This window comes from Rhamphochromis longiceps, linkage group LG17 (assembly GCF_057381845.1).
Source record: "Rhamphochromis longiceps isolate RC_006_pf linkage group LG17, R_longiceps_female_GT1.1, whole genome shotgun sequence".
Lineage (NCBI taxonomy): Eukaryota > Metazoa > Chordata > Actinopteri > Cichliformes > Cichlidae > Rhamphochromis > Rhamphochromis longiceps.
Window position 1 is genome coordinate 223396 of NC_140573.1, and position 121896 is coordinate 345291.

Sequence of the window (121896 nt, forward strand, 5' to 3'; positions counted from 1 at the left end):
TAAATGAGAAATAACAAAAGAATCAAACACTGGATCTAATCAAAACTGTTACAGAGCCTTAATATTGCAAATCAAACAGTAAGACTGTAGCAGACTTTAAGTAGAAAGTACATTTTTTTTTCCAACAATATCTTTATTGCGTTTCAAAATTACATACAGAAATTGGAGTACTTCCACAGCAGAGGAGACATCCAGGGCAGCTAAATTATTGTACAACAGTCACTCGCCCTCCCTTGCAAATCAGACACTTATAAGATGTTAGAGAGCAACAGTTAAGTGGAAGTACAAACTATATGACCTGTAAATAATAACTTAGTCAAACAAAGGAAAAAGAAAACACAACCCCCCCCCACCCAAAAAAAAAACAAACACAAAAAAAACCAAAAAAAAAAACCATATAATAATGACAATAATAATAATAATAAGCTTCTCTATTTCCAAGGGTTGCTCAACACCAACTCGGTTACACTATTGTGCATGGTTCAAAGTTACAAACTCAAATGTATAAGTCACACAGCATTAAAGATCAAGTATAAAAGAGATTAATTTAGGAAACTGCAGAGGACCACCAACATTTACACCCCATCTTCCCCATCCACCATACTGCCAAGATCCATATTTCCCATATATTGCATAAAGGGACCCCAGATGTTTTGAAAAAGTGGTAGTTTCCCCTTGATAATGTAAGTAATTTTTTCCATAGGTAAAGTTGTGGACAATTCCTTAATCCAGTTAATGTATTTTGGCTTACTGGTCTTCCTCCATGAGAGTGCTATGACTCTTTTTGCCAGCAGTAGACATAGGTCCAGGGCGGTAATTACCTTTCTAGACATAAGATGTCCATCAGGATACAACCCTAAAATAAAAAGTTTAGGGTCAAGAGCTAGTTGTGTACCCAATATAATATCCAGAGCTTGTTTAATCTCTTTCCAAAACCGTTGTACTTTATTGCATTCCCAGACACAGTGGAAAAACGTCCCTTTCTCCTCACCGCACCTGAAACACAAGTCTGGGATATCACCATTATACTTATTAAGCTTTTCTGGAGTCACATACGTCCTCATTAGCCAATTATATTGCAATACTTTGAGACGAGTACTGGTAGTTTGTGTTTGTGCTTCAGCACATGCCTCCTCCCAGTCTTCGGAGGATAAGTCCTCCCGTAAATCTTCCCTCCAGGCATTAAGTTTTCCTAAAGAAGATTCAGGGGAACCTTCTACTAACATATTATATAATTTGGAGATTATTCCCTTTCCAAAGCAATCTCTTTTCATTTCTGTTTCCAAAGTGGAAAACGGAGGGATTGACAAACACTGATTTTGAGACGATCTAATAAAGTTTCTCACTTGTAGATATTTAAATCTATGTTTGCATGGGATATCATACTTGGAAATCAACTCCTCAAATGACATCAAAGTCTCACCCTCTGATCCCGCGAGATCCCCTATTGTCTTTAAGCCTTTGTCAGCCCACTTCCTAAAACCAGGGTCTGCTCTGCCTGGAGGGAAAAATTGATTACCCCATATTGGGCTAAAGCGTGCGAAGGATGTGGGTTCACCCAGGTATTTTTTAACCTGATACCACATCATAATCATATTTCTGACTATAGGATTTTTTCTTTTTTTTCAACATTTTGACTTTCGCTGAGTATAGGTACTGGGGAAGGGGAAGAGGTACTGAACTGTTTTCCATATTTGTCCAAGGCGGGGGGGATTTATCTGTAAAATAATACATCATAGTCCTCAATTAGGCTGCCCAATAGTACCAAAGTGGATTGGGACATTTGAGGCCTCCTCTGTCATACGGTAAGTACAAGAGTGATAAACGGAGCCTTGGTCGTCTATCATTCCACAAAAAACGAACGAAAATTGTCTTCAGGTGTGAAAATAAGTTAGCAGGGGGTGACAATGGGATGTTCTGGAACAGGTACAAAAGTCTGGGCATTATGTTTAATTTGAGAACATTAATTCTCGCTATAAGTGACAAGGGCAAGGGCTTCCATCTATCTAGGGATGAGGTGATTGAGTCTACCATAGGGGTGTAGTTAACTCCAGCAATATCTCTCAAACATGGCACTATCTTAATCCCCAGATAAGTAAAACAGTCCACCATTTTGAATTGGAAAGGATTTCCAGCACCCTCTCTCTCTCCTGAGTTAAGTATCATTAGTGAAGATTTTTCTTTGTTCACTTTATATCCTGATATCTGTCCAAATATGTGTAGTAGATCCAACAAGGCTGGGATAGACTCCTTCAGCTTTTCCAAGAAGAGAATAACATCATCTGCAAACAAAGCAATTCTGTGTTCCTGTTGGTTTACCGATAGACCAGTTATGCTCTTATGGGACCGCACCGCAATGGCAAACGGTTCAATTGCTAAAATAAACAATAAAGGGGACAAAGGGCACCCTTGCCTACAGCCCCGTTTAATTTCAAACGGTTTAGATATAATTCCATTTGTCAGTATTTCAGCATTTGGCTCATTATATAAAAGTCTAATCCACCGACAGAAATTATCCCCACAGCCAAATCTTTTTAATATTTCAAATAAATAGGGCCACTCAACTCTATCAAAGGCCTTTTCGGCATCTAATGATAGTAGAGCAGTGTCCGGTTTTCCTTCCTGACTATGAAGAATATCCAACACTCTCCTCACATTATGAAATCCCTGTCTGCCTGCAATAAACCCATTCTGATCACAGGTAATTAGGTCAGGTAAAGATTTCTCCAGTCTTCGAGCCAAAATTTTGCAAAGTATCTTTAGATCCACATTAAGTGTGCGTGTGTGTGTGTGGGGGGAGGGGGGGATATGTGTGTATTCACATCATTTATGTTAATGAGAGTGCGGGGAGTGAGTTGGAGGGTGGGGTGGGCTGCTTTTAACTATGTAAAGCACTTTGTGCTACATTTTTTTTGTATGAAAAGTGCTTTATAAATAAAGACTGATTGATTGATTGATTGATTGATATAACGAGCGGTCACGGTCATGTGGCTTTCCGTTGCCCTGGAGGTCCACCCATTTGTAGTTAGAGCAACAGAAGATGCCTGGGACAGTTCAGCCATAACTTTAAACTTTTCCTGCTCATACATGCTTGGAACGATCTTGTCACTGAAGTGGATGCGCAACGAGATATCATAGCGTGGATCAAGCACGTTCATCACAGTTTAAACCCCTTGTTTTGCACAACTGAATACGGCCTCCCGTCTGCAGCTAAACACCCCAGTAGCTTTTGTAATAGCTTTAGCCCGGTCGGACTGGGCAGCAAAAGGCTGCTTAAATGCCGCAAACTCCTCTGCTCCGCTACTTGGACCGCTAGCACTGACCATAACTACCGCTTGACACCACTGTTTGTTTGTGGATATACAACTGAATGACTGAATTATCCATGACTGAATTATCCATGAAATCATCACATTCTCTGTAAGATTATGGTCAACTATATATATATTTAGAAGTAGAGGCTCTAAAGCAGGGGTGTCAAACGTACGGCCCACGGGCTGGATCAGGCCCGCAAACGGGTTTAATCCGGCCCGTGAGATGATTTTGTAAAGTATAAAAATGAGCAGCAATTCTTCAATAAAGAAACTGCTGTTCCAATTGTGTCCCTTGGATGGCGCAATAGCAATTGTGAGCTACTTTGTTTTGCCCACGAAATTTAAACCTGATGTGCTTTGGCACCCTCATTGCCCCAATATGTCTCTGTCAAAAAAGAGAAAAGTGGATGCAGAGTGTTCCAAGAAAAATGGTCATCCTCCTATTTGTTCACGGAAGTGAATGGGAAAGCTGTATGTTTGGTGTGTTCCCAGCATGTTGCAGTGCTAGAATATAGAATATATTATATATATATTATAAGAATATAACCTCCGTTGCCACTATGTGAATCTTCATGCCGACAAATATGACAACTTTCAAGGACAGCGGAGAAGAGAGAAGGTGAATGAACTGTTGGCGGGTCTGAAGAAACCGCAGTCTGTTTACTCACAGCCGAGACATCAGTGACGCTGCAGTGAAAGCTAGCTACCTCGTTGCTAACGACATTGCACTAGCTTCAAAACCATTTAGTGAGGGTGAATTTGTAAAAACATGTATGATGAAGGCATCGGAGATTGTGTGCCCTGAAAAGCGCCAGGCCTTTGCAAATATCAGCCTGACAAGAAACACAGTTGCAGACAGGGTTTCTGATCTTTCAGCGGAATTTGGACAGCCAGTTGAAGCAAAAAGTAAAGTTATTTATTATGTTTTCAGTTGCAATTGATGAAGGCACGGACATTACAGATGTTGCACAACTGGCAATTTTTATTGATGACACATTGACCGTCACCGAGGAGTTCGTGGAGTTGGTACCGATGATAGATACAACGACCGCAGCTGTCGGCGCGCTGGACAGGGTCGGAGTGGACTGGTCCCGTGCTGTCAGCCTGGCTACAGATGGTACACCCTCAATGATCGGGAAGAAAGCAGGCGTTGTAAAAAAGTTCAGAGAAAAGGTGCAATCTGCAAATGGAGGACGTGATTTTTGGACTTTTCACTGTATTTTGCACCAGGAGGCTTTGTGTTGCAAGTCACTGAAAATGGATAACGTCATGAAGGTGGTCATCCAAAATGTTAATTTCATCCAATCCAGAAGCCTCAATCACCGTCAGTTTGACAGTCTTCTCAGAGAGAAAGACCACATCTATGGCCTGCCATACCACACTGAGGTAAGATGGTTGAGCCGAGGTGCTGTGCTGAGGCGTTTCTTTGATTTACGAGGAAGAAATTGAACAGTTTATGGAAGAAAAGGGCAAACCAGTGTTAGAATTTCATTCTGCAGAATGGATGCAGGACCTTGCATTTATGGTGGATGTTACAGAGCACCTGAATAACTTGAACAAACAGCTGCAAGGACGCAACAAAGTTGTCACGCAGTATTATGACAGCATACGTTCTTTCAAGTTGAAGCTGTTATTTGTCGTGTCCAAATTCATGAGCTGCATCCTCCTGAGGCCGCATTTGTAGACCGATTACGTCACAGCGACGCGCCGAAGGCTGTCCAAATTCATATACTGCTCCGAATGCAGCCGACAAACGAGTCCTCCTTTTCCCCGAATTTGAAGGATGGGTCGGGTGTATCCTTCGTGGCCTACCATATCCCAGAATTCATAGCGCGGCCCAGCCAAACTCCAGTTTCCAACAATGGCGGCCGCTACTAAGTTTTAAAATTACTCCTACTAATCTTTCTGGGTCAGAAAATAAACTTTTAACATATTTTCAGGCGAGAAAGTAGTTGTGTAAACATCAAATATCAGCTCGGTTTATCAAGATATCGCATATTTGCAAAAGTGCTTCGACGTTTTCGGAGACGTCTGCTACCCACCAGCTCGACAGCCAGCCGGGAGCTCGAGGTTACTGATGCGGCCGAGAACGGCACAACTCCCGGCACATCATTTTCAGATCACCGCGGACTTTCACTACTCGGGTTAAACGTAAGATATAAGTCACTTAGACAACCTAAAAATGTTATTGTTTGGCTTTTTTCAGTGTTTTGTTTGTTCGTGAGTAAATCGGTTTGGCTGAGATTAAAGTTATTAGATTAGATTAGATAAAATAAAACTTTATTAATCCCCCGGGTGGGTTCCTCCTTGGTTTTTACACAGCTGACTAAACGTCAAACAGAAAACTGATTAAACAGAAGTGTGAGACAGTCGAGAATTTATGCCAGTGTCCTGTTATATTTTAGATAGCAAGGAGCAGACGGCTGAGTTTAATAAACTCCACCGAGACAGCGGTGACGCTAATCAGAAGGCTAGACTGTCCAATTTCACGGCCGTTTACTTCCGGCCTACTCGAACTTCTGAGGACCCGGCCCACGTAGACCGCGAAGGCCAGGTCCTCAGGAGGATGCAGCCCATGAATTTGGACACGACCACTGTGGGAGACGCAGCTCGCTGGTGGTGATCAGTGTTGGGTAAGTTACTTTAAAATAGTAACTTAGTTACATTACTAGTTACTTCTCTCAAAAGTAACTCAGTTACTTCAAGTTACTCGTTACTTTCAAAGTAACTAGTTACTAGGGAAAGTAACTTTGGTTTTACTCAGAATTCTCTTGTTAATGTGTTGCTTCCATAACTTTGCCAGTCTTCTAGCTTGCTTACTTGCCACAAGTGCACTGTGCCACCTACCAATAGAAAGGAAAAGATAATGTGCATATTTCCACGAGAGAAATCCCACGCCAGGACCGTCATTGACTGCTGCCATGATTCTAGCCTACGTCACAGCGTCATGTGCGCCTTTTACATCCAACACAAAAACTGCAGTCGTGGTGCTTTCGATTGTACTCAGAACTCGGAAATTCTGCCTCCTGAATAGGAAGATGTTGGTAACACCAGACTGCAGATGAGCTGCATACAGGGCTGGACTGGGACAGAAAATTGGCCCGGACATTTTGACTAGGAAAAATTATAAAGCCTTTGAATGAAAACAAACGCTGTTGTGACAGTGATGTACACTGTTTTGATGGTATATATGCATCAATCTATCAATCGTTTGTTGTAAGATTCAGATAATTATTTTTTAAAAGCTAGACATTTTAAATGAGAATAAGAAAGAAAAGTATTTCTTTGTGCCCACCTCTCCCTGTTAATGCCCTACCTGGCCCCCCTGGCAAAACTTTGCTAGATCCGCACCTGCACAGTTACCAGCTGTCAGCTACCTAAAAAAGGATCCTGGGGTTATTTGTCTCTCAGAAACAGTTCATAACTTCCCTTCAACTCATTCATGTCACCTAAAGGGTAAACCTGTTTCTCCATCACCTGTTCAGCTCTGATGATCCAGTAAGGACATCTCCTGGTTTCATCTTCATGTTTCCCTCTCACCAGATAACCAAACCGACCAGCAGCTTTTTTGCAGCTGTGGCTCCAGCAAACATCAGCTGATACTAGAAATTAATATTAAATTCTAACAACAGCTGATCAAGCTTAAACGTGCTGCTGTTGTTTAGCGCGACATCTGCTGGTTTCCTCTTTCGGCGCAAAGTGGGCGATAAACAAACAAGAGAGCCGATCAGCTGATCATTGATCAGTTTTCATGATTGAAGTAGAAACGGGAGAGGGAGGGGGGAGAATGAGAGAAGAAGAGGCAGCTGTGCAGCAAAGACACAGAATAACTCCAGCTTTGTGTCTTTTTCATTGTAGCTGAATTACGGGACAAACTGTTCCCTTTCACCTCAATAAGAAACGCGTAATATTTTCTCTGAATACCAGACGGGACGGTTGACAACTCTAATAACTTATGAACAAAATAAAGTTCAACATCATTAACTTCATAGCACCCACCCAGCTGTATAGAAACTCCGTCATGCTAGCTAGCACGCAGCATGTTGGACTATTTTTCTAAATCATAGTGTTTCTGTAATGTTCAAGTATTTTTGGCTAAATATATTCTTTTTGTTATCTTATACTATTTCTCCTAAATATCATGATCAGCAAAATTATCCACACCCACCGCCGCGCTATGAATTGTGGGATATATGGGAACACGAAGCGTGCACCGGACCACGCTTGATATTTGGGGAAATCGACGGCGCATTTGAAGTACACTTCGAGTTGGGACAGTCGTCACGTGGCGGTGACGTAATCGCACTCAAAATGCGTACTTCAAGCGTGCGGTCTCTGAATTGGGACACAGCCCCAGTCTCCATTTCAACTTGTGTTGAAAGTGCGGACTTCAAATGATATTCTCTTAATTGTGTTAATAGGCCACGTAAAACCAGAGTTATGATTCGAAACAGTACAAACGGTGTTTTCTGAGGACAGCGCTACCAAACACTCTCCGTTGGCGACCAAAATTTTAAAAACAAAATTAAAAAAAAAAAAAGAAAAAAGGATGCATGTCTGCCATTACCTGCCAAAACCGGAAGTAACATAATATTTTGTGGGAAACGTAGTTTTTCCCCTCAGGGCCTTGATGAACCTATACTGGTGGTTTTAAGTTATGTCTGACATATGTCTGTGCAGTTTCTGGGATGCTTAGATCTCAAAATGCACTGTTGGAAATTATTTTATTTTCTATGTTTTGTTTTGTTACTTTTCTAAAAACAGATGGTGATCTTTTCTAAAAGCGATAGGACAGGTGTGGAGGAGAGTGAAGCAAGAGAATGGGTTCCTAAGGTGGGCAAGAAAAATCCAGCTAAGTTTCTGTAAATATGTTGTTTTCACACATCCATGGAAAATGAGCAAAATATATATTTTTCTGCTCTAATAACAGTCTGTGAGCTCATCTGAAGATGATGGGACAGATGACTGGAAACCCACACAGGATGAATCTGAAGGCTATTCAGAAGAGGAGGAAGAACAAGAACGTAAAAGGATTCCTAAGGTAGCCATGAAAAACAAAACTGGGTGTCCTATGCCACAAAGAGATGTGAAATTCATCCTCAGTTTCAGTGCTTCCACAATCTATCTATCAAAAATTAGCCAAACATATTGTTGTCTTCTCTGAAAACAGATGGCGGCAGCATCTGAAGAGGATGGGACACATGATAGCAGACCCACACAGGATGAATCTAAAGATGATTCAAAGGATGAAGCAGAACATTTGGGACAAATGATTCACAAGGTGGCCATGGAAAAGGTAAAATTTGTTCTCAGTTTCAATGCATTCAACAAAATATGTCTTTGTATTCTTCTGCGTCAGATGGTCAGCTCATATGAAATATGCAAGGAGTAAAGGTATTGAAGGTACATGAGTTTAAATAGCTGGAGTCAAGCATCCAAAGCAACAAGCAGTGCAAAAGGCCAGGCAGGGGATGGCAGGGCTCAAGATGCTAAGATTTTGTTTGGGAGTGACCAGAATGGAGAAGATTAGAAATGAGTGCGTTAGAGAGACAGCTCATGTTGAGCGGTTTGGACACAAAGTTAGAGAGGCAAAGCTGACATGATTTGGACATATGTAGAAGAGGCATAGTGAATATATTGTTCCATATGGAGCTGCCAGGCAGGAGAGAAAGAGCAAGCCCTTAGAAGAAGTTCGTGGATGTAGTGATGGAGGATATAGATAGGGTTGGTTTGATGGAGGAGGCGGCTATGGATAGAATAAGATGGAGGCAGATGATCCACTGTAGTGACCCCTAAAGGGAGGAGCCAGAAGAAGAAGAAGAACTCAGCTCATTTGAAGAGGATGGAATAGATGATGGGAAACCTCCACCAGATAAATTCAAAGACAATTCAGAAAAGATGAGTTTAAGGAAGAAGTGAGTTAGCTCCAGTCCATTTTTTCAGAATCAGAATACTTTATTGATGCCTGGTGGAAATTATTTTTTTGTTCCAGTACATGAGTCACTTATTAATAAATAGCTGAAAAAGAAACATGTGTAGTTGTAGCAGTAACCAGTGTGTTAAGTGGATGCGTTGTACAGGGAGATGGCCACAGGCAGGAAAGATTTCCTGTGTCGTTCAGTGGTGCTTTTCGGTACTCTCAGTCTCTCACTGAATGTGCTCCTGTGACTGAGCAGCATGTCATGGAGTGGGTGGGAGGTGTTATCCAACATTGTCTTTATTTTGGACAACATCCGCCTCTCCGACACCACCTTGAGAGAGTCCAGCTCCATCCCCACAACATTACTGGCCTCACGGATCAGTTTATCAAGTCTGTTGGCCTCTGCTACCCTCAGCCTGCTCCCCCAGCATGCAACAGCATAGAGGATCGCACTGGCCACAACAGACTCGTATAAAATCCAGAGCATTTTCTGGCAGATGTTGAAGATGTTGTTTAGTGAGGTCATGAGGAGGAGTAGTAGTGGGAAACGTACTCATGATGAATTCAAAGACAGTATATATATTCAAAGAAATATAAAGGTCAAATCAAAAGTAGTCAGAATTACTAACAGTACTGCAGATAATTTATTTTCATTGGCATTTGTAAATATTAAGTAAGAGTAAGACAAAAAATACAACTTTTTTAGTAGTTGTATGCGTCTTCTTTTTGTGTACAGGGGGCGTTCGTGAGCAGTGAGTTGCCACAGAGGACAGAGGAACGGCAACAGGTTGCTGTCGCCTCAAAGTCTCAAAGGCATCACTATGTCAGAAATGGACACAAGTGTCCCATATGTGGACATGTATATGCTGATATTGTTCAGCACCTAAGAGTCACAGAGAAGGTGGTAAATGAAATTGAGCTGCTTCTTTTGAGCCAATTTTCTCATCGGCAGTAAGTGTCTTAATAAATTCTGAAAGAGACTAAATTTACATGTTTTCGAATCACTGCATTTATTTAATTGCTAACTTTTATATACACCCAATTTCTATTTCATCCTACTCAGCATTTTATTTTGACTATTTTTACAGCTTTTCTACAAATCTGGACTGTCCAGTCCGCTTATGTCAGTCAAAACATCTTAATCGGCTTGATAAGCACCTGGAAAAGGTCCACAAATTACAGGTATGTTATTGACTTTGTGGTGTCTCTGTGTGGTTTTTGTGTGTTGGTGAGGCAGCCCTTGATCTCTGGAATCAGATGTTTATGTTAAAGGGACTTACATTTAGCACCTTGCATTTTACATATTTGTTACTCTGGTGAAATGAAAGTCTTCCAGTTTCCATAGAAGAATACGGTGGTTCTTTCTTTGTCCGTATGCTGTATTTATATAATGTTCCTCGAGCTCTAGAAAGCATGTTGTGTGCATAGATAAAAACATGAAGGATGCCCAATTAATTAAAATCTAATCTTAATCCTTTCTAATGCTAACTTTTTCAGAAACCTATGATTAAACTTTACATGCAAAAGGCCAAGGACAGATGCGTTGCTAAGGAACTTGCACTTCTGAGGGTATCAAATCCCACACCGCAAATGGTCTCACATGTGGGTGAAGTGGATTATACAGTGATTGAGGAGGGCATCTTTAGGGCACTGGAGGCAAGGTCCAAGGTTGCATCCCCTATAGCCTCTTCCAGCAAGGCTCCCAGTGACCATGCTATACTGAACCATCGGCCTGCTCCTCCCTCTGACAGCAAGGCTCTGGGTGACTCTACCAGACCAAACCTACAGCCTCCTCTCTCTGCCAGTGACACTCTCAGTGACCACACCATCCCAATTATGCAGCCTCCTTCTATCTCCAGCAGCAAGGTTACTTGTCATTCAACAGGGGTATCTCCTGATGTTTTAATCCCAAGCAGTGCACCTTACTATGCAGTACAGCAATGGAGGGGACGTCCTCTCCCGAGGACACCTGCTCCTGGTTGCAAAAACTGTCAGATACTGTTCACTGAGCTACAGGTGGTGAAGCAGTTGCTAGAGTGTGAAATTGAAAGGAATCATGAGCTCAAGCAGATACACTCTTCAACCAAGCGTGCAAATGTGAGTATTGTTTACCTCCTGTGATTGTACACCTCATTGTGAAACATTCTTTCATTTACTATTGATAAACAAATCTGGTTAATGATTTTTTTTTATTTCAGGTTAAATATAGCAGACGGAAACGGTTTTCACTCAGCAAAGCCCCTCACTATGGTAAATAATATATCTTATCAAACTTACTACTGTAAATTAGGGGTGGGCGATTGAAACAATATAAATTTGGCCAACGATAGAGATTTTGACTATTCCGCTCTACCGCGATAGTGCATGTTGATGATGTCATAAAGCTGCGCCTGTTTTGGTCGAAAGCATCGTAGCTACAACCATTATCATCTGCAAATTATGCCAGGTAACAGTCATAGCAAAGAGATGAAGCACTTTTGAAATATGGGGAAAGCCAAAAACTGCGCTTCCTCCACTTGCGTAACATTGATTCATTAATGTTGAATTCTCTCGCAGCTGGTCTATTCCCATCTTGTTGCAGTATACAGGGAGTGCAGAATTATTAGGCAAATGAGTATTTTGTCCACATCATCCTCTTCATGCATGTTGTCTTACTCCAAGCTGTATAGGCTCGAAAGCCTACTACCAACTAAGCATATTAGGTGATGTGCATCTCTGTAATGAGAAGGGGATGCAGAGGGATGCAGCAGTCTCAAAATTGCAAAGCTTCTGAAGCGTGATCATCGAACAATCAAGCGTTTCATTCAAAATAATCAACAGGGTCGCAAGAAGCGTGTGGAAAAATAAGCGAGGTCAAGCGTGCAGCTGCCAAGATGCCACTTGCCACCAGTTTGGCCATATTTCAGAGCTGCAACATTACTGGAGTGCCCAAAAGCACAAGGTGTGCAATACTCAGAGACATAGCCAAGGTAAGAAAGGCTGAAAGACGACCACCACTGAACAAGACACACAAGCTGAAACGTCAAGACTGGGCCAAGAAATATCTCAAGACTGATTTTTCTAAGGTTTTATGGACTGATGAAATGAGAGTGAGTCTTGATGGGCCAGATGGATGGGCCCGTGGCTGGATTGGTAAAGGGCAGAGAGCTCCAGTCCGACTCAGACGCCAGCAAGGTGGAGGTGGAGTACTGGTTTGGGCTGGTATCATCAAAGATGAGCTCGTGGGGCCTTTTCGGGTTGAGGATGGAGTCAAGCTCAACTCCCAGTCCTACTGCCAGTTTCTGGAAGACACCTTCTTCAAGCAGTGGTACAGGAAGAAGTCTGCAACCTTCAAGAAAAACATGATTTTCATGCAGGACAATGCTCCATCACACGCGTCCAAGTACTCCACAGCGTGGCTGGCAAGAAAGGGTATAAAAGAAGAAAAACTAATGACATGGCCTCCTTGTTCACCTGATCTGAACCCCATTGAGAACCTGTGGTCCATCATCAAATGTGAGATTTACAAGGAGGGAAAACAGTACACCTCTCTGAACAGTGTCTGGGAGGCTGTGGTTTCTGCTGCACGCAATGTTGATGGTGAACAGATCAAAACACTGACAGAATCCATGGATGGCAGGCTTTTGAGTGTCCTTGCAAAGAAAGGTGGCTATATTGGTCGCTGATTTGTTTTTGTTTTGTTTTTGAATGTCAGAAATGTATATTTGTGAATGTGGAGATGTTATATTGGTTTCACTGGTAAACATAAATAATTGAAATGGGTATATATTTGTTTTTGTTAAGTTGCCTAATAATTATGCACAGTAATAGTCACCTGCACACACAGATATCCCCCTAAAATAGCTAAAACTAAAAACAAACTAAAAACTACTTCCAAAAACATTCAGCTTTGATATTAATGAGTTTTTTGGGTTCATTGAGAACATGGTTGTTGTTCAATAATAAAATTATTCCTCAAAAATACAACTTGCCTAATAATTCTGCACTCCCTGTACTAATAACTAACCTTGTATTGTGGAATAATCTCAGTTGTTCTCTTGACTGAAGTTTGGCCCGTGTATAGCATCTTGCTATGCGATTGCATTTGTCCCTGACCACCAGAATCCCTCACGTTAACTTTTATTGAGTGGAAACAAAAGCTGGTGTTCATCCTCCAGCTTCACTGTGCTAATGTTATGCTAACATTGCTGTGTCGCTGGCAATCACGTAGCACAACATTATATACCAGGTAGTCCAACTTCAGTAACCCTGCAAACGCCACTGCTGTTTAGTTTTCTGTCTTCAGAACGGAGCCCAGCAGGGGACATGGGAGAAAAAAATTAAGACTGACTTTTGTGAGATCTCGCAAAACTAACTCAGGATCTCGCAAAAGTTGAATTCCAACAATGGCGGCAGCTACTTAGTTGTAATGTTACTCTTTCTGGGTCACAAAATACACTTTTAAGATATTTTGAAGCGTGAATGTAGTTGTGTAAACGTCAGATACCTGCTCGGTTTACAAGACATCATATATTTGCAAATGTGCTCAGACGTTTTCGGAGATCTGACACCCACCATCTCGAAGCTAACAGGAGGTCGAGACCTACTACAGCCGGGAGGAACACCGCTCTCCCGGCACATCGTGCCTCGACCTCCCGGTCGGCTTCGAGCTGGCAGCCTTCGAAGAATGCAGCTAAAACTTTTGCGAGATCCCGAGTTTGTTTTGCGAGATCTCGCAAAAGTCAATCTTAATTTTTTTTCTCCCATGTCCCTTGCGGGGCTCCGTAGGAAGTGGTAGCAGAGCTGTACATTTTAATTAGTTTCAAAAATCTCCCAGAACATGGTATGTCATTTTTAGGTGAAAGAATTTAGACCGTTTTTAACTCTGTGTTCGTTTGACTTTGGGACCTGAAACAGACAGAGTTTTGGACCCAGATTACTCCGCGAAGCTCCTCACTACGGCAGCCGTAATGCTCCGACAATCCATCAAGCAGTGCGGCTTACCAAAGTTGTACTAAAACATTTTTTAACAGATTTCTGCACGCCCAAATCGGTTCGAGGTCAGTAAGCACAACCAGAATTCATACATAAGGCACACTCTGGATTTTTGAGAAATTTAAAGGATTTTAAGTGTGCCTTATAGTGTGGAAAATACGTTATACAGAAGAAAATAATATATCGCGATATATATCGTTACCGCATGTGCTTCAAATTATACCCCAATATGGATTTTAGGCCATATCGCCCAGCCCTATGTAAAATGTATTAACTGGAGAGAATCTTACATAGTATGACTGACCATCCTGGAATAGGAATTCTTACTCAGTTAATTTGTGAAGAGTGAGTTCTTCTAGGCTAAGAATTGTTCTTCATTGAGGTTTTCTTTATGCATTGAGAAGCTTGAAAAAATATTTGTTTTGTCAACAAAATCCCCCTGATGTAAAAGACCTGAGGTCTAAATATGAGTGCTATACAAATGTACTTTGATATGATGTCTATTCTTGCCTCATCAGTAAGACTGGTGGAAGAATTTAGGGTCCATGCAGAAGGTGTGAACCCTAGCAGAAAAATATGTGACAATGCAAAGCAGCGGGCCACCCATGTCATCCATTTTCTGGAATTCATGGCAGACCCAGCGATTCCAAACGTTGACCTTCTGTTTCTGAGGAACCATGGAAAAGTCCGTGAGTAAGTGTTAAATTTGAATGATTATTAGTTTCTATATACATGTGTGCATATACAGTTTAACACATGAACTAATTTGTATTTTTGACTTTGGAGTTTTCTAGCACACCTGCAAGCAAAAGGGTTTAAACCAACAACTCAGAGAGCTTATCTCATGGATGCTATTGCTTTCATGAAATATATATTAAACATGTCACCACCACAAGTCAGACTTGGAAAAAAAAGGTTCAACGCCCTTTTGGTCGAACTGAGGGCACGTTACAGAGATGTTGGCCGTGAAGTAGTCGTGCACCAGCTGAATGTGTGGAGATCTAAGTCTAGTACGTCTATAATACATATCTCCACCTCTTTTATTAACATTATGTCATTAAAGTAGGTAAACTGTCTAAGGGATTGTGCTTACATTTGTTTTCAGACAGACTTGTCCAAGCAGAAAAACATGCTTTGTTAATTGAAGAGGCTCCCCAGAAGATTGCTGCCGCACTGGGTATGGATCACTGCAACGCTTAAATCTGTAAATAGATTGTATAATCCCTCTTAAGTAAAATTAACAGACTCCATGTCTGGGTTAAGACATAGCACCTACAGATCTTTACATCACTGTGATCCACACATTGAAATGGATTTCATGTCTTTTCTGTCTGATGACTACGTTTCTCTGATGTCCAGTTTAAATTGAAGAATAATGTGGAGCTTGGTTAAAAACACATCACCATTGCAGTGAAATATGTGCAGCTCTGGATTAAGATGGAGCCCTGCACATTTTGATCTTGTTATTTCTGGAATGATTGGAAAGATTATTTTCAATATTATGGCTAGAGTAAAGTGTAAGAGCTATTTGCACTTATAAAGAATAATACTAAGACTTTTACCTTTATTGTTTCATAAAAGGTGTCCACAATTTAGAGGTTAAGGGCAGGCACATAAGAGGAAAAAAAAAAATCCCAAAAAATAATCAGATTACTTAAACTCTACTTATCCAACTAGGCTGCTCTGAGGTAATGTTGAGTTTGTTCTTTTCTTTGGTGAAGAGAGGTTGGAGGAAGGATGAGCAATCAGCTGGGCATCTACTGGAATTATGATGTAAATTAAAATCCTTCTAAATTAACCCCCTAACACAGCAACAATGAGCAGACGAAAAGGAATGAATTCACAGGTTGGACAGGTTTTCAACTGTGAACCCCTTCGATCCAATCTTTTGGGCTGCTCATCTTGCAGAAGACAAAAATCTTTTCTTTACCTCACTTTTTCACCTTCTCACCCTTTCTCCCCCCTCTCCTACTGGACGTCACATCTTCTCACACCTTATCTATCAATGTATATCTATCTGACAAGATTTGACAAACAGTTAAAAATGTTTAAACTTGTAAAACGCTTCATTACATTTTCATTGTTATTCTTAACATAAAGAATTCACATTGAATCACATCTGGATGTAATCCCCTACATTTCATTCAGTTTATGTGATTCTACTTCAGTTAGATTTGTCTTTAGGACATTTTCACATGAACATTCATTGTAACATAATCCAATTTTCAATTCAAATGCTTTTTAGAATTCAGTTAATTGCCATTTATTTCTTTACTTTTTATCCAACTTGTTTTATGAAAACATACATTTTGTTTGCCAGATATTCTTTGAGATTAGTAGCTCCACTGTGTCACATTATACATCACACACCAAGGTCAGACACTCTGAGGCCTGTTATTAGAATCACTGTTATTCTATTCTCTCATTACACACACACACACACACACACACACACACACACACACAAAGAACTCAGTCATTATAACAGCCATTTGTACTACTCAAACACTTTTGCATTTGTTATCAATATATTGATCAGATTTACATTGTGATTTCTCTTAGATTAAGAATAAAACTACTTTATAATTAGGAAAAGAGAGAAAAGCTCTGTTTTAGCACTCTGATCATTTTTTATTACATATGTTTTATATTTTAAGACCTTTGAACCATTGAACTCATCCAAGTGACTTCTTCAGTCTCAGCTGACTGCAGGTTTCCCCAATCTTTTATAAACAGTACATTTGCATAATGACTGAAACCAGCCCACTGAAGGAACAATGGGCTGGGAGGTCAGTTCCTTAATATTAATTATGCAAATTCTCATGACCATTGATTAACAACCACTGACCAAAACTCACTGATCAATGGCCATAAGTAACATTTAGAGTGGCAACATTTATGTGCCATGATGCCATCACAGCCAACAGATTTTACCAAGGTTATTTAAAAAAGCGAAAGTCAAGTTATACATTTATCTATACACTTACATTTACTAATATTTAGTAATATTGCTTTGCACAGCTGAGGACCCTGCAGAGGACACACTCCAGAGCCGAGCACTGACAACAAATGCAATTCCAACATGTGCAGCAAAGAAAAGGAAAAGGAGAGAGGACAGAGGATCTGTGCAGGACGAGGACAGTGAAGGATCTGAAAAGGAAGAGCAGCAGTCATCAGGAACAGAGGAGCTTTTAGACAGAACGCTGTTCCAGTGTAGCAGTAACAAGGTATGTGTGCCCTGATTCCCTTGGTAAGAGTTTTGATTGGTTGCACTTCTTTCATATATAATCATTTACTCCATCATGAACAAAACATATTTAATTTGTACCATAAACAGATGGTGAGCCCAGGTCAGGGTGAGGTTGCCTGTAGTGCTGGAACCACAATAAACGAAACTAAACAGGATTTGAAAGAGGAGGTGGAGCATCTACAAAAAGTGACATACCAGTTGCGCAAGAGAAAAGTATGTAATGTATGTTCTTGTACTTGTTTTAGTGTTTTTTTTGGGTCTGTGTTTCCACAAGCCCCGCTAGTTTAGAGACTTATTCCTCATAAAGAAGACAAGACATAACAGAACATCTTCAACTCGCTAGCTAGGGTCTTTGGTCAAGAACCAGCTCTTGGAGCTCACGCTCCTAGCCTGTGTCCAGCCCAAAGTCCTTCAAAGAGCAGCTCGCTGGCAGCTATTTATTGACAAACTGTTACAATATACATCACAGCAAAAGCACCTCCCTTTGTAAAACCTCCCAATGGTTCTAAGACAAGGCACTATGTGTGTGTATGTGTAAACATCTGTATGCATGTGCAAGAATGTGTGTCTGTATGTATGACTTCCAACTGTTTCTAACAACATCATTAGTCATAAAATTGTAATCTCCCCCACACCCAATATATGGTTCAATTCCTGTATTGGTTCACCATGCACAAAACTGTGAAGCCATACAAAGGGCAGGAAGCTTACCAAACATCAAACAGAATCTTCACAAGGGACGTGTCTACAATAATCCTCCCCCAGCACAGAGTGGCTGGAGAGGTGGGCAGAGACAAAGGAATGTCCTGATCCTATAGATTGAACTCAGACCTTACAAATTTAAGAAACACAATGACAACATCCAACAATTAGACTTAACAGTTTTCACTGATTACTAATCTTTTACCTTTTTATTTTTACTTTTCTAAAATCAGATGGTCATCTTTTACAAAAATGATAGGACAGGTGTGGGGAAACTCACACAGGAAGACAATCCAGAAGAGGAGGAGGAAGAGGATGAAGCGAGAGAATGGGTTCATAAGGTGGGCAAGAAAAATCCAGCAGTTTCTGTTTCCACACATCCATGGAAAATGAGCAAAATATACACAGGGTGGGCCATTTATATGGATACACCGTAATAACATGGAAATGGTTGGTGATATTAAAGTCCTATTTGTGGCACATTAGTATATGTGAGGGGGCAAACTCCTGAAGATGGGTGGTGACCATGGTGGCCATTTAGAAGTCGGCCATCTTGGATACAACTTTTGTTTTGTCAATAGGAAGAGGGCCATGTGACACATTAAACTTATTGGTAATGTCACAAGAAAAACAATGGTGTGCTTGGTTTCAACGTAACTTTATTCTTTCACGAGTTATTTACACGTTTCTCTTTGTTCACAGCCATTGACTTGTCGAATGGCTGGCCTAGCAAAAAAAGTAGTGATGGAGGATATAGATAGGGTTGGTATGACCAAGGAGGTGGCTATGGATAGGATAAGACTGAGGCAGATGATCCACTGTAGTGACCCCTAAAGGGAGGAGCTAGATCAGGGGTGCCCAATCCCGGTCCTCGAGAGCTACCGTCCTGCAGCTTTTAGATGCATCCTTGTTCCCACACACCTGAATCAAATGAATGGCTTGTTATCAGGCCTTTGCCAAACATGATGGCATGCTGAAGAGATCAAACCATTTGATTCAGCTGTGTTGGAGTAGGGATGCATCTAAAAGCTGCAGGATAGTAGCTCTCGAGGACCGGGATTGGGCAGGCCTGAGCTAGATGAAGAAGAACTCAGCTCATTTGAAGAGGATGGAACAGGTGATGGGAAACATACACAAGATCAATTCAAAGACAATTTAGAAAAGATGTGTTTGAGGAAGAGGTGAGTTAGCTGCAGTCCATTTTTAGTGAGGTCATGAGGAGGAGTAGAAAGCTGCAGTAATGATCGTACTGGTGTATGTATAACACCAGCAGTGAGTTCTAAGTACTTGGAATGTCCTAAAAGTATTTGCTAGGAAATCAGCACTTGTAACTTTTACCAAATGCTTTTACTCACAAATAGGGGGCTGAAGTCCATTCCTGGCAGTTTGATTTGTTTCTAAAACCATAAATACCAACATGAAGATGGTTTATAATTTTTTTCTTCTTGCATTTCTGTGTGTTATATGTACAGGACAGGGAAACAGCGATGAGCTCATTACCATTACAACACCAAATACCAGTTGTTATTCTGAATTCAGTCACTCTCAAGACACCCATGGTAAGAACAATTGATAACAAATGTCAACAAAACTGTAAATCACACCTGATGACATTTTCTTTTACAATAAAGATATGTATGTTTTGAAATAAGATCTTTGCCTTTGTGTGAAACTGATTACATTTCAAGTTTTCTTGTACTGAGGTGTGTGATCTCAAAATTGCTTTAACAATTGTTTGACCATTTCTCCACAGATGGACAAGGTCGCAGTGGAGGTCCCTCCTGGTGTAAGAGCACTACAGCATAACAAATCTGAACATTACATCTAGATGAGCTAAAGTAACCTTGTTTTTCTTTGTCAATCATAATTTTTCAGATGCAGCAGGTCTATGTAAGCCAAGACACAGCAATGACTGTGACTCAGAGTTCAGAAAAAAGTGTGATTCACCAAACCAGTTACTTGAAGAGGCTAACTTTTCATCAGTCAACTCTCTTTGACGACACCATACCCAGATCTGGTAACTGGAAACCAGCAGCTGTAGTAAAAATACACAAGTTCAAAGAACTTTAAGGTGGAGTGGTATTTATTTATTTCTCATATGGTCTTAGATAACAACAAGAAAGACCAAAGTGGAATGTCATCTGCAGCAATAATAACCTCAGGTAAATATTAACATTATATTGCACAATATGAACAATGTTAAGTTAATCAGTAAGTAAATGATTATTTTCTTAAAATAAAGAACAACTGGAGGAGAAAGAGATACAAGAAGAGTCTCTGGAGAAGATGAAGAGTGAAGGCAAAGAAGGGAAGAGAAAAGAAAATGTACAGCAGGAGCCTCTGGAGAAGATGAGCGGCAAAAAGAAAAGGAAGGAAGAAAAGATACAGGCAGAGCCTCTGGAGAAGATGAGCGGCAAAAGGCAAAGGAAGGAAGAAAAGATAAAGGCAGAGCCTCAGGAGAAGATGAGCGGCAAAAGGAAAAGGAAGGAAGAAAAGATACAGGCAGAGCCTCTGGAGAAGATGAGCGGCAAAAGGAAAAGGAAGGAAGAAAAGATACAGGCAGAGCCTCAGGAGATGATGAGCGGCAAAAGGCAAAGGAAGGAAGAAAAGATACAGGCAGAGCCTCTGGAGAAGATGAAGAGTCAAGCCAAAGTAGGAAAGAGAAAAGAAAAAGTACAGCAGGAGCCTCTGGAGAAGATGAAGCGTGAAGACAAAGTAGAAAAGAGAAAAAAAAAGTACAGCAGGAGCCTCAGGAGAAGATGAGTGAAGGGGGAAAGGACTCTGAAAATAAGGTGCAATTTATTCCATTGCTCCCAGTAAGCCCAAGAAATGCCTTATTTGAGGGCTTTTGCATTGTATTTGTTTTTGAAGATTCCACTTTTTTATTACATAAAAGAGTTGTTAATAAAAAGTGATCATCTAATACTGTGTCCAATGAGTTACTGTCACGTTTATTTTCTGGAATCACTGGTGCTCTCAGACTTGACATTATATAATTCCACCATATGTGAGATCAGTCAAATTAAGAAAGGAGACATGCTTCTTGAAGAAGTAAAAGTCAAAGCTTAAGATATAATGTCAGTATGTAAATGTTGAAGTTTTGGGGTATGTTGTACTATACAGTCAAACCATTTGATGCCATTTGGTCCTATATCTACACAAGTTTCAGTTGTAAAATCATAAGGCTAATAAGTTCACATAAACTTCATAACTTAATCAGAATGTACATAGAGGTCCTACCACTGGGGGAAAGACCAAGCACCACATTTTCTGAACCACTTGCTCTCATCCACATAGGGAGCCGCATTGAACTTGTTAATCTAATAAAAGAAAAAGTGACCTCAATTTTGCAGCGGTTTGTTCTCCCCCCTGCCTGACTTTAAATGGTAAATGGCCTGCATTTGTATAGCGCTTTTCTAGTCCTTAAGGACCCCAAAGTGCTTTACACTACATTCAGTCATTCACACACTGGCGATAGCAAGCTACATTGTAGCCACAGCTGCCCTGGGGCGCACTGACAGAAGCGAGGCTGCCGGCCACAGGCGCTACCGGGCCCTCTGACCACCACCAGTAGGCAAACATGGGGTTAGTATCTTGCCTAAGGATATTTGGCATGCAGCCAGGAGGAAGCCTGGGATCGAACCACCGACCTTCTGATTAGTGGCTGACCTGCTCTGCCACCTGAGCTACAGCCACCCCAGAAACTTACTTTGCTTATAGAGTGGTGGTGGTCAGAGGGCCCGGTGGCGCCTGTGTCCGGCAGCCTCGCCTCTGTCAGTGCGCCCCAGGGCAGCTGTGGCTACAATGTAGCTTCCTATCGCCAGTGTGTGAATGGGTGAATGACTGGGGTCCTATGGACTAGAAAAGCGCTATACAAATGCAGGCCATTTACCATTTATAGAGCGCTATTTTGAAACACAGCCTGGGGTGATAATGCACTCATAGCCTGACTCGAGCACAACAGGCAAATTGTTCAGAAGAAAATGGGCAAAATGTTGAAACTGGGAGTGATAGAAGAGTAACACATTGTGTAGTGTTTCCTCATAATTCTTGTAGGGAACAAAGATGCGTCTATATAATCTATAATTGTTAATCAGTTCTTGATAATCCCCTTTCCGAAACACAGACTAATCAGTGATTACTACCACCTGGACTATTGAGTCTTGTACTAAATTAATCTGGATTAAGTTAAAACCACTAGTGCTAGGGTGACTTAACCAAAGTGAGATTGCCTGTAAAACATGGGGTGGAATCAAATTAGCTATACCAATGGCTGCAGAAAAGTGACAGTGGTCAAACAACATCATTGAGCATGACAAAACACTTTTGAAGACAGCAGTCTCCAGATACCTCATCATTGAAGACAAACGACACACATCTATTGTGGAGAAAATTCGGTTCAAATCAATTTTATTTATATAGCGGCAAATCACCACAACATTCGCCTCAAGGCACTTTATATTGTAAGGTAGACCCTACAATAATACATACAGATGTAAACCCAACAATCATATGACCCCCTATGAGCAAGCACTGTGGCGAAAGTGGGAAGGAAAAACTCTTTTGACAGGAAGAAACCTCTGGCTGAACCAGGCTCAGGGAGGGGCGGGGCCATCTTCTGCGACCGGTTGGGCTGAGAGAAGGAAGACAGGATAAAGACAGAAGAGAGAAAGAGATTAATAACAGATATGATTCAATGCAGAGAGGTCTATTAATACATAGTGAGTGAGAAAGGTGACTGAAGAAGAAATGCTCAATGCCTCATTGGAATCCCTCAGCAGCCTACACCTACAGCAGCATGACTAAGGGAGGATTCAGGGTCACCTGATCCAGCCTTAACTATATGCTTTAGCAAAAAGGAAAGTTTTGAGCCTAAACTTTAAAGTAGAGATAGTGTCTGTCTCCAAAATCCAAACTGGTTCCACAGAAGAGGGGCCTGAAAAGTGATGGCTCTTCCATTCTACTTGTAAAATACTCTAGGAGCAACAAGTAAGCCTGCAGTGCGAGAGCAAAGTGCTCTAATAGGGTGATATGGTACTACAAGGTCATTAAGATAAGATGTGGGGATGATTATTTAAGACCTTGTATGTGAGGAGCAGGATTTTGAATTCAATTCTGGATTTAACAGGGAGTCGATGAAGAGAAGTCAGTACTGGAGAAATCTGCTCTCTCTTTCTAGTCCCCGTCAGTACTCTTGCTGCAGCATTTTGGATTAAATGAAGGCTTTTCAGGCAGTTTTTAGAACATCCTGATAATAATGAATTACAGTAGACCAGCCTAGATGTAATGAATTCATGAACTAGGTGCAAGATTTGCATGACAAATTGAGGTATTCAGTACAGTTTCTATTACAACATTTTATTGAGATTGATGCCATATATAGGTTGTTCCCCCAAGGATCGATATAGTCTGTGTAGTTGGAATTACTGGGTGGTCCCATCATGCTGTGTCCACATCAGTCAAATATCTGTTGCAGTCAGCTGGACCACAATTAAATAATTCTGAGCAGCACTTGGCAGACTGCAGCAGCCTGCATGTGTGTGTTCCATGAAAATCAAAAGTAACAAAAACCCTGCCATTCCTCAAGCCTGAATCATTTCAGTCACATTTTCTCCTGGAGATGTCTAAAGACAGGCTGTCTTTTGTTGCCATAGAGACCTGAATCCCCCCCGAACACAGTGTAGAGATCTGGCAGGTTTTTGACCATAATTGCGGGTTGTCACCCTCTGGCAGTAATAGGGGGAATATGTAGCACACAAGCACAAACTCCTTGTCTTGGTACAGAGCTCTCACTGCGGGACCATCAACATCCAGCCATATCCAAACTCCTCCAGGGCACTTTTGGCCACATTTCCAGGTCTGACCACATCAGGAAGGTGGCACGAAAAGTCATGCTGGCATCTGGGGTCATGTCCAGTTATTCCATAATGAATGAAAACTGGCTGATTGTTTCATGGGTCATGGTTCAGTCTGACACAGAAAGGTCCTTGGAGCCCATGTACCAGGGAATGGCCAAGAGGTACAGTGATGCAGGAGTGGAAAAGGCCGGCTACCACTGGGTGGACAGGTAAAAACCGTAATCATCGTTGTCATTCAAACTGCTAATCTGTCTGGAAAAACTGAGTTTTTCTTTTTCAGATCAATTTGATGCACACACATAATATTCCATATACTTACATGTATTTGTATTTCTTACATTTAGGGATTGCTGTGCTCCATTTAAGATCCCAGACTGCATCCCTGTCGAAAATCTATCGTGGGATGCCTGAAAAACCACTCCTGCTGTTGTTGCTGCGGCCACATCTGGACCAGTGGCAAACAGCTGTGCCTCTCGAACCCACTACAACAAGAACATTATTGTAAAACTGGACCTGTTCCACTGCCTGAGGCGATTTTTGCGGGAGTGTACCTCTGAGCATCTTCCTCTGTTCAGCACTTTCTGCCAGCTTCTCTCTGCGGCATTCTCAGTGGTTGATCAGGCAGACCTGAAGAGGCTCCAGGATGCTTATAAGTTCTGTGGCATCCATCCTGCTAATCCCACAAAGCAACACATAAGGGAGCACTGCAGGATCCAAATACCACAACCCACTGAGCTGCTGAACAGAGTGGAAAAGGTCCTGAACCATTTTCACCTGGCCACAGACCCCAACAACGTCCCACTCTTCAAGCCATCCATGCTGAAGACGTGACGCAGTGCACATTCTGCGTGGCTGCCTAAGTGACCCTGAACTCTCAGAGGGTGTAATGTTTAGGTACGGTGGGACTCTTCAGCTTAACCATGTCCCTGGTGAAGGTGCCAAGGTCCCCATCTGGATTCCTGTCCGAGGCACTTCACAGCAGGAGGGTTATCATTTCCGTCTTTAACCCGCCTCCTCCTGCCCTGTCTACACCACTGACACAAGTCTCAATAGAGAAGATTGTGGAGGGCATCTTAGAAAGGCAACAGCAGCAGCAGCCACAGCAGCCACTTGGCAGCTTATTTCTAAATCACTTCATGTAATGATAACAAGCCATCCGTTCTCTAGTGGGGTCTCACAGCTTTTATCTTCATAATCTTTCTGGTTGATTTGTAATATTAGAAACATGACTGCTGTCTTTTATCTGTGTGACTGTACAGCCTGTTTCAGACATGACAACCAGACAGTGTCTGAAGTTATCTTTAATACATGCAACGCAGCTGGAGATAGTCCAGACACTTTCTCACTTCTGATGATAATATTTTTGGTTTAGGTGTTGTTGCTTTCTGGCTTGAAGCTTATCTACAAAAGCAGTTCAATAAGGAGAGATCATGTGGAAAAACTGAGCATGATTTATTGAGGTACAGAAATAAATGTAACTGTTAGGCAGTTAAACTCCAATGACCCATCATAGCAGAAGAAATCTCAGCAGTGACAGGATTTTGCACAAGCCACACCCCAGAGTCAAAATGCTGGTAGTGATGAAGATGGAGGCTGGGACAGGGTTCTGAGTGACCACGGTGAGGAGGAGAAAGGAGAGGAGGCGGGCTGCATAGCTGAGGATCTGAAACGCAGAATGGCAGAAGCAGAAGAGCAACAGATTTAAAGCATGCAGAGTGGAGGCTGGCATGCTCGGTGAAGGCAGGCAAGAGCATAACTGGAATAAAGTAATGATGTCAGTGCTGAGTTTGTGCTGGAAAATGAATAGATATAAACTGGCAGCCACCGGGAAGCAGACAAATGACTTATTACACATCTTCCTTATTGAAATTATGCATAAGCTTCATTTTCTATGCCAACAGAATGTATCTGAATTATAGTTTAAACTTTAATCTTTGTATTAAAAGTTGGATGTCTGGTTTGTGATGATACAGTTTATTCTGAGTTATGTACTTATGTACTGCAGTTGTTGTGAAAGTTTTCCATTAAATAAAGCCAACAGAGCCTTGGGTATAAACACCTCCTACAGAACCAAAAGGCAGTACACAGCTGTTTTCACACCTTTGGTCTTCCCCCAGAGAAAAGTTCACACTCCCTTGCTTCCTCTTACAGTGGAGAAGACAAAAGATGAACTTTTCCCGTGTGAATGCCTGCTTCCAGCTTCCTGAGATACCTTCCGTTAGCAACATGAATGTGTGAGACATTGAGGCATGCTAAAAGCCCGTGGCACCAAAGCATTGTACAATAAAATAATGTGAATAATACATAAATATAAATAAAAGATATTCCTTAACACAGTATAGGTACATAATACTCCACAGGCCAAAACACTATGATATAAATAGAATGATAATCAAATAATAAGAAAAAGCAAAGTGAAAAATACATTTTATCCACATTAACTAAATTAAAAATGGTGTTTATCTTTTGATAATGTAACACAGGCTTTGTCCCAACCAGGACTCGAACCTGCGCTCAGACGGTTCAGTGGAAAAAAAAAATCATCTTTTACACTGGCTGAAAAGCTGCGATTTGATTGGCTGTTTCTCCGTTACACCGCGATGGGCCAGTCTGTGATTGGCTGGTTTTGTGGGACAAATATAACGGCGTAGAGAAAGAGAGAAAGAGTTGAGCACGCATGGGCAGAAATGTTGAGAGCACGAGCGACACATTGCGAGCGAGCGCAAATGCAAAAACTGAGCGAGAGGGGCTGCCATTGTGTGTGTGTGTGTGTGTGTGTGTATGGATAATAGCAAACACTGAAATACATTTTTTGCATGCAGGAATGAGTTTTGTTCGCTCAAAATAAATTTCTCCTCAAAATACATCATTTGCACCTGCAAACTTTTTTTACGTGCGCTCAAATTTTTTTTTGCGTGCGCTCAGAATAGTGGCACAAAAATAAGGCCATATATTTTGACCTATTTTGACCCCGAAAATGGCGCATCAGGCCAAAATCCTTTCCACGCCCACCCCCGTGACATCACGCTCCAATGCCCTATGGTAACTAATGTTATAAAAATGTTCCGCCCCTAATGAGCATTTGAGCAGCCAATCAGAATCATCTATGTCATGTGATCATGAGTACAGCAGCGGATTGTTCTAGTGAGAGTTTCGAAGCACCATGGATGATGAATTTGAAGGTAAATGCACCTTTCAATTGTTTGCCAACCGCCAATACGACTGTCAGAAAGAAAGAAAGAAGAAAGAGTTTGAAGGTACCAGCTCTCAGGTATGAAGCTAACTTTCAAAAGTTACATGAGTACAAACAGGTACCTTGTCGGGTTTTTTTCGTTTGCTTGTTTTTGGTTGGGTTTTTTTTTTTTTTTAACCCTGTCCTGTCTGGCTGTTTTTGTGGCACAAATATAACGGTGTAGAGAAAGAGTTGAGCGCGCACGGGCAGAAATGTTGAGAGCGCCAGCAACACGTTGTTAGCGAGCGCAAATGCAAAAACCGAGCGAGAGGGGCTGCTGTTGTGTGTGTGTGTTAGTGATGGGTCGTTCGCGAACGAAATGGCTCTTAGAGCCGTCTCTTTGACGTGAACGACGCGAGCCGGCTCCTTATCGCGAGCCGTCACGTGGGTTTTTTTTCTTTTTCTTTCTCTCACTCTCTCTCTCTCTCGCACGTTTTTTCCGCTTCACTCTGCACGTGGGCAGAGGGGGGGAGGGGCGGTAGTTACTCTCAGTAGCACAGGAACAGCCAGAGGGAGAGAGAGAGAAAGAGAGCCAGGGATAGAAAGGTATAGTAATCATCCACAACTATTTTCGGTTGCAGATGATAAAGGATTCAGAAAGTTTATTCATGCGGGCCCATATGACAGAGAATATACATGTTCTTTTTGTTTTCATATTATAATTTATATTTAATTGTGTTGTGGTTTGCAGTGTTTTGTGTTGTTTTCACTTTAAATTTGTAAAAGGAAAAAGATGAAAATTTAAATAGTTAAAAGTTGAAATGTGAATAGTTGATTTTTGTATTATATGATTTATTTATTACATTTTATGTGGATTTTGCAGCAAAATTATCCACACCCACCGCCGCGCTATGAATTGTGGGATATATGGGACCACGAAGCGTGCACCGGACCACGCTTGATATTTGGGGAAATCGACGGCGCATTTGAAGTACACTTCGAGTTGGGACAGTCGTCACGTGGCGGTGACGTAATCGCACTCAAAATGCATACTTCAAGCGTGCGGTCTCTGAATTGGGACACAGCCCCAGTCTCCATTTCAACTTGTGTTGAAAGTGCGGACTTCAAATGATATTCTCTTAATTGTGTTAATAGGCCACGTAAAACCAGAGTTATGATTCGAAACAGTACAAACGGTGTTTTCTGAGGACAGCGCTACCAAACACTCTCCGTTGGCGACCAAAATTTTAAAAACAAAATTAAAAAAAAAAAAAAAAAGGATGCATGTCTGCCATTACCTGCCAAAACCGGAAGTAACATAATATTTTGTGGGAAACGTAGTTTTTCCCCTCAGGGCCTTGATGAACCTATACTGGTGGTTTTAAGTTATGTCTGACATATGTCTGTGCAGTTTCTGGGATGCTTAGATCTCAAAATGCACTGTTGGAAATTATTTTATTTTCTATGTTTTGTTTTGTTACTTTTCTAAAAACAGATGGTGATCTTTTCTAAAAGCGATAGGACAGGTGTGGAGGAGAGTGAAGCAAGAGAATGGGTTCCTAAGGTGGGCAAGAAAAATCCAGCTAAGTTTCTTCTCCTGTAGTTAACGATGTAAATATGTTGTTTTCACACATCCATGGAAAATGAGCAAAATATATATTTTTCTGCTCTAATAACAGTCTGTGAGCTCATCTGAAGATGATGGGACAGATGACTGGAAACCCACACGGGATGAATCTGAAGGCTATTCAGAAGAGGAGGAAGAACAAGAACGTAAAAGGATTCCTAAGGTAGCCATGAAAAACAAAACTGGGTGTCCTATGCCACAAAGAGATGTGAAATTCATCCTCAGTTTCACTGCTTCCACAATCTATATATCAAAAATGAGCCAAACATATTGTTGTCTTCTCTTAAAACAGATGGTGGCAGCATCTGAAGAGGATGGGACACATGATAACAGACCCACACAGGATGATTCAAAAGATGAAGCAGAACATTTGGGTCAAATGATTCACAAAGTGGCCATGGAAAAGGTAAAATTTGTTCTCAGTTTCAATGCATTCAACAAAATATGTCTTTGTATTCTTCTACGTCACATGGTCAGCTCATATGTATGGAACACCAGGACTGCCATAATGAATTAATTAAATACACCATTAAATAATTAATTAAATGTGGCAATAATTAATTAAAGAGAAGATTTAGAAGAAGATTAGAAATGAGTGATGATGGGAAACCTCCACCAGATAAATTTAAAGACAATTGAGAAAAGATGAGTTTAAGGAAGAGGTGAGTTAGCTCCAGTCCATTTTTAGTGAGGTCATGAGGAGTGGTGGTAGTGGGTTTCATACACAAGATGAATTCAAAGACAGTATATATATTCAAAGAAATATAAAGGTCAAATCAAAAGTAGTCAGAATTACTAACAGTACTGCAGATAATTTATTTTCATTGGCATTTGTAAATATTAAGTAAGAGTAAGACAAAAAATAAAACTTTTTTAGTAGTTGCATGCGTCTTCTTTTTGTGTACAGGGGGCGTTCGTGAGCAGTGAGTTGCCACAGAGGACAGAGGAACGGCAACAGGTTGCTGTCGCCTCAAAGTCTCAAAGGCATCACTATGTCAGAAATGGACACAAGTGTCCCATATGTGGACATGTATATGCTGATATTGTTCAGCACCTAAGAGTCACAGAGCAGGTTGTAAATAAAACTGAGCTGACTCTTTTGAGCCAATTTTCTCATCGGCAGTAAGTGTCTTAATAAATTCTGAAAGATAAATTTATATTTACTGTCCCTACACATTTTTTCTAAGCACTGCATTTATTTGATACAATTATCTTACACATCCAATTTCTATTTCATCCTACTCAGCATTTTTTTTTTTACTATTTTTACAGCTTTTCTACAAATCTGGACTGTCCAGTCCGCTTATGTCAGTCAAAACATCTTAATCGGCTTGACAAGCACCTGGAAAAGGTCCACAAATTACAGGTATGTTATTGACTTTGTGGTGTCTCTGTGTGGTTTTTGTGTGTTGGTGAGGCAGCCCTTGATCTCTGGAATCAGATGTTTATGTTAAAGGGACTTACATTTAGCACCTTGCATTTTACATATTTGTTACTCTGGTGAAATGAAAGTCTTCCAGTTTCCATAGAAGAATACGGTGGTTCTTTCTTTGTCCGTATGCTGCATTTATATAATGTTCCTCGAGCTCTAGAAAGCATGTTGTGTGCATAGATAAAAACATGAAGGATGCCCAAATAAGTAAAATACTGACAGTTTTGATATACGGTTACTAGGGGTGCAACGATACACAAAATTCACGGTTCGGTTCGATACTTTGGTGTCACGGTTTGATATTTTTTCGATACAAAAAAATGTTCATGCCTTTTTAATTTGTCATTTATTAAAATTATAAAGTTTTACAGTTTTTAGATTTTATGTTGCTGAAACAAAAAAGTAATAAAAAAAATATATCTCAGGGCTCGCAAAATTTCAAAATCCCTGGTAGCCCTTTGGGCAGGGACTCTTCAGTTTTTGGTAGCCCAAAACAAAATTTAAGTAGCCCGAATAAAAAAGAGAGCAATTTTTGATTTATGTTTTGTTTCCTGTTTTGTTTCCTTTACAATATTATACATTAAAGTATAATATTGTATAATTATATAATATTAACTTCTTTTCTTGTGCGCGTTTCTTATTTTGACAGCGAATGCGCACCTGCGGACCACTTATGTGTAGCCCTGGTTATTTAGCTCATCATATCGCAGCCACAGAAATTATTTTGTCCATGAAACCATAAAGCTGCACTTTCTTTTTGCCTTATAGTCTGATTTGTCATAACTTTTCCGTTTTGTGGTAAGCTTTTCTTTGGCTGTCACTTCTTCACCCTGACCTGTCTTATTTGGCTCAGCAGAACTAAAAATATATCCTGCTGCTTTTACACACGCGCACACACACACACACACACACACACACACACATAACGCTCAGCGATTCTCTGCGCGATCAACCTCTCACATGTTTAAGCTTGCTGCGGGAGATTTCACTTGTCATGTTTGCATAGTAAGCTAACGATTGATAAGACGATGTCAGAGGAATTGGTGCGCAAATTATCGTCACTCACCAATCAGTGCTGTCGCTCTCTATACACAGTTCGTGCGATTGCAAAGTGAAAGCAAAAAACAAGGGCAAATTCAAACGCGATTTCAATATGTCACATATTGACAGTGGCTCACCGATGCCAATGACATACTTACCCAGCTACATTTCCGAAAGAATGCAAAAGCATTGACATATATTTTTCCTTCCTACGATAGCCCGTCGGGCAGGGCAGAGATAGATTTTGGTAGCCCGACTGGAAAAATCGCTAGCCCCGGGACGTCGGGCTAGCGATTTTGTGAGCCCTGTATCTGATTGAGGAATCACTCATCTTTGGAAAAGAGAGTTTATTACAGAGAAATGGCTCTTTCCAAAATAAAAGCTATACAATATGCTTCTTCTGGGCTATATTCTCAGCAGCATATTAAACATATCAGGTCCCCATAAGAAGAATCATGTGCTAACGGCTGTCTAAATGACTCGGGTAAAGTTTGTAGCATGCATGCTTGCTGTTTTTGTCTGCTTCCACTTGTCTTTTGCACTAGGATGATGTCGGAGTAAATGTGCAGTCATATTTGTTGAGTTCCCACTAGTGCTGTCAGCGTTAATCTCGTTGAAATGACCTTAACGCCACAACACGGCAAATCTCCGTTAACGAGCTACCGCGGATCGCCCCGTGCCTGGGGCTGGACGGCCAACACGTTAACGAGCTAACTGCGCTAACACACTAGTTCCCACCCCATGTAATTGAGCATTGTGTGGCACATCCAACATACTGTTTTACTTTAGTCCGTGACGCGCTTACCTTCAGGGTCATACGTCACATGAAAACCAAAAGAGTTCCAAACGCCAGATCTGAATGAGGGTGGGGGAGGTTCAATTTGCCATGTTGCAAGGAGAGCTTAACTTCTGTCTGGCTAGCTTGCCCTGCGCTCAGTGAATCTGCAATCGACTACTCCACCTAGGCTGCACTGTCGAGCGCAGATCCACTGAGCGCTCAACACAGACAGCATCGTCAGAAGGAAAGTTGATAAAATAAATTAAAAATTTTGTATTGTTCGATACATATGCGTACCGAACCGAAAGCACTGTATCGAACGGTTCAATATTGATACGAGTATCGTTGCACCCCTAACGGTTACACAGAAAACTGTTTAAATTTAACCCTAATCACATGTAATACTAACTTTTTCAGAAACCTATGATTAAACTTTACATGCAAAAGGCCAAGGACAGACACATTGCTAAAGAACTGGCACTTCTGAGGGCATCAAATCCCACACCACAAATGGTCTCACACATGGATGAAGTGGATGATGCTGTAATTGAGGAGGGCATCTTTAGGGCACTGGAGGAAGGGTCAAAGGTTGCTTCTGCTATAGCCTCTTCCAGCAAGGCTCACAGTGACCATGCTACACTGATCCACTGGCCTGCTCCTCCCTCTGACAGCGAGGCTCCCAGTGACCATGCTACATTGAACCATCGGCCTGCTCCTCCCTCTGACAGCGAGGCTCACAGTGACCATGCTACATTGAACCATCGGCCTGCTCCTCCCTCTGACAGCGAGGCTCCCAGTGACCATGCTACATTGAACCATCGGCCTGCTCCTCCCTCTGACAGCGAGGCTCACAGTGACCATGCTACATTGAACCATCGGCCTGCTCCTCCCTCTGACAGCGAGGCTCCCAGTGACCATGATACACTGAACCATCGGCCTGCTCCTCCCTCTGACAGCGAGGCTCACAGTGACCATAGTACACTGATCCACCGGCCTGCTCGAGACGATTCCGTTGACTCTGACAGCGAGGCTCACAGTGACCATGCTACATTGAACCATCGGCCTGCTCCTCCCTCTGACAGCGAGGCTCTGGGTGACTCTACCAGACCAAACCTACAGCCTCTCTCTGCCAGTGACACTCTCAGTGACCACACCATCCCAATTATGCAGCCTTCTATCTCCAGCAGCAAGGTTACTTGTCATTCAACAGGGGTATCTCCTGATGTTTTAATCCCAAGCAGTGCACCTTACTATGCAGCAAAGCAAAGGAGGGGACGTCCTCTCCCGAGGACACCTGCTCCTGGTTGCAAACACTGTCAGATACTGTTCACTGAGCTACAGGTGGTGAAGCAGTTGCTAGAGTGTGAACTTGAAAGTAATCATGAGCTCAAGCAGATACACTCTTCAACCAAGCGTGCAAATGTGAGTATTGTTTACCTCCTGTGATTGTACACCTCATTGTGAAACATTCTTTCATTTGCTTTTGATAAACAAATCTGCTTAATGACCCTTTTTATTTCAGGTTAAATATAGCAGACGTAAACGGTTTTCACCCAGCAAAGCCCCTCACTACGGTAAATAATATATCTTATCAAACTTACTACTGTAAAATTTCAAGTTTCATGTTTTATTGTCATGTACAGATAAACATTGTAGCCACCGCTTTACATGAACATATAGAAGTGAGCAGTTATATTAAAGAAGAAAATTTATTTATTAATAATAATAATAAATAATAAATAACAAAATACTAAAGTATTAATATTAAGAGAATTTGTTTGGAATTTACAGTTTCTCATTTACAGTTGTGCAAAAACTTATGCAGTAAGGATTTAAATTGGTTTATAGTGACAGTTTGTAGAGTCCAGTAGTTGTAGTGAGTGTGTAATGGTGTGTGCCGAATGTCTGCAGTTCAGAAGTCTGATAGCTTGTGGGTAGAAACTAGAGCTGGGCGATATATCGAGTTTTTAAAAAATATCGATATATTTTTATACAAGATATAAGATGTGACAATATCCTTTATATCGATATAGTCTATGTTACGTTATAATTATACTTGTGGAGCCGCAGGTTTGCCTCTCTTTCGTCCACTTTCGTCTTTACGCAATGTTACTCGGCCTCGCCTCTCCTTCACTGAACACAACTCCTCGTCCCCCATCGCTTCACCTGCAGGAAGCGACAAGATGGACACGGCAAATCTCCGTTAACGAGTTACTGCGCATCGCCCCGTGCGTGGGGCTGGACGGCGTCAACGTGTTAGCTAGCTAACCACGCTAACGAGCTAACCACGCTAACGCCATGCAGCCCAGAGGGGCTGCACGGACTAAAATCCTTTCATTTTCTCAAAAGTTGACAGCGCGCCTTATGTATGAATTCTGGTTGTGCTTGATGGCTGCGAACCGATTTTATGTGGTACACAGCGCTCAGCAATCTGTCAAAAAATGTTTTAGTACGACTTTAGTAAGCTACGGAGCTGCACCGCTTGATGGATTGTCGGAGCATTACGGCTGAGCCTCGCGGAGTGATACGTACTGTACTTCAACGTAATATTACCCTACTGTGTATAAGGACTATAAATGGCACCTGTTAAGAGACGCGGTTGCGAAGCGGATTTCAAACTCCAGGTTGTCAGTCACGCAGTACAAGTTGGGAACAGAGCAGCTGTGAAATCTGTCTTTGTTATTGTGCTCAGCGTCTTTTAGTTTACATTTTGACTGCACAATTGTGAGCTTTTTGTTATGCACAAAAACAACATTGTTTTCTTTTATTTATGGAGCATTATTATTTAATAAATGCTCATAATTTATTTTTGAGTAAATTTTATGTACATCTGCTCTATGTTAATAAAAGTGCCTGTGTGACATCTGGGACACAGCTTTGACTAAGAACTCTCTTTTTGTTCTTACTTTATGGCTTTAAAAAAAATATATCGAGATATATATCTTATATCGCCATCCAGCTAAAAAATATCGAGATATGAATTTTGGGTCATATCGCCCAGCCCTAGTAGAAACTATCCCTGAATGTTCCTGAACCACCTGCCGGTCTGTGGCTGGGGTGGCTGTGATCAGAGAGGATCTGCTGCATCTTCCTCCTGCATGGCTGGCAGTTCAGTCCTGTTGATGCGCTGTACTTGAGAGAATCTTGCATCGTATGACTGACCATCCTGGGATAGCGATCCCTACTCGGTTCATTTATGAAGAGTCAGTTCCTCTAGGCTAGGGGTAGGCAACCTTTCTGATGACAAGTGCCGTCTAAAATTTCCTCAGAAGTCAATGTGCCATATGATTGCATTAGCAAAAAATTTAATAATGCTCTATGTTAACAGTTACACACTATATAGAGCAACTTTATAGAATTATATTTATTCTCAGATGTTGGCAGCTATCAGTGAATAGTTATCAGCTATTTTGAAACAAAAAAAGACACTTTTTATCCATAACAGCAAATGAACTGTACAACAGAAAATACAAATGCTATTTATGGTCTCCTCACAACAATGATAAGAAAAATAAACTGGGCCAATATGGCATGTTTGTTAATAAAGAGATACACATGCTCACACAGATATGTAGAGACAAATACTGGCAATAAGGCCCCTGCAATGTTCTGAAGAAAGTTAAACTTGTCAGGTAGTGATGTCCAGCAGGTGAAAATGCAGCTCCATGAACACGCACAGCTATGGATTCCAGCTGCTTCGATGTTAACTGGCATTAACTCAGCCAGATAATGCGAGACAAATCTAGCTGCTCATTAAAGTGTTCTGGTTTGATCAGAAAATAAAACATTGGTCCATACACCTGAAAGTCCCAAAAACGCATTGTGAATTCTGTCTCGAGTCTACGGATGTATCCGTGTATTTCCGTGGTGCTGATGCTGCGCTGAGCAAAAAGCTCCTGAAGCTTTTGAAGTGTCGGAATGTGGAAAGCTTAACAACGTCCCTCTCACCGGTAGGGACGTTATTTTTAGCCAATTACAAGTTGAATCTGGTAGTTGAGTTGTTAGCTAAGATACCGTCATTAAGAAGCGGCACAACTAATGTGTCTATGCGAGCTAATTTTTTGATGTGCACCTCTGGCCCGGCCATTTATTTTTTAATGCACCTTCTCAGATTAATTCACTGCGTGTTGTGCCCAGGGCTGGACTGGGACAAAAAATCGGCTCGAGCTGCTGTTGTTTAGCGCGACATCTGCTGGTTTCCTCTTTCTGGCGCAAAGTGAGTGATAAACAAACGAGAGAAAAGCTGATCAACTGATCATTGATCAGTTTCATGATTGAAGTAGCAACAAGAGAGGAAGGGGGAGAGAATGAGAGAAGAAGAGGCAGCTGTGCAGCGTAACGACAGAATAACTCCAGCTTTGTGTCTTTTTCCATTCTAGCTGAAGTCCGGGACAAACTGTTTTCCTTTTCAGCTCAATACGAAACACGTAATATCTTCTCTCAATACGAGACGATTCTGTTTTTTACGGGACGATTGCCAACTCTACTAACTAACCTTATGAATAAAATAAAGTTCACTGTCAGTAACGTCATAGCACCCACCTAGCTGTATAGAAACTCCGTCGTGCTAGCTAGTACGGAGTACGAGTTATTGTAACTGACTGTAAAAAGTCAGCACAATGAAAATAAACTCCACATAAAATTGGTTCATATCTGACCCAGACAGACTGCAGGTCATAACTTCTTACCTGGAGTTCAGTTCACCTGACACTCGGACCAGCGGCCACCTCGGGTCTCTCCTCTTGCCTACCCTTTCCCTCATCCACCTGCTGGCCTCCACCACTTGTTAATGTTACTGAATCTGGGGAAGCTCCGCCATAGCCACCACCGGCCAGCATCTGGCCAATCCACCACCTTTCATTGTTTATACCATTACCAAACAAAAACAAAAAAATCATCGGCCCACCGAGCAAATGCCCAATGGCCAGTCCAGCTATGGTCGTGCCATCAGTTAACCAATACAAATGTACTGATATGATTTGTGTTCTTGCCTCATCAGTAAGACTGGTGGAAGAATTTAGGGCCCATGCAGAAGGTGTGAACCCTAGCAGAAAAATACGTGACAATGCAAAGCAGCGAGCCACCCATGTCATCCATTTTCTGGAATTCATGGCAGACCCAGCGATTCCAAACGTTGACCTTCTGTTTCTGAGGAACCATGGAAAAGTCCGTGAGTAAGTGTTAAATTTGAAGGATTATTAGTTTCTATATACATGTGTGCATATACAGTTTAACACATGAACTAATTTGTATTTTTGACTTTGGAGTTTTCTAGCACACCTGCAAGCAAAAGGGTTTAAACCAACAACTCAGAGAGCTTATCTCATGGATGCTATTGCTTTCATGAAATATATATTAAACATGTCACCACCACAAGTCAGACTTGGAAAAAAAAGGTTCAACGCCCTTTTGGTCGAACTGAGGGCACGTAACAGAGATGTTGGCCGTGAAGTAGTCGTGCACCAGCTGAATGTGCGGAGATCTAAGTCTAGTACGTATATAATACACATCTATACCTCTACCTACTTTAATGACATGATGTTAATAATAAAGTGTCTAAGGGATTGTGCTTAAATTCTTTTTTTAGAAAGACTTGTCAAAGCAGAAAAACATGCTTTGTTCATTGATGAGGCTCCCCAGAAGATTGCTGCCGCACTGGGTATGGATCACTGCAATGATCACAATGACACTGAATGTTCATTTTACTTAAGAGTGATTATACAGACTTCAGATCTGGGTTAAGACAAAGCCCCTACAGATCTTTACATCACAGTGACCCCACACACTGAAACTGAGCTTATGTCTTTTCTGTCTAATGTCCATTTTAAATTGAAGAATAATGTGCAGCTTGGTCAATGTAATGCACATGAAGCCAGAGCTAAAACACATCACCGTTGCAGTGAAATATGTGCAGCTCTGGTTTAAGATGGAGCCCTGCACATTTTGATCTTGTTATTTCTGGGATGATTGTAAAGGTTATTTTCATTATTGTGGCTAGAATAAAGTGTAAGAGGTATTTGCACTTACAAAGAATAAGACTTTTACTTTTATTGTTTAAAAAAGGTGTCCACAATTTAAACTTTAATTGCAGGAAATTTAATTAAATGAGAATAAGGAAAATAAAATAATCACAAAACAATAATCAGATTACTTAAACTCTACTTATCTAACTAAGATGCTCTAAGCTAATGCTGAGTGTGTTCTTTTCTTTGGTGAGGAGAGGTTGGAGGAAGGATGTAAATCAAAATCCTTCTAAATTAACCGCCTAACACAGCAACAATGAGCAGACAAAAAGGAATGAATTCACAGGTTGGACAGGTTTTCAACTGAACCTCTTCGATCCAATCTTTTGGGCTGCTCATCTTGCAGAAGACAAAAAAGAAAAACACAAAATCTCTTCTTCACCTCACCTTTTCACCTGTTCAGCCCCCCCCCCCCCCCCCCCCCCCCTCTCCCCTACTGGACGTCATATCTTCCCACACCTTATCTATCAATGTGTAGCTTTTAAAATTGTGAATGCTTCATTACATTTTCATTGTTATTCTTAACATAGAGAATTCATATTCAATCACATCTGGATGTAAATACCTTCATGTTTCATTCAGTTTATGTGATTCTACTTCAGTTAGATTTGTCTTTAGGACATTTTCACAAGAACATCCATTGTAACTTAATCCCTTTCCAATTCGAATGCTTTAAAACTCAGTTAATTACCATTTATTTCTCTAGTTATTTTATGATTTTATGAAAACATACATTTTGTTTGTCAGATATTCTTTGAGATTATTAGCTCCACTGTGTCACATTATACACAACACACAGAAACACACACACACCAAGGTCAGACACTCTGTGAGGCCTGTTATTAGAATCACTGTTATTCTACAGGGAGTGCAGAATTATTAGGCAAATGAGTATTTTGTCCACATCATCCTCTTCATGCATGTTGTCTTACTCCAAGCTGTATAGGCTCGAAAGCCTACTACCAATTAAGCATATTAGGTGATGTGCATCTCTGTAATGAGAAGGGGTGTGGTCTAATGACATCAACACCCTATATCAGGTGTGCATAATTATTAGGCAACGTCCTTTCCTTTGGCAAAATGGGTCAAAAGAAGGACTTGACAGGCTCAGAAAAGTCAAAAATAGTGAGATATCTTGCAGAGGGATGCAGCAGTCTCAAAATTGCAAAGCTTCTGAAGCGTGATCATCGAACAATCAAGCGTTTCATTCAAAATAGTCAACAGGGTTGCAAGAAGCGTGTGGAAAAACCAAGACGCAACGTAACTGCCCATGAACTGAGAAAAGTCAAGCGTGCAGCTGCCAAGATGCCACTTGCCACCAGTTTGGCCATATTTCAGAGCTGCAACATCACTGGAGTGCCCAAAAGCACAAGGTGTGCAATACTCAGAGACATGGCCAAGGTAAGAAAGGCTGAAAGACGACCACCACTGAACAAGACACACAAGCTGAAACGTCAAGACTGGGCCAAGAAATATCTCAAGACTGATTTTTCTAAGGTTTTATGGACTGATGACATGAGAGTGAGTCTTGATGGGCCAGATGGATGGGCCCGTGGCTGGATTGGTAAAGGGCAGAGAGCTCCAGTCCGACTCAGACGCCAGCAAGGTGGAGGTGGAGTACTGGTTTGGGCTGGTATCATCAAAGATGAGCTTGTGGGGCCTTTTCGGGTTGAGGATGGAGTCAAGCTCAACTCCCAGTCCTACTGCCAGTTTCTGGAAGACACCTTCTTCAAGCAGTGGTACAGGAAGAAGTCTGCATCCTTCAAGAAAAACATGATTGTCATGCAGGACAATGCTCCATCACACGCGTCCAAGTACTCCACAGCGTGGCTGGCAAGAAAGGGTATAAAAGAAGAAAAACTTATGACATTGCCTCCTTGTTCACCTGATCTGAACCCCATTGAGAACCTGTGGTCCATCATCAAATGTGAGATTTACAAGGAGGGAAAACAGTACACCTCTCTGAACAATGTCTGGGAGGCTGTGGTTGCTGCTGCACGCAATGTTGATGGTGAACAGATCAAAACACTGACAGAATCCATGGATGGCAGGCTTTTGAGTGTCCTTGCAAAGAAAGGTGGCTATATTGGTCGCTGATTTGTTTTTGTTTTGTTTTTGAAGGTCAGAAATGTATATTTGCGAATGTGGAGATGTTATATTGGTTTCACTGGTAAAAATAAATAATTGAAATGGGTATATATTTGTTTTTTGTTAAGTTGCCTAATAATTATGCACAGTAATAGTCACCTGCACACACAGATATCCCCCTAAAATAGCTAAAACTAAAAACTACTTCCAAAAACATTCAGCTTTGATATTAATGAGTTTTTTTGGGTTCATTGAGAACATGGTTGTTGTTCAATAATAAAATTATTCCTCAAAAATACAACTTGCCTAATAATTCTGCACTCCCTGTATTCTCAGATTCATTACACTGGTTAACATACACATTTTTTTTCCTTTGTTTCATTTATTTTCAACATGCCAGAAACTGAGCATGACTAACCCTCAGTAAAACAAGTTACAAGTTATGGTATCTGGAACAGATTTACATTCAATATTTAGAGTTATATTTTGGACGCACAGACGCGCGCACACACACACACACTCAGCCATTATAACAGCCATTTCTACTACTCAAACACGTTTGCATTTGTTATCTATTTGTAGAGGCGGCAAGGGGCGTGAGACTTTTATCTCTTTCTATATTCTATCTTAAGACACATTACAGGGTTTTGTAATTGGAAACTGGGTTTTTTGTATGGTTGGTCTGGAAAATTTGTTTGATACTTTGTGGTGCTTGCATGGTCCTTGAGACATGGTGCTTGTAAAGTTCCTCTATAATCTGCACAAGGGACTGGGCATGTAAATGCAGTGTATGTGTTAGCATAGCATATTAATACATGTAGTGTTCTCTTTGTGTTTTTACAGATGACCTCGAGAAGCAACCCCAGAGCAGAACAATATTGAAATTGTTTTTTGGACTGTTGGGCGGATATATTATTGCCATAACTGGTCACCGAAAGGGAGTGATCATCAACATGACTACTGAGGAGGTTGAAATGGCAGAAAAAACTAAGCAGGGTGCTCGCATCATCCGTGTATGTACTAAAACTATATAAATCTAAGTATACATAAACATTTTTTTTTATTCAGCTGAATAAAAATGTATTTTCATGTATTAGGTTAAACAGCACAAAACTCAAAGATATCATGGGCAAGCAGCTGTCCCCCTGTACAAGAATGAGTATACCTGGTTGCAGCGTTACAATCATATCAGAGAGTATGTTGAAGGCGGTTCGGAGGCACCGACTTTTTTCCACAGTTCTAGTGGAGGTGTTCTTCATAGACTACCGGTATTTTTCAAGGCAGCCTGGGAGATGATGAATCTGGGGATTGCCCCCACCTTCAACATGCTACGTTCCTCCTGTAGCACTTACGTGAGAAAACCTTTCATTTTTATTTTTTGACACACAATGAAGTAGGTTGAAGTGTCATGGGTTTTATTCATGTGGTTTCTTTTTAAAACATTATTCTTTCAGGCCAAGCGACAGTTGGGACGTAAATCTTACGACAGAGTGGCAACATTTATGTGCCATGATGCCATCACAGCCAAAAGATTTTATCAAGGTTATTTAAATAAGCTAAAGTGAAGTCATATATTTATCTATACACTTACATTTATTCATATTTAGTAATATTGCTTTGCACAGCTGAGGACCCTGCAGAGGACACACTCCAGAGCCGAGCACTGACCACCAATGCAATTGCAACATATGCAGCAAATAAAAGGAAAAGGAGAGAGGACAGAGGATCTGTGCAGGACGAGGACAGTGAAGGATCTGAAAAGGAAGAGCAGCAGTCATCAGGAACAGAGGAGCTTTTAGACAGAACGCTGTTCCAGTGTAGCAGTAACAAGGTATGTGTGCCCTGATTCCCTTGGTAAGAGTTTTGATTGGTTGCACTTCTTTCATATATAATCATTTACTCCATCATGAACAAAACATATTTAATTTGTACCATAAACAGATGGTGAGCCCAGGTCAGGGTGAGGGTGCCGGTAGTGCCGGAGCCACAATAAGAGAAACTAAACAGGATTTGAAAAAGGGGGTGGAGCATCTACAAAAAGTGACATACCAGTTGCGCAAGAGAAAAGTATGTAATGTATGTTCTTGTGCTTGTTTTTAGTGTTTTCACTGATTACTAATCTTTTACCTTTTTACTTTTACTTTTCTAAAATCAGATGGTCATCTTTTACAAAAATGATAGGACAGATGTGGGGAAACTCACACAAGAAGACAATCCAGAAGAGGAGGAGGAGGATGAAGCGAGGGAATGGGTTCCTAAGGTGGGCAGGAAAAATCCAGCAGGGTTTCTTCTCCTGCAGTTAAAGATGTAAGTGTTTTGTTTCCAAACATCCATGAAAAATGAGTAAAATATATATTTTTCTGCTCTAAAAGCAGTCTGTTAGCTCATCTGACGATGATGGGACAGATGACTGGAAACCCACACAGGATGAATCTGAAGGCTATTCAGAAGAGGAGGAAGAACAAGAACGTAAAAGGATTCCTAAGGTAGCCATGAAAAACAAAACTGGGTGTCCTATGCCACAAAGAGATGTGAAATTCATCCTCAGTTTCACTGCTTCCACAATCTATATATCAAAAATGAGCCAAACATATTGTTGTCTTCTCTTAAAACAGATGGTGGCAGCATCTGAAGAGGATGGGACACATGATAGCAGACCCACACAGGATGAATCTAAAGACGATTCAAAGGATGAAGCAGAACATTTGGGACAAATGATTCACAAAGTGGCCATGGAAAAGGTAAAATTTGTTCTCAGTTTCAATGCATTCAACAAAATATGTCTTTGTATTCTTCTACGTCACATGGTCAGCTCATATGTATGGAACACCAGGACTGCCATAATGAATTAATTAAATACACCATTAAATAATTAATTAAATGTGGCAATAATTAATTAAAGAGAAGATTTAGAAGAAGATTAGAAATGAGTGATGATGGGAAACCTCCACCAGATAAATTTAAAGACAATTGAGAAAAGATGAGTTTAAGGAAGAGGTGAGTTAGCTCCAGTCCATTTTTAGTGAGGTCATGAGGAGGAGTAGTAGTGGGTTTCGTACACAAGATGAATTCAAAGACAGTATATATATTCAAAGAAATATAAAGGTCAAATCAAAAGTAGTCAGAATTACTAACAGTACTGCAGATAATTTATTTTCATTGGCATTTGTAAATATTAAGTAAGAGTAAGACAAAAAATAAAACTTTTTTAGTAGTTGTATGCATCTTCTTTTTGTGTACAGGGGGCGTTCGTGAGCAGTGAGTTGCCGCAGAGGACAGAGGAACGGCAACAGGTTGCTGTCGCCTCAAAGTCTCAAAGGCATCACTGTGTCAGAAATGGACACAAGTGTCCCATATGTGGACATGTATATGCTGATATTGTTCAGCACCTAAGAGTCACAGAGCAGGTTGTAAATAAAACTGAGCTGACTCTTTTGAGCCAATTTTCTCATCGGCAGTAAGTGTCTTAATAAATTCTGAAAGATAAATTTATATTTACTGTCCCTACACATTTTTTCTAAGCACTGCATTTATTTGATACAATTATCTTACACATCCAATTTCTATTTCATCCTACTCAGCATTTTTTTTTACTATTTTTACAGCTTTTCTACAAATCTGGACTGTCCAGTCCGCTTATGTCAGTCAAAACATCTTAAACGGCTTGACAAGCACCTGGAAAAGGTCCACAAATTACAGGTATGTTATTGACTTTGTGGTGTCTCTGTGTGGTTTTTGTGTGTTGGTGAGGCAGCCCTTGATCTCTGGAATCAGATGTTTATGTTAAAGGGACTTACATTTAGGACCTTGCATTTTACATATTTGTTACTCTGGTGAAATGAAAGTCTTCCAGTTTCTATAGAAGAATACGGTGGTTCTTTCTTTGTCCGTATGCTGTATTTATATAATGTTCCTCGAGCTCTAGAAAGCATGTTGTGTGCATAGATAAAAACGTGAAGGATGCCCAAATAAGTAAAATACTGACAGTTTTGATATATGGTTACACAGAAAACTGTTTAAATTTAACCCTAATCACATCTAATACCAATTTTTTCAGACACCTATGATTAAACTTTACATGCAAAAGGCCAAGGACAGACACGTTGCTAAAGAACTGGCACTTCTGAGGGCATCAAATCCCACACCACAAATGGTCTCACACATGGATGAAGTGGATGATGCTGTAATTGAGGAGGGCATCTTTAGGGCACTGGAGGAAGGGTCAAAGGTTGCTTCTGCTATAGCCTCTTCCAGCAAGGCTCACAGTGACCATGCTACACTGATCCACTGGCCTGCTCCTCCCTCTGACAGCGAGGCTCCCAGTGACCATGCTACATTGAACCATCGGCCTGCTCCTCCCTCTGACAGCGAGGCTCACAGTGACCATGCTACATTGAACCATCGGCCTGCTCCTCCCTCTGACAGCGAGGCTCTGGGTGACTCTACCAGACCAAACCTACAGCCTCTCTCTGCCAGTGACACTCTCAGTGACCACACCATCCCAATTATGCAGCCTTCTATCTCCAGCAGCAAGGTTACTTGTCATTCAACAGGGGTATCTCCTGATGTTTTAATCCCAAGCAGTGCACCTTACTATGCAGCAAAGCAAAGGAGGGGACGTCCTCTCCCGAGGACACCTGCTCCTGGTTGCAAACACTGTCAGATACTGTTCACTGAGCTACAGGTGGTGAAGCAGTTGCTAGAGTGTGAACTTGAAAGTAATCATGAGCTCAAGCAGATACACTCTTCAACCAAGCGTGCAAATGTGAGTATTGTTTACCTCCTGTGATTGTACACCTCATTGTGAAACATTCTTTCATTTGCTTTTGATAAACAAATCTGCTTAATGTTCCTTTTTATTTCAGGTTAAATATAGCAGACGTAAACGGTTTTCACCCAGCAAAGCCCCTCACTACGGTAAATAATATATCTTATCAAACTTACTACTGTAAAATTTCAAGTTTCATGTTTTATTGTCATGTACAGATAAACATTGTAGCCACAGCTTTACATGAACATATAGAAGTGAGCAGTTATATTAAAGAAGAAAATTTATTTATTAATAATAATAATAAATAACAAAATACTAAAGTATTAATATTAAGAGAATTTGTTTGGAATTTACAGTTGTGCAAAAACTTGTGCAGTAAGGATTTAAATTGGTTTATAGTGACAGTTTGTAGAGTCCAGTAGTTGTAGTGAGTGTGTGCCGAATGTCTGCAGTTCAGAAGTCTGATAGCTTGTGGGTAGAAACTATCCCTGAATGTTCCTGAACCACCTGCCGGTCTGTGGCTGGGGTGGCTGTGATCAGAGAGGATCTGCTGCATCTTCCTCCTGCATGGCTGGCAGTTCAGTCCTGTTGATGCGCTGTGCTTGAGAGAATCTTGCATCGTATGACTGACCATCCTGGGATAGCGATCCCTACTCGATTCATTTATGAAGAGTCAGTTCCTCTAGGCTAGGGGTAGGCAACCTTTCTGATGACGAGTGCCGTCTAAAATTTCCTCAGAAGTCAATGTGCCATATGATTGCATTAGCAAAAAATTTAATAATGCTCTATGTTAACAGTTACACACTATATAGAGCAACTTTATAGAATTATATTTATTCTCAGATGTTGGCAGCTATCAGTGAATAGTTATCAGCTATTTTGAAACAAAAAAAGACACTTTTTATCCATAACAGCAAATGAACTGTACAACAGAAAATACAAATGCTATTTATGGTCTCCTCACAACAATGATAAGAAAAATAAACTGGGCCAATATGGCATGTTTGTTAATAAAGAGATACACATGCTCACACAGATATGTAGAGACAAATACTGGCAATAAGGCCCCTGCAATGTTCTGAAGAAAGTTAAACTTGTCAGGTAGTGATGTCCAGCAGGTGAAAATGCAGCTCCATGAACACGCACAGCTATGGATTCCAGCTGCTTCGATGTTAACTGGCATTAACTCAGCCAGATAATGCGAGACAAATCTAGCTGCTCATTAAAGTGTTCTGGTTTGATCAGAAAATAAAACATTGGTCCATACACCTGAAAGTCCCAAAAACGCATTGTGAATTCTGTCTCGAGTCTACGGATGTATCCGTGTATTTCCGTGGTGCTGATGCTGCACTGAGCAAAAAGCTCCTGAAGCTTTTGAAGTGTGAAAAATCAGGGTGAAAAAATGCAGCAAAGACCTGACACAGGACCTGAGAGATGCATCTGGGCTTGCAGTTGATCCATATACTGCTTACTGAAGCCACATCAGAAATGGTGTCAGTGTGAGGGTGGCTGTCAAAAAATTACTCTTAAGGAAGAGAAATTGGAAGAAAATGTTATGGTATGCCAAATGACACAATAACCAGACTGAAAATCCCTGTGAGCCCTGTTGCAACAGTGCTTATTGAGTCATAGTTTGACAGAGAATAAACAAAAACAGCCAACATCCACATAAAACTCTTGGATTACTTAAAGAATTGACCTGAAAGCTTGCCTGATACATAGATTTCTTGGAATATAAAGGTCATCTTACTGAATATTGATATACAAGATAAGGGGTATATAGTCTCAATGACACGGTCATCTTTGTATTGCATTATACTGAGTTGTTTCTCCTCATAAGCTGTTTCACAGATGAGCCATTAATGGAAAAGCCACCACATATCTCGAAACGGCTCACACAGCATAATTAGAATGATATTCTTTTAACCAAATTAACCCGCAGTGTTGTTTTTAGTGTCTTGTATTTGATCATTATTTCTGCAAGTTTTAGTTCACACTTACATCCTGTCAATGTCAAAACTTTTCAATGTATACATAAATGATATTTTTGATGTTTCTCAAGTACTTAAACTCATACTGTTCGCAGATGACACCAACATATTTTTCAGTAGCGATAATTATACTGATCTTGTAATGACCGTAAACAGGGAGCTAAAATTAATTAAAAAAAAATGGATGGACATAAATAAATTATCATTAAATATAAATAAAACTAAAGCAATGTTTTTTGGTAATTTAAAATATAATATAGAATTACCAATTATCATTGAAGGTGTACCAATTGATAATGTGAGTGAAAACAAATTTTTGGGAGTCGTAATTGATAATAAAATTTCATGGAAACCCCACGTCAGACACATAAAAACCAAAATTTCTAGAAGCCTCGCAGTTTTGAACAAAGTGAAACAATTCCTTGATAAAGATGCACTTCGTACTCTGTACTGTACCCTGGTTCTTCCATATCTTACATATTGTGTGGAAGTGTGGGGAAATACATATAAAAATACAACTAATCCATTAGTCGCAGTACAGAAACGAGCACTGCGTATTATTCACAAGGCTGGTTATCTAGATCATACTCACAAATTCTTTCTTCAGGCAAAGTTACTTAAATTCCAGGATCTGGTTAATTACAATACATCCATAATTTTGTATAAAGCTTTTACTAAACTTTTACCGGCAAATTTACAAACTAGATTTGAAATTCAAGAAAAGGTTTATAATGTGAGAGGCTTTGGAGAATTCAAATTACCCAGAACTCGAACAACCCATAAAGGCTTTTGTGTGTCTGTATGTGGTGTGAAAATCTGGAACAGTCTGAGTTTACAATTGAAACAATGCAAAAATATTCATAGATTTAAATTTCTCTACAAACAGTTGGTCTGGTCACAGTATACTCAATGATGGGTTTTAGTGTGCTCTGTAATGTCTGTCCTCTTACCATTGCTGGTATGGATTCCAAAAAATAAAAATAAAAAAGTGTGCATATGTATGTACATATATGTACTTGTGTGTGTAGATATATATATATATATGTATGTATATGTATGTGTGTTTGTTACTTGTAGTTATTACTGCCTGTTACCTGTGGTAATGCAATTTATAATTTATATATTCTGTATTCAGTTATGAAGGCTCTAATTGTTGTTTGCGAGCTGCCGCTTAGATGCTTGTATGTGCCCGGGGCTGTTGATGGGTCTGTATGCAATGATGGGCGTAGCTGCGGGAAGTTTATTGTTTGTTTGTTTTTTGTTGATGAGTGAGTATAGGGGTGGGATTTAATAAGTTTTCTTCGTCCCACTCCTTTTTCAGGCAATTTTTGTTTTTTGTTTTGTGTATTTTATGTTCAATATAGGTATTTGTTGTGCCTGAAAATGAACAAATGAATGAATGAATGTTGTCTTTTTAAAACCTTTCTGAGACACACACAACAGTTTTAAAAAATTCTTTGGCAGTATAATAATCATAATGTAAAGGGGAAGTCTGATAAACATGTGTGCGTGCATGTTTGTATGTATTCCAGCAGGTTTGGCTGGATCCATTTCCAGTCGCAGCCATGTGCCCTTGTGCCCCAGGCTGTGCTCCGGCTCATCAGCCTACATTCTTGCTCTCGGGCTAGGCTTTGTAACACTGGGGACCAGCCGCATCCTACTTCTGAAAATGTCTGCCAGTGCCGGTGATTACCTGACAGTAAACACATGCACACAACTTTTTTTTTTCCACATCTGGATAAAAAGATTTAAAAAACAGTGTTAATTTTTCTGGCGTGCATTACAGTGATGTGTTGGCAGCTTGCTCAGTACGTGTCTTCACATTTTGTTCTGTTTGCAGAAAACAAGTATGACTTCCTCCCAGCATCTGTAAATCTGCTTGCTGAGGCTCTTAAACTGCACTTTTGTCTGGTCATGTCAGTCAGGGTCATAGTCCAAGGTAAACTTTGATAGCATACTGCTGTTCTCATTTGAAGTCATGCTGTTGTCTAAAAATTGTTTGCCTCATTCTGATGTCTTTTCAAAAAAAGGTTGCCATGGTTACACAGGCCTGAGGTACATCGCCATTCTGAAGCTGGTTGGCACAGAGTTGCCAGATATGGGCGGAGTCTTGGAGCTCTATCCTATCAATGGTAAGAATTTTTAATACAAAATAGTGAACAGATATATTTTCTGAAAGCTAAGGTCTCTACTTTTTTGGTATCTGAGTTCAGTGTGATAAGTTTAGAGGAAGAGGAAAATGTCGATGTGCTACATCTATTGTGAAATTCACTCTTTAATAGGTTGTTCCTAACCTGATCCTCTGGTCCATCCAGGGAGTGCTACCGTGGAGCGTGAAGGGCTCTCAGCTACCCTCGTGAAGGACATGAGAAACTACTTCCAAATCAGCCCAGAATACTTCTCCATGCTGCTGGTGGGGAAGGACGGCAATGTTAAGTGCTGGTACCCCTCACCCATGTGGTCCATGGCCATTATCTATGACCTGGTAGACTCTATGCAGCTCCGCAGACAGGAGATGGCCATCCAGCAGTGCCTTGGCATGCGCTGCCCTGAAGACGAATATGGTGGCTATGGTTACCATCATCATGGATACGAACACGGTTATCAGGATGGCTATCACCAGGGGTATGGTTACTAACAGGTGTGTGCTTTCCAATGATGCACACTGGCCTGCAGCTGGTCCTTGGTGCTTCCTTTGGCCCAAAACCTTTTTGTGTCTTTCCCATCACTTAGTGAAGGGAAGAAAAATGCTTTCAGAAATGGATTGCATACTTTAGTTTTTGCTGTTTTTTTTTGTTTGGTTTTTTTTGTTTGTTTCAACTTAAAACATTATTGCATCGTCTGTCATCTCTAACTGGCTTTTTTAGGTCAGACTTGCATAGTTTCAGCACACACGTTGATTTTGTAGATAATAGAACATATTTATTGGACATCTGTTGCATTTGAAGTGCAGTTACCAATAATATTATTAAAAGCATCACATTATTTCTCTTTTGTAAAGTTTCTGTTGCTATACATTGTTTCTATTTATTCTTTGTTTCTATATGGCTATATGAAAATAAACATTTGTTTACTACCAGGTCCTTTAAATTATTTGTCTCACTTTCAGTGCCAATGCGCTGCAACAATCTTTTGAGCAACACCTCCCCCTAGTGGCAAAACTGGAAAAATATTTCCAAGTATATTTTAGTGGTCATGTAATGATTGAAACAACCTGCCGTACTTGTAATATCTACAGTAGTTTCAGACCTTCTCAACTTACTGTCCCCTCAATGCAATCACAGTTGTAAAAACACTTTGCGAGTAAGAAGGGCTGGAATCCACCTACCCATTTTCTTCCACTTATCCAATTAAGGGCATGGGGAGGCTGGAGCATCTCTCAGCTGCCATAGAGCAAGAGACAGAGTTTGTATTAAACATGGCCAAAGTGTATGTACAAGTGAGTCTTGTTCATTTAAAGCTTAGACCTCAGACTGCGTTACAGTCTCCTTTCTCTTGGATCTGTATAATGTTAGTGGGTGTGGAACACTGTTATTCAGCAGGTGGGTAAAATATCTAAGAGTTGGCTTAAAGGAACTGATAGGGAGCTAAAACAGCTATCAAGCATGTGCAAAGTAATAGAAGAAAAACATGGAGTTAGAGCAGCTAGTACCCTTTAGGTCTTCCTCCAGAAAACCTCAGTATTTAAATAAATGCACAAATTTATGACAAGACATCAGCGATTGTATTAAATTGCATTACTTGCACAGAAGTAAAACAACTTGCCATTTATTTTACAAGAAAATGCATTCACACGTGAGGATTTTAATGGCACAAACAACAATCTTTAGACAATGTTATTTTACAGTTTAACAAGAAAATATTCAAGCCCCAAGTAAGAGAGGCAGGGAGTTTGTGGTGCTGACAGAAAGTCAGGCATTAGTGGCAATTATGTCAATACCACTTATTCTGGCTCAGAAAATAAACAAATAAAAAAATAAACTGCCTCTTCCACAGTACAATACAAACTGAATTCATCATAGTGTGGATAAAGATTCAAAATCACCACAATTTCAAACAAATCTATTATCAAAACAATCCTGAAACTGCAGTTTCTGGTCCTTAGACGTCCAGCACCAGCAAGCAGTCAAATAGCAGCATGTACAACAGGAATCATGTAAAGAAATACACTGTCCATAAAAGGAATCCATAATGAATCCAAAAGTATCACTTATTTTCCAACAAACAGCGTTGCTGGTACTTTCCCCCATATGAATGACAGCAGTCATCCACAGACAGGCACGTTTCCAAAATATACACATTTCGCTAATTCTGTTATTAAACACTTTGTTTTTAATACTAGGAGTCTATCATATAATCTATCAACAGTATCTTTCACCGTTTACCTGCTTATCACTGTTCAAATAAATGCTTTCACAGACAATCTGTGACCATGTTCCATCCAGTCAATTGTCCAGTTCGATATCAGCAGCAGGAAAGATGCAGAGTATCCTCTGGATACTTGGGAGTGAGCTCTGTCATTACTACAAGGACTCTTCATCAGAAACACTGTCTGCATTTACCTTTGTCAGGAGCTCGAGCTCCTCACTGTCCTGCAACACAAAAAAGAGACAAGGCATCAGAATGAATGAACAAGTGATCAAATCCAGTGGACAAATCTGCAGACATTGAGGCACTGTGCACATCTTTTTTCTGTTTTCAGAAAGTGGAGGGCAGTATTTACTCCCCGAAAAACACCGGGGAAGTACCGTGCATTTTAAAGCCACGGCTGCCAATGGAGAGGGTATTTTTGTTAGTGCTCTAGCAAAGAAACAAACACCTGAAACCTGGCATTTCACCTGATTTACAGGGTTTCTTCAATACAGAACAGGACGCTGGGGATGAAAAGAATTCCAGGATAGTATCCCCACAGACTACTGTATTGTTAAATAGCTTCTTCCATCAAAAAACACTTGACTACTAAAGGAATTCTATGACGTAAGGCTCCAGCATGAGCCTGGATGCTATTTTCATAGCTGGGAATCAGGTTTCCTCTTGCACTCAAGAAATGACATTACAGAGAAACAAGAGCCAAGTTTCCTGCAGAGCACTTGGTATGTGGGCGGGAGTAGAGGAAGTGGATATACATCGGGGTTAGGTGAGCGAAGTTGTGTGAGGAAAAGGAGTGTGTGGGCTTGTGTGCGTGACTACTGAGGATTTGTGGTTTGTCTCCTACCCCTCTTGACCTCTCAAACACCTCCCCGTTGATGACCCGTAGTTTCTCCCGCTGCAGGCTATATTCCAGGTCCTTGGGCCAGCTGGCATTGTAGATAAAGATGGCCAGCAGGACCGTGGGTGCCTGGAGGAAGAAGTCCAGCGAAGGGTGGAAGTCAAAGAGGAAGAGGGAGAGGCCTGTGACCAGAACAGTAGTGAACTGGCCAGTCAGCACATGGAACATGTTGTCTCTGAATTTTAAGATGAAGGCCACGGATAAGCCCAGGGCAGCTAGGGAGAACACAGAAGATTATGAGTTCTTCAAATGCATACTAGAGATAGATAAATGAACTAGTCCGGTTAATAACAAATTACACCCAGCAGCTGGATTAGTGTAACTTAGCACTGATGCCAGAAGCAGGACCAAATACCCACCAGGCTCTGTTCAAAGGCATAAAACAACTCAAGTACCAGCAGCTTACAAGATCACAAGTTAAGATGATTTTGTCTGTAGACGACAGAAATTGTACAAAGTAGTGGTTTTGCATGCTACAGTCTTTTGGAGCCCCCACCCCAACCCCTCCTCTATTTACGCCAGCTTTCATCTGATTGGCTGCCCCTACATCTGAGCTTCTACAAACAGAACCAGGTGCTGCACCACTTCCTCTGCTTATCAATTTGACAGACTTCCTTCAACCCAGCCATGCCTTCCAGCTCATCCTGGAGGACACAGTATTCCCCAAGCCCGCTGAGACCTCCTCCCAGTAGGACATGGCCAAAAACATCTCACCTACCAAGGAGTCCAGGAGGAATCCTGGTTAGATGCCCCGAGTACCTCAACTGTCTTCTTTTGATGAACATATTTTCTCTTCCTCAAGAAACTTATATAATCCACATGGACATGTTTGCATATAATTCAAAGCAGCAAACTAATTAAATTAAATTAAATTAGAGTGGACATCTCCAGCAACAGAAATGACAGTAGGAGATCTCAGTTCAATCAACATCACACTTATGCCTGCTTGATATTCATCTTCCAGTCATATGCTGTATAAAACAGTATTCAAATGTCCCTCTGATGTGAGAATGATGCACTACAGTGCTGACTGAAGTTATCAATCTTGTGATAGGCAGAAACACCAAAAGTTAAAAATGGAACAGTCAGGTCACTAAACTGCTGAGACTGGAGTGGGGCTGGTGGAAACTGTGGCAGACCAGGGCACTGAAACATAGACAGACGGTTCTTTTGCAATGAAAACCATAAACACCCATGCTCCCGGTAGGTTTCCCCTGTGTCAGCTGTTTACATTATAGGTGCTTATACAGTAACCATGGTAACCACGGACTCTGAGCGGCTGGCTCGACGAAGGTCAGACAACAATTTTACATATATGATCTTCAAACAGGACACAGCCATTATCCGTCCTGGCCTCATATCAAATGTGAACGCAGACTGAGTCTATGTTTGACGTTTGCTTTATATCTAATCTTCCTCTCAAACATTTAAACAGCAGCGAGTCTGCAGCTGAGGGAACACAAACTCAAATTGTCGGAACAGGTTTGCTCGTTTCTTGCGTGTATTCATTTGGTGATTTATTAAATGTGTAACTGTTATTCTAATCTGCTGCTGAGTCTCTTACGCTGATGAAAATGCAGAAAACACAGATCACGAACACCTGTTCAACCAATCACTTTCATTCCACTTTGATCTGCGACAAACTGACGGTTCATCTCTGTTACAGTGTTGCGTTAGACTGCTATATTTTTTTGTTCTTTATGCTGTAGATTTTCACGTCTCTGGAATAGTTGGCAGTAATAAGGATGATCTTCTGTAAAATCATATTGATATGACCCGTGACATATTCGTAGATGTCAGTTAGACTAGTCAGCTGGGAAACTGTTAACTCAGAGCTGAAGATATCGTGGATATGCTGACCTCGCTCCGTGGTGTACAGGTCCGTTTACCCTCATGATTACTATTCACAATAAAAATATTAGCCGAACATCATGAAGTCTGTATGTGTTTCATAGTGTCGAACAACCTTTGTACAGTTAAAGCCAGCAGTTACTACATGACGGAAACACCAACATTATCTCATTTATACGTTTATACGCAGGTCACGCTGATTACTGAACAAAAACCCAAAGATCAGCTGTTAATCAAATTTATTTGCTCTCTCTCCTCCTTAAACATGTTTTTAATGTTAGTTATAATTCAGAATTGGCGACTGAACATCAGGAAATAAAACCCCGATAAATATAACCTCAGTAAAAGAAGTCAGTGTCAGCGGGGGTTATTACAGCTGTGTACCGGGGCCTGCGCTTTGTCAGTGGTAATAACAACTTGATTGCTTGCGAGGCAAACGGGTCTATCCTGGGCAGACATCTCCAAAATCATCGAAGCACTTTTGCAAAGAGGCTGTATCTTGACAAACCGACCAGACATATGAAGATTAAATCACTACATTCTCGCTAAAAAAAATATTAAAACGGTATTTGGTGGCACACAAACAGGGTTTTTCAAAGTTCAGTTCTGTGAGTTTCCACATGCTGGTTGTTGTTGTTAGGTGTGGCTGTGTGCAGACAGGAATAGGACCCAAGGTGCAGACTGTCACAGGCTGGGTCTCTGACCCAGCGCTCTGAGTTCATGTTTGTATTTGTCTCATTTTGTTATGTGATTTAGTTTGTGTTATTTCCTATCTGCCTTTAGTTTAGGCAGTTATTGTTCCTGGGTTTTCTATGTTTTGGGGTTTTGTATTTATTCATCACATATTAGGTCTGTTAAGTTGTGTTGTCATGTTTTAGTTTTAGTATTTCCTGTTTTATTCTGACAATGTCATGTGTTCTTTGTTTATTGTATTTAGCTTTCCTCTCCTGGTCCTGTCATTAGGTTCATGTCTGTCAGCTGTTTCCCCCATGTGTCTCCACTTCCCCTGATCACCTCATGTATGTATTTAAGCCCTTTGTTTTCTGCATGCCAGGGTCAGGTCGTCTGCTCATCCATGTCTCAGCTCCAGGTACCCATGTCAGTTCACTATGGTTAAGGTTTTTCATGTTTCGTTATTAGTTCACCCAGTTTAGGTTATTGTTTAGTTTTTACCGATGCCCTGTTATTTTGTACCCTCATTTCTAGTCTCAATAAACGGCTTGTTTTGTTAATCCACACCACGTTTTGGTCTGTGTTTGAGTCCTCCTCTGCAACACATACGGTCTGCCCCAGCCAGACCGTGACACAGACTCCGGAGACAGAACTTAAACAAAAACAGCTTTAATGCTGAACGCAAACATGGCATAACTGGAAAATGTCAAAAATAAACTAACACCGGTGGACAGGCAAAACACACAGCAAAATAAACGGTAGATTGCGACACGGACACAGAGAAACACAGGGCTTAAATACACAGAGGGAGCAATCAGGAAATGAGTAACAGGAGGGAAACACAGCTGGGGCAAATCAGAACTGACGAGACCAAAGAAGCGTAAACTGAACACACTGAGATAAGACACAGACCTTCAAAGTAAAACAGGAAACGCATAACACAGACTGAACAAAGACACAGGCTCATAAGCAGGCACTACAAAGGGAACAGAGACGTGGGAACAGGGCAGACACAAACACTGACTGAACACGGGGATATAGGAACTTAAGATACACATAGACGCGAACTAGACAAGGCGATGCAGGTGATAGGGGAGACAGAGCAACTAAAGAAGACAGAGACATAAGCCATAAGACAGAACTCAAAGAAACCAAAAACTAGAAAGTATACATAATATTATAAACTCAAAAACCCTGGGTCGACGACCCAGGCATCCTAACAGTTGTGTGCTAAAAACAATGGCCACCAGGCCAAAGCAATGGTTTTGACTCGATCAGTGTTAACCCCGCCTCCTGAGTTTGATGGGTGAGGTTGACAGATAAAATTATTTCATGGTGAGACCTGAAGGAGTCAACTGTGCCAAAATGAATTAATTAAATACACAATTAAATAATTATTTAAATGTGGCAATAATTAATTAAAATGTGAAATAAATAAATAAATAATTAAATGTGTCAATAATTAATTAATTACATTTGTTGTAAATATTTATGTAATTAATTATTTCCGATAATTAATTAATTTGTGCATGTAAATGGTGAGTCCTCTTCACACACTGAGGTTAATTATGGAGTTCCACAGGGTTCAGTGCTAGGACCAATTCTGTTTACATTATACATGCTTCCCTTAGGCAGCATCATTAGAAGACATAGCATAAATTTTCACTGCTATGCAGATGACACCCAGCTCTATCTGTCCATGAAGCCAGATAATACACACCAAACTGCAGGAATGTCTTAAAGACATAAAGACCTGGATGGCCGCTAACTTTCTGCTTCTTATTTCAGATAAAACTGAGGTTACTTTCTAGGAAGTTATATTTCATGAGAGCTTTATAAGCTAGGACAAATGATAGATAATCTGTTAATGCTTCACAGATCAACAGTAAGCTAAAAATATTTTTTATCATTGCAAGGTTGTAAAAATTTGCTTTGGCTTAAATATAAACCCCTATTTAATGCCCCTGTGTACACACAGTGTATGTGTGTTTGAAGGTGAAACAGGCATGAAACATTCAAAAAGAGAGGGCAGGCAGGGAGGGGCCGTGCTAACACCTGCTGCTCTCTGGCAGCAGCACCATGCTCTCCCTTGTTTTAAATGCACTTTAGAACAACACGCAGCAACACTACACATGAGCGGGAGGAGGGAGGTATGGGGTCTTCACACATCCCCGTTCTCTGCTAACCATCGGGGCGGGGGGGCTGGGAGGAGATGTTGGCTGTCCGATTGGCCTCCCTACTGCTGCGGAGCCTGGGACGATCTGCTTGCCTCCACCCCGGGGGGAAGGGTAACATCTCTTGGGTCTGGGTTCTGTTTCCCCCTCTGGGGGCGAGGGTACCTGGACCCGGGGTATAGAGTATGTTTGGGGAGTGTGATTGTGTGTACATGTCCATTTATGTCAATCCTTACGTTGGGTGAGTGCTGAGTGTTTGTATATGTGTGCATGAGGGTGGGAATGCATGTTTGTGTCTGTGTGTGCCTGTTTGTCTGTGTCTATATGTCAGGTCGGGTCTTAGACTCCACCTCTCTGGGAACTCCCAGGTCCTCCAAGGCCTATCTCCCCTCACCACACTCCCTGTCGGTGACTGATGCCCTCAGGGGTCGGTGCATTGGTGGTTCTTGGTGTCCGGGGCTGGGCGCTCAGGTATGTACCGGCTCACTCCCGGTGGCTACCTGGCGGGGCCTGGCGCCTGTTGCTTGGTCAGGCCTCCTCCGGGGTGCGGGGGGCCCTCGGGCCTCCGGCCTCTGGGCCTGCAGCTCAGTTCACTCTGGCACAGCTGGCTGCTGGCAGAGCCGGCGGGCACGCCGGTGCAGCCCCCTCTAGCTTCTGCTCGGTGGCTACTGGGTGACGCTTCGTCTGGGGATCCTCAGCCCTTCCCATGAGTGTGGCACGGATGCCCCTCCAGTGGTCCTCCTTGGGCTCTCGCACTCTGGGGCCTCTGGATGTCTGGGGCCTGGATCTCCTCCATCTGGATCTCCTCCATGCCTGCTTCATGCCCTGGGGGACTGGGCTATGGCTCTCTACATCCTCTTGCAGACCATTACATGTGGAAACCATTTGAATACAAGCGCGCTGATCCACACAGGTGTGCACACGGGTGTTCACTGCTCGTAGACTTAAATTACACCTTTCTTGGCTGCTACTTCAAAGCACATTGTGCGCTGTCTGTCCTGCGTGCTGCACAACAACATTGAATAAATAGTATTTACTGCTGTTTACACTTAGCTAGATTATTGCGATGGTGTTGTGTTTAGTATGTTGCTTTGGTTTTTTTTGCTTGTTTTCTATTCTTTTTCTCTCAACAGGTGATCCAGGAGATTTTTTTCTCCCCCCCCCCTTTCTCACTGTCCCTCTCCCCTTTTGTTTTTCTTTTCCTTCCTCTTTCTTTCTCCCTTTCCTATCCCTCACTCATGTCTGTCCCGTCTGTAACAACTGAAAATAAAATAAAATAAATAATAAAAACAAAGGTCGATCAAATGGACCAATACGGCAATGCCACAATGATCCTTTTGGCAAAATAAATCCATTGGGTATCCTTGTTGGTCTTCAGACAACAATTCTGATGGCTAAAGAAACAAATGGGACAGGCAAAAAAGAAAAAAGAAAAAAAGTGAAAGGTTACTTGTCGGTCAGAAACTGATATAATGTAATTGTAGATTTATTGGCTGATTGTTACCAATAAAACATCTGACTCAAGGTCAAGCTCATACGCGTGAAAGACCATTTAGTGTTTTTTACAGACTATGTTAACCTGTATGAATATGCAGAAGCAACAAAAGTCTGAAGGGAGCCAGGAAGAAATGTCCAAAATCTTCAGCTTGTGCAAACAAAACAAAAACGTGAGGTTTATCTTGGGCAGAAAGTCCTGCTGACAGCAGTTATTTGGTTTCACAGAGAAGGAAAGTTCACCGTGGGCTATTTAAAGTTTACATGTATCTTCCACAAACCTGTCAAACATGTCAGGTTGTTGAGATTTGCAAAGTTGAGACAAATGCCTCTTTTTGAGATGTGCGATAATAACTTTCAAGTTACTGTGGAAAAGTTGACTAACTGGCCGGCTGAAAAGTCTCCTGCCAGGGGAGGAAAAGAACAACAGTTCAGATTTTTGCCAGTTCCGTCATCTGGGATCCTTCTCCACATCCGCTGGTGAACATGCATTAACTCACACATAGTGCTCATGTGCATAAACACAGGCTGATAATGTCTGGAAAGTTGCAGTAAACAAAAAAACATTACTTGTTCATTTGATTTCATTGCTTCTTCATTTGATTAACATATTCATGAATATTCTGACTAACATTTTGGCAAGCAGGGACATGACACAGGCCCGTGTGAAGTGAAGGAATAAACATGTCATCAAAGGGAAGTTTCATAAAGAGTTCTGCTCTTTTAGCTATCTCTTCCCAGTAAATGAATCTTTGTACTTTCGGACTTGCAGAAACAGAAGATTGTTATGGGCGGCTGTGCATCTTCCACTAATCGGAAGGTCAGTTGTTCAATCTCTTACAACATTTCTTATAGGGTACAGAGTACAGTGAACAGGCACATCATGACCGTTTACGATTGTCAGTAGTTTGTTGACATTATATACTAAGAAGGAATACAAGACAGTCAGAGAGTTTTCAAAGAACTACGTGCACGGGTGAGAGAGAATGGATACTCACACCGAAGTGCTGCAGTCAGGCTTTATTTATACACAGAAGCAGTTTCATGACATTTCCTCTTTTTCAGACTTGAGTATATCTAAAGATAGTAAAGATGTATGTGTGAATGTATGTGTGTGTGTAGTCGCTCTCTTTCAGAGAAGACGGTTTTTTCCTGTTACCAAGGAGCCTTTTCCTCTATTCAGCAGTTAAAGCAGAGTTCATGTGTCTATGCACACGTGTCAAAGGCATAAAAATATGTGAACACTATGTGCTCCTTTAAGCTTTGCATTACATGAGTAAATAAACAGATAATACAGTAAAACAATAGAAATAAGCAAAATAGTAAAATCTCATAACATTCCCTGCTGTTGTTCATATATGTTTATGTACTTCAACTACTAGTCACTTGCGTGTGCATTTTCAACTAGTGTATCATTTTGTAAAAACATACATGATCAGCTTTATTAGGTATACATAGTTAATGATTAGAAGTCATCTTCTTCAAATTGCATTTCTTCTTGTTGTTTGCTTTGGGATAATGCGACATAAGCTTGCATTCTTACAGTGAACATTCTGCTTATCATGTTTCGGATACAGGGTAGCACACATGTTGAGAATAAGCAAAGGAGTATGAGAAGTACTCCAATGAGCATTAGTCCTTTAATAAGCAATGTCTTCCATGACCTGCTAAGTAGCCAGGTCAGCCAATCTTCTGTTGAAGCATTCAGAAACAGTCCAAAACGGTAGTCGAGTGTCTCTATCCTGAGCATGTTTTTGGCATTACCTTACTCCTCCATAGGTTGCGTTGCAGTTGCTGGTATGGCCCAGGGGGTGGCGTCCTTGCCCTGCCGCTTGGTAGAAGCATAGAGGATGCCACTTCTCTGGGAGTGAAGCTTTCATGCTGATTGCAAAGTGTTGTCTTCCAATGCTGGCAAAACTTGCTGCACATTCACTTTGCCAGTGACTGTTCATCATGCGACCATAGATGGTGGGGTAGACTGAAATTGAAGGCATGTGAGAACAGACATAACATTCTTTTTCCTCCACTCTGTTGTGTATGTATCGATACCAGGCGTTATTCATCCAAGGGTGAACATGGTCTTGAGTCATCTCAGAGAGGTGGGAATTGTCGTGGGTCCACCTCTTAGGTCGGGGAATAGTTGGTTCTGTCCTGTGGGTACCGCTGGGCATCAACCAAAAGAGCGCCGTCATCAGGAGGACGGCCATCAGACAGAATATGCGGCACATGAGTTGCTTTCCTTTGATGTCACAAGCGCCCAAACACAGCTTTGGGGCTGGAGCTGGTGCTGGCATTGATCCTGGGGCTGGTTCTTCTTCTGGATTTATCAGATTGTTTTCCTCAGTCATCTTGTTGAGATTTTATTCAGGCGTCCCTGGTGTTATTATTGGTTCTGCTCTTCGGTGGGATAGGTCAGTCTTTATTAGTGTCTGTTCTTCAGTGATGACCTGGAACCCCTAAAACTTCTGGTGAGTAGACCCCGTGCGAAGCGAAGAGGCGGGATATACCCAATCAGCCCTTCCTCCACCGGCAGATCACTCAGAAGCCAGGGGAACCGGCGTCTTATTGTGGTGCAAACACTTTCTTCACGTGGGTTTGATGTATCCACGAAGGTCGTTCGGCTATCTTACAAGCTGTGGGTGTGGTAAGTAACACCTGGAAGGGACCTTCCCACTTCGGAGCACTCCAGTTTTTCCGCTGGAGGACTTTAATCAGAATCCAATCACCGGGGTTCAACCTGCAAGAGACTGGAGAGAGATCACTCGGCAGTTGATTGCTTAGTCTCACTTCTTTATTCTCAAATAGTTTTATCATCCATTCTGCCATTGTTGTTTCTGCTGCAGCTTTATTAATTGGTTCACTGGTAATGGGCAGTGGGAATGCCCTGCCATGTATAATTTCAAATGGGGTCAGACCTCTTGCTCCTTGAGTTATTCTCATCCATAGTTTAACTAAACTCAAACATTCAGGCCATGGTCTTTTAGTTTCTTCCATACATTTTCTTAATCTCTGTTTAATTGTGCCATTAGTTCTCTCGACTAATCCTGCACTGCTTGGGTGATAGGCACAATGGTGTTTTATGCTAAAACCTAAAGCTTCAGAGACTTTGCTTATTACTTCATTTACAAAATGTGTGCCATTGTCAGATCGTATTAAACTTGGAATGCCATACGTGGGTATAAAATGGTTACACAAACATTTTGCTACTGAAATTGCATCTGCTTTTTTCACTGGGTATATTTCTGGCCATTTAGAAAATACATCTATTATCACAAGTGCATATTTGGAGGATTGTGATTCATTTAATTCTATGAAATCCATGTGGATAGTGTGAAATGGATGTGGTGGTTTAGGGAAATGCCCTCGCTTTGGTCGTAAATTTCCCTGTGCGTTGTGTCTTTGGCAAACCATACATGTTCTGATAAATTCTTTTGCTGAACTTTCAAAATTTTTTGTGTAGAATTGTTTAATTTGTATAAGTAGCCTCCCCGCTGTTGACACGTGGGTTTTCCCACGGGTCACCAACGCTGCCGCTTTGTGCAAAGATTTAGGTCATGTCATGATATCGTCTTGTAATATTGCTCCGTCTTTTAACCAGGAGGATTTTTCATTTTGTGATGCTGCTTTTTGTTCGTCTTTCAAAACATCTATTGATATCAGAGGGCAGGGGGTTAATGTAAAAGCGTCTGCTTCTTTTCCTGCTGCCTCTTTTGCTGCCTTATCTTGCAAAGTCATTTCCTTTAGTGATGTCTGAGTCATCTTTCTGATGTGCAGCACATTTACATAAGGCTAAATGTCTGGGCAATGTGATGACTTCCAGCAGTCTTTTCAAAAGACCACCGTGTTGTACTGGTGCGCCAGTTGATGTTATCATACCTCTGTTCTGCCATATCTTCGCAAAATGGTGTACTGCAGCGTAGACGTACTGGCTGTCTGTGTGTATGTTTATATCTTTGTCTTTGTATAATTCACAGGCTCTGATGACTGCTGTTAACTCTGCACTTTGGCCTGAGTGTGAAGAGGTTAATGGCCGTGCTTCAATAACTGTATCTATTGTGGTCACAGCATAACCAACACAGTTTCGTCCAGTTTTGTCCTTGCTTGCGGAACCTTCTACAAAGATGTCTACAAAGGATATTTGTGGTGTGCTATATATGTCAGGTCGCGGTTTCGTTTCCTCATCTAGCTTGTGCAAACAGCTATGTGCATCACCATCTGTTTCCACAGGAAGCAGAGTACTCGGATTTAGCTGGTTACACTTCTCTATAGTATTATGTGTGACTGTGAAAGCAGGATGCCTACATATGATAGCTGTCTTGCATGTGTTAGATATGAGAGGTTCGCTTGCAGCAGTATCGAGGTAACAGCGTGTGGCACTTTAACAATTAAAGGGTGTCCTAAAATGATATCAGCTGACTTTTTAACTGCCTCTGCTGCAGCCGCACAGGCCTGCACGCAGGTAGGAAGGCCAGCAACCACAGAATCAAGTTTACATGAATAAAATGCCAATGGCCGCTGTCTATCCCCAAAAGCTTGTGTCAGTACGGCTTTCATGTATCCAGAGCTGCCATCCACGTGCAAGTAAAATGGCTTGTCATAGTCTGGTAATGCTAGGACAGTGCTAGTTTGCAGAGCTGATTTTAAATTCTGAAATGACTGTTCTGCTTCAGGCGTCCATGTCAACTTATCTCTCAAAGCTAGATTTTTTCCATAAATTAAGTCTTGCAGGGGTTGGACCCTGAGGGCATATTCTGGAATCCAACTTCTGCAAAAGTTGCAGAGACCAAGGAAGCTCATCATTTGTTGTTTTGTTAATGGTTTTGGAGCATCTTGTACAGCTGCTTTCCGGCTGTCTAGCAATTTCTTGCCCTGTCCTGTCAACTCATGACCTAGATATATGACCTTTGATTGCCACAATTGCAGCTTGTGTTGTGACACTTTGTGACCCTGCTGTGCTAGGTGTAGCAACACAGTTAGGGTGTTTTCCTTGCGGTCTGCCTGCGTGTTTCCGGTTACCAGAATGTCATCTACGTAGAGCAGGAACTGTCCTGGAGCGGGCAGACTGCAAGTGGACATTGAGTGCTTAAGCGCTTCTGCATATAGTGTTGGACTATTTTGAAAACCTTGTGGTAAGCGTGTGTATGTGTATTTCTGGTTATCAAACGTGAAGCCAAACAGTTTCTGTGACTCTGGGTGCAGAGGCACAGAGAAAAAAGCATTAGATAAATCAATTACTGAAAACCACTGTTCTCTGGGTGACACTTGGTTCAATATTGTGTGTGGGTTTGCCACAACAGGAGGGATTTGTTCTGTAATGTCATTAATTGCTCTCAAATCATGTACAAGTCTATATTTTCCTGTGCTTGCTTTCTTTACTGGAAATATAGGCGTGTTACATGTTGTTTTTGTTGTTTTTATCAGAATCCCTGCTTTTTCCATGTCTGCTATGACCAGTGTTGGGTAAGTTACTTTAAAATAGTAACTTAGTTACATTACTAGTTACTTCTCTCAAAAGTAACTCAGTTACTTCAAGTTACTCGTTACTTTCAAAGTAACTAGTTACTAGGGAAAGTAACTTTGGTTTTACTCAGAATTCTCTTGTTAATGTGTTTCTTCCATAACTTTGCCAGTCTTCTAGCTTGCTTACTTGCCACAAGTGCACTGTGCCACCTACCAATAGAAAGGATATGATAACGTGCATATTTCCACGAGAGAAATCCCACGCCTGGACCGTCATTGACTGCTGCCATGATTCTAGCCTACGTCACAGAGTCATGTGCGCCTTTTACATCCAACACAAAAACTGCAGTCGTAGTGCTTTCGATTGTACTCAGAACTCAGAAATTCTGCCTTCTGAATAGGAAGATGTAGGTAACACCAGACTGCAGATGAGCTGCATACAGGGCTGGACTGGGACAGAAAATTGGCCCGGGCATTTTGACTAGAAACTGGCCCACCATTATAGGAAAAATCATAAAGCCTTTGAATGAAAACAAACACTGTTGTGACAGTGATGTTCACTGTTTTGATGGTATATATGCATCAATCTATCAATCGTTTGTTGTAAGATTCAGATAATTATTTTTTAAAAGCTAGACATTTTAAATGAGAATAAGAAAGAAAAGTATTTCTTTGTGCCCCCCATTCCCTGTTAATGCCCTACATGCCCCCTTGGCCACACTTTGCTAGATCCGCACCTGCACAGTTACCAGCTGTCAGCTACCTAAAAAAGGATCCTGGGGTTATTTGTCTCTCAGAAACAGTTCATAACTTCCCTTCAACTCATTCATGTCATCTAAAAGGTAAACCTGTTTCTCCATCACCTGCTCAGCTCTGATGATCCAGTAAGGACATCTCCTGGTTTCATCTTCATGTTTCCCTCTCACCAGATAACCAAACCATATCATGACCAGCAGCTTTTTTTTTTACAGCTGTGGCTCCAGCAAACATCAGCTGATACTAGAAATTAATATTAAATAAATTCTAACAACAGCTGATCAAGCTTAAACGTGCTGCTGTTGTTTAGCGCGACATCCGCTGGTTTCCTCTTTCGGCGCAAAGTGGGCGATAAACAAACAAGAGAGCCGATCAGCTGATCATTGATCAGTTTCATGATTGAAGTAGAAACGGGAGAGGGAGGGGGGAGAATGAGAGAAGAAGAGGCAGCTGTGCAGCGTAAAGACACAGAATAACTCCAGCTTTGTGCCTTTTTCATTGTAGCTGAATTACGGGACAAACTGTTCCTTTTCACCTCAATAAGAAACGCGTAATATTTTCTCTGAATACCAGACGGGACGGTTGGCAACTCTAATAACTTATGAACAAATTAAGGTTCAACATCATTAACTTCATAGCACCACCCAGCTGTGTAGAAACTCCGTCATGCTAGCTAGCATGCAGTACGGAAAAAGTCAGAATAACGAAAATAAACTCCACCTAAGCTTGGTTTATATCTGACCCAGAGAGACTGCAGGTCATAACTTCTTACCTGAAGTTCAGTTCACACTTGGACCGGCGGCCGCCTCGGGTCTCTTTTCCTTCTGCGTCCCTTTTCCCTCATCCACCTGCTGCCTCCACCACTTGCTAATGTTACTGAATCTGTGGAAACTCCGCGATGCCACCACACGAAGTAACGAGTAACGACCCTATCTAAATCCCAGTAACGAGTAACGCGTTCCTGATTTTGGCATAATAACTAGTTACCGTGCTCGTTACCACAATAATAACGTAGTTACTGTAACGCGTTACTTAATAACGCGTTAGTCCCAACACTGGCTATGACCGGGCGAATCCCGTCTCTTGCTTCTGCAGATAGTGGGTATTGTGGCTTCATTGGTCTGCGGTCAGAGGTTACTTTTACTTTTATTGGATCAACGTGTTTTATTAATCCTACATCGGTTGGCCCATTTGACCACAAAGATTTTGGCAAGGCCTCAATCTCTGTGTCATGTACAGTGGTTAACATCAGTCACTTTTCTTTCTCAGTTACAAGGCATGAGGTTGGAGAGGTGGTTAAATGAGTGCTGGGTTTGACATTTATGTACACAGTTACTTCTGATTTGTGTTCAGAGCCTAAAAGCAACTGGTGGATGTTGAAAATTTCACCCTCGCACTCTAGCTGTTCGTGTGGGGTGTTTGGGCTAGGGCCTAGTCACATTTCATCTTCACTGTCCCTATTGTCTCTGCCCTGGCAAAATGTCCTTCTTTATCACAATTATAACACCTTCTATGTCGTTCTTTATCATCTCTATTCTGTTTCTTGCCTTTCCCTTTTTGTGGATTTCTGCCTGTGTATGCAACGATACCTCCTTCAGTGGTTACTACAAAAACTCCACTTTGGGCTGCTTTATTCTTTTGGACTTTCACTGCATGTTCTGCATACTGCAAAGCATCGGGTAGGTTCCCAGTATTTTGGGTGACCCAATGTTTATCTACATGAGCTCTAACTTTTGGGAGGAGGCCCTTCAAAAATGCATTTTTTAGCTGTTGTTGGTAGGGTGTCTCCGGGCCTTCAGTATATTCTAAACCTGAATTTTGTCGGAAGACTGGGCGCAGTCTATCCAGAAAATCAGAGGCTGTCTCATTTTATTTCTGTTTAGTCTCTCCTATTTTTGCATAATCAGGTCTTGGGGCTAGTATGGTTCTAATTCTCTCATACACTGGTTGTAGCGCTGCTTGTATTGAGTCAGGACACAAAAAGACAAAGAAAAATGCTGTCAGAAACAAAGCAGAAGTGTCAGGGGAAAACTGAGCTCACAGACAGCTGCATGTGTGGGCTTTTAATAGCATGCAGCCTCTGATCTAAAAAATAATAAAATAAATAAAGATAAAAGAAAATGTGTAACATGCTCATCAACTTAGCGGTGTCCACATATTTAATTCAGCTTCTCAATCCTGTAGGTTTAGTTATTATCTACAGGGTTTGGCTTATTAGTTGTTATTATAAACGTGCTCCACATCTCAGTAATATTTTATCTAGGATAAATTACAGGTTTTCAAACAGGTTAAGTGCCTCTATGCACCTAATTGGTTTAGATATTGCCTTTATTTTCTTCATCTCATATGTCATTATACTGAGTTTGAGCAAACCTTAAGCTTGATGCAGACGACTTCATAACAGTTGTCCATCTCACATCATACTGACTAGGATACTTCCTGTTATTAATTTTATACCATTATTAATATTATTAATAGTTAGGATCATCTTACTCAGCAAACAGATGATTTAGAATTCATCCAATCTGTACAAATTTCCTTTTTCCTATTTTTAGACTGGTCTTCTGTTTGCCTCATCTCAGATCCAACCTTCATTCACATTCATTCTCTCTGTTGCATGTCGAACCAAGTAGTTTATTATTATATTTTATTTTGTATCCATCAAGGACTGTGGGAGAGCTGCAGTTCTCACCCATTTCCAAGCTGGAGACATTTATCTTTTCACACACTTTCCTCGGCTGAACAATGACACAGCCATAATCTACCTTATGCATCTCTCTTTTTATAGAAAAGGTTTTCATGTGAATGATTTCCTTTTATTTATTTTATACAATCTGGGCATGATCGTCATGCCAAGTATATTACATTATTTAGTTCTGTTTGGAGGGTCTCCACGTAGGACAATTTAGTTTCTTTGGATTTCTCCACCTATTTGCGCTTATTTTGGCCGGCACCTGGATGGATTTTCTCCATCCACTGCTCATCAGCGGTTAATTCAGGTCTTGTGGGTTCATTTCCCATTTTAATTTATTTGTTTTATGTTTATTTTATTAATACTGCCAACACATACACTATGAAGTTTGGTGGATACAAAGGTCGGAGGAGGTTATTGAGGCAGCCTTCTACCCTGAGCTAAACTCAGGGCGGCCCCAATTTTATGCGATGAAGCGCAACCTTTCTCTTTCCCACCACACAATACCTCACAGGAAAACAGAAGAGTAGCACAGAGACCTAGAGTCTCTATTCAAAGGCGTACTTACTCTTTACACATATACATTGCGCGCTTAAAAAAAACCTGCTTTTACTCGACACTCCTTCCCTTGTTAAAGTTTTTAGCGGGTGCGATCCACACAGGAAGTGCAATCCCGTCTTATAGGTTACTTTCTAACCTTCCCTTGTTAAAGTTTTTAGCGGGTGCGATCCACACAGGAAGTGCAATCCCGTCTTATAGGTTACTTTCGAACCTTCGGTTCACACAGGACCTCTCTTAGTGTCCACACAGGACTCTTATTATCCACACAGGATTCTACAGGTATGAGTGTCGTTGTAAAGTCGATTTATTTCAAACGCATGATGTTTATGACTGTGTTATATTCACCTTCAAAGTAGCGCTGTGTTCTTATCCGGTGTTATCGAGTCCTGTCGCCGTGAAGCCTGAGTAAACACCGGCCAGCAGACGAATTTACGACTGTGGTCTTTCCTCATCTTCCTGGAAGCGAGCGTTTCAGTGCAGGCGGTCACGACGTCAGGATCCGAAGACTCCGTCTGTGGACAGTTGGACTAATAATATCAGTCAACTATCCGGCTCGAAGGACCAATTAAATGTCAGTAGTTTGTTGACATTATATACTAAGAAGGAATACAAGACAGTCAGAGAGTTTTCAAAGAACTACGTGCACGGGTGAGAGAGAATGGATACTCACACCGAAGTGCTGCAGTCAGGCTTTATTTATACACAGAAGCAGTTTCATGACATTTCCTCTTTTTCAGACTTGAGTATATCTAAAGATAGTAAAGATGTATGTGTGAATGTATGTGTGTGTGTAGTCGCTCTCTTTCAGAGAAGACGGTTTTTTCCTGTTACCAAGGAGCCTCTTCCTCTATTCAGCAGTTAAAGCAGAGTTCATGTGTCTATGCACACGTGTCAAAGGCATAAAAATATGTGAACACTATGTGCTCCTTTAAGCTTTGCATTACATGAGTAAATAAACAGATAATACAGTAAAACAATAGAAATAAGCAAAATAGTAAAATCTTATAACAACGATAAATTAGACTAAGAAGTGTTAATCACACTAACAATCGGTTCATTGAGCCTGCAACTGTGTTTCTTATAGATTTGTTTTTTGGTTGCAGCAGGCAGCAGATTTTGGAGAAAAAAACCTACATCACCTAAACAGCACCTAGCAGCAGAGAGACACAATTAGAGCTTGGGTGGCGAGCATATTTGAGCTTTTAGCAACTGAAGTGACCTCTGAAAAGTGAAACTGGTTGACTTCTGGTGACTCACCCAGATTGCAGGCTTGGCTGTTGAGGGCGTAAGGCTGCTGCTGATAGGCCCACTCCTCGTCGTTGGGAGCGGAGATGATGAACAGGCGATGTCTCCATCGGAACCTGCAATCACAGAAAATTTGAGTCTGGATTTAAGTGGCACTTTGGTCCCGCAGTGAGAGCTCTGTACCAAGACAAGGAGTTTGTGCTTGTGTGCTACATATTCCCCCTATTACTGCCAGAGGGTGACAACCCGGAATTATGGTCAAAAACCTGCCAGATCTCTACACTGTGTTCGGGGGGGATTCAGGTCTCTATGGCAACAAAAGACAGCCTGTCTTTAGACATCTCCAGGAGAAAATGTGACTGAAATGATTCAGGCTTGAGGAATGGCAGGGTTTTTGTTACTTTTGATTTTCATGGAACACACACATGCAGGCTGCTGCAGTCTGCCAAGTGCTGCTCAGAATTATTTAATTGTGGTCCAGCTGACTGCAACAGATATTTGACTGATGTGGACACAGCATGATGGGACCACCCAGTAATTCCAACTACACAGACTATATCGATCCTTGGGGGAACAACCTATATATGGCATCAATCTCAATAAAATGTTGTAATAGAAACTGTACTGAATACCTCAATTTGTCATGCAAATCTTGCACCTATGGAATGGTTTGTGCGTGCTATTTTTAAGCTACAAGTTAATGCTACATCAGCATGGGTGCTCTTATCCAGTGTTAATTTCACTGACCAATTATTTTTGTCATAATTTTTGTCAGTTACCTTTGTTTTCATGATGAAAGGGAGACAATAACTAACTAAAAACTAGTGCACGAGAAAAAAAAGTGCAATGGAATATATTGATACTTTGGTCTAAAAAAAAATAAAAAATGTGAGATCCAATCAGAAATATTTAAGCTGTGTACAAAGGCCCCAGGGCAGACCCAGGACACGCTGGAAAGATTATATCTCTCGGCTGGCCTGGGAACGCCTTGGTGTTCCCCCGGATAAGCTGGAGGAGGTGGCTGGGGAGCAGTGATGCCGGTAACGCGTTGCTTAGTAACGCGTTACTCCAAATATGACCACTTTTTCAGTAACGACTAATCTAACGCGTTACTATTTCCATAACAGTAGTCAGATTAAAGTTACTTGTTCAAACCACTGTGCGTTACTATTTTTTAAGCAAAAAGATTTGGTTTCTTCTTTTCGTCTCAGCGGATGACAAACGCATACGTGTCGTGAAACGTCACATAAGCGACAGGTCACGTTTCCCGCTCACAAGCAGCCAGCGACGTAAAAAAGTGTAAACAACAATGGAGGGAGAGTGATGTTCGTTCTTTAGCTGGAAATATAGTCACTATTTTGAGTTTCTGTCAACTAAAGATTTAAATATTAAGGTTCGTTGTACACTCTGTGTTGGCGAAAAAGTGTTATCTACCTTCAAAAACACTACGTCAAACTTAAAGAAACATTTGGAGTCGCAGCACAGCTCAGTCAAACTCACAGAGAGAGTCCCACCAAGTGGTCCGAAGCAGAGAGCCGTGACTTCCGCAGAAGGTCCTACACCCCCCAAACAACAAAAGTTGGACTTTGGTGCAAAACCAGTAAGTGATGAAGAATTGAAGAAGTTGGTCGCGCAGTATATTGTAGAAGAAATGCTACCTATAAACACTGTTGACTCGCCCTCGTTTCGTGCCATAATAAAAAAGATCCCTACTTCTGTTAATGCCGAGCTGCCTCACCGAACGACTTTTACTTCTTACTTGGAGAAGGAGTTTACAGAAATGGAGAGAAATTTGAAGGCCACACTGAAAGAGATTGACTTTGTTTCAACTACCGTGGATATTTGGACTGCTAACAACAGAAGCTATATGGGAGTAACGCTCCACTGGATCAGTAGAACCACATTAGAGCGCCACAAGGTTGCATTAGCATGTAGGCGAATTCGTGGTAGACACACGTATGATGTCATTGGTACAGAAATCGAAAACATCCACTCCTCTTATGGATTACTCAACAAAGTAGTTGCAACAGTTACTGATAATGGATCCAACTTTGTTAAGGCGTTTCAAGTTTATCATCCTGTCACGGAGTCCGATGATGAGATGGAGGAGGAAGAGTCCAGCCCCAAAGACGACGATGTCACTTTTTCTGATCTGTCAGAAATCCTCTCGGCTGAGAATGAAAGTGATGGTCAGCTGTCTCTTCCCCCGCACCGCAGGTGTGCTTCGCACACCATCAACATAATTTGCACACGTGATGTGGAGAAACATTTAACAACTAATGCAGAGAGCAGGGCTGTGTATAGGAGCAGCACAGCAAAATGCACAGCTCTTTGGACCAAATCGAGTAGATCTACACTTGCATCAGAAACAGTGGAAGAAATCAGCAAAAGAAAGCTCCTAATACCAACATCCACAAGGTGGAATTCCTTTTTTGATGCTGTAAAGAGAATTGCAGAAATCCCCATGGGTGAGCTGAATACTCTGTGCACAAAGCTAGGACTGAAGTGCTTCAAAGATCAAGAATACCAGTTCCTGCATGAGTACTGCATGTCCATGAAACCTCTGACTGCAGCACTGGACATTTTACAAGGCGACTGTCCATACTTTACTACCAACACTTGAAGTTCTGATGCAGAAGACCCAGGCTGTGAAAGATGACCTCTCCAGGATGACTGCAGGCCTTCCAGATGCCATTGTACAGGTACGCTCTATCTTGAAATTAGTCAGATTTTTTGCTTCATACAATTCACAAACATGGAACAGAATATTAATTATCATTGAAAAATAAGATTAAAACAATTAAAATGTTTACAAGTAACCTAAAACAAAATAAATCCATAATACTGATCTCATATTAGGCATGGTTTGCAAATAATTCAATAACATAATAAATTGTAGGCATAAAAAATATCAATTATGTTTTTTAGGCTATTCAGACTCATTTCGCCGGTGTGCTGGACGACAAAGATGCCCTTCTTGCAGCTGCCAGTTGTCCAAAATTCAAACTCCGATGGCTGAGAGATGCAGGAAGGAGGGAGCGAGTAAAACAGCTTCTGACAGCAGAGTGTTGCACCACTGTTCCTCTGGCAAAAAACCCTGCCAGTGTGCCCAGTGCTACTACATCTAGCAGCCAAGGTGAGATGGACTTTTTCACTTTTGAGGCAGAGCCAGAGGAGGAGACCTATTCTGCAGAAAAAGAAGTCATGGACTACCTGATGTCAGGCTACGACCTTCAGATTCTGCATAAATTTTCAAGCATAAAGACAATTTTTTTAAAGTATAACACTCCAACCCCATCAAGTGCTCCTGTGGAGCGGCTTTTTAGTCTGGGAGGTTTGGTGCTCACGCCTAAAAGACATCGACTTTCTGACAAAAGGTTTGAGAAGCTTCTGTTAATGAGGTACAACCACTGGTTTACTCGCTCCACTCTACTGTTTCCCCCATAACATGCGATGACAACATATACTGAAAAAACAGAGAATGGGGAATCCAATTTAAATAACTATTTACAAGTAATTAAATTAAGTTTATCAAAGTCACTTAATAAACTTATTAAAGTTTTCAAGTTGATTAACTTAAATCAATTACCTGCAAGGAAGTAAGGCAATTTAAGTTGGACCTGCAGTCTCTTTTTTTTTTCATAAGATTAGTCCAAAGTTACAAAAGCGGACAATAGTGTTTACATGTGGATGGTATAAAAAGTATCTTAAGGGAAGTCAAGAAAGACTCTTTGTTTGTTTTTGTTTTTTTATAAAAAGTATTTATGTTAAGTGAAGTAACAAGACTGTCTTTATTTTCATACAAACAAGTATTTCTGTCAGGAAAAAAGTTTTAAGTTCAACTTCAAATGTCAGGAGATATATTGTTGACATTACTGTTAAAATACACTTCCAATAAAGTGAGTATTGGCAAAATTGGTTGATGTTTTTATGTTGAGGCAGTGGGGAGTGTTATTGGCTGCTTCTGAAAGTAACTAATAAAGTAACTAGTAATCTAACTTAGTTACTTTAAAAATAAACTAATCAGTAAAGTAACTAAGTTACTTTTGGAAGGAGTAATCAGTAGTCCGTAATATATTACTTTTTCAAAGTAACTGTGGCAACACTGCTGGGGAGAGGGAGGTCTGGGCTTCTCTGCTTAGGCTGCTGCCCCCGCGACCTGGCCTCGGATAAAGCGGATGAAGATGATGATGATGACAAAGGCAGGACGAGTTTGGAAGTGACCCAATCAGATGTAATCGCCCTGTGCATAAAATGTAAAATGAAACCTGAGAGTGCTATCATGGTCAGGTTAAGAAACAATTATATCTTGCCATGTCTCCATGGTTGCTTTCGTTCACAAGTGGTCTCTGCTGGTGTGGGCAGGCCACGTGTAATTGTTGGCACCAGTGGTCAGTATTACATCCTGTCTTCACGACTCTGCTGCAGGGCTTGTCGCAGGAACTGGTTTGCTGACAATCCACGATGGCTGGAGAAACTGCCCAAAGGTTTACCAACCTTCTCCCTGCTTTTCTTACAAACAAAAAGGCCATCTGCAAGTCTGTTATGGATGAGCTCAGGAGGACTGGCAAATCTCCAACAGACATGGCAAACCAAATAAATGAACTCATGCACCTCAAGTACGAGCGAGCTCACCTGACGTACCTCCATGCCACAGGATCGGTCTGGGATTCTGAGGCAGGAGCTCATGCACAGAGGACCATTGGGCAGTTCCTGAGGAAGGAAAATAAGCCACAGGAGTTCAGGTCTTATGAAGACCCACATGCCTGGTGTGGCGTCTCTGTGTCCAGCCATTACCTGACTGACTGCCTGCTCGACGAATTCCGACGTCAACATCCAGCCATATCCAAACTCCTCCAGGGCACTTTTGGCCACATTTCCAGGTCTGACCACATCAGGAAGGTGGCACGAAAAGTCATGCTGGCATCTGGGGTCATGTCCAGTTATTCCATAATGAATGAAAACTGGCTGATTGTTTCGTGGGTCATGGTTCAGTCTGACACAGAAAGGTCCTTGGAGCCCATGTACCAGGGAATGGCCAAGAGGTACAGTGATGCAGGAGTGGAAAAGGCCGGCTACCACTGGGTGGACAGGTAAAAACCGTAATCATCGTTGTCATTCAAACTGCTAATCTGTCTGGAAAAACTGAGTTTTTCTTTTTCAGATCAATTTGATGCACACACATAATATTCCATATACTTACATGTATTTGTATTTCTTACATTTAGGGATTGCTGTGCTCCATTTAAGATCCCAGACTGCATCCCTGTCGAAAATCTATCGTGGGATGCCTGAAAAACCACTCCTGCTGTTGTTGCTGCGGCCACATCTGGACCAGTGGCAAACAGCTGTGCCTCTCGAACCCACTACAACAAGAACATTATTGTAAAACTGGACCTGTTCCACTGCCTGAGGCGATTTTTGTGGGAGTGTACCTCTGAGCATCTTCCTCTGTTCAGCACTTTCTGCCAGCTTCTCTCTGCGGCATTCTCAGTGGTTGATCAGGCAGACCTGAAGAGGCTCCAGGATGCTTATAAGTTCTGTGGCATCCATCCTGCTAATCCCACAAAGCAACACATAAGGGAGCACTGCAGGATCCAAATACCACAACCCACTGAGCTGCTGAACAGAGTGGAAAAGGTCCTGAACCATTTTCACCTGGCCACAGACCCCAACAACGTCCCACTCTTCAAGCCATCCATGCTGAAGACGTGACGCAGTGCACATTCTGCGTGGCTGCCTAAGTGACCCTGAACTCTCAGAGGGTGTAATGTTTAGGTACGGTGGGACTCTTCAGCTTAACCATGTCCCTGGTGAAGGTGCCAAGGTCCCCATCTGGATTCCTGTCCGAGGCACTTCACAGCAGGAGGGTTATCATTTCCACCAGGCCCAGTGGATCACCGGGACTCACGTTTCCACTGAACTATTCCAGGCCCAGGGCATCACAGGGGTGGCACGATGGAACTACCAACGACTGGTGGAGCTTAAGCAGCCAGGTGTCATGCTACCTTGTGTTTTTGATCCAGCTCTAGTGGTGGAGTTTAATGCAGCCTCCAGAAGAGTGACTGGTCAGGAGAAGTACACTGCACTTCACCTCTCTGACAGAGACACTGGAGAGCAATTTGGGCTTGAATACAGAGAGCCAGGCTGCCGTCCAGTCCCTCTGAACTGGGACAAACACAAAACTCTGAGAAAAGATGAACCAGCTGCCCTTCAGCCCCCACCCTCTGTTCCAAAACCTGTGGCTGCCCAGCAGCTGCTGTGGCAGTCTTTAACTGAAGGCAGTGAAACAACTAGTGTCCCTGTAGTCACCATAGAGCCCTGCCGTCTTTAACCCGCCTCCTCCTGCCCTGTCTACACCACTGACACAAGTCTCAATAGAGAAGATTGTGGAGGGCATCTTAGAAAGGCAACAGCAGCAGCAGCAGCCACAGCAGCCACTTGGCAGCTTATTTCTAAATCACTTCATGTAATGATAACAAGCCATCCGTTCTCTAGTGGGGTCTCACAGCTTTTATCTTCATAATCTTTCTGGTTGATTTGTAATATTAGAAACATGACTGCTGTCTTTTATCTGTGTGACTGTACAGCCTGTTTCAGACATGACAACCAGACAGTGTCTGAAGTTATCTTTAATACATGCAACGCAGCTGGAGATAGTCCAGACACTTTCTCACTTCTGATGATAATATTTTTGGTTTAGGTGTTGTTGCTTTCTGGCTTGAAGCTTATCTACAAAAGCAGTTCAATAAGGAGAGATCATGTGGAAAAACTGAGCATGATTTATTGAGGTACAGAAATAAATGTAACTGTTAGGCAGTTAAACTCCAATGACCCATCATAGCAGAAGAAATCTCAGCAGTGACAGGATGTGAGTAACACTTAAATCACTTACAAAATAACCAAAATGCTGTTATCAAACAATAAACTGCAATAAAGTTACAGAAAATGCCTTCAGTTTCAGTATTTTAGCTCTGAGACTTTGAATGGGGAGTTTTTAGACCTTGTGTCACTTTGAGGCAAATTGTGAAAAACCTGTAACTCGCACGATAATTATAGTGACACTGTCTTTTCAGCTCCTCCCGTAAATGAAGCAAGCCTCGATACGCGCATCGCGGAAACGCCCCCTCAATTACTCGACACAAGCTTTGAAGCCTCGACACAGAACGTCACATCACTAGTTCCTGGTACTGCTTTAGTACCTGCTCGGACGGGTTCCAAGCGATCCGAGCAGGTATTAAACTATTACGTCATCGGACAGCATGCCACTGATTGGCTGGTCAGTGGCATCACTCGATAGGTCATGAGAACATCTACTTCACAAAAAAATGAGAGAAATGTGTTCTGGGAATCCATGCGACCTCACAAACCATCCTACCTGTTGTTTCTGCGCATGTGCACAACACAAAATTAAGTGGCAACCCGCCCTATCTACTTAAATTTCTGCTGGAATTATTGTGTGACCGCAGGAATGTACACTAGGACGGTTTGCTCCAAGAAACAACGCCATGCTCCCGGAATCTGACAAACAGCCCCCGCATTCATGTCACATTTTAATTAAGATTACACGTTGCTATAACAACGAGCACCCATATTAGATGGTATTGGTTATAGTGGAAACCCAGTGTAGTCGAGTTGTGGCGAGTCGAGCAGGCACTAATGCAAAAGGGGCTAAAAAAAACCCTGAAAATGTTTCATACCTCTGAAAAGTGCGTCCTGTTTGGGTGCGCTTGTTTTGCAGACATGGCGGTGCAGGTGCCGTGCCTGTTGTTCCGGTGTTCCAGATCTACTGGCGTTTAGATCAACTGGCGTTGGTCGAACAGATGTGTGGCAGTCTTGCGTTTCAGGAGCTGCTACCGACAAACCAGCAAAAAAACGCCAAATGTGTCATCTGTGACACTTGTGAGGTTGTCTCAAACACACTCCGTCAGTCTTGATGCTGTTGAACAACAAAATGTTTAAAAATGTGGCGAGTTTACCTGGTGATATCCTCATGCGTGACGCGATCGCGAAAACAGCAAACAAGTAACACCACGCCGTTGTTGTTCACAGGACAGCAAGAGTAAACGATCGGGAGACTCTTGTCGTCGTTATCGTTCCCCTCGCACGGTTTATTTCTCCGAATTCAGCGTTTTTGCTTCACAACTACAGCGTGCAGTTTACTTTGTGCACTAACATGGAGTCGAGTCAACCAGCGCCACCTCTGGCCAAGTGCCACAGCCTACAGCCAGATCAACCTGTGACACACATCTGCACCACGTTTGAATTTGTGTCATGCACATTTGTACCTTTCAATTGTGTCTGTTTGTGCGTCATGCAAATAAACCTTTGAAATGAATGAAATGATATCATGTATTTATTATCAGCCTACATTTGTACAAAATGCCAAATGACATACACATAAGAATCACCATCCTGATATCAATACTTTTGCCCATACGAAAAATGTCGTGAACACACTAATATTTCACCAGTGTTGTAACATCACATGTCGTTAGCGTAGTCTGTCTGTGTCTGCCCTCTGCAAACAAACATGTTAGAGTTGGTTGTGATATACAGTCTGCATAAGTGTGGTCAATCTAATAAACATTTATAAGGAGATGGCAGTTACTGTGAATGTACAGCAGTTACACAGTGATTAGTAATAAACAGTCAGACAATGACCCTGACAATCTCATTCAATCTTGCAGATTGCACCTTCTGTGGAAAGTGGTACCACACGGTGTGTGTGGACTTCCCCTGTGCAGAAGGCGACTACAAATGTTGTGGGTGCTAAATAAACAGAAACAAATGATCCCTGTTGTCTTTGCTTACTGATTGTTTTCAGTGTTGACAATCCACATTGCTGGCATTGCATCTTTCAACATGTTTGTGGGTAGATTTGGATGTACCAGGGGTAAGTGCAGCCACTCAGCCTCTACTCAATGTGATCATAGCAGCAGGTGCAGATGTGTCACAAGTTAATCTAGTAGTGGCCTATGGTCATGTGTTAGTGGTGGGAACAGTCATATCCACTCACTCTCACTGGCTGTTTATTACTAATCACTGTGTAACTGCTGTGAATTCACAGTAACTGCCGTCTCCTTACAAATCTTCATTAGATTAACCACACTTATACAGACTGTATATAACTCCAGCCATGTTGATGAATTGCCTATATTGGCTGGAAATATTCATTTTCAGGGAAAAGACACAGACAGACGATGCTTACAGGATGTGATGTGACAACACTAATGAAATATTGATGTGTCATATTTGTCCAAGGTGTATTTCATTGTTATGGAAAAAGAGAATATTAAAATCATGATGACCAATTGGAGTGGTGATTTCTATGACTTTGTGTATATAATTTGGAATTTTGTACAAATGTAGGCCAATAAGGAATATATGATATCATTTCATTCTTTCCAAAGGTTTATTTGCATGACGCACAAACAGACACAATTGAAAGGTACAAATGTGCATGACACGAATTCAAACGTGGTGCAGATGTGTGTCACAGGTTGATCTGGCTGTAGGCTGTGGCACTTGGCCAGAGGTGGCGCTGGTTGACTCGACTCCATGTTAGTGCACAAAGTAAACTGCACGCTGTAGTTGTGAAGCAAAAACGCTGAATTCGGAGAAATAAACCGTGCGAGGGGAACGATAACGACGACAAGAGTCTCCCGATCGTTTACTCTTGCTGTCCCGTGAACAACAACGGCGTGGTGTTACTTGTTTGCTGTTTTCGCGATCGCGTGGCGCACGAGGATATCACCAGGTAAACTCGCCACATTTTTAAACATTTTGTTGTTCAACAGCATCAAGACTGACGGAGTGTGTTTGAGACAACCTCACAAGTGTCACAGATGACACATTTGGCTTTTTTTTGCTGGTTTGTCGGTAGGAGCTACTGAAACGCAAGACTGCCACACATCTGTTCGACCAACGCCAGTTGATCTAAACGCCAGTAGATCTGGAACACCGGCAGCCGTATGCCGGCCTGGTTCTGGACGGGGTAAAGACGGTGGAGAGCCGCTGGAGGCCGCTGCTCGCTCCACTGGAGAACCAGACGCTGGCGGTCCACGTGGCTCAGCGTGACTGGGAGGGGTTGGAGTGGTGGGCGGTGCTAAGCGGCCTGCTGGGGATGGACAGATTGAGGCACTTCTGGAGTCCGGGGAGCGGTTCGGCCGCGGCGTGGTGGCAGGTTAGAATCACTATTTACTCTGCCACATTTACACATCCCTGAACGAACCCTGTGGTCTCTTTTAGGATTGGTGGATGTGGGCCAGACCTGGCTTTGCCCCGCCTCCCTCCAGGGGAAGGACCTACAGTGCCTGGAGCAGTCGGCCGTGCTGATTGGTCTGCAGGAGAAGCACCTGACTAACCTGTCCAACCCTCGCTGGCTGAAGGCCCCACTGAGAGCTCTGGGAGGTCGCGACCTCTGGACCATAGAGATCCCAGCAAAACTGTTCCCGTGACAACACATACGTAACCTACCCGGGCACTGAGGCCGATGCTGGAGCTACTTCTCTGTCATAGTACTTTGGTTTTTACAGCTGATCATTGATCTGTGATCAGAGCGGTGGCGCTGACCTCAGATCAGGTCACTGTGATGTCATCAGCACACCTGATTTTTGGGGTCGAGCGAGGTCTTCCATCTCTGAGGGTGGGGTGGGGGTCAGACCAATGATCTGAGCTCCTGGGGCCGTCATCCCGGAGCACCAGAGGCTTCACAGCAGCTCGATAAAAGTCCAACCTGTCCAGTTCTTTGTTTCTTTGAAATGATGGAACCCGTCTAATCCCAGATTTTTCGCAGCAAAATAAGTGAATGCATTTCACTCCTTAGACTTGTCCTACTGACTGTATGTTTAATTTTGTTGATGTGTGGGGGTTAAAACGGCAACTGTTGCCGGTGGGTTAATAAGGGCACCTTCCAAACGTCCAGTGTTTGTGTAAATAACCTACCTGTGGTGCTGTTATCAGGCGGCTGTATGTTACACTGAAATTAAAAGGTAATATTTTGCTATGCTTGCTGTTCTGCTCATTGTTCTCTCGCTGTTTTAGAAAACAGTCTGTGCAGAATTGTTGTAATTCAGTCACACTGGAGGGTTTTAGAGCATGAAGCCGTCAGGACTTTGACTAAACCAGAGGATGGTAAACTGCAGAATTCATGGTTCCATCAACAAAACAAATGGATAAGCACACAAACCGACCTCTAATCCAGGTAACTGCACGTAACTCAGGCTTTTCTGAAGGTGCTTCCTATCAAAAGTTACCATGGTAACTTATCAGCAGGTATGAAACCAGCACCCGTTAACCAATCAGATCTATAAAAACCCACAGTGATCAATACACATACAGTATAATTTAAACATGTATCAGGCTGAGTCAACACGCCATCTGCAGATTTTCATACAACCTGTGGCGCTTTTCTCTATGAAACAAGCGGCGGTGGATGGAGCAGCTACATCCACGTGAGCTCATCCCGAATGATGATGTCACCATAAGCAAATCCAGATAAAGAGTTCCTGGGCTGAGGGACGTCCCTCCATCACCGCGTTTCTATTCTTGGCTGTGACGCCACTTCCTGTGTCAATAAAGGTTTAAAAATGACAACAGGCGACTCAGTGGGGGTGGGGGGAGTCGTCTCAGGCTTCGCTGCTCATCACAGGTCTGGACAAAGTAGTCGTTCAAACATCCATCAACCTTTGTCTCAGTGTAATCAGATTACTTACTGAACTTCAGTGTCACAGCAGCTGTAATGGAAAAAAATGCCTTTATTGATTTTAGTTTCCATGGAAACTAAGAAAATCAGAGTCAGCCTCCAAAGCTCTCAAATTTTCTGCTGCTATGAATCACACTCACCCCTAACCTGCACAGGTGAGAGTTTTCTACCTGAGAGCTCAAACTGACACACTGAGGCGCTGCCCCCTCGCCAGAGATGACGACCTATCACCTGTAACTCCCCTCTGATCCCCATCTCTCACGTCCTGTGGAGAATCGCACCTTTCTGGCTTTATTATTTTACTTCCTGTTTGCTCAAAGCATAAAAAACAGGAAGTTGATGTTTGGGACTGTTAGCTGGACAATAGTCATGTGATGAAGCAAAAACGCCATCTGCTGGTGAAACAAACTTTATTCACCCAAAACCCAAAAAACAAAACATCAACACAAAGATCCCTCCACAAATAGGGACTGGTCACACCCACCACCTCATATTGGCTGTCACAACATGAATTTTAACCAACAGCAACATCCATTAACATCCAGCCAATATTTACCTTTAAATCCTAACTTTAATTTTGAAAGTCTTGCTGCAGGAAAAGTGTTCATAATAATGTTACCACTAATTCAAAACAAAAGGGGTTTTAGCCTTGAGCTAATATGCACGTTACATAGTGGGTGGGATGTAGAGTGTGTCTGTGTGGTGAGGGGGCGGGGCAGCAATGTATCCAACAACATGAGAACGTGGCCTCCAGTCGATATTGGCCTGTATGGGTGGTAGGAAGAGTGGTGAGGGTGGTGGGCGGGATGTGGAAGAGGAGGTGCAGGGGCTGTAGTCAGGTAGGTGCTTGGGGGTGGAGCTTCATATGGCAGGTGGAGCAGTGGGAGAGGAGGGAGGGGCGACTGATCTGGGTAGAGGAGAGCAGAGGAGGGGGCGGAGCCTGGAGGAGTAGGACTGATGGAGGAGGAGCTTTCCATGGAGACACCTGAGGAGACAAACCACATGCCTTTATTTTCAAAGTAAATTCGTTTATAATGCAGAAAATTTGGGTTTTAATGTGGAGGCACACTAATCATGTGACCTGACCAATGACTAACAGCGCCTGCAATTGGCCCATTGTGCTTCTGCCTTCATCTGACTCCAGAATTACTGCACCGCACTTCCTGTCTGTTGCCACGCCTGTTTGCTATGTTCATCCGGTCAAATTTCACCTTAATAACAATACAGTAGTCATTGGGTACAGGAATGTGACAGCTGGATGGTGTAGGGTTTGCCCCACCCTTCCGTCCTCATTGCGCCACTCTCACCATTATGCAGCTGTAAAGCTTCACCAACAGACCTGCTGACCTCCGGCACTTCTACACTGTTTTATTGACAAACACTTCCTGTTTTGGCAGCGTGTGCACTCCAAAGGTAAAGGTAAAGTACTGACCGCCGTTGCGTCCCTCTGTCTGTCCATCTGCAGACCTGGAGGATTCTGGGTAGGAGCTGGCGGGCTGATGGGAGATCCGCCCAGTCTCAGAGAACGGCTGGGAGGCAGCTGGGGACGGAAGATGGGACAGATCAAGTCACAGTAAAGGGGGTGGAGCTTAAATTAAAACACCTGAGGGACCATCCATGCTGTAATGACATCACTGCACACATCTTCCTGTTAGTCATGTGTTCCCCACAGTTGCCTCCTACCTGATCGCACTGTTTTATTGTGAAAGGCTTCGCTACGGAAGTGAAGGCTCAGCTAAAAGATGAAACTTGCATCTTTTGTATACAGGTGGAGGAAGTGCAGCACCACCTGCTGGAACCGATCACTCTTACCGTGCAGAGGGGGCTCCTGGCCCAGGTAGGGCGTGTAGGGCTGGTAGGGGTAGGCAGTCTCAGGTGAGGAGGCGGGATACAGCTGCTGCTGTTGCTTCCAGCAGCTCTGATGGTACCACTGAGGAGACAGATGGTCACATGACGGTCACATGACAAATTCACAGCATCATGTCATCACCTGAACCTGAAACACCTGCAGAATCATCTATAAACATTCAAAGAACCTGAAGGAAACGTGTGTCTCTTTGAAACGGCAGCCACAGGTTAAAGGAGAGGAACACCAGTCACATGACCTCCACAGGACCCAGGTGATCAGAGTGCCCTTGGAAGATGTTTACCACACCTGCAAGTGACTCAGGTGCACTCAGACTTCTGCTGCTAAAACAGATCTGCCAGTGGAGGAGCTGAGCTAGTTTCAGTCATTATGTCCCGTTTATAGGTCGGAAACCTGCAGTCAGCTGAGACTGAAGGATCACCTGGATGATAACGAAAGGTTTCTCCCACTGAAAACGTCCAGAACAGAATCAACATTCTGTGATGCTCCGTGAGTTCATTCAGGCGTCTCACCTTCACCTGTCAGCGCCGCTTCAAAGACTGCTGTTTACTGTTCAGGTGTCTCTTACCTGGATGCCCAAATTGAAGTAATACTGGAGGACTCTGCAGTCTACACATACTGCTCAACACACTGATCAGATAGTAGTGTGGGGTTAAAACGCCAACTCCTGTCTGTTCTAGGTAAGTCAGGCATAGCCAGTCAGAATTAAAGGGGCGTGGTCTGATATAACTATGGCACGGTATTCACAGGCACATGCAATACTAGTCAAGTAGTCTATCCTAGAAAAAGTGTGATGGACATAAGAGAAAAAGGAATACTCCTTTCAGTCAGATGCAGATATCCCTGTTCCCGTATGAAGAAAGGAATGAATGCGTTTATGTTTTTGAACAGAAACAGGAAATACACACTCAGACTTTGTCCCGACTGCCGTTAGACCAAAACCAAGAGAAGAAGAGAGCTCGGCGCGTCACAGGAACAGGAAGTGCTCAAAGTCCAAGCACCATTACCTTCAGAGGTTGCGACCTCTGGAGGATGACGTTGGACAGGCGCTTTAGGCCTGCTGTACAGGTTTTTGATTGGACGAACAATGTTTAGAGCTGTTCTCTGTCCAGCTTATCGCCGCCCACCGAGACGAGGCGGAGCAGAGATGGCAGCTGCAGTCTGTGGCGCGGTCGCAACAATATTCTCCTGAAGTCTGAAGCAGGAAGTTGAACTTCCCCGGGTCTGAAACGAGACGCTCAGACTGTGAGGCAGCAGCGCCAACCACTGAGCTACCCTGGCACCGCTGTCACACACGCGATGATGTCACCTTCAAGCTACGCTGCGGGACGTACCTGCTGGCTGTAGCTGAAGTTCACGTCTGATCTCGTGGGAGAGTCAGCCACGCCTCCTTCCTGCTCATCCTTTCAAAATAAAATAGAAACAGACTGATTACAGCTTCATGGGGTCACTGATCACATGACCTCTTCACACGTGCAAATTTCAAACCAATTTTCATGTGCAACATTATGCTGACCTGCATCACACTAACAGGAGACAGAGGCAGAGGTCAGCTCTTACCTGATTGGTGGAGGTCTCAGTGGCGCTGTAAACTCCGGAGGTCTGGAAACTCTGATCTGAAATAATGTGAGACAGAGTCACCAACATGGCTGCTGCAGGGAGGCGTGTCACAGCGGGATCACGTTACTCACCCTGTGAACTGTAGATGAAGTCAGCATATACACGTCCACATATGGGACACTTGTGTCCATTTCTGACATAGTGATGCCTTTGAGACTTTGAGGCGACAGCAACCTGTTGCCGTTCCTCTGTCCTCTGCGGCAACTCACTGCTCACGAACGCCCCCTGTACACAAAAAGAAGACGCATACAACTACTAAAAAAGTTTTATTTTTTGTCTTACTCTTACTTAATATTTACAAATGCCAATGAAAATAAATTATCTGCAGTACTGTTAGTAATTCTGACTACTTTTGATTTGACCTTTATATTTCTTTGAATATATATACTGTCTTTGAATTCATCTTGTGTACGAAACCCACTACTACTCCTCCTCATGACCTCACTAAAAATGGACTGGAGCTAACTCACCTCTTCCTTAAACTCATCTTTTCTCAGTTGTCTTTAAATTTATCTGGTGGAGGTTTCCCATCATCACTCATTTCTAATCTTCTTCTAAATCTTCTCTTTAATTAATTATTGCCACATTTAATTAATTATCTAATGGTGTATTTAATTAATTCATTATGGCAGTCCTGGTGTTCCATACATATGAGCTGACCATGTGACGTAGAAGAATACAAAGACATATTTTGTTGAATGTATAGATTGTGGAAGCAGTGAAACTGAGGATGAATTTCACATCTCTTTGTGGCATAGGACACCCAGTTTTGTTTTTCATGGCTACCTTAGGAATCCTTTTACGTTCTTGTTCTTCCTCCTCTTCTGAATAGCCTTCAGATTCATCCTGTGTGGGTTTCCAGTCATCTGTCCCATCATCTTCAGATGAGCTCACAGACTGTTATTAGAGCAGAAAAATATATATTTTGCTCATTTTCCATGGATGTGTGAAAACAACATATTTACAGAAACTTAGCTGGATTTTTCTTGCCCACCTTAGGAACCCATTCTCTTGCTTCACTCTCCTCCACACCTGTCCTATCGCTTTTAGAAAAGATCACCATCTGTTTTTAGAAAAGTAACAGAACAAAACATAGAAAATAAAATAATTTCCAACAGTGCATTTTGAGGTCTAAGCATCCCAGAAACTGCACAGACATATGTCAGACATAACTTAAAACCACCAGTATAGGTTCATCAAGGCCCTGAGGGGAAAAACTACGTTTCCCACAAAATATTATGTTACTTCCGGTTTTGGCAGGTAATGGCAGACATGCATCCTTTTTTTTTTTTTTTTATTTTGTTTTTAAAATTTTGGTCGCCAACGGAGAGTGTTTGGTAGCGCTGTCCTCAGAAAACACCGTTTGTACTGTTTCGAATCATAACTCTGGTTTTACGTGGCCTATTAACACAATTAAGAGAATATCATTTGAAGTCCGCACTTTCAACACAAGTTGAAATGGAGACTGGGGCTGTGTCCCAATTCAGAGACCGCACGCTTGAAGTACGCATTCTGAGTGCGATTACGTCACCGCCACGTGACGACTGTCCCAACTCGAAGCGTACTTCAAATGCGCCGTCGATTTCCCCAAATATCAAGCGTGGTCCGGTGCACGCTTCGTGGTCCCATATATCCCACAATTCATAGCGCGGCGGTGGGTGTGGATAATTTTGCTGCAAAATCCACATAAAATGTAATAAATAAATCATATAATACAAAAATCAACTATTCACATTTCAACTTTTAACTATTTAAATTTTCATCTTTTTCCTTTTACAAATTTAAAGTGAAAACAACACAAAACACTGCAAACCACAACACAATTAAATATAAATTATAATATGAAAACAAAAAGAACATGTATATTCTCTGTCATATGGGCCCGCATGAATAAACTTTCTGAATCCTTTATCATCTGCAACCGAAAATAGTTGTGGATGATTACTATACCTTTCTATCCCTGGCTCTCTTTCTCTCTCTCTCCCTCTGGCTGTTCCTGTGCTACTGAGAGTAACTACCGCCCCTCCCCCCCTCTGCCCACGTGCAGAGTGAAGCGGAAAAACGTGCGAGAGAGAGAGCGAGAGAGAGAGAGAGAGAAAAAAAACCACGTGACGGCTCGCGATAAGGAGCCGGCTCCCGTCGTTCACGTCAAAGAGACGGCTCTAAGAGCCATTTCGTTCGCGAACGACCCATCACTAACACACACAACAGCAGCCCCTCTCGCTCGGTTTTTGCATTTGCGCTCGCTAACAACGTGTTGCTGGCGCTCTCAACATTTCTGCCCGTGCGCGCTCAACTCTTTCTCTACACCGTTATATTTGTGCCACAAAAACAGCCAGACAGGACAGGGTTAAAAAAAAAACCAACCAAAAACAAGCAAACGAAAAAAACCCGACAAGGTACCTGTTTGTACTCATGTAACTTTTGAAAGTTAGCTTCATACCTGAGAGCTGGTACCTTCAAACTCTTTCTTCTTTCTTTCTTTCTGACAGTCGTATTGGCGGTTGGCAAACAATTGAAAGGTGCATTTACCTTCATCCATAGTGCTTCGAAACTCTCACTAGAACAATCTGCTGCTGTACTCATGATCACATGACATAGATGATTCTGATTGGCTGCGTGGAAAGGATTTTGGCCTGATGCGCCATTTTCGGGGTCAAAATAATATGGCGCATCAGGCCAAAATCCTTTCCACGCCCACCCCCGTGACATCACGCTCCAATGCCCTATGGTAACTAATGTTATAAAAATGTTCCGCCCCTAATGAGCATTTGAGCAGCCAATCAGAATCATCTATGTCATGTGATCATGAGTACAGCAGCAGATTGTTCTAGTGAGAGTTTCGAAGCACCATGGATGATGAATTTGAAGGTAAATGCACCTTTCAATTGTTTGCCAACCGCCAATACGACTGTCAGAAAGAAAGAAAGAAAGAAGAAAGAGTTTGAAGGTACCAGCTCTCAGGTATGAAGCTAACTTTCAAAAGTTACATGAGTACAAACAGGTACCTTGTCGGGTTTTTTTCGTTTGCTTGTTTATGGTTGGGTTTTTTTTTTAACCCTGTCCTGTCTGGCTGTTTTTGTGGCACAAATATAACGGTGTAGAGAAAGAGTTGAGCGCGCACGGGCAGAAATGTTGAGAGCGCCAGCAACACGTTGTTAGCGAGCGCAAATGCAAAAACCAAGCGAGAGGGGCTGCTGTTGTGTGTGTGTGTTAGTGATGGGTCGTTCGCGAACGAAATGGCTCTTAGAGCCGTCTCTTTGACGTGAACGACGGGAGCCGGCTCCTTATCGCGAGCCGTCACGCGGGTTTTTTTCTCTTTCTCTCTCTCTCTCGCTCTCTCTCTCTCTCTCTCCCGCACGTTTTTTCCGCTTCACTCTGCACGTGGGCAGAGGGGGGGAGGGGCGGTAGTTACTCTCAGTAGCACAGGAACAGCCAGAGGGGGAGAGAGAGAAAGAGAGCCAGGGATAGAAACTGCGGTCAAGTGAGCCTGTCACTACCCGATCCGTACCGGAAACCCGATCGGTACCCCGCATGCGCGAAAGGTTTTTACTTCCGGTCGTAGCGTTTTACGATAGTTATGGGTCAGCGTATCTGTTAAAATGTTAAGAATAACAAGTATATCTTAAAATGTTTGCAATAATGAAGCATTTCAGTACGATGTAGACAAAAACGAAAAATAAAAAGAAAGTTACAGATCAGGACTCTCCGATCCTTACTGCGCATGTGTAAAGTCTGACCGTACAAATCGGGTCTACCCGATCTGTACCGCGCATGTGCAGATGTTTTCTTCTTCTTCTGTTCGTTTAATGGCAGTTTACTCCCCAGTGTACGAGGATACCGCCACCTGCTGACCGAGCGAATAAACCCTATTATAAACTGAATTATCGTCATTACAAACGTGTGTTAAATCTGATTTAGCGATAGTCGAGTGTGTTTATGCTTGTCTGTGAGGAGAGGATTGTTGGAATAGTGATGATGATGTCCGCTATCACTGTCAATTGTCAGTAAACACTTAATCTGGCTGATGAATCTACACGTGAGATATTACAAAGTCTGCATTATTAACTCTGTAATTAGGCGCCATTCTTCTTATTTTACGGCGCTGTTGCTCAATCGGGGGACGCTCTCTGTTGAGGAGAAAAGCATGAATTTCTTTGTATACGGATTATCCATTGTTTAAATGTCCCGGGCAGTCGAAAAGGAGGCAGAGCTGTTGAGAAATGCTAGGAGCTAACTGGGCGCTAACCGTACCATTCAAATATATTGAATGTCGCAATGTTGGCAAAGAGAGGAAGTGACGTAAGATTTGCGCATGCGGGGTACCGATCGGGTTTCCGGTACGGATCGGGTAGTGACAGAGCCCTCACTTACGAAGTCGCAGTCAAGCTAGCCGCCCCGCCAGCCGCACCTAAAATGTTGTTGCACTACTCTTACGCATATTACGGTATAGGTGCCGACTGGCTTAGAAACGCAGTGTTTTCTGTCCTGACACTATTTTACTTCACAATCCACTCCCAGTTTTGGTTAATCTCCACTTTCACCCCTGTGATCCACAGCCCAAATTACTGTATGATTCAGAGAAAATTAACAATAAAATTTACCCAATTTACTCAACTATACTTTTAATGTCCTCATCTTTGAGCTCAGATTACAGGAAAACTGTAAGAGGTGACGCAGATATCTCACTGGATTATGACTCTGGGTGACCCCCACTCTGCACCCTGTGATCCACAGCAAAAATTACTGTACGGTTTTTGAGAAAATTGATAGTAAAATCTTCCCATTTTGCTTTACTGTACTCTACATATTGACATCTTTGAGCTCAGATTACAGGAAAACTATAAGAGGTGACGCAGATATTTCACTGGATTCTGAATCTAGGCTGTCGCCACTCTTCACCCTGTCATCCACAGCCAAAATTACTGTACAGTTTTTGAGAAAATTCATGGTAAAATCTTCCCATTTTGCTTTACTGTACTCTACATATTGACATCTTTGAGCTCCGATTACAGGAAAACTATAAGAGGTGACGCAGATATTTCACTGGATTATGAATCTAGGCCATCTCCACTCTTCACCCTGTGATCCACAGCCAAAATTACTGTACGGATTTTGAGAAAATTGATAGTAAACTTTGCACAATTTACTCTACTGTACTCTATATATTCTCATCTTTGAGCTTAGATTACAGGAAAACTGTAAGAGGTGACGCAGATATCTCACTGGATTATGACTCTGGGTGACCCCCACTCTTCACCCTGTGATCCACAGCCAAAATTACTGTACGGTTTTTGAGAAAATTGATAGTAAACTTTGCACAATTTACTCTACTGTACTTTTAATATCCTCGTCTTTAACCTCAGATTACAGGAAAACCATAAGAGGTGACGCAGATATTTCACTGGATTATGACTCTGGGTGACCCCCACTCTGCACCCTGTGATCCACAGCAAAAATTACTGTATGGATTTTGAGAAAATTGATAGTAAAATCTTCCCATTTTGCTTCACTGTACTCTACATATTGACATCTTTGAGTTCCGATTACAGGAAAACTGTAAGAGGTGACGCAGATATTTCACTGGATTCTGACTCTAGGCTGTCTCCACTCTGCACCCTGTGATCCACAGCCAAAATTACTGTACAGTTTTTGAGAAAATTGATAGTAAAATCTTCCCATTTTGCTTTACTGTACTCTACATATTGACATCTTTGAGTTCCGATTACAGGAAAACTGTAAGAGGTGACGCAGATATTTCACTGGATTCTGACTCTAGGCTGTCGCCACTCTTCACCCTGTGATCCACAGCCAAAATTACTGTACGGTTTTTGAGAAAATTGATAGTAAACTTTGCACAATTTACTCTACTGTACTCTATATATTCTCATCTTTGAGCTCAGATTACAGGAAAACTATAAGAGGTGACACAGATATCTCACTGGATTATGACTCTGGGTGACCCCCACTCTGCACCCTGTGATCCACAGCCCAAATTACTGTACGGATTTTTAGAAAATTGATAGTAAACTTTGCACAATTTACTCTACTGTACTTTTAATATTCTCATCTTTGACCTCAGATTACAGGAAAACTATAAGAGGTGACGCAGATATCTCACTGGATTATGACTCTGGGTGACCCCCACTCTGCACCCTGTGATCCACAGCCAAAATTACTGTACGGATTTCTGATAAAATTAAATCCTATTCCATTACCAAACAAAATGAGTTCATTGAAGTATTTGCTTAACTACAAGAAATGTCTTTCCACACACAATTTAAATTTTTCAAAATGTCATTCACACACCACCTCAAGTATCAACTTCAGTTTTAGACATTATTTATTCAGTGCTTAATCACAACAATAGTCAACTTAAGGCACTTACATAATAAGTTAAACCTTACAATAATACATACAGAGAAAAACCCAACAATCATATGACCCCCTATGAGCAACAGTGGGAAGGAAAAACTCCCTTTTAACAGGAAGAAACCTCTGGCAGAACCAGGCTCAGGGAGGGGCGGCCATCTGCCTCAACCGGTCAGGGTGAGAAATTACATTTCTCAGATTACTGATTTCTCATATTACTACTACACAGTTTAGATACACTCAACAAAAATATAAACGCAACACCTTTGTTACTGCTCCCATTCCCCATGGGATGGACGTAGAGACCGAAAATTCATTCCAGATACACAATATAACCATCCCTCCCAAACAGTGGTCACAAATCAGTCCAAATGTGTGGTAGTGGGCACATCTGCCATATTGAGATAATCCATCCCACCTCACAGGTGTGCCACATCAGGATGCTGATCTGACATCATGAGTAGTGCACAGGTGTACCTCAGACTGCCCACAACAAAAGGCCACCCTGGAATGTGCAGTTTTTTGCGCTATTGGGGGTCTGGGGACCCAGAACCGGTCAGTATCTGGTGTGACCACCATTTGCCTCATGCAGTGCAACACATCGTCGCATGGAGTCTATCAGATTGTCAATTGTGGCCTGTGGAATGTTGGTCCACTCCACTTCAATGGTTGTGCGAGGTTGTTGGATATTCGTGGGAACTGGTACACGCTGTCGTATACGCCGGTCAAGCACATCCCGAACATGCTCAATGGGTGACATGTCCGGTGAGTATGCTGGCCATGCAAGAACTGGGACATTCTCAGCTGCCATCTGCCCTGAACAATGTGAACCATGATTCATCCGTGAAGCGCACACCTCTCCAACGTGCCAGACGCCATCGAATGTGAGCATTTGCCCACACAAGTCTGTTACGGCGACGAGCTGGAGTCAGGTCAAGACCCCGATGAGGACGACGGGCATGCAGTTGAGCTTCCCTGAGACGGTTTCTGACAGTTTGTGCAGAAATTGTTTGGTTGTGCAAACCAATTGTTCCAGCAGCTGTCTGGGTGGCTGGTCTCAGACGATCTTGGAGGTGAACCTGCTGGATGTGGAGGTCCTGGGCTGGTGTGGTTACACGAGGTCTGCGGTTGTGAGGCCGGTTGGATGTGCTGCCATATTCTCTGAAACGCCTGTGGAGACGGCTTATGGTTGAGAAATGAACATTCAATGCACGGGCGACAGATCTGGTTGACATTCCTGCTGTCAGCATGCCAATTGCACGCTCCCTCATTGCTTGTGGCATCTGTGGCATTTTGCTGTGAGACAAAACTGCACATTCCAGGGTGGCCTTTTGTTGTGGGCAGTCTGAGGTACACCTGTGCACTACTCATGATGTCAGATCAGCATCCTGATGTGGCACACCTGTGAGGTGGGATGGATTATCTCAATATGGCAGATGTGCCCACTACCACACATTTGGACTGATTTGTGACCACTGTTTGGGAGGGATGGTTATATTGTGTATCTGGAATGAATTTTCGGTCTCTACGTCCATCCCATGGGGAATGGGAGCAGTAACAAAGGTGTTGCGTTTATATTTTTGTTGAGTGTATCTAAACTGTGTAGTAGTAATATGAGAAATCAGTAATCTGAGAAATGTAATTTCTCACCCTGACCGGTTGAGGCAGATGGCCGCCCCTCCCTGAGCCTGGTTCTGCCAGAGGTTTCTTCCTGTTAAAAGGGAGTTTTTCCTTCCCACTGTTGCTCATAGGGGGTCATATGATTGTTGGGTTTTTCTCTGTATGTATTATTGTAAGGTTTAACTTATTATGTAAGTGCCTTAAGTTGACTATTGTTGTGATTAAGCACTGAATAAATAATGTCTAAAACTGAAGTTGATACTTGAGGTGGTGTGTGAATGACATTTTGAAAAATTTAAATTGTGTGTGGAAAGACATTTCTTGTAGTTAAGCAAATACTTCAATGAACTCATTTGGTTTGGTAATGGAATAGGATTTAATTTTATCAGAAATCCGTACAGTAATTTTGGCTGTGGATCACAGGGTGCAGAGTGGGGGTCACCCAGAGTCATAATCCAGTGAGATATCTGCGTCACCTCTTATAGTTTTCCTGTAATCTGAGGTCAAAGATGAGAATATTAAAAGTACAGTAGAGTAAATTGTGAAAGGTTTACTATCAATTTTCTCAAAAACCGTACAGTAATTTTTTCTGTGGATCACAGGGTGAAGAGTGGCGACAGCCTAGAGTCATAATCCAGTGAGATATCTGCGTCACCTCTTACAGTTTTCCTGTAATCGGAACTCAAAGATGTCAATATGTAGAGTACAGTAAAGCAAAATGGGAAGATTTTACTGTCAATTTTCTCAAAAACTGTACAGTAATTTTGGCTGTGGATCACAGGGTGCAGAGTGGAGACAGCCTAGAGTCAGAATCCAGTGAAATATCTGCGTCACCTCTTACAGTTTTCCTGTAATCGGAACTCAAAGATGTCAATATGTAGAGTACAGTGAAGCAAAGTGGGAAGATTTTACTATCAATTTTCTCAAAATCCATACAGTAATTTTTGCTGTGGATCACAGGGTGCAGAGTGGAGACAGCCTAGATTCATAATCCAGTGAAATATCTGCGTCACCTCTTATGGTTTTCCTGTAATCTAAGCTCAAAGATGAGAATATATAGAGTATAGTACAGTAAATTGTGCAAAGTTTACTATCAATTTTCTCAAAAACCGTACAGTAATTTTGGCTGTGGATCACAGGGTGCAGAGTGGGGGTCCCCCAGAGTCAGAATCCAGTGAAATATCTGTGTCACCTCTTACAGTTTTCCTGTAATCAGAGCTCAAAGATGTCAATATGTGGAGTACAGTAAAGCATAATGGGAAGATTTTGCTATGAATTTTCTCAAAATCCATACAGTAATTTTGGCTGTGGATCACAGGGTGCAGAGTGGGGGTCACCCAGAGTCATAATCCAGTGAAATATCTGCGTCACCTCTTATAGTTTTCCTGTAATCTGAGCTCAAAGATGAGGACATTAAAAGTATAGTTGAGTAAATTGGGTAAATTTTATTGTTAATTTTCTCTGAATCATACAGTAATTTGGGCTGTGGATCACAGGGGGGAAAGTGGAGATACACTAAAAATGGGAGTGGATTGTGAAGTAAAATAGTGTCAGGACACAAAACACTGCGTTTCTAAGCCGGTCTTCACCCATACCGTAATATACGTAAGAGTAGTGCAACCACATTTTCGGTGCGGCTGGCGGGGCGGCTAGCTTGACTGCGACTTCGTAAGTGAGGGCTCACTTGACCGCAGTGGATAGAAAGGTATAGTAATCATCCACAACTATTTTCGGTTGCAGATGATAAAGGATTCAGAAAGTTTATTCATGCGGGCCCATATGACAGAGAATATACATGTTCTTTTTGTTTTCATATTATAATTTATATTTAATTGTGTTGTGGTTTGCAGTGTTTTGTGTTGTTTTCACTTTAAATTTGTAAAAGGAAAAAGCTGAAAATTTAAATAGTTAAAAGTTGAAATGTGAATAGTTGATTTTTGTATTATATGATTTATTTATTACATTTTATGTGGATTTTGCAGCAAAATTATCCACACCCACCGCCGCGCTATGAATTGTGGGATATATGGGACCACGAAGCGTGCACCGGACCACGCTTGATATTTGGGGAAATCGACGGCGCATTTGAAGTACGCTTCGAGTTGGGACAGTCGTCACGTGGCGGTGACGTAATCGCACTCAAAATGCGTACTTCAAGCGTGCGGTCTCTGAATTGGGACACAGCCCCAGTCTCCATTTCAACTTGTGTTGAAAGTGCGGACTTCAAATGATATTCTCTTAATTGTGTTAATAGGCCACGTAAAACCAGAGTTATGATTCGAAACAGTACAAACGGTGTTTTCTGAGGACAGCGCTACCAAACACTCTCCGTTGGCGACCAAAATTTTAAAAACAAAATTAAAAAAAAAAAAAAAAAAAGGATGCATGTCTGCCATTACCTGCCAAAACCGGAAGTAACATAATATTTTGTGGGAAACGTAGTTTTTCCCCTCAGGGCCTTGATGAACCTATACTGGTGGTTTTAAGTTATGTCTGACATATGTCTGTGCAGTTTCTGGGATGCTTAGATCTCAAAATGCACTGTTGGAAATTATTTTATTTTCTATGTTTTGTTTTGTTACTTTTCTAAAAACAGATGGTGATCTTTTCTAAAAGCGATAGGACAGGTGTGGAGGAGAGTGAAGCAAGAGAATGGGTTCCTAAGGTGGGCAAGAAAAATCCAGCTAAGTTTCTGTAAATATGTTGTTTTCACACATCCATGGAAAATGAGCAAAATATATATTTTTCTGCTCTAATAACAGTCTGTGAGCTCATCTGAAGATGATGGGACAGATGACTGGAAACCCACACAGGATGAATCTGAAGGCTATTCAGAAGAGGAGGAAGAACAAGAACGTAAAAGGATTCCTAAGGTAGCCATGAAAAACAAAACTGGGTGTCCTATGCCACAAAGAGATGTGAAATTCATCCTCAGTTTCAGTGCTTCCACAATCTATCTATCAAAAATTAGCCAAACATATTGTTGTCTTCTCTGAAAACAGATGGCGGCAGCATCTGAAGAGGATGGGACACATGATAGCAGACCCACACAGGATGAATCTAAAGATGATTCAAAGGATGAAGCAGAACATTTGGGACAAATGATTCACAAGGTGGCCATGGAAAAGGTAAAATTTGTTCTCAGTTTCAATGCATTCAACAAAATATGTCTTTGTATTCTTCTGCGTCAGATGGTCAGCTCATATGAAATATGCAAGGAGTAAAGGTATTGAAGGTACATGAGTTTAAATAGCTGGAGTCAAGCATCCAAAGCAACAAGCAGTGCAAAAGGCCAGGCAGGGGATGGCAGGGCTCAAGATGCTAAGATTTTGTTTGGGAGTGACCAGAATGGAGAAGATTAGAAATGAGTGCATTAGAGAGACAGCTCATGTTGAGCGGTTTGGACACAAAGTTAGAGAGGCAAAGCTGACATGATTTGGACATATGTAGAAGAGGCATAGTGAATATATTGTTCCATATGGAGCTGCCAGGCAGGAGAGAGAGAGCAAGCCCTTAGAAGAAGTTCGTGGATGTAGTGATGGAGGATATAGATAGGGTTGGTTTGATGGAGGAGGCGGCTATGGATAGAATAAGATGGAGGCAGATGATCCACTGTAGTGACCCCTAAAGGGAGGAGCCAGAAGAAGAAGAAGAACTCAGCTCATTTGAAGAGGATGGAATAGATGATGGGAAACCTCCACCAGATAAATTCAAAGACAATTCAGAAAAGATGAGTTTAAGGAAGAAGTGAGTTAGCTCCAGTCCATTTTTTCAGAATCAGAATACTTTATTGATGCCTGGTGGAAATTATTTTTTTGTTCCAGTACATGAGTCACTTATTAATAAATAGCTGAAAAAGAAACATGTGTAGTTGTAGCAGTAACCAGTGTGTTAAGTGGATGCGTTGTACAGGGAGATGGCCACAGGCAGGAAAGATTTCCTGTGTCGTTCAGTGGTGCTTTTCGGTACTCTCAGTCTCTCACTGAATGTGCTCCTGTGACTGAGCAGCATGTCATGGAGTGGGTGGGAGGTGTTATCCAACATTGTCTTTATTTTGGACAACATCCGCCTCTCCGACACCACCTTGAGAGAGTCCAGCTCCATCCCCACAACATTACTGGCCTCACGGATCAGTTTATCAAGTCTGTTGGCCTCTGCTACCCTCAGCCTGCTCCCCCAGCATGCAACAGCATAGAGGATCGCACTGGCCACAACAGACTCGTATAAAATCCAGAGCATTTTCTGGCAGATGTTGAAGATGTTGTTTAGTGAGGTCATGAGGAGGAGTAGTAGTGGGAAACGTACTCATGATGAATTCAAAGACAGTATATATATTCAAAGAAATATAAAGGTCAAATCAAAAGTAGTCAGAATTACTAACAGTACTGCAGATAATTTATTTTCATTGGCATTTGTAAATATTAAGTAAGAGTAAGACAAAAAATAAAACTTTTTTAGTAGTTGTATGCGTCTTCTTTTTGTGTACAGGGGGCGTTCGTGAGCAGTGAGTTGCCACAGAGGACAGAGGAACGGCAACAGGTTGCTGTCGCCTCAAAGTCTCAAAGGCATCACTGTGTCAGAAATGGACACAAGTGTCCCATATGTGGACATGTATATGCTGATATTGTTCAGCACCTAAGAGTCACAGAGAAGGTGGTAAATGAAATTGAGCTGCTTCTTTTGAGCCAATTTTCTCATCGGCAGTAAGTGTCTTAATAAATTCTGAAAGAGACTAAATTTACATGTTTTCGAATCACTGCATTTATTTAATTGCTAACTTTTATATACACCCAATTTCTATTTCATCCTACTCAGCATTTTATTTTGACTATTTTTACAGCTTTTCTACAAATCTGGACTGTCCAGTCCGCTTATGTCAGTCAAAACATCTTAATCGGCTTGATAAGCACCTGGAAAAGGTCCACAAATTACAGGTATGTTATTGACTTTGTGGTGTCTCTGTGTGGTTTTTGTGTGTTGGTGAGGCAGCCCTTGATCTCTGGAATCAGATGTTTATGTTAAAGGGACTTACATTTAGCACCTTGCATTTTACATATTTGTTACTCTGGTGAAATGAAAGTCTTCCAGTTTCCATAGAAGAATACGGTGGTTCTTTCTTTGTCCGTATGCTGTATTTATATAATGTTCCTCGAGCTCTAGAAAGCATGTTGTGTGCATAGATAAAAACATGAAGGATGCCCAATTAATTAAAATCTAATCTTAATCCTTTCTAATGCTAACTTTTTCAGAAACCTATGATTAAACTTTACATGCAAAAGGCCAAGGACAGATGCGTTGCTAAGGAACTTGCACTTCTGAGGGTATCAAATCCCACACCGCAAATGGTCTCACATGTGGGTGAAGTGGATTATACAGTGATTGAGGAGGGCATCTTTAGGGCACTGGAGGCAAGGTCCAAGGTTGCATCCCCTATAGCCTCTTCCAGCAAGGCTCCCAGTGACCATGCTATACTGAACCATCGGCCTGCTCCTCCCTCTGACAGCAAGGCTCTGGGTGACTCTACCAGACCAAACCTACAGCCTCCTCTCTCTGCCAGTGACACTCTCAGTGACCACACCATCCCAATTATGCAGCCTCCTTCTATCTCCAGCAGCAAGGTTACTTGTCATTCAACAGGGGTATCTCCTGATGTTTTAATCCCAAGCAGTGCACCTTACTATGCAGTACAGCAATGGAGGGGACGTCCTCTCCCGAGGACACCTGCTCCTGGTTGCAAAAACTGTCAGATACTGTTCACTGAGCTACAGGTGGTGAAGCAGTTGCTAGAGTGTGAAATTGAAAGGAATCATGAGCTCAAGCAGATACACTCTTCAACCAAGCGTGCAAATGTGAGTATTGTTTACCTCCTGTGATTGTACACCTCATTGTGAAACATTCTTTCATTTACTATTGATAAACAAATCTGGTTAATGATTTTTTTTTTATTTCAGGTTAAATATAGCAGACGGAAACGGTTTTCACTCAGCAAAGCCCCTCACTATGGTAAATAATATATCTTATCAAACTTACTACTGTAAATTAGGGGTGGGCGATTGAAACAATATAAATTTGGCCAACGATAGAGATTTTGACTATTCCGCTCTACCGCGATAGTGCATGTTGATGATGTCATAAAGCTGCGCCTGTTTTGGTCGAAAGCATCGTAGCTACAACCATTATCATCTGCAAATTATGCCAGGTAACAGTCATAGCAAAGAGATGAAGCACTTTTGAAATATGGGGAAAGCCAAAAACTGCGCTTCCTCCACTTGCGTAACATTGATTCATTAATGTTGAATTCTCTCGCAGCTGGTCTATTCCCATCTTGTTGCAGTATACAGGGAGTGCAGAATTATTAGGCAAATGAGTATTTTGTCCACATCATCCTCTTCATGCATGTTGTCTTACTCCAAGCTGTATAGGCTCGAAAGCCTACTACCAACTAAGCATATTAGGTGATGTGCATCTCTGTAATGAGAAGGGGATGCAGAGGGATGCAGCAGTCTCAAAATTGCAAAGCTTCTGAAGCGTGATCATCGAACAATCAAGCGTTTCATTCAAAATAATCAACAGGGTCGCAAGAAGCGTGTGGAAAAATAAGCGAGGTCAAGCGTGCAGCTGCCAAGATGCCACTTGCCACCAGTTTGGCCATATTTCAGAGCTGCAACATTACTGGAGTGCCCAAAAGCACAAGGTGTGCAATACTCAGAGACATAGCCAAGGTAAGAAAGGCTGAAAGACGACCACCACTGAACAAGACACACAAGCTGAAACGTCAAGACTGGGCCAAGAAATATCTCAAGACTGATTTTTCTAAGGTTTTATGGACTGATGAAATGAGAGTGAGTCTTGATGGGCCAGATGGATGGGCCCGTGGCTGGATTGGTAAAGGGCAGAGAGCTCCAGTCCGACTCAGACGCCAGCAAGGTGGAGGTGGAGTACTGGTTTGGGCTGGTATCATCAAAGATGAGCTCGTGGGGCCTTTTCGGGTTGAGGATGGAGTCAAGCTCAACTCCCAGTCCTACTGCCAGTTTCTGGAAGACACCTTCTTCAAGCAGTGGTACAGGAAGAAGTCTGCAACCTTCAAGAAAAACATGATTTTCATGCAGGACAATGCTCCATCACACGCGTCCAAGTACTCCACAGCGTGGCTGGCAAGAAAGGGTATAAAAGAAGAAAAACTAATGACATGGCCTCCTTGTTCACCTGATCTGAACCCCATTGAGAACCTGTGGTCCATCATCAAATGTGAGATTTACAAGGAGGGAAAACAGTACACCTCTCTGAACAGTGTCTGGGAGGCTGTGGTTTCTGCTGCACGCAATGTTGATGGTGAACAGATCAAAACACTGACAGAATCCATGGATGGCAGGCTTTTGAGTGTCCTTGCAAAGAAAGGTGGCTATATTGGTCGCTGATTTGTTTTTGTTTTGTTTTTGAATGTCAGAAATGTATATTTGTGAATGTGGAGATGTTATATTGGTTTCACTGGTAAACATAAATAATTGAAATGGGTATATATTTGTTTTTGTTAAGTTGCCTAATAATTATGCACAGTAATAGTCACCTGCACACACAGATATCCCCCTAAAATAGCTAAAACTAAAAACTACTTCCAACAACATTCAGCTTTGATATTAATGAGTTTTTTGGGTTCATTGAGAACATGGTTGTTGTTCAATAATAAAATTATTCCTCAAAAATACAACTTGCCTAATAATTCTGCACTCCCTGTACTAATAACTAACCTTGTATTGTGGAATAATCTCAGTTGTTCTCTTGACTGAAGTTTGGCCCGTGTATAGCATCTTGCTATGCGATTGCATTTGTCCCTGACCACCAGAATCCCTCACGTTAACTTTTATTGAGTGGAAACAAAAGCTGGTGTTCATCCTCCAGCTTCACTGTGCTAATGTTATGCTAACATTGCTGTGTCGCTGGCAATCACGTAGCACAACATTATATACCAGGTAGTCCAACTTCAGTAACCCTGCAAACGCCACTGCTGTTTAGTTTTCTGTCTTCAGAACGGAGCCCAGCAGGGGACATGGGAGAAAAAAATTAAGACTGACTTTTGTGAGATCTCGCAAAACTAACTCAGGATCTCGCAAAAGTTGAATTCCAACAATGGCGGCAGCTACTTAGTTGTAATGTTACTCTTTCTGGGTCACAAAATACACTTTTAAGATATTTTGAAGCGTGAATGTAGTTGTGTAAACGTCAGATACCTGCTCGGTTTACAAGACATCATATATTTGCAAATGTGCTCAGACGTTTTCGGAGATCTGACACCCACCATCTCGAAGCTAACAGGAGGTCGAGACCTACTACAGCCGGGAGGAACACCGCTCTCCCGGCACATCGTGCCTCGACCTCCCGGTCGGCTTCGAGCTGGCAGCCTTCGAAGAATGCAGCTAAAACTTTTGCGAGATCCCGAGTTTGTTTTGCGAGATCTCGCAAAAGTCAATCTTAATTTTTTTTCTCCCATGTCCCTTGCGGGGCTCCGTAGGAAGTGGTAGCAGAGCTGTACATTTTAATTAGTTTCAAAAATCTCCCAGAACATGGTATGTCATTTTTAGGTGAAAGAATTTAGACCGTTTTTAACTCTGTGTTCGTTTGACTTTGGGACCTGAAACAGACAGAGTTTTGGACCCAGATTACTCCGCGAAGCTCCTCACTACGGCAGCCGTAATGCTCCGACAATCCATCAAGCAGTGCGGCTTACCAAAGTTGTACTAAAACATTTTTTAACAGATTTCTGCACGCCCAAATCGGTTCGAGGTCAGTAAGCACAACCAGAATTCATACATAAGGCACACTCTGGATTTTTGAGAAATTTAAAGGATTTTAAGTGTGCCTTATAGTGTGGAAAATACGTTATACAGAAGAAAATAATATATCGCGATATATATCGTTACCGCATGTGCTTCAAATTATACCCCAATATGGATTTTAGGCCATATCGCCCAGCCCTATGTAAAATGTATTAACTGGAGAGAATCTTACATAGTATGACTGACCATCCTGGAATAGGAATTCTTACTCAGTTAATTTGTGAAGAGTGAGTTCTTCTAGGCTAAGAATTGTTCTTCATTGAGGTTTTCTTTATGCATTGAGAAGCTTGAAAAAATATTTGTTTTGTCAACAAAATCCCCCTGATGTAAAAGACCTGAGGTCTAAATATGAGTGCTATACAAATGTACTTTGATATGATGTCTATTCTTGCCTCATCAGTAAGACTGGTGGAAGAATTTAGGGTCCATGCAGAAGGTGTGAACCCTAGCAGAAAAATATGTGACAATGCAAAGCAGCGGGCCACCCATGTCATCCATTTTCTGGAATTCATGGCAGACCCAGCGATTCCAAACGTTGACCTTCTGTTTCTGAGGAACCATGGAAAAGTCCGTGAGTAAGTGTTAAATTTGAATGATTATTAGTTTCTATATACATGTGTGCATATACAGTTTAACACATGAACTAATTTGTATTTTTGACTTTGGAGTTTTCTAGCACACCTGCAAGCAAAAGGGTTTAAACCAACAACTCAGAGAGCTTATCTCATGGATGCTATTGCTTTCATGAAATATATATTAAACATGTCACCACCACAAGTCAGACTTGGAAAAAAAAGGTTCAACGCCCTTTTGGTCGAACTGAGGGCACGTTACAGAGATGTTGGCCGTGAAGTAGTCGTGCACCAGCTGAATGTGTGGAGATCTAAGTCTAGTACGTCTATAATACATATCTCCACCTCTTTTATTAACATTATGTCATTAAAGTAGGTAAACTGTCTAAGGGATTGTGCTTACATTTGTTTTCAGACAGACTTGTCCAAGCAGAAAAACATGCTTTGTTAATTGAAGAGGCTCCCCAGAAGATTGCTGCCGCACTGGGTATGGATCACTGCAACGCTTAAATCTGTAAATAGATTGTATAATCCCTCTTAAGTAAAATTAACAGACTCCATGTCTGGGTTAAGACATAGCACCTACAGATCTTTACATCACTGTGATCCACACATTGAAATGGATTTCATGTCTTTTCTGTCTGATGACTACGTTTCTCTGATGTCCAGTTTAAATTGAAGAATAATGTGGAGCTTGGTTAAAAACACATCACCATTGCAGTGAAATATGTGCAGCTCTGGATTAAGATGGAGCCCTGCACATTTTGATCTTGTTATTTCTGGAATGATTGGAAAGATTATTTTCAATATTATGGCTAGAGTAAAGTGTAAGAGCTATTTGCACTTATAAAGAATAATACTAAGACTTTTACCTTTATTGTTTCATAAAAGGTGTCCACAATTTAGAGGTTAAGGGCAGGCACATAAGAGGAAAAAAAAAAAATCCCAAAAAATAATCAGATTACTTAAACTCTACTTATCCAACTAGGCTGCTCTGAGGTAATGTTGAGTTTGTTCTTTTCTTTGGTGAAGAGAGGTTGGAGGAAGGATGAGCAATCAGCTGGGCATCTACTGGAATTATGATGTAAATTAAAATCCTTCTAAATTAACCCCCTAACACAGCAACAATGAGCAGACGAAAAGGAATGAATTCACAGGTTGGACAGGTTTTCAACTGTGAACCCCTTCGATCCAATCTTTTGGGCTGCTCATCTTGCAGAAGACAAAAATCTTTTCTTTACCTCACTTTTTCACCTTCTCACCCTTTCTCCCCCCTCTCCTACTGGACGTCACATCTTCTCACACCTTATCTATCAATGTATATCTATCTGACAAGATTTGACAAACAGTTAAAAATGTTTAAACTTGTAAAACGCTTCATTACATTTTCATTGTTATTCTTAACATAAAGAATTCACATTGAATCACATCTGGATGTAATCCCCTACATTTCATTCAGTTTATGTGATTCTACTTCAGTTAGATTTGTCTTTAGGACATTTTCACATGAACATTCATTGTAACATAATCCAATTTTCAATTTAAATGCTTTTTAGAATTCAGTTAATTGCCATTTATTTCTTTACTTTTTATCCAACTTGTTTTATGAAAACATACATTTTGTTTGCCAGATATTCTTTGAGATTAGTAGCTCCACTGTGTCACATTATACATCACACACCAAGGTCAGACACTCTGAGGCCTGTTATTAGAATCACTGTTATTCTATTCTCTCATTACACACACACACACACACACACACACACACACACACACACACACACACCTCAGTCATTATAACAGCCATTTGTACTACTCAAACACTTTTGCATTTGTTATCAATATATTGATCAGATTTACATTGTGATTTCTCTTAGATTAAGAATAAAACTACTTTATAATTAGGAAAAGAGAGAAAAGCTCTGTTTTAGCACTCTGATCATTTTTTATTACATATGTTTTATATTTTAAGACCTTTGAACCATTGAACTCATCCAAGTGACTTCTTCAGTCTCAGCTGACTGCAGGTTTCCCCAATCTTTTATAAACAGTACATTTGCATAATGACTGAAACCAGCCCACTGAAGGAACAATGGGCTGGGAGGTCAGTTCCTTAATATTAATTATGCAAATTCTCATGACCATTGATTAACAACCACTGACCAAAACTCACTGATCAATGGCCATAAGTAACATTTAGAGTGGCAACATTTATGTGCCATGATGCCATCACAGCCAAAAGATTTTACCAAGGTTATTTAAATAAGCGAAAGTCAAGTTATACATTTATCTATACACTTACATTTATTCATATTTAGTAATATTGCTTTGCACAGCTGAGGACCCTGCAGAGGACACACTCCAGAGCCGAGCACTGACCACCAATGCAATTGCAACATATGCAGCAAATAAAAGGAAAAGGAGAGAGGACAGAGGATCTGTGCAGGACGAGGACGGTGAAGGATCTGAAAAGGAAGAGCAGCAGTCATCAGGAACAGAGGAGCTTTTAGACAGAACGCTCTTCCAGTGTAGCAGTAACAAGGTATGTGTGCCCTGATTCCCTTGGTAAGAGTTTTGATTGGTTGCACTTCTTTCATATATAATCATTTACTCCATCATGAACAAAACATATTTAATTTGTACCATAAACAGATGGTGAGCCCAGGTCAGGGTGAGGTTGCCTGTAGTGCCGGAGCCACAATAAGAGAAACTAAACAGGATTTGAAAAAGGGGGTGGAGCATCTACAAAAAGTGACATACCAGTTGCGCAAGAGAAAAGTATGTAATGTATGTTCTTGTACTTGTTTTAGTGTTTTCACTGATTACTAATCTTTTACCTTTTTACTTTTACTTTTCTAAAATCAGATGGTCATCTTTTACAAAAATGATAGGACAGATGTGGGGAAACTCACACAAGAAGACAATCCAGAAGAGGAGGAGGAGGATGAAGCGAGGGAATGGGTTCCTAAGGTGGGCAGGAAAAATCCAGCAGGGTTTCTTCTCCTGCAGTTAAAGATGTAAGTGTTTTGTTTCCAAACATCCATGAAAAATGAGTAAAATATATATTTTTCTGTTCTAATAACAGTCTGTGAGCTCATCTGAAGATGATGGGACAGATGACTGGAAACCCACACAGGATGAATCTGAAGGCTATTCAGAAGAGGAGGAAGAACAAGAACGTAAAAGGATTCCTAAGGTAGCCATGAAAAACAAAACTGGGTGTCCTATGCCACAAAGAGATGTGAAATTCATCCTCAGTTTCACTGCTTCCACAATCTATATATCAAAAATGAGCCAAACATATTGTTGTCTTCTCTGAAAACAGATGGTGGCAGCATCTGAAGAGGATGGGACACATGATAGCAGACCCACACAGGATGAATCTAAAGACGATTCAAAGGATGAAGCAGAACATTTGGGACAAATGATTCACAAAGTGGCCATGGAAAAGGTAAAATTTGTTCTCAGTTTCAATGCATTCAACAAAATATGTCTTTGTATTCTTCTACGTCACATGGTCAGCTCATATGTATGGAACACCAGGACTGCCATAATGAATTAATTAAATACACCATTAAATAATTAATTAAATGTGGCAATAATTAATTAAAGAGAAGATTTAGAAGAAGATTAGAAATGAGTGATGATGGGAAACCTCCACCAGATAAATTTAAAGACAATTGAGAAAAGATGAGTTTAAGGAAGAGGTGAGTTAGCTCCAGTCCATTTTTAGTGAGGTCATGAGGAGGAGTAGTAGTGGGTTTCGTACACAAGATGAATTCAAAGACAGTATATATATTCAAAGAAATATAAAGGTCAAATCAAAAGTAGTCAGAATTACTAACAGTACTGCAGATAATTTATTTTCATTGGCATTTGTAAATATTAAGTAAGAGTAAGACAAAAAATAAAACTTTTTTAGTAGTTGTATGCATCTTCTTTTTGTGTACAGGGGGCGTTCGTGAGCAGTGAGTTGCCGCAGAGGACAGAGGAACGGCAACAGGTTGCTGTCGCCTCAAAGTCTCAAAGGCATCACTGTGTCAGAAATGGACACAAGTGTCCCATATGTGGACATGTATATGCTGATATTGTTCAGCACCTAAGAGTCACAGAGCAGGTTGTAAATAAAACTGAGCTGACTCTTTTGAGCCAATTTTCTCATCGGCAGTAAGTGTCTTAATAAATTCTGAAAGATAAATTTATATTTACTGTCCCTACACATTTTTTCTAAGCACTGCATTTATTTGATACAATTATCTTACACATCCAATTTCTATTTCATCCTACTCAGCATTTTTTTTTACTATTTTTACAGCTTTTCTACAAATCTGGACTGTCCAGTCCGCTTATGTCAGTCAAAACATCTTAAACGGCTTGACAAGCACCTGGAAAAGGTCCACAAATTACAGGTATGTTATTGACTTTGTGGTGTCTCTGTGTGGTTTTTGTGTGTTGGTGAGGCAGCCCTTGATCTCTGGAATCAGATGTTTATGTTAAAGGGACTTACATTTAGGACCTTGCATTTTACATATTTGTTACTCTGGTGAAATGAAAGTCTTCCAGTTTCTATAGAAGAATACGGTGGTTCTTTCTTTGTCCGTATGCTGTATTTATATAATGTTCCTCGAGCTCTAGAAAGCATGTTGTGTGCATAGATAAAAACGTGAAGGATGCCCAAATAAGTAAAATACTGACAGTTTTGATATATGGTTACACAGAAAACTGTTTAAATTTAACCCTAATCACATCTAATACCAATTTTTTCAGACACCTATGATTAAACTTTACATGCAAAAGGCCAAGGACAGACACGTTGCTAAAGAACTGGCACTTCTGAGGGCATCAAATCCCACACCACAAATGGTCTCACACATGGATGAAGTGGATGATGCTGTAATTGAGGAGGGCATCTTTAGGGCACTGGAGGAAGGGTCAAAGGTTGCTTCTGCTATAGCCTCTTCCAGCAAGGCTCACAGTGACCATGCTACACTGATCCACTGGCCTGCTCCTCCCTCTGACAGCGAGGCTCCCAGTGACCATGCTACATTGAACCATCGGCCTGCTCCTCCCTCTGACAGCGAGGCTCACAGTGACCATGCTACATTGAACCATCGGCCTGCTCCTCCCTCTGACAGCGAGGCTCTGGGTGACTCTACCAGACCAAACCTACAGCCTCTCTCTGCCAGTGACACTCTCAGTGACCACACCATCCCAATTATGCAGCCTTCTATCTCCAGCAGCAAGGTTACTTGTCATTCAACAGGGGTATCTCCTGATGTTTTAATCCCAAGCAGTGCACCTTACTATGCAGCAAAGCAAAGGAGGGGACGTCCTCTCCCGAGGACACCTGCTCCTGGTTGCAAACACTGTCAGATACTGTTCACTGAGCTACAGGTGGTGAAGCAGTTGCTAGAGTGTGAACTTGAAAGTAATCATGAGCTCAAGCAGATACACTCTTCAACCAAGCGTGCAAATGTGAGTATTGTTTACCTCCTGTGATTGTACACCTCATTGTGAAACATTCTTTCATTTGCTTTTGATAAACAAATCTGCTTAATGTTCCTTTTTATTTCAGGTTAAATATAGCAGACGTAAACGGTTTTCACCCAGCAAAGCCCCTCACTACGGTAAATAATATATCTTATCAAACTTACTACTGTAAAATTTCAAGTTTCATGTTTTATTGTCATGTACAGATAAACATTGTAGCCACAGCTTTACATGAACATATAGAAGTGAGCAGTTATATTAAAGAAGAAAATTTATTTATTAATAATAATAATAAATAACAAAATACTAAAGTATTAATATTAAGAGAATTTGTTTGGAATTTACAGTTGTGCAAAAACTTGTGCAGTAAGGATTTAAATTGGTTTATAGTGACAGTTTGTAGAGTCCAGTAGTTGTAGTGAGTGTGTGCCGAATGTCTGCAGTTCAGAAGTCTGATAGCTTGTGGGTAGAAACTATCCCTGAATGTTCCTGAACCACCTGCCGGTCTGTGGCTGGGGTGGCTGTGATCAGAGAGGATCTGCTGCATCTTCCTCCTGCATGGCTGGCAGTTCAGTCCTGTTGATGCGCTGTGCTTGAGAGAATCTTGCATCGTATGACTGACCATCCTGGGATAGCGATCCCTACTCGATTCATTTATGAAGAGTCAGTTCCTCTAGGCTAGGGGTAGGCAACCTTTCTGATGACGAGTGCCGTCTAAAATTTCCTCAGAAGTCAATGTGCCATATGATTGCATTAGCAAAAAATTTAATAATGCTCTATGTTAACAGTTACACACTATATAGAGCAACTTTATAGAATTATATTTATTCTCAGATGTTGGCAGCTATCAGTGAATAGTTATCAGCTATTTTGAAACAAAAAAAGACACTTTTTATCCATAACAGCAAATGAACTGTACAACAGAAAATACAAATGCTATTTATGGTCTCCTCACAACAATGATAAGAAAAATAAACTGGGCCAATATGGCATGTTTGTTAATAAAGAGATACACATGCTCACACAGATATGTAGAGACAAATACTGGCAATAAGGCCCCTGCAATGTTCTGAAGAAAGTTAAACTTGTCAGGTAGTGATGTCCAGCAGGTGAAAATGCAGCTCCATGAACACGCACAGCTATGGATTCCAGCTGCTTCGATGTTAACTGGCATTAACTCAGCCAGATAATGCGAGACAAATCTAGCTGCTCATTAAAGTGTTCTGGTTTGATCAGAAAATAAAACATTGGTCCATACACCTGAAAGTCCCAAAAACGCATTGTGAATTCTGTCTCGAGTCTACGGATGTATCCGTGTATTTCCGTGGTGCTGATGCTGCACTGAGCAAAAAGCTCCTGAAGCTTTTGAAGTGTGAAAAATCAGGGTGAAAAAATGCAGCAAAGACCTGACACAGGACCTGAGAGATGCATCTGGGCTTGCAGTTGATCCATATACTGCTTACTGAAGCCACATCAGAAATGGTGTCAGTGTGAGGGTGGCTGTCAAAAAATTACTCTTAAGGAAGAGAAATTGGAAGAAAATGTTATGGTATGCCAAATGACACAATAACCAGACTGAAAATCCCTGTGAGCCCTGTTGCAACAGTGCTTATTGAGTCATAGTTTGACAGAGAATAAACAAAAACAGCCAACATCCACATAAAACTCTTGGATTACTTAAAGAATTGACCTGAAAGCTTGCCTGATACATAGATTTCTTGGAATATAAAGGTCATCTTACTGAATATTGATATACAAGATAAGGGGTATATAGTCTCAATGACACGGTCATCTTTGTATTGCATTATACTGAGTTGTTTCTCCTCATAAGCTGTTTCACAGATGAGCCATTAATGGAAAAGCCACCACATATCTCGAAACGGCTCACACAGCATAATTAGAATGATATTCTTTTAACCAAATTAACCCGCAGTGTTGTTTTTAGTGTCTTGTATTTGATCATTATTTCTGCAAGTTTTAGTTCACACTTACATCCTGTCAATGTCAAAACTTTTCAATGTATACATAAATGATATTTTTGATGTTTCTCAAGTACTTAAACTCATACTGTTCGCAGATGACACCAACATATTTTTCAGTAGCGATAATTATACTGATCTTGTAATGACCGTAAACAGGGAGCTAAAATTAATTAAAAAAAAATGGATGGACATAAATAAATTATCATTAAATATAAATAAAACTAAAGCAATGTTTTTTGGTAATTTAAAATATAATATAGAATTACCAATTATCATTGAAGGTGTACCAATTGATAATGTGAGTGAAAACAAATTTTTGGGAGTCGTAATTGATAATAAAATTTCATGGAAACCCCACGTCAGACACATAAAAACCAAAATTTCTAGAAGCCTCGCAGTTTTGAACAAAGTGAAACAATTCCTTGATAAAGATGCACTTCGTACTCTGTACTGTACCCTGGTTCTTCCATATCTTACATATTGTGTGGAAGTGTGGGGAAATACATATAAAAATACAACTAATCCATTAGTCGCAGTACAGAAACGAGCACTGCGTATTATTCACAAGGCTGGTTATCTAGATCATACTCACAAATTCTTTCTTCAGGCAAAGTTACTTAAATTCCAGGATCTGGTTAATTACAATACATCCATAATTTTGTATAAAGCTTTTACTAAACTTTTACCGGCAAATTTACAAACTAGATTTGAAATTCAAGAAAAGGTTTATAATGTGAGAGGCTTTGGAGAATTCAAATTACCCAGAACTCGAACAACCCATAAAGGCTTTTGTGTGTCTGTATGTGGTGTGAAAATCTGGAACAGTCTGAGTTTACAATTGAAACAATGCAAAAATATTCATAGATTTAAATTTCTCTACAAACAGTTGGTCTGGTCACAGTATACTCAATGATGGGTTTTAGTGTGCTCTGTAATGTCTGTCCTCTTACCATTGCTGGTATGGATTCCAAAAAATAAAAATAAAAAAGTGTGCATATGTATGTACATATATGTACTTGTGTGTGTAGATATATATATGTATGTATATGTATGTGTGTTTGTTACTTGTAGTTATTACTGCCTGTTACCTGTGGTAATGCAATTTATAATTTATATATTCTGTATTCAGTTATGAAGGCTCTAATTGTTGTTTGCGAGCTGCCGCTTAGATGCTTGTATGTGCCCGGGGCTGTTGATGGGTCTGTATGCAATGATGGGCGTAGCTGCGGGAAGTTTATTGTTTGTTTGTTTTTTGTTGATGAGTGAGTATAGGGGTGGGATTTAATAAGTTTTCTTCGTCCCACTCCTTTTTCAGGCAATTTTTGTTTTTTGTTTTGTGTATTTTATGTTCAATATAGGTATTTGTTGTGCCTGAAAATGAACAAATGAATGAATGAATGTTGTCTTTTTAAAACCTTTCTGAGACACACACAACAGTTTTAAAAAATTCTTTGGCAGTATAATAATCATAATGTAAAGGGGAAGTCTGATAAACATGTGTGCGTGCATGTTTGTATGTATTCCAGCAGGTTTGGCTGGATCCATTTCCAGTCGCAGCCATGTGCCCTTGTGCCCCAGGCTGTGCTCCGGCTCATCAGCCTACATTCTTGCTCTCGGGCTAGGCTTTGTAACACTGGGGACCAGCCGCATCCTACTTCTGAAAATGTCTGCCAGTGCCGGTGATTACCTGACAGTAAACACATGCACACAACTTTTTTTTTCCACATCTGGATAAAAAGATTTAAAAAACAGTGTTAATTTTTCTGGCGTGCATTACAGTGATGTGTTGGCAGCTTGCTCAGTACGTGTCTTCACATTTTGTTCTGTTTGCAGAAAACAAGTATGACTTCCTCCCAGCATCTGTAAATCTGCTTGCTGAGGCTCTTAAACTGCACTTTTGTCTGGTCATGTCAGTCAGGGTCATAGTCCAAGGTAAACTTTGATAGCATACTGCTGTTCTCATTTGAAGTCATGCTGTTGTCTAAAAATTGTTTGCCTCATTCTGATGTCTTTTCAAAAAAAGGTTGCCATGGTTACACAGGCCTGAGGTACATCGCCATTCTGAAGCTGGTTGGCACAGAGTTGCCAGATATGGGCGGAGTCTTGGAGCTCTATCCTATCAATGGTAAGAATTTTTAATACAAAATAGTGAACAGATATATTTTCTGAAAGCTAAGGTCTCTACTTTTTTGGTATCTGAGTTCAGTGTGATAAGTTTAGAGGAAGAGGAAAATGTCGATGTGCTACATCTATTGTGAAATTCACTCTTTAATAGGTTGTTCCTAACCTGATCCTCTGGTCCATCCAGGGAGTGCTACCGTGGAGCGTGAAGGGCTCTCAGCTACCCTCGTGAAGGACATGAGAAACTACTTCCAAATCAGCCCAGAATACTTCTCCATGCTGCTGGTGGGGAAGGACGGCAATGTTAAGTGCTGGTACCCCTCACCCATGTGGTCCATGGCCATTATCTATGACCTGGTAGACTCTATGCAGCTCCGCAGACAGGAGATGGCCATCCAGCAGTGCCTTGGCATGCGCTGCCCTGAAGACGAATATGGTGGCTATGGTTACCATCATCATGGATACGAACACGGTTATCAGGATGGCTATCACCAGGGGTATGGTTACTAACAGGTGTGTGCTTTCCAATGATGCACACTGGCCTGCAGCTGGTCCTTGGTGCTTCCTTTGGCCCAAAACCTTTTTGTGTCTTTCCCATCACTTAGTGAAGGGAAGAAAAATGCTTTCAGAAATGGATTGCATACTTTAGTTTTTGCTGTTTTTTTTTGTTTGGTTTTTTTTGTTTGTTTCAACTTAAAACATTATTGCATCGTCTGTCATCTCTAACTGGCTTTTTTAGGTCAGACTTGCATAGTTTCAGCACACACGTTGATTTTGTAGATAATAGAACATATTTATTGGACATCTGTTGCATTTGAAGTGCAGTTACCAATAATATTATTAAAAGCATCACATTATTTCTCTTTTGTAAAGTTTCTGTTGCTATACATTGTTTCTATTTATTCTTTGTTTCTATATGGCTATATGAAAATAAACATTTGTTTACTACCAGGTCCTTTAAATTATTTGTCTCACTTTCAGTGCCAATGCGCTGCAACAATCTTTTGAGCAACACCTCCCCCTAGTGGCAAAACTGGAAAAATATTTCCAAGTATATTTTAGTGGTCATGTAATGATTGAAACAACCTGCCGTACTTGTAATATCTACAGTAGTTTCAGACCTTCTCAACTTACTGTCCCCTCAATGCAATCACAGTTGTAAAAACACTTTGCGAGTAAGAAGGGCTGGAATCCACCTACCCATTTTCTTCCACTTATCCAATTAAGGGCATGGGGAGGCTGGAGCATCTCTCAGCTGCCATAGAGCAAGAGACAGAGTTTGTATTAAACATGGCCAAAGTGTATGTACAAGTGAGTCTTGTTCATTTAAAGCTTAGACCTCAGACTGCGTTACAGTCTCCTTTCTCTTGGATCTGTATAATGTTAGTGGGTGTGGAACACTGTTATTCAGCAGGTGGGTAAAATATCTAAGAGTTGGCTTAAAGGAACTGATAGGGAGCTAAAACAGCTATCAAGCATGTGCAAAGTAATAGAAGAAAAACATGGAGTTAGAGCAGCTAGTACCCTTTAGGTCTTCCTCCAGAAAACCTCAGTATTTAAATAAATGCACAAATTTATGACAAGACATCAGCGATTGTATTAAATTGCATTACTTGCACAGAAGTAAAACAACTTGCCATTTATTTTACAAGAAAATGCATTCACACGTGAGGATTTTAATGGCACAAACAACAATCTTTAGACAATGTTATTTTACAGTTTAACAAGAAAATATTCAAGCCCCAAGTAAGAGAGGCAGGGAGTTTGTGGTGCTGACAGAAAGTCAGGCATTAGTGGCAATTATGTCAATACCACTTATTCTGGCTCAGAAAATAAACAAATAAAAAAATAAACTGCCTCTTCCACAGTACAATACAAACTGAATTCATCATAGTGTGGATAAAGATTCAAAATCACCACAATTTCAAACAAATCTATTATCAAAACAATCCTGAAACTGCAGTTTCTGGTCCTTAGACGTCCAGCACCAGCAAGCAGTCAAATAGCAGCATGTACAACAGGAATCATGTAAAGAAATACACTGTCCATAAAAGGAATCCATAATGAATCCAAAAGTATCACTTATTTTCCAACAAACAGCGTTGCTGGTACTTTCCCCCATATGAATGACAGCAGTCATCCACAGACAGGCACGTTTCCAAAATATACACATTTCGCTAATTCTGTTATTAAACACTTTGTTTTTAATACTAGGAGTCTATCATATAATCTATCAACAGTATCTTTCACCGTTTACCTGCTTATCACTGTTCAAATAAATGCTTTCACAGACAATCTATTCAATTCAATTCAATTCAATTTTATTTATATAGCGCCAAATCACAACAAAAGTCGCCTCAAGGCGCTTCATAGATACAGAGAAAAACCCAACAATCATATGACCCCCTATGAGCAAGCACTTTGGCGACAGTGGGAAGGAAAAACTCCCTTTTAACAGGAAGAAACCTCCGGCAGAACCAGGCTCAGGGAGGGGCGGCCATCTGCTGCGACCGGTTGGGGTGAGAGAAGGAAGACAGGATAAAGACATGCTGTGGAAGAGAGACAGAGGTTAATAACAGATATGATTCAATGCAGAGAGGTCTATTAATACATAGTGAGTGAGAAAGGTGACTGGAAAGGAAAAACTCAATGCATCATGGGAATCCCCCGGCAGCCTACATCTATTGCAGCATAACAAAGGGAGGATTCAGGGTCACCTGGTCCAGCCCTAACTATATGCTTTAGAAAAAAGGAAAGTTTTAAGCCTAATCTTAAAAGTAGAGATAGTGTCTGTCTCCCGAATCCAAACTGGAAGCTGGTTCCACAGAAGAGGGGCCTGAAAACTGAAGGCTCTCCCTCCCATTCTACTTTTAAATACTCTAGGAACAACAAGTAGGCCTGCAGAGCGAGAGCGGAGCGCTCTAATAGGGTGATATGGTACTACAAGGTCATTAAGATAAGATGGGGCCTGATTATTTAAGACCTTGTATGTGAGGAGCAGGATTTTGAATTCAATTCTGGATTTAACAGGAAGCCAATGAAGGGAAGCCAAAACAGGAGAAATATGCTCTCTCTTTCTAGTCCCTGTCAGGACTCTTGCTGCAGCATTTTGGATTAGCTGAAGGCTTTTCAGTGAGTTTTTTGGACATCCTGATAATAATGAATTACAGTAGTCCAGCCTGGAAGTAATAAATGCATGAACTAGTTTTTCAGCGTCACTCTGAGACAGGATATTTCTAATTTTAGAGATGTTGCGCAAATGGAAGAAAGCAGTCTTACATATTTGTTTAATATGTGCGTTGAAGGACATGTCCTGGTCAAAAATGACTCCAAGGTTCCTCACCGCGTTACTGGAGGCCAAGGTAATGCCATCCAGAGTAAGAATCTGATTAGATACCATATTTCTAAGATTTTCAGGGCCGAGTACAATAACCTCAGTTTTATCTGAATTAAGAAGCAGAAAGTTAGCGGCCATCCAGGTCTTTATGTCTTTAAGACATTCCTGCAGTTTAACTAATTGGTGTGTGTTATCTGGCTTCATGGACAGATAGAGCTGGGTGTCATCTGCATAGCAGTGAAAATGTATGCTATGTCTTCTAATGATACTGCCTAAGGGAAGCATGTATAATGTAAACAGAATTGGTCCTAGCACTGAACCCTGTGGAACTCCATAATTAACCTCAGTGTGTGAAGAGGACTCTCCATTTACATGCACGAATTGGAGTCTATTAGATAGATATGATACAAACCACTGCAGCGCAGTACTTGTAATACCTACAGCATGTTCTAATCGCTCTAATAGGATATTATGATCAACAGTATCGAACGCTGCACTGAGGTCTAGCAGGACAAGCACAGAGATGAGTCCACTGTCAGAGGCCATAAGAAGATCATTTGTAACCTTCACTAAAGCTGTTTCTGTGCTGTGCTGAGCTCTGAAACCTGACTGAAACTCTGTGACCATGTTCCATCCAGTCAATTGTCCAGTTCGATATCAGCAGCAGGAAAGATGCAGAGTATCCTCTGGATACTTGGGAGTGAGCTCTGTCATTACTACAAGGACTCTTCATCAGAAACACTGTCTGCATTTACCTTTGTCAGGAGCTCGAGCTCCTCACTGTCCTGCAACACAAAAAAGAGACAAGGCATCAGAATGAATGAACAAGTGATCAAATCCAGTGGACAAATCTGCAGACATTGAGGCACTGTGCACATCTTTTTTCTGTTTTCAGAAAGTGGAGGGCAGTATTTACTCCCCGAAAAACACCGGGGAAGTACCGTGCATTTTAAAGCCACGGCTGCCAATGGAGAGGGTATTTTTGTTAGTGCTCTAGCAAAGAAACAAACACCTGAAACCTGGCATTTCACCTGATTTACAGGGTTTCTTCAATACAGAACAGGATGCTGGGGATGAAAAGAATTCCAGGATAGTATCCCCACAGACTACTGTATTGTTAAATAGCTTCTTCCATCAAAAAACACTTGACTACTAAAGGAATTCTATGACGTAAGGCTCCAGCATGAGCCTGGATGCTATTTTCATAGCTGGGAATCAGGTTTCCTCTTGCACTCAAGAAATGACATTACAGAGAAACAAGAGCCAAGTTTCCTGCAGAGCACTTGGTATGTGGGCGGGAGTAGAGGAAGTGGATATACATCGGGGTTAGGTGAGCGAAGTTGTGTGAGGAAAAGGAGTGTGTGGGCTTGTGTGCGTGACTACTGAGGATTTGTGGTTTGTCTCCTACCCCTCTTGACCTCTCAAACACCTCCCCGTTGATGACCCGTAGTTTCTCCCGCTGCAGGCTATATTCCAGGTCCTTGGGCCAGCTGGCATTGTAGATAAAGATGGCCAGCAGGACCGTGGGTGCCTGGAGGAAGAAGTCCAGCGAAGGGTGGAAGTCAAAGAGGAAGAGGGAGAGGCCTGTGACCAGAACAGTAGTGAACTGGCCAGTCAGCACATGGAACATGTTGTCTCTGAATTTTAAGATGAAGGCCACGGATAAGCCCAGGGCAGCTAGGGAGAACACAGAAGATTATGAGTTCTTCAAATGCATACTAGAGATAGATAAATGAACTAGTCCGGTTAATAACAAATTACACCCAGCAGCTGGATTAGTGTAACTTAGCACTGATGCCAGAAGCAGGACCAAATACCCACCAGGCTCTGTTCAAAGGCATAAAACAACTCAAGTACCAGCAGCTTACAAGATCACAAGTTAAGATGATTTTGTCTGTAGACGACAGAAATTGTACAAAGTAGTGGTTTTGCATGCTACAGTCTTTTGGAGCCCCCACCCCAACCCCTCCTCTATTTACGCCAGCTTTCATCTGATTGGCTGCCCCTACATCTGAGCTTCTACAAACAGAACCAGGTGCTGCACCACTTCCTCTGCTTATCAATTTGACAGACTTCCTTCAACCCAGCCATGCCTTCCAGCTCATCCTGGAGGACACAGTATTCCCCAAGCCCGCTGAGACCTCCTCCCAGTAGGACATGGCCAAAAACATCTCACCTACCAAGGAGTCCAGGAGGAATCCTGGTTAGATGCCCCGAGTACCTCAACTGTCTTCTTTTGATGAACATATTTTCTCTTCCTCAAGAAACTTATATAATCCACATGGACATGTTTGCATATAATTCAAAGCAGCAAACTAATTAAATTAAATTAAATTAGAGTGGACATCTCCAGCAACAGAAATGACAGTAGGAGATCTCAGTTCAATCAACATCACACTTATGCCTGCTTGATATTCATCTTCCAGTCATATGCTGTATAAAACAGTATTCAAATGTCCCTCTGATGTGAGAATGATGCACTACAGTGCTGACTGAAGTTATCAATCTTGTGATAGGCAGAAACACCAAAAGTTAAAAATGGAACAGTCAGGTCACTAAACTGCTGAGACTGGAGTGGGGCTGGTGGAAACTGTGGCAGACCAGGGCACTGAAACATAGACAGACGGTTCTTTTGCAATGAAAACCATAAACACCCATGCTCCCGGTAGGTTTCCCCTGTGTCAGCTGTTTACATTATAGGTGCTTATACAGTAACCATGGTAACCACGGACTCTGAGCGGCTGGCTCGACGAAGGTCAGACAACAATTTTACATATATGATCTTCAAACAGGACACAGCCATTATCCGTCCTGGCCTCATATCAAATGTGAACGCAGACTGAGTCTATGTTTGACGTTTGCTTTATATCTAATCTTCCTCTCAAACATTTAAACAGCAGCGAGTCTGCAGCTGAGGGAACACAAACTCAAATTGTCGGAACAGGTTTGCTCGTTTCTTGCGTGTATTCATTTGGTGATTTATTAAATGTGTAACTGTTATTCTAATCTGCTGCTGAGTCTCTTACGCTGATGAAAATGCAGAAAACACAGATCACGAACACCTGTTCAACCAATCACTTTCATTCCACTTTGATCTGCGACAAACTGACGGTTCATCTCTGTTACAGTGTTGCGTTAGACTGCTATATTTTTTTGTTCTTTATGCTGTAGATTTTCACGTCTCTGGAATAGTTGGCAGTAATAAGGATGATCTTCTGTAAAATCATATTGATATGACCCGTGACATATTCGTAGATGTCAGTTAGACTAGTCAGCTGGGAAACTGTTAACTCAGAGCTGAAGATATCGTGGATATGCTGACCTCGCTCCGTGGTGTACAGGTCCGTTTACCCTCATGATTACTATTCACAATAAAAATATTAGCCGAACATCATGAAGTCTGTATGTGTTTCATAGTGTCGAACAACCTTTGTACAGTTAAAGCCAGCAGTTACTACATGACGGAAACACCAACATTATCTCATTTATACGTTTATACGCAGGTCACGCTGATTACTGAACAAAAACCCAAAGATCAGCTGTTAATCAAATTTATTTGCTCTCTCTCCTCCTTAAACATGTTTTTAATGTTAGTTATAATTCAGAATTGGCGACTGAACATCAGGAAATAAAACCCCGATAAATATAACCTCAGTAAAAGAAGTCAGTGTCAGCGGGGGTTATTACAGCTGTGTACCGGGGCCTGCGCTTTGTCAGTGGTAATAACAACTTGATTGCTTGCGAGGCAAACGGGTCTATCCTGGGCAGACATCTCCAAAATCATCGAAGCACTTTTGCAAAGAGGCTGTATCTTGACAAACCGACCAGACATATGAAGATTAAATCACTACATTCTCGCTAAAAAAAATATTAAAACGGTATTTGGTGGCACACAAACAGGGTTTTTCAAAGTTCAGTTCTGTGAGTTTCCACATGCTGGTTGTTGTTGTTAGGTGTGGCTGTGTGCAGACAGGAATAGGACCCAAGGTGCAGACTGTCACAGGCTGGGTCTCTGACCCAGCGCTCTGAGTTCATGTTTGTATTTGTCTCATTTTGTTATGTGATTTAGTTTGTGTTATTTCCTATCTGCCTTTAGTTTAGGCAGTTATTGTTCCTGGGTTTTCTATGTTTTGGGGTTTTGTATTTATTCATCACATATTAGGTCTGTTAAGTTGTGTTGTCATGTTTTAGTTTTAGTATTTCCTGTTTTATTCTGACAATGTCATGTGTTCTTTGTTTATTGTATTTAGCTTTCCTCTCCTGGTCCTGTCATTAGGTTCATGTCTGTCAGCTGTTTCCCCCATGTGTCTCCACTTCCCCTGATCACCTCATGTATGTATTTAAGCCCTTTGTTTTCTGCATGCCAGGGTCAGGTCGTCTGCTCATCCATGTCTCAGCTCCAGGTACCCATGTCAGTTCACTATGGTTAAGGTTTTTCATGTTTTGTTATTAGTTCACCCAGTTTAGGTTATTGTTTAGTTTTTACCGATGCCCTGTTATTTTGTACCCTCATTTCTAGTCTCAATAAACGGCTTGTTTTGTTAATCCACACCACGTTTTGGTCTGTGTTTGAGTCCTCCTCTGCAACACATACGGTCTGCCCCAGCCAGACCGTGACACAGACTCCGGAGACAGAACTTAAACAAAAACAGCTTTAATGCTGAACGCAAACATGGCATAACTGGAAAATGTCAAAAATAAACTAACACCGGTGGACAGGCAAAACACACAGCAAAATAAACGGTAGATTGCGACACGGACACAGAGAAACACAGGGCTTAAATACACAGAGGGAGCAATCAGGAAATGAGTAACAGGAGGGAAACACAGCTGGGGCAAATCAGAACTGACGAGACCAAAGAAGCGTAAACTGAACACACTGAGATAAGACACAGACCTTCAAAGTAAAACAGGAAACGCATAACACAGACTGAACAAGGACACAGGCTCATAAGCAGGCACTACAAAGGGAACAGAGACGTGGGAACAGGGCAGACACAAACACTGACTGAACACGGGGATATAGGAACTTAAGATACACATAGACGCGAACTAGACAAGGCGATGCAGGTGATAGGGGAGACAGAGCAACTAAAGAAGACAGAGACATAAGCCATAAGACAGAACTCAAAGAAACCAAAAACTAGAAAGTATACATAATATTATAAACTCAAAAACCCTGGGTCGACGACCCAGGCATCCTAACAGTTGTGTGCTAAAAACAATGGCCACCAGGCCAAAGCAATGGTTTTGACTCGATCAGTGTTAACCCCGCCTCCTGAGTTTGATGGGTGAGGTTGACAGATAAAATTATTTCATGGTGAGACCTGAAGGAGTCAACTGTGCCAAAATGAATTAATTAAATACACAATTAAATAATTATTTAAATGTGGCAATAATTAATTAAAATGTGAAATAAATAAATAAATAATTAAATGTGTCAATAATTAATTAATTAATTACATTTGTTGTAAATATTTATGTAATTAATTATTTCCGATAATTAATTAATTTGTGCATGTAAATGGTGAGTCCTCTTCACACACTGAGGTTAATTATGGAGTTCCACAGGGTTCAGTGCTAGGACCAATTCTGTTTACATTATACATGCTTCCCTTAGGCAGCATCATTAGAAGACATAGCATAAATTTTCACTGCTATGCAGATGACACCCAGCTCTATCTGTCCATGAAGCCAGATAATACACACCAAACTGCAGGAATGTCTTAAAGACATAAAGACCTGGATGGCCGCTAACTTTCTGCTTCTTATTTCAGATAAAACTGAGGTTACTTTCTAGGAAGTTATATTTCATGAGAGCTTTATAAGCTAGGACAAATGATAGATAATCTGTTAATGCTTCACAGATCAACAGTAAGCTAAAAATATTTTTTATCATTGCAAGGTTGTAAAAATTTGCTTTGGCTTAAATATAAACCCCTATTTAATGCCCCTGTGTACACACAGTGTATGTGTGTTTGAAGGTGAAACAGGCATGAAACATTCAAAAAGAGAGGGCAGGCAGGGAGGGGCCGTGCTAACACCTGCTGCTCTCTGGCAGCAGCACCATGCTCTCCCTTGTTTTAAATGCACTTTAGAACAACACGCAGCAACACTACACATGAGCGGGAGGAGGGAGGTATGGGGTCTTCACACATCCCCGTTCTCTGCTAACCATCGGGGCGGGGGGGCTGGGAGGAGATGTTGGCTGTCCGATTGGCCTCCCTACTGCTGCGGAGCCTGGGACGATCTGCTTGCCTCCACCCCGGGGGGAAGGGTAACATCTCTTGGGTCTGGGTTCTGTTTCCCCCTCTGGGGGCGAGGGTACCTGGACCCGGGGTATAGAGTATGTTTGGGGAGTGTGATTGTGTGTACATGTCCATTTATGTCAATCCTTACGTTGGGTGAGTGCTGAGTGTTTGTATATGTGTGCATGAGGGTGGGAATGCATGTTTGTGTCTGTGTGTGCCTGTTTGTCTGTGTCTATATGTCAGGTCGGGTCTTAGACTCCACCTCTCTGGGAACTCCCAGGTCCTCCAAGGCCTATCTCCCCTCACCACACTCCCTGTCGGTGACTGATGCCCTCAGGGGTCGGTGCATTGGTGGTTCTTGGTGTCCGGGGCTGGGCGCTCAGGTATGTACCGGCTCACTCCCGGTGGCTACCTGGCGGGGCCTGGCGCCTGTTGCTTGGTCAGGCCTCCTCCGGGGTGCGGGGGGCCCTCGGGCCTCCGGCCTCTGGGCCTGCAGCTCAGTTCACTCTGGCACAGCTGGCTGCTGGCAGAGCCGGCGGGCACGCCGGTGCAGCCCCCTCTAGCTTCTGCTCGGTGGCTACTGGGTGACGCTTCGTCTGGGGATCCTCAGCCCTTCCCATGAGTGTGGCACGGATGCCCCTCCAGTGGTCCTCCTTGGGCTCTCGCACTCTGGGGCCTCTGGATGTCTGGGGCCTGGATCTCCTCCATCTGGATCTCCTCCATGCCTGCTTCATGCCCTGGGGGACTGGGCTATGGCTCTCTACATCCTCTTGCAGACCATTACATGTGGAAACCATTTGAATACAAGCGCGCTGATCCACACAGGTGTGCACACGGGTGTTCACTGCTCGTAGACTTAAATTACACCTTTCTTGGCTGCTACTTCAAAGCACATTGTGCGCTGTCTGTCCTGCGTGCTGCACAACAACATTGAATAAATAGTATTTACTGCTGTTTACACTTAGCTAGATTATTGCGATGGTGTTGTGTTTAGTATGTTGCTTTGGT

At 41.7% G+C, this 121896-nt stretch overlaps 8 protein-coding genes and 4 pseudogenes across 14 annotated transcripts; 9 read left to right on the forward strand and 3 right to left on the reverse strand.

Annotated features, from left to right (window-relative positions):
- Positions 1–8224: 8224 nt before the first annotated feature.
- LOC146648948 (uncharacterized) lies at positions 8225–20997 on the forward strand. The gene is made up of 17 exons (XM_085387258.1): positions 8225–8355; positions 8485–8610; positions 9971–10185; positions 10323–10416; positions 10732–11331; positions 11433–11484; positions 14727–14901; positions 14995–15218; positions 15314–15385; positions 17230–17435; positions 17546–17671; positions 18394–18501; positions 19633–19719; positions 19914–19946; positions 20036–20177; positions 20269–20322; positions 20403–20997. Exons 2-17 carry the CDS (start codon positions 8485–8487, stop codon positions 20921–20923), a joined length of 2835 nt encoding a protein of 944 aa, XP_085243384.1. The 5' UTR covers positions 8225–8355; the 3' UTR covers positions 20924–20997.
- Positions 20998–23295: 2298 nt separating this feature from the next.
- LOC146648949 (uncharacterized) lies at positions 23296–25024 on the forward strand (annotated as a pseudogene).
- Positions 25025–27138: 2114 nt separating this feature from the next.
- LOC146648950 (uncharacterized) lies at positions 27139–30092 on the forward strand. Of its 2 annotated transcripts, none has more exons than XM_085386922.1 (5): positions 27139–27200; positions 28686–28754; positions 28870–28980; positions 29110–29223; positions 29725–30092. In XM_085386922.1, exons 1-5 carry the CDS (start codon positions 27186–27188, stop codon positions 29941–29943), a joined length of 528 nt encoding a protein of 175 aa, XP_085243048.1. In that variant the 5' UTR covers positions 27139–27185; the 3' UTR covers positions 29944–30092. The 2 variants fall into 2 exon arrangements, with proteins under 2 accessions (XP_085243048.1, XP_085243046.1); XM_085386920.1 differs by having other exon boundaries at positions 27148–27289.
- A 51-nt stretch (positions 30093–30143) lies between these two features.
- LOC146648951 (uncharacterized) lies at positions 30144–50017 on the forward strand. 3 transcript variants are annotated; one of them, XM_085386917.1, is made up of 22 exons: positions 30144–30183; positions 32486–33490; positions 33591–33642; positions 37068–37242; positions 37336–37559; positions 37656–37727; positions 41023–41192; positions 41277–41531; positions 41634–41721; positions 41805–42010; positions 42121–42246; positions 42335–42439; positions 42552–42665; positions 42795–42920; positions 43422–43636; positions 43785–43878; positions 44237–44944; positions 45045–45096; positions 48474–48626; positions 48782–48880; positions 48972–49073; positions 49257–50017. In XM_085386917.1, exons 2-22 carry the CDS (start codon positions 32492–32494, stop codon positions 49577–49579), a joined length of 4458 nt encoding a protein of 1485 aa, XP_085243043.1. In that variant the 5' UTR covers positions 30144–30183; positions 32486–32491; the 3' UTR covers positions 49580–50017. The 3 variants fall into 3 exon arrangements, with proteins under 3 accessions (XP_085243043.1, XP_085243045.1, XP_085243044.1); XM_085386919.1 differs by having other exon boundaries at positions 48477–48626; XM_085386918.1 differs by having other exon boundaries at positions 42555–42665.
- A 630-nt stretch (positions 50018–50647) lies between these two features.
- Positions 50648–52927, reverse strand: LOC146648952 (UDP-sugar transporter protein SLC35A5-like). 2 transcript variants are annotated; one of them, XR_014908187.1, is made up of 3 exons: positions 52570–52927; positions 51780–52425; positions 50648–51533 (listed from the first exon to the last, which is right to left on the reverse strand). XR_014908187.1 is itself a non-coding variant. In XM_085386851.1 (3 exons), exons 2-3 carry the CDS (start codon positions 52376–52378, stop codon positions 51465–51467), a joined length of 291 nt encoding a protein of 96 aa, XP_085242977.1. In that variant the 5' UTR covers positions 52379–52425; positions 52570–52921; the 3' UTR covers positions 50653–51464. The 2 variants fall into 2 exon arrangements, 1 of the variants encoding a protein (XP_085242977.1); XM_085386851.1 differs by having other exon boundaries at positions 50653–51533; positions 52157–52425; positions 52570–52921.
- Positions 52928–70618: 17691 nt separating this feature from the next.
- On the forward strand, positions 70619–72562 carry LOC146648953 (uncharacterized; annotated as a pseudogene).
- Positions 72563–73579: 1017 nt separating this feature from the next.
- Positions 73580–77458, forward strand: LOC146648954 (uncharacterized; annotated as a pseudogene).
- Positions 77459–79058: 1600 nt separating this feature from the next.
- On the forward strand, positions 79059–80214 carry LOC146648955 (EOLA-like protein; annotated as a pseudogene).
- Positions 80215–81221: 1007 nt separating this feature from the next.
- LOC146648956 (uncharacterized) lies at positions 81222–86945 on the reverse strand. 2 transcript variants are annotated; one of them, XM_085387567.1, is made up of 9 exons: positions 86753–86945; positions 85304–85372; positions 85096–85206; positions 84381–84534; positions 84250–84305; positions 84024–84092; positions 82635–82752; positions 82255–82362; positions 81222–81807 (listed from the first exon to the last, which is right to left on the reverse strand). In XM_085387567.1, exons 1-9 carry the CDS (start codon positions 86849–86851, stop codon positions 81449–81451), a joined length of 1143 nt encoding a protein of 380 aa, XP_085243693.1. In that variant the 5' UTR covers positions 86852–86945; the 3' UTR covers positions 81222–81448. The 2 variants fall into 2 exon arrangements, with proteins under 2 accessions (XP_085243693.1, XP_085243694.1); XM_085387568.1 differs by having other exon boundaries at positions 86842–86862.
- Positions 86946–87117: 172 nt separating this feature from the next.
- Positions 87118–104907, forward strand: LOC146648957 (uncharacterized). The gene is made up of 15 exons (XM_085387536.1): positions 87118–87273; positions 94898–94966; positions 95064–95174; positions 95304–95429; positions 96790–97004; positions 97142–97235; positions 97551–98150; positions 98253–98304; positions 101536–101710; positions 101804–102027; positions 102123–102194; positions 104044–104249; positions 104360–104485; positions 104573–104677; positions 104812–104907. Exons 1-15 carry the CDS (start codon positions 87118–87120, stop codon positions 104905–104907), a joined length of 2427 nt encoding a protein of 808 aa, XP_085243662.1.
- Positions 104908–105017: 110 nt separating this feature from the next.
- On the forward strand, positions 105018–112248 carry LOC146648958 (uncharacterized). Of its 2 annotated transcripts, none has more exons than XM_085387471.1 (9): positions 105018–105158; positions 105660–105874; positions 106023–106116; positions 106475–107182; positions 107283–107334; positions 110706–110858; positions 111013–111111; positions 111203–111304; positions 111488–112248. In XM_085387471.1, exons 1-9 carry the CDS (start codon positions 105033–105035, stop codon positions 111808–111810), a joined length of 1872 nt encoding a protein of 623 aa, XP_085243597.1. In that variant the 5' UTR covers positions 105018–105032; the 3' UTR covers positions 111811–112248. The 2 variants fall into 2 exon arrangements, with proteins under 2 accessions (XP_085243597.1, XP_085243598.1); XM_085387472.1 differs by having other exon boundaries at positions 110709–110858.
- Positions 112249–115085: 2837 nt separating this feature from the next.
- LOC146648959 (UDP-sugar transporter protein SLC35A5-like) lies at positions 115086–116811 on the reverse strand. Its single transcript, XM_085387677.1, has 3 exons — positions 116459–116811; positions 116046–116314; positions 115086–115422 (listed from the first exon to the last, which is right to left on the reverse strand). The coding sequence occupies exons 2-3, from the start codon at positions 116265–116267 to the stop codon at positions 115354–115356; spliced, it is 291 nt and encodes a 96-aa protein (XP_085243803.1). The 5' UTR covers positions 116268–116314; positions 116459–116811; the 3' UTR covers positions 115086–115353.
- Positions 116812–121896: the final 5085 nt, after the last annotated feature.

Excerpts from the sequence above, each read along its gene's own strand:
- LOC146648952 (XM_085386851.1), bottom strand. The coding sequence starts at position 52,378 with ATGTTCCATGTGCTGACTGGCCAGTTCACTACTGTTCTGGTCACAGGC. Across the intron at positions 51,534-52,156 it reads TGTTTGAGAGGTCAAGAGGG|GACAGTGAGGAGCTCGAGCT; the intron begins GTAGGAGACAAA and ends TTTGTGTTGCAG.
- LOC146648948 (XM_085387258.1), top strand. The coding sequence starts at position 8,485 with ATGGCGGCAGCATCTGAAGAGGATGGGACACATGATAGCAGACCCACA. Across the intron at positions 15,386-17,229 it reads GAAGATTGCTGCCGCACTGG|CTGAGGACCCTGCAGAGGAC; the intron begins GTATGGATCACT and ends TGCTTTGCACAG. Across the intron at positions 20,323-20,402 it reads TGCAGCAATAATAACCTCAG|AACAACTGGAGGAGAAAGAG; the intron begins GTAAATATTAAC and ends CTTAAAATAAAG.
- LOC146648951 (XM_085386917.1), top strand. The coding sequence starts at position 32,492 with ATGATTAAACTTTACATGCAAAAGGCCAAGGACAGACACATTGCTAAA. Across the intron at positions 37,243-37,335 it reads AACCATGGAAAAGTCCGTGA|TTTTCTAGCACACCTGCAAG; the intron begins GTAAGTGTTAAA and ends TTGACTTTGGAG. Across the intron at positions 48,881-48,971 it reads AGTCAGGGTCATAGTCCAAG|GTTGCCATGGTTACACAGGC; the intron begins GTAAACTTTGAT and ends TTTCAAAAAAAG.
- LOC146648959 (XM_085387677.1), bottom strand. The coding sequence starts at position 116,267 with ATGTTCCATGTGCTGACTGGCCAGTTCACTACTGTTCTGGTCACAGGC. Across the intron at positions 115,423-116,045 it reads TGTTTGAGAGGTCAAGAGGG|GACAGTGAGGAGCTCGAGCT; the intron begins GTAGGAGACAAA and ends TTTGTGTTGCAG.
- LOC146648958 (XM_085387471.1), top strand. The coding sequence starts at position 105,033 with ATGGTGGCAGCATCTGAAGAGGATGGGACACATGATAGCAGACCCACA. Across the intron at positions 105,875-106,022 it reads AGCCAATTTTCTCATCGGCA|CTTTTCTACAAATCTGGACT; the intron begins GTAAGTGTCTTA and ends CTATTTTTACAG. Across the intron at positions 110,859-111,012 it reads GAAAATGTCTGCCAGTGCCG|AAAACAAGTATGACTTCCTC; the intron begins GTGATTACCTGA and ends TTCTGTTTGCAG.
- LOC146648956 (XM_085387567.1), bottom strand. The coding sequence starts at position 86,851 with ATGGATGAAGGTAAATGCACCTTTCAATTGTTTGCCAACCGCCAATAC. Across the intron at positions 84,093-84,249 it reads CTGAGACCTCCACCAATCAG|GATGAGCAGGAAGGAGGCGT; the intron begins GTAAGAGCTGAC and ends TTATTTTGAAAG. Across the intron at positions 82,753-84,023 it reads ACTTCAGCTACAGCCAGCAG|TGGTACCATCAGAGCTGCTG; the intron begins GTACGTCCCGCA and ends CTGTCTCCTCAG.
- LOC146648950 (XM_085386920.1), top strand. The coding sequence starts at position 27,182 with ATGGATGATGAATTTGAAGGTAAATGCACCTTTCAATTGTTTGCCAAC. Across the intron at positions 27,290-28,685 it reads TTGAAGGTACCAGCTCTCAG|ATGGTGATCTTTTCTAAAAG; the intron begins GTATGAAGCTAA and ends TTCTAAAAACAG. Across the intron at positions 28,755-28,869 it reads CAAGAGAATGGGTTCCTAAG|TCTGTGAGCTCATCTGAAGA; the intron begins GTGGGCAAGAAA and ends CTCTAATAACAG.
- LOC146648957 (XM_085387536.1), top strand. The coding sequence starts at position 87,118 with ATGAGTACAGCAGCAGATTGTTCTAGTGAGAGTTTCGAAGCACCATGG. Across the intron at positions 98,151-98,252 it reads CTTCAACCAAGCGTGCAAAT|GTTAAATATAGCAGACGGAA; the intron begins GTGAGTATTGTT and ends TTTTTATTTCAG. Across the intron at positions 102,195-104,043 it reads GAAGATTGCTGCCGCACTGG|CTGAGGACCCTGCAGAGGAC; the intron begins GTATGGATCACT and ends TGCTTTGCACAG.